Source organism: Xyrauchen texanus, chromosome 45, assembly GCF_025860055.1.
Source record: "Xyrauchen texanus isolate HMW12.3.18 chromosome 45, RBS_HiC_50CHRs, whole genome shotgun sequence".
Classification (NCBI taxonomy): domain Eukaryota; kingdom Metazoa; phylum Chordata; class Actinopteri; order Cypriniformes; family Catostomidae; genus Xyrauchen; species Xyrauchen texanus.
The window spans coordinates 26,828,317-26,971,763 of NC_068320.1; the positions used below are offsets into that span (position 1 = coordinate 26,828,317).

General features: G+C 40.3%; 10 protein-coding genes and 1 long non-coding RNA gene across 14 annotated transcripts in view; 7 read left to right on the forward strand and 4 right to left on the reverse strand.

The window, feature by feature from the left end:
* The window catches only part of LOC127637381 (anoctamin-6-like), a 22,983-nt gene extending 3,647 nt beyond the window's left edge, over positions 1 to 19,336 (forward strand). Inside the window, exons 2-20 of the mRNA XM_052118407.1 lie at positions 6,395 to 6,462; positions 6,589 to 6,717; positions 6,874 to 6,942; positions 7,589 to 7,867; positions 7,993 to 8,106; positions 8,552 to 8,667; positions 8,973 to 9,107; positions 10,307 to 10,412; positions 10,606 to 10,666; positions 11,868 to 12,013; positions 12,142 to 12,219; positions 12,535 to 12,769; positions 14,698 to 14,867; positions 14,992 to 15,089; positions 15,235 to 15,365; positions 16,068 to 16,273; positions 16,356 to 16,564; positions 17,717 to 17,822; positions 17,909 to 19,336. Coding sequence (XP_051974367.1) covers positions 6,395 to 6,462; positions 6,589 to 6,717; positions 6,874 to 6,942; positions 7,589 to 7,867; positions 7,993 to 8,106; positions 8,552 to 8,667; positions 8,973 to 9,107; positions 10,307 to 10,412; positions 10,606 to 10,666; positions 11,868 to 12,013; positions 12,142 to 12,219; positions 12,535 to 12,769; positions 14,698 to 14,867; positions 14,992 to 15,089; positions 15,235 to 15,365; positions 16,068 to 16,273; positions 16,356 to 16,564; positions 17,717 to 17,822; positions 17,909 to 18,121 — 2,669 coding nt within the window. The 3' untranslated portion in view covers positions 18,122 to 19,336. The remainder of the gene's footprint in view (positions 1 to 6,394; positions 6,463 to 6,588; positions 6,718 to 6,873; positions 6,943 to 7,588; positions 7,868 to 7,992; positions 8,107 to 8,551; positions 8,668 to 8,972; positions 9,108 to 10,306; positions 10,413 to 10,605; positions 10,667 to 11,867; positions 12,014 to 12,141; positions 12,220 to 12,534; positions 12,770 to 14,697; positions 14,868 to 14,991; positions 15,090 to 15,234; positions 15,366 to 16,067; positions 16,274 to 16,355; positions 16,565 to 17,716; positions 17,823 to 17,908) is intronic.
* A 435-nt stretch (positions 19,337 to 19,771) lies between these two features.
* Positions 19,772 to 25,796, forward strand: LOC127637382 (uncharacterized). 2 transcript variants are annotated; one of them, XR_007969713.1, is made up of 4 exons: positions 19,772 to 20,053; positions 20,571 to 20,749; positions 20,896 to 21,304; positions 22,808 to 25,796. It is a non-coding gene; the product is annotated as an uncharacterized LOC127637382 (long non-coding RNA). The 2 variants fall into 2 exon arrangements; XR_007969714.1 differs by having other exon boundaries at positions 19,773 to 20,053; positions 22,936 to 25,796.
* A 2,351-nt stretch (positions 25,797 to 28,147) lies between these two features.
* Positions 28,148 to 32,451, forward strand: mrpl42 (mitochondrial ribosomal protein L42). Of its 2 annotated transcripts, XM_052118402.1 has the most exons (6): positions 28,148 to 28,233; positions 28,342 to 28,427; positions 28,583 to 28,646; positions 31,868 to 31,952; positions 32,063 to 32,226; positions 32,319 to 32,451. In XM_052118402.1, exons 2-6 carry the CDS (start codon positions 28,364 to 28,366, stop codon positions 32,362 to 32,364), a joined length of 423 nt encoding a protein of 140 aa, XP_051974362.1. In that variant the 5' UTR covers positions 28,148 to 28,233; positions 28,342 to 28,363; the 3' UTR covers positions 32,365 to 32,451. The 2 variants fall into 2 exon arrangements, with proteins under 2 accessions (XP_051974362.1, XP_051974361.1); XM_052118401.1 differs by having other exon boundaries at positions 28,151 to 28,427.
* An 832-nt stretch (positions 32,452 to 33,283) lies between these two features.
* Positions 33,284 to 42,207, forward strand: LOC127637372 (ubiquitin-conjugating enzyme E2 N-like). Its single transcript, XM_052118396.1, has 4 exons — positions 33,284 to 33,383; positions 37,318 to 37,564; positions 37,745 to 37,885; positions 41,475 to 42,207. Exons 1-4 carry the CDS (start codon positions 33,354 to 33,356, stop codon positions 41,513 to 41,515), a joined length of 459 nt encoding a protein of 152 aa, XP_051974356.1. The 5' UTR covers positions 33,284 to 33,353; the 3' UTR covers positions 41,516 to 42,207.
* Positions 42,208 to 47,302: 5,095 nt separating this feature from the next.
* On the forward strand, positions 47,303 to 57,965 carry LOC127637367 (diphosphoinositol polyphosphate phosphohydrolase 3-beta-like). The gene is made up of 5 exons (XM_052118390.1): positions 47,303 to 47,700; positions 53,500 to 53,610; positions 53,934 to 53,978; positions 54,082 to 54,169; positions 55,083 to 57,965. Exons 1-5 carry the CDS (start codon positions 47,605 to 47,607, stop codon positions 55,277 to 55,279), a joined length of 537 nt encoding a protein of 178 aa, XP_051974350.1. The 5' UTR covers positions 47,303 to 47,604; the 3' UTR covers positions 55,280 to 57,965.
* A 1,798-nt stretch (positions 57,966 to 59,763) lies between these two features.
* On the forward strand, positions 59,764 to 68,524 carry LOC127637344 (dnaJ homolog subfamily C member 2). The gene is made up of 17 exons (XM_052118359.1): positions 59,764 to 59,958; positions 61,157 to 61,347; positions 61,448 to 61,523; positions 61,622 to 61,720; positions 61,820 to 61,961; positions 62,044 to 62,124; positions 62,217 to 62,282; positions 63,748 to 63,839; positions 63,940 to 64,061; positions 65,474 to 65,623; positions 65,713 to 65,801; positions 66,152 to 66,221; positions 66,524 to 66,705; positions 66,786 to 66,886; positions 66,980 to 67,090; positions 67,986 to 68,146; positions 68,367 to 68,524. The coding sequence occupies exons 1-17, from the start codon at positions 59,904 to 59,906 to the stop codon at positions 68,433 to 68,435; spliced, it is 1,857 nt and encodes a 618-aa protein (XP_051974319.1). The 5' UTR covers positions 59,764 to 59,903; the 3' UTR covers positions 68,436 to 68,524.
* pmpcb (peptidase, mitochondrial processing subunit beta) lies at positions 68,454 to 72,712 on the reverse strand. The gene is made up of 13 exons (XM_052118372.1): positions 72,621 to 72,712; positions 71,839 to 71,976; positions 71,659 to 71,745; positions 71,412 to 71,541; positions 71,126 to 71,324; positions 70,970 to 71,049; positions 69,724 to 69,830; positions 69,502 to 69,645; positions 69,265 to 69,425; positions 69,102 to 69,187; positions 68,879 to 68,967; positions 68,716 to 68,791; positions 68,454 to 68,632 (listed from the first exon to the last, which is right to left on the reverse strand). The coding sequence occupies exons 1-13, from the start codon at positions 72,699 to 72,701 to the stop codon at positions 68,568 to 68,570; spliced, it is 1,443 nt and encodes a 480-aa protein (XP_051974332.1). The 5' UTR covers positions 72,702 to 72,712; the 3' UTR covers positions 68,454 to 68,567.
* Positions 72,713 to 77,817: 5,105 nt separating this feature from the next.
* On the forward strand, positions 77,818 to 86,819 carry LOC127637346 (putative uncharacterized protein ENSP00000383309). The gene is made up of 4 exons (XM_052118360.1): positions 77,818 to 77,945; positions 78,982 to 79,173; positions 81,905 to 82,151; positions 83,416 to 86,819. The coding sequence occupies exons 2-4, from the start codon at positions 79,105 to 79,107 to the stop codon at positions 84,948 to 84,950; spliced, it is 1,851 nt and encodes a 616-aa protein (XP_051974320.1). The 5' UTR covers positions 77,818 to 77,945; positions 78,982 to 79,104; the 3' UTR covers positions 84,951 to 86,819.
* A 38-nt stretch (positions 86,820 to 86,857) lies between these two features.
* On the reverse strand, positions 86,858 to 107,605 carry upf2 (UPF2 regulator of nonsense mediated mRNA decay). 2 transcript variants are annotated; one of them, XM_052118347.1, is made up of 22 exons: positions 107,521 to 107,605; positions 105,811 to 106,188; positions 101,032 to 101,811; positions 100,654 to 100,814; positions 100,343 to 100,519; positions 100,100 to 100,237; positions 99,246 to 99,349; positions 99,054 to 99,139; positions 98,694 to 98,802; positions 98,495 to 98,608; positions 98,286 to 98,402; positions 96,223 to 96,408; positions 95,283 to 95,486; positions 94,774 to 95,049; positions 94,408 to 94,591; positions 92,078 to 92,223; positions 91,791 to 91,892; positions 91,613 to 91,711; positions 90,577 to 90,747; positions 89,612 to 89,753; positions 87,948 to 88,068; positions 86,858 to 87,864 (listed from the first exon to the last, which is right to left on the reverse strand). In XM_052118347.1, exons 2-22 carry the CDS (start codon positions 106,179 to 106,181, stop codon positions 87,855 to 87,857), a joined length of 3,798 nt encoding a protein of 1,265 aa, XP_051974307.1. In that variant the 5' UTR covers positions 106,182 to 106,188; positions 107,521 to 107,605; the 3' UTR covers positions 86,858 to 87,854. The 2 variants fall into 2 exon arrangements, with proteins under 2 accessions (XP_051974307.1, XP_051974306.1); XM_052118346.1 differs by having other exon boundaries at positions 105,811 to 106,185; positions 107,521 to 107,588.
* A 58-nt stretch (positions 107,606 to 107,663) lies between these two features.
* On the reverse strand, positions 107,664 to 117,000 carry LOC127637369 (protein FAM180A). The gene is made up of 3 exons (XM_052118391.1): positions 116,816 to 117,000; positions 112,997 to 113,094; positions 107,664 to 109,235 (listed from the first exon to the last, which is right to left on the reverse strand). Exons 1-3 carry the CDS (start codon positions 116,892 to 116,894, stop codon positions 108,906 to 108,908), a joined length of 507 nt encoding a protein of 168 aa, XP_051974351.1. The 5' UTR covers positions 116,895 to 117,000; the 3' UTR covers positions 107,664 to 108,905.
* Positions 117,001 to 138,701: 21,701 nt separating this feature from the next.
* mtpn (myotrophin) overlaps positions 138,702 to 143,447 on the reverse strand; it is a 15,835-nt gene continuing 11,089 nt past the window's right edge. Inside the window, exon 5 of the mRNA XM_052118403.1 lies at positions 138,702 to 139,475. Within this exon, the coding sequence (XP_051974363.1) occupies positions 139,389 to 139,475 (87 nt within the window). The 3' untranslated portion in view covers positions 138,702 to 139,388. The remainder of the gene's footprint in view (positions 139,476 to 143,447) is intronic.

Here is a 143,447-nt window from a genome sequence, read left to right on the forward strand (position 1 = left end):
ACATACCTCAATAAAATAAATGGTTTCAAGTTTCAATTATAATAAAGTGTTTGCTCAAAAATAAATAGATAAATAAAATAATCCTTCTGTTTTCACTGATAAAAGTAATTGTGTAATACCGTGATACCGTGATATTTTCTCAGACGGTTATCATACCGTGAAAATCTCATACCGTTGCAACCCTACTTTCCATGCATGATTTTTCTTAAATATGTCCCTGTTCGTGGGCAGAGACATATCACATAACACTGCTCTATTGCTAACTGCAAGGATTAGCCTTTCCTCCATCTTTCCGTCACTGCAGGAGCTGAGAGAGCGAAGGATCACGTGAGCTCGACCATCTTCTCTCGTATTGGCTGTCGCTCCCGAAAGTCACTCTTCATTTGCATAAAGTTAAACCTTTCTCAACTTTGTGTCACGAACCCCGCTCCTCTGCCCCATCCTCGCTTCGTCGCACACACACTCACTCCTCAAGCTCGCTCGAGCCCTCACGCCCACTTTGCTCCTACTCGCTCACATGCTCGTAGGTTATCTCCCTTCCTCGAGTTTCTCACGCGTTTCCAATCCCCCAGAACCTTATGACCACCTGCACTCGCGTCATCTGCACTCCTGCACATTAGTTTCACCTGCACTCGTCTCATCACCAATCATTGTTTACACCTGCACTCGCCCCTATATATTTCACAACCCGTTCGTCTCACTCCTGTTGGTTATTGTATTTAGTTCCCATGTCTTTGCCCCCCGCTAGTCTCGTCTAGTTTTGACCTCCTCTTGTCTTCCTCTTAGCTTGCCAGCTCCCCTTGTTCCCCTGTCTTTTGCTCCCACTTGTTATTCTTATTCTGATTACCCGGCTTTGACCCCCTACGCTCTCGTTGACCACTCTCTCCTGGATTTGCCCCTTTACCCTATCTTGATTCCCCGGCTTCGATTTAACGCTCACCCTGACCATTCTTCACTGGATTTGCCCTGTTTTTGTACTGTTGCCTGCTTTGTTGGAATAAAGCAGTTTTCTCCGACATTGTGACTGTCTCGTCTTGTGTTTGTGTGTGCGGGTTACAAAATAACCAACCTCACCGTAGACAGTCACAATGCCCCGCGCTGAGGATTCGCGCAGCTCGCTAGAGCGGAGGTACACGTCACATTCAGCGCGAGGAGCTACTGTTTGGAGAGATGACCACGCGCTCACGGCCCAGGGGCAGCAGGTATGCACTATTTCAGATTTATTTCACCCTGTTTCACCTGTGTCTGCCCCTGAGCCCGTTTATGCATTTCGGAGCGCCGTGAGCCTTCAACCCCCTGAGAGGTTTGACGGCTCTTCGGGCGCTTACCAAGAGTTTTTCATGCAAGGCAGCGGTTGTGTAACTCATAACCCCGTCCTTGACATTATGGAGCCAGCGGCCCGACTCTTGGTTTTGCGCCAGGGGAGCCAACCCTTAGAGACTTATATTATGGATTTTTGTGCCCTGGCCAACCAGGTGAATTTTGATGAGGTGGCTCTGAAAGACATTTTTCAATTTGGACTGAATGAGCCAGCCTCATCATTCATGCCTGGTGGTCACTGCTATCTCAACCTGGCTCAGTTTATTGACCTCGCCCTACTGTGCGCTGGTTCCTCGTTTACTGTGGGGGAGGCAGAAACTGAACCAGCATTCCATACCACGGCCCCCGTCTTGAAGCCTACCACGGCCCCCGTCTCGAAGCCTACCACGGTCCCCGTCTCGAAGCCTACCACGGCCCCCGTCTCCGAAGCCTACCACGGCCCCCATCTCCGAAGCCTGTCACGGCTCCCGTCTCCGAAGCCTGTCACGGCCCCCGTCTCCGAAGCCTGTCACGGCCCCAGTCCCGAAGCCTGTCACGGCCCCAGTCCCGAAGCCTGTCACGGCCAGCGATTCAACGCCCATGCCCGCCACGGCCAACGAGTCAGCGCCCATGCCCGCCACGGCCAACGAGCCAGCGCCCATGCCCACCACGGCCAACGAGCCAGCACCCATGCCCGCCACGGGCAACGAGCCAACGCCCATGCCCGCCACGGTCGGCGAGCCAGCGCCTGTAGCCTCAACCGTCCCGTTGGCCACGTCCCCTGTTGGCCGAAGACGTAAGAGAAGGAAGAGGGCCCCTTCTCCCCAGTCTCGTCTTGTGCTCAAGACCGCAGAGGTTCCCTCAGAGTCTTCCACAGCTCTACCGACCTCTGCTCTGCCCCCAGAGTCTTCCACGGCTCTGCCGGGTTCTGCTCCGCCCCCAGAGTCTTCCACGGCTCTGCCGGGTTCTGCTCCGCCCCCAGAGTCTTCCACGGCTCTGCCGGGTTCTGCTCCACCCCCAGAGTCTTCCACGGCTCTGCCAGCCTCTGCTCGCCCCTCAGAGCCCTCGCGGCCTCCGCCTCTCTAGTCTCCCAAGGCTCCTCCTCCCAAGCCTCCCAGGGCTCCTCCTCTCAAGCCTCCCAGGGCTCCTCCTCTCGAGCCTCCCAGGGCTCCTCCTCCCAAGCCTCCCAGGGCTCCTCCTCCCAAGCCTCCCAGGGCTCCCCCTCCCAAGCCTCTCAGGGCTTCTCCTCTCGAGTCTCTCAGGGCTCCTCCCCCCCTCAAGCCTCTCAGGGCTTCCCCTCTCGAGTCTTTCAGGGCTCCTCCTCCCCTCGAGCCTCTCAGGGCTCCGTCCCTCGAGTCTTTCATGGCTCCACCCCTCAAGCCTCTCACAGCTTCGCCTCTCGAGTCTCTCAGGGCTCCTCCCCCCCTCAAGCCTCTCAGGGCTTTGCCTCTCAAGTCTCTCAGGGCTCCTCCTCCCCTCGAGCCTCTCAGGGCTCCGTCCCTCGAGTCTTTCATGGCTCCACCCCTCAAGCCTCTCACGGCTTCGCCTCTCGAGTATCTCAGGGCTCCTCCCTCTCTCAAGCCTCTCAGGGCTTCCCCTCTCGAGTCTCTCAGGGCTCCTCCTCCCCTCAAGCCTCTCAGGGCTTCTCCTCTCTAGTCTTTCAGGGCTCCACCCCCTTCCAAGCCTCTCAGGGCTTCATCTCGAGTCTTCCAGGGCTCCTCCTCCTCCCGAGCCTCTCAGGCTCCGTCTCTCGAGTCTTTCATGGCTCCCCCCCCTCGCGCCTCTCGAGCCTTCCAGGGCCCCACCTCTAGAGCCTCTCGAGTCTTCCACGACCTTTTTCCCCGAGCCTCTCACGGCTCTACTCCCAAAGACTCCAGAGCTTTCTATGGCTCCGCCTCTCGGGCCTCCTACAGCTCTACCCCCCGAGACTACAGAGCCTGCCAGATCGTCGCCTTGGGGACCTCCCACGGCGCCACCTCCATTGGCTCCACCTCCAGAGCCTTTCAGGCCTTCGCCCCTAAAGCCTCCTTCGGCTCCACCTCCAGAGCCTTCCAGAACCCCACCTCCAGAGCCGCCTACAGTGCCGCCTCTGATGGCAACGCCTTTCACGGCTCTTCCCTGGCCCCCTGACCCTGTCCGGTGGCCCCCTGACACTCTCCCTGTCCTGTGGCCTCTTCCCTGGCCTCCTGACCCTGTTCCTGTCCGGTGGTCACCTTCCAGACCCCCGGACCCAGTCCCTGTCCTCCAGTCGCCTTCCAGACCGCCTGACCCAGCCTCTGCCCTATGGCTGCCCCCTAGATCTCCCGACCACCCGCCTGTCCGCTATGTTCCCCCTGGCCTTGCCTTGAAACTGCCCATTGACCCATGGACTGTCTCATTTCCCTCTGTGCCCCTTGGACTGCCCTCAATTTTGTTTGTGTGTTTTGTGGGTTGTCTGTTCAGGGGTTTTTTGTTTGTTGGGATCGTCCAGCACCACTTCCTCGCAACCGAGCGCGGCCGTCAGGAGCCGTCCGTTTTAGAGGGGGGAGTACTGTCACGAACCCCGCTCCTCTGCCCCATCCCCGCTTCATCGCACACACACTCACTCCTCAAGCTCGCTCGAGCCCTCACGCCCACTTTGCTCCTACTCGCTCACATGCTCGTAGGTTATCTCCCTTCCTCGAGTTTCTCACGCGTTTCCAATCCCCCAGAACATTATGACCACCTGCACTCGCGTCATCTGCACTCCTGCACATTAGTTTCACCTGCACTCGTCTCATCACCAATCATTGTTTACACCTGCACTCGCCCCTATGTAGTTCACAACCCGTTCGTCTCAATCCTGTTGGTTATTGTATTTAGTTCCCGTCTCTTTGCCCCCCGCTAGTCTCGTCTAGTTTTGACCTCCTCTTGTCTTCCTCTTAGCTTGCCAGCTCCCCTTGTTCCCCTGTCTTTTGCTCCCACTTGTTATTCTTATTCTGATTACCCCGGCTTTGACCCCCTACGCTCTCGTTGACCACTCTCTTCTGGATTTGCCCCTTTACCCTATCTTGATTCCCCGGCTTCGATTTAACGCTCACCCTGACCATTCTTCACTGGATTTGCCCTGTTTTTGTACTGTTGCCTGCTTTGTTGGAATAAAGCAGTTTTCTCCGACATTGTGACTGTCTCGTCTTGTGTTTGTGTGTGCGGGTTACACTTTGTCGAGTTGCTGAACACGCCCACATCCGGTGGTCGCTGTCATTCGTGTTGCCAGAAGTCGCCAACTCTCATTGAAAATGAAGGAGATGAGGTAGTTTTGTCGCTGCGTGTCGCTGGCAGTGTGAACGCAGCTTGAACGCATTCGTTATATCAAACACAGTTGAAAGCTATTTTGTTTGTTAACTGAAGCTTAACGTTGTCTTTGTGTTTGTTTATGAGTTGCCAGAGTGTGCAATAGACTGGCGTTTCTTAAGGTCAATATTAGATCAAAAATGGCAACAAAAAAAACAGCTTTCTTTATGAACATAGTCATTCAGTGTTTTGAGGTATGAAGGCGATACAATGCTTGAAATTGCCAAGAAACTGTAGATTTCATACAAAGGTGTAACTTCAGTCATCAAAGACAAAGCACAACTGTCTCTAACAAGGACAGAAAGAGATGTGGAAGACCAGATGTGCAACTAAACAAGAGGATAAGTACATCAGAGTCTCTAGTTGGAGAAATAGACGCCTCACATGTCCTCCGCTGACAGCTTCATTGAATTCTACCCGCTAAACACCAGTTTCATGTACAACAGTAAAGAGAACACTCAGGAGGCCTTATGGGAAGAATTGCAAATAAAAAGCCACTTTTGAAACAGAAAAACAAGAAAAGGTTTGAGTGGGCAAAGAAACACAGACATTGGACAACAGATCATTGGAAAAGAGTGTTATGGATTTTAATCCCATTGAGCTTTTGTGGGATCAGCTAGACTGTAAGGTGCGTGAGAAGTGACCGACAAGACAGTCACATCTATGGCAAGTGCTACAGGAAGTGTGGGGTGAAAGGTCACCTGAGTATCTGGACAAACTGACCGCTAGAATAACAAGGATCTATAAAGCTGTCATTGCTGCATGTGGAGGATTATTTGATGAGAACTCTTTGAAGTAGTTTAAGAAGTTATGTTTATTGAGTTTATTTAGTAATTATTCATCTTATTAATGTCCTGACGATACATTGTGATCACTCTATATCAGTTGAGTGACACATTCAAAGTCATAGTGTGAATATATAACCTAATATTTCTAAATACAGCCATGTCATAATTATTCAACCCCTTTTGCATTTAGCTGTTTCTTAAATATGTAAGACTAGACAAGTAATTGTTTTAAAACAAAAGTAAGTCATAAATCTGCAATGGCACTTATTTAAGTTTTAAAATGTAAGTTTAGCGTTCTATGCCAAAAATGCAATTAGAAATAATCTCAAAAGTTAATAGAGGAGATTATTTCATTACACAAGAAAGGTCACGGCTAAAAATACATTTCCAAGGAACTTCAATTTCCAATAGACAAAGTTGGCAGCACTGTCATACATTTTTTAAATATGGTGCAACAGCAACCTTCTTGGGGTGTGGAAGAAATCAAAACTTCACAAAGGAAAATGTTGGCTTGAAAGACCGGTGGAGTCCTGGAAGAAGGTTTTATAGATGTATGACACTAAACTGAAAATGAGTTTTAGACCCATGGGTCAGCAGTACGTCTGGAGTAAGATGACAAGAACGACACCATCCCCACAGTGAAGCATGGAGGTGGGTTCAGTCCTGTGATGGGGGTGTTTTGTGGCCGCAGGAAACGGCTATCCTGACTATGTGACTGACACCATGGATTCTTTCATTTATCAGGCCATTTTGGCATGAAAAATATGATGCCTTCAGTGTGTAAATTGAAGCTCGGTGATCACTGGACATTTCAGCAAGACAATAAGACCAAGGATACATACAAGTTGTCCAAAGTCTGGTTCAGAGATGAGTCGTGGAATGTCCTTAAATGGCCCATCATTAAATGTGTTCTGAGTATTTGTCAAATGACATGGAGATCCATCCATCCATGGTTTTGATTAAATACACTGTATTTTCTATTATTATTTCCCCAGTTTATGCGGAGGAGTTGCCAACATACAAATCTATTCCTAAAGGTCAAACTGTGCCAAAAGTGGAACGGGTATGTTTTCTATTTTTCATCTGTCCATATTGAAAGTGTCAAACCTAAAGCAAAAATACTTGTAAAGAATAATGAGCGCCTGAGATTTGGAGTTTCCTGTAAAACCTGTTTATTTATTTATTGTAGGCTGATTTCAATGGTAACCCCGACTCGCTGTTTTTCAATGATGGAAGGAGGCGGATTGATTTTGTTTTGGTCTATGAGGACGAGTCCAAAAATATATCGGAGAAAAAAACTTCTATCCTCAGGAGAAAAGTCAGTCAAAATCTCTCTAATTGTACACATGTAGTTCATTTCCTCATACCTAACTCAACCATTACTTACAGTAACCCTAACATACACCCAAACCATTTAACCTAAATCTTAACCTGACCTGTAATTCAAACATTTATTCTGTCTTCTGTTCTGCAGCTGAGGCGAAGAGAGTATTTTGAAGCAAGCCTGATGAGTATGGGTTTGGAATTGGAAGCAACACAATCTGTAAGTTGTTGAACTGAACCGTTGGGACGTTTAAAAGGACTTCCTGTAGTGCAAGGGAGTTTCCTTCTTTTAGATTTTCTCAATGTCTTTTGAATGTCAAATGGCACATACCATTTATCCTGTAGTCTGGATCATGTTGTTTTTATTTTGCATAGTTTTACTCAAAATGAAGTTTGAGTATGAGAGCATGTCACAGAACCTGTCCATGTTAGCAGTGGCACCTGCCTAATTTGGCTAGATAGCTTCTGTCAAGTGACAAAAGCAATTGTGTCAAAGCACCGAAGCGTTTGATTGGACAACCTTTGACACCAACAGCAAAAGATATGGGAAGCATGTTTTCTCCCCTTTGAAAAGTTGATAAGCCTTTTTAATTTGCTATCCTAACTATTCATAATTATATGCTTAGTTGCATTTTATTATTTACATTTAGCATTATTTTATCCCTGCCATCCGTAGTCAAAACAGACCTGCGAACCAGTTCAGATCCACTGTTTTAAAGCACCACCAGCAAATATGGACAGCTATGAGAAGGATAGAAACCATGTTGTCTTTTCTCATCTCAACCTGTGTTCTGCTCTGCTAGAATATACTCACACCTTCCTGTGGCGTTGACTGTGAGAGTTTCCTGTCTGGCTGTGTTTTGCAGGTGGTGGATGAGAAGATGTCCTATGTGAAAGTGCACATGCCCTTTGACGTTCTGTGTACGTACGCTGAGGTTCTGCACATCAAACTGCCCATTCAGCCCAATGATCTGGCCCCTCGGTCAGCAGCGTACAACTGCTTCACGCAGTACTTCTACCCCAGTTCGGAGGTCATCGCCAAGGAGACGGAGTTCTTCACGGCCCCGTTCAAGAAGAATCAGTTGGAGCATTTTTACGTGAAGGACAGAGAGCAGTTCTTCACACCGGCCATGAGGAGTAGGATGGTATGATAAACGTTGCTATTGAGGCTGATACTCTATTTTGGAATCAGAGCAAGCGATCAAACCATGTGTGACAACGGTCCACTTTATGGTTCAGCTTTATTTGATTGATATGCTGTTGATTGCAGGCATACTACATCCTCTGCCGAGCTCCGTATGATGTCAAAGGAAACGTTAAGAAGTTTGGGATCTCTAAGCTGCTGGATGGAGGCGTGTATAAGGCTGCGTATCCTTTACATGATGTAAGTACCATCAGTGCTCTGATTGGGCTTGTACTTGCTCGCTGTAATGGAATACTAGCATACTACTTACTGCATACTTAACAGCATATGGGAGAATCTCATGAAAACATTTGTCAATTGTTCAAATTTTCTATAAGAGAAATTTTACTTCTCATTTCTTTATTTTGTTTTTGACAGGTTTCGTGAGACTCGCCCATTGTTTGCATAATCTTCACAGTATGCGTTCTGCATACTACTTTTCTTCTAAAACAGTTGGCAGTATGCCTTTCGGAAAATGGCACTAGTCTCCTTTTTTTGTATCTGCCACACTTTGCTTTTATTTGGAGCCTCTGTATAACGTTATATGGGTTTAAACAGGATGCAATTGATGTTAAGTATCTATAATGATGCATGAGGTCTGTACTACAGTATTAATGGATTACTAATGTGCTTTTTTGTGTAACAGTGCAGGTTTAATGTGAAATCTAAAGAGTCGTGTTGCCCCAATGAACGATATCTGCTGTACAATGAGTGGGCACATCCCAAGAGCTTCTACAAGATGCAACCACTCAACTTGATAAGGTGTGTGTGTGTGTGTGTGTGTGTGTGTGTGTGTGTGTGTGTGTGTGTGTGTGTGTGTGTGTGTGTGTGTGTGTGTGTGTGTGTGTGAGTGTGGGCGTGTGCGTGCACGTGCATGAGAGTGTGTGCGTGCATGTGTGTGTGTGTGTGTGTGTGTGTGTGTGTGTGTGTGTGTATGTATGTGTGTGTTTGCATGAGTCTGTCGGAGTCATTCTGCTGTTGCATTTTTAGTCTTGTTTTAGACTCTGGTATAACTTCTGCTTCTCTATAAATGTGATCAGTTTGTTCATATGTGTTTCTGCTCTCAGGAAGTATTATGGGGAGAAGATAGGGATTTATTTTGCCTGGTTGGGTTTCTACACGGTTATGCTGACGCTCGCCGCTATGGTTGGTCTCGGCTGTTTCATATACGGATACATAACCAGAGAGAGCAGCACGTGGAGGTACAGCCGCCTGATAATACTAAATAATAAAAACAAATACCTGAACCAAATATCCAAATATCTTGTATTATGAGTAGAATAAAAGGCCTGTGATTTCTGAAAAGCATTCATGTATATGATGTGCATGCTGTTTGGTTTTAACATATAACATTTTTGGAGGTAAATTGAGAGACAACCCACATTAATGTCCATATATTCCTGTTGTAACATAAATCACAGCCCAATGGAGAAAAATTATGTTGATAGTTTTGACATTTTAAACATGATAAACAATTTATTTGAGCCATTTATAAAATATTACAAGGACTAGGAAACCTATTCAACATCATTTGATTCATTATTATGATCATTTCTTGCTTTCAGATCATACTTGAGATCATGCTTTAATATGTTGATCATTCATAATATGCTTTTTCCTTTATTGCAATGTGGCACAATGGCTGTGTCCGAAGAAGTAAATTAATTCATAAATATATATATATTTTCTTATGATTGTATTTCTACTGAGAGATAATCACTGGTTATCTCTAAAGTGCACTTTAATTTGTTCTAGATCAGAGGTTTGCAAACTGGTGTCCGCTGAACATTTCTGATAGAAAACAAAGAGCAAATTTGCTGATTTTATATTATTACTGTTTCATTCTGCTTTCTAAAGACTGGTTGGAAATGTTTAACTTTAATCGTGATTATTTTATTATATTGACAGTCATAGTTTTTAACAATAAAATAAATCTGCATAGTTTTGTGAAATTCGTTTTTTTCCTAATTTCTAGACTTTACCCATAGAGTTCATCTATGGGTAGAAAAACAATCAACCTAATACAAAATAAATATATTTCATAATTAGATCATATTTAAACCATTTATTTTAGCTTTAGTACAATGATAATATAAAACCATATATATTAGTACTTTTTTGCAAACTGCATGTTGTCTTTATAATAGTGCACTTTCTATTGTTCTCACACTATAGAAATGTGTGTTTATATATGAAAATAAAGCTGCCTTTTTATTTAGTAAGGGGGTCCTTTGCAAGGGGATCATCATGTGTTAGGATCCTTGACATAAAAAGTTTGAAAACCTCTGTTCTAGGTCAATAGATGTCATGTGATGGTATCTCCGTTGGCCTGAAACCAGTTTCCTTTTGTGTCCTTTGAAAATGTGGATTTTGACCATAACTCTGTTCTTTGATTGGACAGCAAAGAGGTGTGTGACCCTCTGATTGGTGGGAATATTACCATGTGTCCACAGTGTGATAAGGACTGTCCATATTGGAAACTGAACACCACGTGTGAGTCTTCTAAAGTGAGTCCAACTTTAACCAGCGCTCAAATACACACAAACATGTTTTTATTGCATCAACAGGGATCATTCAGTGGTTTAAACACCCACAGTGTCTGGTCTGCAGGATTTGAGGATTTCATGTCTGATCCTTACGAAATTCCCTTTTGTTGGTGTAATACTGAAAATGTGTTTCTGTGTTTGTTTTTCTCCACAGAAACTGTGTGTGTTTGATAACTTTGGGACATTAGTGTTTGCCGTTTTCATGTCTGTTTGGGGTGAGTGATGTCACACTTAAATGTCTCAGTCTGATTGGAGCAACCCACGATGCATATTGATTTCCACATAGATTTCAAAATAAAATCAGGAATAAAATCATGGTCACATGATTCAGATGGCTGGCCATGCGCATTTGGATGTGACTGTAACAGTAGTCAAAAGTTTGCTGCATGAGACTAAAAGTCAGGTCCACATTGCAGCTTATTGGCCAAGAACTGCCCACCTAGACAGGAAGAGACCAATTCAATTCAATGAGCTTTATTGGCATGACAAAGGCATTTTGTATTGCCAAAGCTATTACATAGAAAAACAGAACAGGAACTAAACAAGGACTAGGACACGAGAACAATAATAACTATAAAGAAATATCATTCAGCATTAATGCAACATTATATAGCATTGGAAAGGGGTAGAGGATTGGGGTCAGGGGTCATCAATACATGTATTGTTATTTATGACCATCTGACTGACACTTAATATGGTTCATGTTTTATTACGTGATGTTTAAGGGCAGTTAACCCAATAACGCTGCCTGTATCACATTTGATACGCTGATTTCTAAAGCCTGTGCATCATTAACATAATCAAAATGTTGCTGAAAATCCTGTTGTCTGGAATGTACTAGATGTCTGCTACCACCTGGTGGATGATATCGAGCATTTCTTGATGGAAAAATATTTTTTTTACATTTTCCAATAATGTCCGCTTTTGTATTACACGCACTCGTTTTTTGTACTTGAAATCTTTGCTGATTTTAATAAAGTAAAAGTGACAGTAATGATTACATTGTTACTGGTATTTTAAAATGAGTAGAAGCAACTTGTGCTTGATTAAAATTGTGTATATTATTTTATTGAAATCCGTGTATCAAATATGATAGAACAGGCTTTTGATCTCTCAATCACCGTTATATTACATTCATGCACACCACAAACAAAATCACAGCGCTTTGGAAATTCTGACATAAACATTTTATAAGATATATTTAAAGTGTTATATTTAAACTAATATTTCTGTGTGTTTTCATATATGCAGCTTTGTGCAATTTCTACTACAATTGTAATAAAAGTAGTTTAATGACAAAATATTTGAATCTTGGACCAATTCTTTCTTATGTCAGGCTTTATAGGATTAAATCGAAATTGCGTTAACCGAGACAGTCAGTCTGGTGCATTATTTGTGCAATGTGTTTCTTCTCAGTGACATTGTTTCTGGAGTTTTGGAAACGTTACCAGGCAGAACTGGAGCACGAGTGGGACATGGTGGAGTTCTTTCAACAAGAGGAACAGCCGCGACCCGAGTACGAGGCCAAATGTGTCTATGAAAAATTTAACCCTGTTACACAGGTAAGGGTTTTACTGGATTCAGAATAGTTATACTTTCTTTAGGGATAAGCCACATGACAAATCATCAACTTGAAAACAGAGAACTGAAAATAGTGGTGTATCTGATAATGTGTTTGTGTTTTATACAGACCAATGAGAAGGTGCCCTTTACAGCCTGTGGGAAATGCATGAGAGTATCGTGTGGAATTGGCACCGTGTTATTTTGGGTAATCTTCCAAAATATGTAAATAGATTTTGCCATTTTAAAGTCAGCATGAAATCAAAGATCACCCCATTTATTTTTCTAATATGCATTCCTGGTAATTTGTCACCAAGTACTCATTTTTCTACCCCCCTCCTCGAACTCTAATCTAATCCCAATGTATCAAATCAAGTCCTGTCCTACATTTTTCTCATTTAATGTCCTGTTGTCATGGAAATATGTCACATTATGGGTTGCAAATTCCATTTCATGTTGACTTCACCAGATTGAGAGATAAAACTCAAACACTGTCGATCTATCTGATGTCTGTTTTTGTCAGGTTATGCTGATTATTGCCTCAGTGGTCGGGGTGATCGTGTATCGGTTGGCGATGTTTATCACATTCTCTGCAACGCTGCGTGCTGATCTGAGGGATCATAAAGAGCTGGAGCCATTTAAAGAGTACGTCACCCCTCAGATGGCCACGTCCATCACCGCCTCCATTATCAGCTTCATCCTTATTATGATTCTGAACAACGTCTATGAAAAAGTGGCCATCTGGATCACAGACTTTGGTGAGAGACCAACAGAGGCATTTCACGCATGAAACAAAGGATGTAACTGCCAGAATTATAAGGAATAGTTCAACCAAAAATCATTTACTCACCCTTATGACTTACTATCTTCTGCTAAACACAAATCCATGTCTTCTGAAGCAATCTAATCATTTTTGGGTGAGAACAGACCAAAACGCAACTCCTTTTTCACTGTTCATCGTGCCAATGCAGTCTCTAGGCGCAATCATGATTTCAAGCTCAATTACACTTTCTAGTGCTTGATACATGCGCCAAGCACTAGATGGCGATAAGATGTGTAATCGAGCTTGACTGCTGATGTCAAGATTTTTTGTGAAAAGTGAATTATATTTTGGTTTGTTCTCACCCAAAACCGATTGTATCGCTTCAGAAGACAAACTATTCAAAACGTTTTGAAACCAGCCAAATTAGACTTCTCAGATACCGTATGATATCCATTATTGCTGCATGATTGATTGAATCAGGACTGAAATCGCAATATGGCCTTGTGCAAATACTAAACCTTAAAAGGCTGCGTTTCTGCATTCAGCACTTCAGTCAGTGCTGTGTGAGCAAGTGGCGCCCTCTAGCGGTCTGGACTGCATTATCCATTGTCAATTTTACCACTATAATCAGTCCCACCAGGATTTTTTGCGATCGCAATTTTTTGCAAATTCAAGCAATCTCCGCATTAATTGCGGCAGCTTGCAATTTTTTATAATTTCTGCAAAGTTTCTGCAAAAAAACAGGGAATTTCATCGCTTTATGTTTGACAGCGGCAAAATTGAAAAGCTTGACCCAGTGGCAGATTTAGGCATGGGAGACAGGGGCAGTTGCCCAGGGCGGAATCTGAAAATGAAAATATGCTTATATGCTGTAATATATAATAAATATACGTGTTCATAAATGTTTTTTACTGAAATAAAAAAGGTCACATATATTTCAAAATATGACAAAAATTGCCATTTTCATAAACAATTATTTCAAAACATTTCTGGAATTTGAATTTGTCAATAAATGCTCAAATATATGAACTCTATATATTTATTTGTATATATGCATATCAGATTTCAATATTAGATGATGGAATAATGGCAACAGGCCCAATTATTGAATCCTCATTTGTGTTTTTAGTTTACAGATTTATTGTACGTCTATTTTAAACTTGGATAAGTTTAATTGCATTCTCTGAGGCAGACAATTTTAATACAAAAGTAATTAAGGGTCTTCCAACACCCACAGGTTTCACCTAAAGGTATGCTATTTTTGTATGTAATTCTGTTTTTTGTATTTGTTTTTTGCTTGCTTGCTAACTGCATAGAAAGTAATTATGCATTAAAATATTTACATGTGATTGCATTTGCAAAGTAATTAGCACAATTACAGAGGAATTATGAGTTTGCAAAACAACACAAAAAAATACCACAAACTGCATCTCAAAATATGAGAAAAGCTGCAGCAAATTCTGTCATTTTGGGCCGCAGAAATCAGGAAAAAGTGCCGCGAAATCCTGGCGGGACTGTATAATGCAGAATTTAAAAGGGGGTTATGTTCTTTCTGTTTTTCCATGATGTGGTTGACATTTCCGTGGAATTGCTTGACATATACTTATGAATTTGAAATGTTCTATCATATACCTGCATATACATTACATGTATATATATGCAGGTATATGTTGTTTTGAGCTGCGAAAACAAAAGTACAAAATGTATAATAGAAATGATTTGTTGTTAGATCAGTGAAAAATAATTTGTACTTCTTAGTTCATTTTTAAAAGAGTAATTCCAAAGTAAAACAGTGATCTGATGACAAGATAAGTTAAGTGGCAAAATATCAGTATCGGCCTGTGGGTATTTGTTTAAATCAGTATTGGCCCCAAATTTTCATACCAGTGTATCCCTAATAAAACATATCATTCTGTGCTACAGAGCTGCCACGGACTAAAACGGAATACGAAAACAGCCTGACGCTGAAGATGTTCCTCTTTCAGTTTGTGAACTATTACTCGTCCTGTTTCTACATCGCGTTCTTCAAAGGGAAGCTGGTGGGCTATCCGGGACAACCCGTCTACTGGCTGGGAGCGTACCGCAATGAGGAGGTGAAACTTTTCTGTAAGATTATTGCATGTGATGAGAGGTACTACATAAAAAAAGTGTATAGATCGGTATGAATTGATCTTTATTTCATATAACGTGTGACATGGTAAATGATACTGTGTTCAGTGTGATCCTGGGGGCTGCCTGACTGAGCTGACGACACAGCTGTCAATCATCATGACAGGGAAGGCCGTCTGGAACAACATACAGGAAGTCCTAATGCCGTAAGTATCACTCAATCAGCAGTCAGCAATGTCACTATTACCCCTGTAACCCTAACCACTTAAAAACAAAGATTACCATAACCACTAGTCTGTAAACTGGTTTAAAATAGATAAATAAGAGATTAATAAGCAAATATGTGTATAGGTGGGTGAAGAATCTGATATTCCGTCATTGCACTCAAGTGGGTTGCGAGAAAGTAATTCCACGCTGGGAACAAGACTATCAGCTCCAGCCAATGGGGAACCTCGGCCTGTTTTATGAATACCTGGAGATGGGTGAGATATTACATACAACTGTCATTTTAAATGATTGTTCTGGGTTCATGTCTATCGTTGAGCTTTATAAACAGCATTTGTGGAAGAACGTCGATTCCCATAGAAAATAATTTCCACTCTTAGGCACTTAAAATCGAAGTACACACTGTTAGCCACAAGACTTGATTATAAGATGTGTTTACATATGAGACTGGTGTGATAGAAGCACTAATATTGTCTGTGCACAGTTATATGCAATATTTAAACCCTGGACATGACCATGTTAAGTTTGCAAGCTTAGCATCTTTTGCACGATTCATGCATGGATACGAAAAAAGGGGCGTGGCGTAACTATGTTTACTATATATATGGAGCTAACTATACCAGCAGGAATTACGTCAGTAACATAAACAAAATTTAATCCACCTAAAAAAGTCTTCCAAGCTTAAAAGGGACGATTTAGACAATTTCCAGGTCAAATTATAACCGTTATTTACTGAAGTTAAACAAAAATACAAACTTCACGTACCCGCTTTAAACCCTTGAAGTGTCTTGCTCTGTAGACTTTCGATTTGTAGCTGCATTGCTGGAAAAGCTATTTTTGCTTGGGACATTATTTTCTGTGGTAATCAGTATTATACTATAGATGTTTTTCGTTTAATCAGCTGTTGGTATGAGAAAACTGTTGTCCTACACTCTGAACTTTGTGTCTCAATTCCGCAGTGATCCAGTTTGGCTTTGTGACTCTGTTCGTGGCCTCATTCCCGTTGGCTCCTCTCCTGGCACTTATCAATAATCTGTGTGAGATCCGTGTGGACGCCTGGAAGATCACCACCCAGTTCCGGCGAATAGTTCCAGAAAAGGCTCAGGACATTGGAGCCTGGCAGCCGATCCTTCAGGGAATCGCTATCCTAGCAGTGGCCACAAATGTGAGTTCTGAAGAAATAGCGTTAGCGCCTGTGTTGTGTAATTTAGGTCGTTTGCTCACTGTCTGTGTGTTTTCCTCTCCAGGCTGCTATCATTGCCTTCACGTCTGATATGATTCCTCGTCTGGTTTATTACTGGGCTTTTTCTGTAAGCCCATATTCAAACGGCTCAAATCACACCATGCAGGGCTTCATTAACAGCTCGCTGTCTGTCTTCAACATCAACGACTTCTCCAATAAGAGTAAACCTAATGATGACATCGTTCCATACTGGTTTAATGGCACCACATGCCGGTAAACTGTGCAAACATTCCCACTTATTCCTGTACTTTTATTATAAATGTTATCATTTGAACCACTAGTGCTTTAAAGAACCCAGAAACCACTGACGACACAGCAGTTGATCCCAAGAACTCTTTTATCTCATAAGAACTAAATAGCAACTCACTGCAAACGACATTTGAAGAACCTTTATTTTTAGGAATATGGTTTAATTTTGTTATTTGATTTCAGTTTTCAATTACTGAGGTACTAAAAGAAAAAACGATTAATAAAATATGGTGCCAGTAAAACAAATAATGCCTATGTATACAATATTTATTTATTTTTTATTATTTTCTCCCCAATTTGGAATTCCTAATTTGCTCTAAGTCCTGGTGGTGGCGTAGTGACTCGCCTCAATCCGGGTGCCGGAGGACGAATCTCAGTTGCCTCAGCATCTGAAACTGTCAATCCGCGCATCTGATCACGTGACTTGTTGAGCGTGTTACGAGTGAGACTTAGCGCATGTGGAGGCTTCACGCTATTCTCCGCGGCATCCACGCACAACTCACCACGTGCCACATTGAGAGCGAGAACCACATTATAGCAACCACGAGGAGGTTACCCATGTGACTCTAACCTCCCTAGCAGCCGGTCCAATTTGGTTGCTTAGGAGACCTGACTGGAGTCGCTCAGCACGCCCTGGATTCAAACTCGTGACTCCAGGGGTGAAAGTCAGCGTCTTTACTTGCTGAGCTACCCAGACCCCGTATACAATATTATTTTTATATTTAATGTTATATACAGTATATTCTGTGTGTGTGTGTGTGTGTGTGTGTGTGTGTGTGTGTGTGTGTGTGTGTGTGTGTGTGTGTGTGTGTGTGTAGCGTGTATTTATCACTTTGTGGGGACCAAATGTCCCCATAAGGATAGTAAAACCCGAAATTTTTGACCTTGTGGGGACAGTATAAAAACCATTATGTCTATGGAAAGTCCCCATAAAACATGGAAACACAACAGTGTGTGTGTGTGTGTGTGTGTGTGTGTGTGTGTGTGTGTGTGTGTGTGTGTGTGTGTGTGTGTGAAATATTCACTGAGCTGCATTATTATATAAAGAGCAGTTTTTTTTCCTTGACAGTTAACTCTAATGAATGACTAATTAATTGACATTATGTTTTCAATCAGGTATCGAGATTTTAGGAATCCTCCTGGTCATCAAAATGAATATGAGTTCAGCGTATATTATTGGCACGTCATTGGTGCCAAACTAGCTTTTATGATTGTGGTAGAGGTAGGTGACTGATGAACTCTTATCTTAACTCATGTGCTTTGATCGTTTTTTTTAAGGTTGTAAATATGCAGTTTTTCTCCTTGCAGCACATTGTTTACTTAACCAAGTTCATACTGTCCTACATGATACCGGATGTTCCACAAGCTCTGACAGAACAGATCAAACGTGAGCGTTACCTGACGCAGGTGATCCTGCATGAAACCAACATCAAACACTTCACTGACCTCTTGAAGCCTGTTGCTGATGGACTTAAGGACCAAATTGATGATCCAGAATTGGACTTGGACCTGCGACTGTGAGACCATCTAACGATCGAATGAAAACCTAATACCTGAAGCTCTATCACTTAAAGTCATTGTGTTCGCTACCCAATTTACTTCCATAATGTGTCATATTCCCAAGTAGGAAATAAAAGTTTAGGGGCGGGACTTTATCCATGGGAATTGATTTGATCATTAAAAGTGGATGTTGCATACCAGAATTGATCCGTGTGATTTAAGGGGAGCGGCTTAAAAATAAGTGGACCTGGTGATGTCAGCCAGAACGAACAGTCGTTTTAGAGGCGGAGCAAGTTGTTACATTTTGATGAAAGATTACAAAGACAAACATTGCTGTTTTTGGAATAACATGTTCGCCGAGTGCACAATAACACCAGGAATGTGCTTTTTACAAAGTAAGTCAGGTTTGATTTTATGTTGACTTTAACTGCACCCCTCCCCTAGTCTAAACTCAACTTTTATCCCTATTCCACCTATTGTCTGAGTCCTATTCAATGAATGTGCCTTTGTGATGAATGTGAAAACCTCAAACAAACAGAGCTAAAGTTTGTATAGTGCTTTTCATTCAAAACCTTTATTGATCTGGTACCTGGTAAGTGCCTTACATTTATACAGATGTTACAGCACCCCAGATGTTTATTAAGCGTAATAAGTTAAGAAATTGTACTTTGTTACATTGCAGTGAACATATAAAATGTTAAAAACCCAGATATGTAAAAGAAATGTGATCTTAGGGATAAAACATGCTTTTTTGAAAGGGTTCAAGTGACTGTCAAGTGTTTAAGTATTATGCTTGTAAGATTCGTTTTATTCAGGTTCAGCCAGTTTTTACAAATTTTAACCACTGAACACACCAATGGTATTCCACTAATGTTGAACATGTACCATGGTAGTATCATGGTATTCTTTTAATTACCTTTGGGCACAATGTAATTGCCATGGTATGTGAATATAATTCAGCAGCATGATATATCAGATTTATATGGTATTAACATCTGATTCTTGGTGCTGCAACAGTACTTTTTGGAAACTCTTTTTGAAAGGGTGTATTTATCAGTAAGTTAAGATTAATATAAAGTTAAAATTAACATTTTCCAGCTATTACAATAATGCTCTGTATTTCTGAGTATTACTTTTTTATATGTGCTACCTGTTTTTAAAATATGTTTACATTTATACATGTATTTGTACATCATAAGTATCGACCACATTTTTATATCATCAGAAATAAATGGATACTGATGAATGGTGTGGATTGGTGCTTCTTGTTTACATTATTTCATCAGTAAATGCTTTATTGAAGAAAACAAATTATGTAATTAATATTCTAAGTGACACATAGGTAAGGAGTAAAAGTTAAGGATAAAAAAAAATCTAAAAAATAAATAAATACATAATAAAACATTTATACAAATAAAAATTATTATAAAAATAAATACATTATTTAATAAATAAAACACTTTTGCAAAAGAATATCCTTCCAGCAGTTTATTATAAATGCAACAGATTGAACCAGAATGCCATGGGTATGCCCAGGTCCTTCTGGCAAATGTATTTATTTTAATTTTTTATTAATGAAAGATAAAATCACTACAACCAAAAAGGTATAAATGGTACAATTAACTTAGCGGAAGTGGCATTTACAGCGGAAGTCTCTGCACAAAACAGTTTATAAAATAAAATAAAGAAAAAACAGCAGAAAATAAATAAAATAATACCATAGAAAATTGAAATGGCATTTTATAGCTTTTACAACAAATTATATTTTACAAATAAATCCAAATATTTCAATGTTTTTCAGTGACTGGCAAATGTATTTCTGTGAATCGGCGTGACGTCACAACGCGGATGACAAACTCGAGCTGAATTAAATCTTATTAAATCTGATTAAATAAACCGTGAGCTCTCAAATAACTTGTGTCGGCTTGAGTCGCTAAAGAAACGCCAGATAAAGTGAGTGCATCATGTGATTGTTCATAATACTGAATGGTTTACACACACACGTGCGTATTATGTCAAATAATCACAGGTTGAGTTGAGCAAAGAAGAGCTGCAGCTCATATCAGAAGCCAAAGAGGAGTTCAGGACCTGCTCAGAGAACCACGTGATAATGTTGTTTTATCGATATTATAAAATATTATTGTTTTGTTGTGTTCTGCTCTTAAAATGTTTTATAGGCTAAACATATGCTGGAATCAGATCTTGTGTTTATTTTTGTTTATGTATTTATTTAATTATTCTCTTATTGGAGAAATTGTTTTGGTTCCTGACATACAAATGATAAAACAGCCAAAGCAATGTTTATAAAATAAAATAAAAATTTATAATAAAAAAAAATATATATATATAAATCATACTAGTATTCATAAATGACTAGAAAACGAATGGAAAGTCATCTTTCAAAATGTATGGGAATATTGTGCATGTATGTTGTGATGAATAGCTTCACAAAACTGTCTGATTTCTCCAGGGCGCATGATGATGAGGAAGAGGATGATGAAGGTGTGTGCGGTCTGGACATCAGTGAGTAAACAGCAGTGGCTCCATCTGTCAGTCAAGATGTAAAAGAAGAAAAGGATGCAAATGAAGCACAGGAGGACGATGAGCTTGCAGAGTACAGCCTCGACCAATATGATGAAGAGGACATCGGTGTGTAAACGACAATCCATATTTGATTCAAACTTATTGTCAGAATTTCTGGTTCTGTGATATCACAGCTCAAATATGCAGCAACAAGTAGAAATAATCTGTTGTAGTTTAACGTCCTGAGTGTAAGCGCTTCTCGTTTATTGCAGCCACAACGAACCTTGGAGACAGTTTGGCAGGATTGACAGTGTAAATTGGGACCAATGATGAAGATCCTTATGTCACCATCTAAGACAAAGTGCAATGTTAACGCACACACATATGCACTAGGAGCAGTGACAGATTTCAATTAGTGAATAAAGTGTTCATAAAGATGGACTGACGGGCTGTCTGATAACCTGATTGTAGCCGGACGGGCAGAGAAAGACTGCTGCAACCTGGAGATTTACAGTAACCAGCGGCACTCACTCACATTTGATATTGTCACTTTTGCATTTGTATTCATTGTTCTGTGTGTGAGTGTGTTTTCAGTGGATAATTCACAGGACGACTCTGCTGCCCGCGTACCCTCTGTGTGTGGAGCGGCTGCGTTTTGACCCCACCCCGAGGAAGGACAAGGTTTAAAATAATCTTTGATATTCACAATAATGTGAAAAATGTGTTGAACTGAGCTGAGAGTATTGCACTCTTGTCACTGTAAAATAAGCCAAAATATTGAACCTTCCTATGGTCTTTGGTCATTTTTGACCGGAATAATTTTTTGCTGATTTAATAAAAATGGTTTCCTTTATTTGAGCGGTACAAGACTTGGTGACTTTAACTCCACTTGCCATCTGAACATAAAATAAATAAATAAAAATACAAAATAAAAAAAAGCGTCACCTTTTGTCTTTGCGATCAAAATTGACCAATCATTGAAAATATATAGGAAACACCATAACACAGATTTTTTTTATTATCTGTCAAATACAATCAATAAATCAGCCAAAATGCAGAAAAACAAAGATATTAAAATGTGAGGCTATAAAAAATCCAGAGTGCAAAACATACACACACACACACACACACACTTTACGCACACACAAATGAACTGGTAAGACTATAACACAGAACATTTTTTTTTTAATTTGTCAACTAAAACCCATACATCAGCCACAATGCTAAACACACACACTCAGAAACGAGGGGGTGAGACAATAACACACCCACAATGCAGAATACGCACTCTTGCACACACACACATAAATGGGTGAGACTAAAACAGCCAGGAGGCAGAACTCACAATATAACACACACGCACACACAAAAGGAGAACACATACACACACACACACACACACACACACACACACACAGAATGTATTCTCTGTATGTGTGTGTGTGTGTGTGTGTGTGTGTGTGTGTGTGTGTGAGCGTGTATTTATCACTTTATGGGGACCAAATGTCCCCATAAGGATAGTAAAACCCGAAATTTTTGATCTTGTGGGGACATTTTGTCAGTCCCCATGAGGAAAACAGCTTATAAATCATACTAAATTATGTTTTTTGAAAATGTAAAAATGCAGAATGTTTTCTGTGAGGTTTAGGTTTAGGGGTAGGGTTAGGTTTAGGGGATAGAATATAAAGTTTGTACAGTATAAAAACCATTATGTCTATGGAAAGTCCCCATAAAACATGGAAACACAACATGTGTGTGAGTGTGTGTGTGTGTGTGTGTGTGTGTGTGTGTGTGTGTGTGTGTGTGTGTGTGTGTGTGTGTGTGTGTGTGTGTGTGTGTGTGTGTGTGTTCTGCATTCTCCCTTCTGGCTGTGTTAGTCTCACGCATTTATTTCTTTGTGTGTGCGTTTGTGTTATCTTGTGTTTTCTGCCTCCTGGCGGTTTTAGTCTCACCCATGTATTTGTGTGTGTGTGTGTGTGTGTGTGTGTGTGTGTGTGTGTGTGTGTGTGTGTGTGCGTTTGTGCGTGCATGTTGTTTATGTTTTGTTCAGCAGATGTCACGTTCTCATATTTCATGTTTTAATTTACAGAAGTGTAAGTTTTGCTATATGCAAATCAATGGTAATGTGAGACATTTACATAAAATCCCAAAAGAAGTCCATCATTTTATTGTTGTTACTTTAAGGAAGAAGAAATGGGATCATTAATGACAGAGAGAACCCAAGGTGGGGCTCATTGATGAATCTCATGGGAGTGATAAATGAAAGTGGAATGTGGGAATGTGTGGAAAGAGTTTCCCTCTGAACTCTGTAGGGAGTCACGCGGCGGTTGGAAACATGACGTCTGGGATCTGGATGTGGTTGATTGTTTGGATCCAGTGTTTTCACTTTACTGCAAGAAGACACAAAAGAAGAGAGTAAAGAAGGAGTTTACTAAAACACTTTATCCAGTTCTGCTGTTAAACTTATTCATGATATTGTGAGTTACTGCTCAAATTATTCTGCTCAGTATTGAGACATTTTACACACTCATCGCTAGAAGTTTTGTTATGATGTACTTTGGTGGAAGAATGTTTTAGAAACCTCTTAAGACAATAATATCTGATGTGGGAGATTATTCCAGAGTTTATGATGACAGGTGATGGTGGTTGTACTTGTGCAGGAATGTTCTGGCGACTGCGGATCAAACGGGAAAACCAGACGCAACCCTCAGAAAACACACAGATAAAGTACAAACATTAATCATTATATTTAAGGAACAATGTACAGTTACCTGGATAACGGTCAATTATACAGTTAAGTGGTCAGTGTACAAAAATATTTGACTCTTGATTGACCAATTAGAATCAAGTATTCCAAGTGTAATAATTACGTTTTACCTTTTCAGACCCCAGAAAATAAAGTTTCTCTTCTGTTTCAGGTTCACTGATGTTTCACCCAAACGCATATCTCCGGATCATATGACGTGTGTGTACAGTCGCTTCATGTCACTGGCAGAGGGCGACCGATAGTGGATTCTGTCGATACCGATAACTAAGGTAGTGGAAAAGGCAGATGACCGATTATTGGGCCGATTTATTGAATGTTGTCTTTCCTTTGTGTGACGGGCACAGACATGAGAGTCTCACATCAAGAGTCTAAAATGACTGAATCACATGTGCATTTTATTGGGCAAGCAATGAGGATTTGGTGCATCATTTGGAGACTTTTAATTATAAACAAACTTGCAAATGTCTTATTTTGAAATGATGTAGACTTGGCTGCGTTACAATATAAGGTATTTACCAAATAAAGATTTTTATTGCCTATAAATTCACCAGATTAAGGATTTTGTGTGTTTATAAACAGTGCATTCAGAAAGTATTCGGACCCCTTTATTTATTTATTTTCACATTGTGTAATGTTGCAGCCTTATGGTAAAACTTTCTCTTTTTTTTTTAGCGCAGTAGTAGTGCAATGTGTTTGATATTACTAATAATGTGTTTTATTTGTAAAACATACTGTAGTACTAAATAGGGTTTACAAAGTGCATGTTCAGGAAATTGATATTGACAATATGCATGCAAGAAATTGACAATGAAACTGTGGCAGGAATTGTCAGTATTGGACAAAATGCCCATAAATAAACTGCACATGAATAATATATTTTCAGTAGGTTTTGTAGAATTGAACTAAATCACAAATGCAACAAATTACCGAATACATGCAAATGCATATTTTAAGTGTTAACCTGGGCAATAATCATTACAAATGATTACAATTCAATTTCATAAATCATAAAATAACAATAACAAAATATTTTTTGTTATAATCATCTGACTACTGTACATGTTGCCAACATTTTTTTTTATTAATGTTTACATTAATGTTTACATTTTTTTCTTTTTTACCTGTTTATCAGAAATAGCCTATTTCATAACCAAATATTGAACTGCTTTTAATGTTATCAATGCACATAAATACTGTGAAACTCTAATACCGTGGTAATTGTTTTGACGGTTATCATACCGTTACACCCCTAATATAGACTATGATGGATGGTTGATTCACAGCCAATGAGACGAACAGCGATTCAGCGAACCTCAGATGGTGTTTTATTACGAGAACTTCTCTGCAGATTTGCCCTCTCTAAATTAAACATCATGTCTTTTAACTGTACTTCTATCTTAACTCTCTGTGTAGGAGATGTATTAATAATAATGATAAATATATTCTATTAATGATTTCCCATTCCTGGTATTATGAAATTGCCGTTATGGAAGCAATGATAAACCACCAAAGGCCATGTAATTCAAGATAATTGTTTTACGCTGTATTACAATCAGCTGAAAAATTATTGAGGGTCAGTTCTTAACTATTCTAAACGGATGTAAATAAAGTGCTTTGAGGTTTTCAGAAATAACTTGATTTATAAATAATTAATCTTGAAGTAGTTTCAGTTTCAGTGGCAGTGCTGTTCAAACGGTGTTTTGCGGCCCTCCAGTGGACTACATCGGTACTGCAGGGGATCGTCACTATCTTTTTTTTTTTAATAATCGCTCAGATATAATATTCAAAGCCATTTGAAATCATTAAAATATGACAACTAATATAGCAGCAGGTTTAGGAAATATTAGAAAATTGTGGCAGGAAATGAGTGGACCGTTTCATACCCGGATGAATGTAGGTGTTGCACAGAACAGAAAGATGTAATGCACTCATAAGACCGCTAGAGGGCGCTGTTTCACCCACATGCAAATATATATTTTTTTGATAATACACTTATCATTATAGAAATAAGCAACTACTGATCATGAAAGCATGTCTAAGATCATGAAATTTTGCAGATGTTTGTTATGAGAGCAACAGTTAAATTCAAATGTTTGATTTGTTTAAGGTTATTTTTGTCAGATTTTTAATAACTGAAATGAGTAGAATAACAAGTAATAACTTTATCATATCAAAATGTGTGTGTGTGTGGGTGTGGGTGTGGGTGTGTGTGTGTGTGTGTGTGTTATGGTCTCACCAATTAATTTTGGTATGTGTTCTGCATTGTGGTGGATTATTTGTTTGTTTGTTTTTTATAAATTAAAGTAAAAATAGTTCTGTTATAGTCTGACCAGTTCTGTTTTGTGTTTTGCACATTTGATGTTTGATAGTCTCACCCCTTCATGTCTGTGTATGTTTTTTCTGCATTGTGGCTGTTTTTTAGATTTTATATAATAAATAATAATACTTAATAAAAAAGAGAATGTGATTTTTTGTGTTTCCCATTCATGTCTTATGGTGGTCACATTTGACCCGGGAACAATACAAGTGTAACTTTTTTTCTACCACTTTCTTTTCCAATTTCTTTGTGTGTGTTCAGATATTAAATGGACGAAGTCACCAAGTCTTGTACCCATCTGATAAAGGAAACACATTTTATTGAAGAAACAAAATTGATTTTGGACAAAAACTGTGCATGAGGGTTCATTTATTCAAATCCAATTATGGTTTTATTTCATGGTATATGCTTCTGTTGAAGCCATCTGTCTATGTTATTTCAACTTCATTGTTTAAAAATCATGTTTGATAGAGGAATTAATGGTAAACAACTACATTACCCATGGTGCAGCAGAGAAAGATCCACCAATCAGAGAACTGCGTCCAACGAAACCCATGAAACATGCCTCGGAGCAACTGCAAGCTCCCATGACGACACTGTGAATGATGTAATCGAGTTGGTCTCCCTTCACCCTTAAACTACTTACTGTATATATTTGAACATATCAGGATATTTTGCAATAAACAAAAAATATTTTGTTATTATACTTATAAACAACAAACTAAAATCAATATTTTTATTTATTCTCATCGATTTGTATTCAATGACATAATTCCCAAAGCTTCATGGGATTGTAGTTTGTGCCCTCATGAATGAAGGTAAGTACACAGTCTTGTACCTTTGTCTTTATGTCGATTTTCAAATACTTTTTGCCTCAAAACATTTTGTTGTGTCGTGATTCACCTCAGAGCTGGTTGGTTTGGTTCATGACTCATAACTCTTTTATGAATGATTGTATTATAAGTTTGTGGAAGAAATGAATGGGGGAAATACTTCAGGAACCCAGATGGATGAAAAAGTGGTCTGTCATTGTTGAGCTATTATAATTATTGTGCAAATAATTAAAATTAATAGGCATCAAGTGACATGTGTTATAAGTTTCCTTTTCTTATCTTATTTTGTCCGGATCATCTGATATAATCCCTTTTTTCTGCTTTTTAATTTTCTAATTATTATTCGGAATATTTGGATGACAACGACCTCGGGTGAGCAGACTGTTTCCTACCCGGAAACATATTTGTGTTGCGCACATACACAGAAATAAATTAAATGGAAAAGATGATGGGATTTAGCTCCTGGCGTGATGATCCGCTAGAGGGCGCTTTACGGCTCAAACGGCAGAATCCTTCAGTCAATTGCATTAAAATCGCAGGCCGTATTTTGATTCTAATTGAACGATATGTTGGGCTAAAATAATAAATAAGCAAGCGCAGTTAATTTGTCGCTATATAGAACATTTATGACATTTTCTGATGATGCTATTGGATCAACATACAAATACGAAACTCCATACATCTTTATTTCTCTGAATTACAGTCAGATGCAATACAGAGAAAGATAGCTGTCACAAAACAGATTAAGTCACCTAAAATATTCATACTCGGCGCTTGAACGTTTTACAATGATCCAAAAGCAGGGTTTTAATTGAATAAATCCTTGACGACTCTATGGCAGTGTAATTAACCTGTTTCACTGCCCTCCGGTGGGCCTCGGCGTTACTGCAGGCGACCGTCACTTTATTTATATTGTTATTATGTTAATAATCTTTTAAATAAATGTCAAAAGTAATTGGCATCATAAAAATCTAAAAATCTTTATTTTGGCCTGGCTATGCATATTTTCTCCCGATTAACCATTAAGTTTTGCTGCCATTTTGGAAAATTGTGTTACGCAGATATGCTGCGTCAGAACAGAAATTAATTGAATGGAAGGGCTATAGCCACTTCTTCCTTTGAGTGCACTAATAAAAACCGCTAGAGGGCGCTAATTCAACCACATTTAAAAGGGACCATAAAACTATTTAAATAGTATTTTTTGAGTATATCACTACAGAAATAAGCAACTAACAATTTTAAGTATTATAAAATGTTTCTAATAATGTTATTAATTCAACGGACACCCATTTGGTATGCGACCGTCACAATATCAGTTCCCCCTCGTAAATAATCGTTAAAATATTTTACTCAAAACTAACTCGCGTCATAAAAATATCACATATTTTTGTTGAGAATTTAATTGGGCTGGAATAGACCTACTTCGCTTGATTATCTATCTAATGTAGTTTTGATTTAGGAAAATATGGGACGTTTGGGACTTCCCTTGGTTTCTACCCGGAGGCATATTTGTGTTCCACAATGAAATAAATTGAATAGAAGGGCAGATGCAGATACTTCATTGTTGTGTTAAAGTTGTCCGCTAGAAGGCGCTACACGCATTAAAATCTCAGGACACATGGGAAATATTATACACTGTCACCACAAAGACTATCAAACGCTTGGTAGCCATTTACCAAATTAAGATACATAAGTACGATTAAAATACATGTGTTTATAAATATAAATATATAAAGCTTTATTTATATTTGTAGTCGCTCCTCCTAGTACATGTTTGTCTTGACCGTTTCTCTTCCGTCAGTTCAATTCCGTAAGAGGAAAGCATGGCGTCGGGTCATGTCAGTAGGTTGTTTAACCGAGTTAGCAGAAATATAAGACAATTTAGAGGTAAGTTGTGATACACAAAAAAAACTAAAACAATATCAATGTGTCTGAACATGTAATGTGTCGTAGCTAAGTGTGCCATTGTCATATCAATATCCCTATTGGATATTTCATGCAAAGGTTTAAGCACATTATTTTTATTGTTTTATTCTTTGTAGCTGGAACTTTTCTGTTTTCTCATAATAAATCTACTGTTGGAGGTTCATCCATCGACGATAACAGGTGAGTGTTTTCATTCAGTGCAAAACAAAATACTGCGATTTATTATGCCAGTCTTATAACCGTAAATGCTACTTTGGCATTTAAATCAGTCTGTTCTCAGTTTATACCTAGAAAATATTCTTAATAAGTAATTCACTCAACCACTGAGACTGATGTGTGTGGTCTTTTCACTTTTTTAACTTGTAGCACATGATAAACAAGGCAAAAAAAATCTAGAGCATTTTCCTAAAAATGTGTGTCCTCACATGTGGACAGCGGGACTAAGTTGTGATTTGCATAATTAATTCCGATTCACATTAACGTCCAGCATCATCCAATCACAGCCAACCATGTTAAAATAAAATGTCCCATGTGTGTCAAACATGTTGAGTGATCCAAACATCATCTGCAGCCTGAAACTGAACTTATGATCAGATTTTAGGAGTGAACGCACTTAACTGCATAGAGCGCTATAGGATGCTCCCTATTTAGTGCATGACTTAACCTCCAGTGTGCTGTCTGTCTGCACTGGTCTCAGAACAGTTATAGAAGAGCTATAGGATGCACCCTTGCTCCCTATTTAGTGCATACTTAACTTCCAGTGTGCTGTCTGTCTGCACTGGTCTCAGAACAGTTATAGAAGAGCTATAGGATGCACCCTTGCTCCCTATTTAGTGCATGACTTAACCTCCAGTGTGCTGTCTGTCTGCACTGGTCTCAGAACAGTTATAGGAGAGCTATAGGATGCTCCCTTGCTCCCTATTTAGTGCATGACTTAACCTCCAGTGTGCTGTCTGTCTGCACTGGTCTCAGAACAGTTATAGAAGAGCTATAGGATGCACCCTTGCTCCCTATTTAGTGCATACTTAACTTCCAGTGTGCTGTCTGTCTGCACTGGTCTCAGAACAGTTATAGGAGAGCTATAGGATGCTCCCTATTTAGTGCATGACTTAACCTCCAGTGTGCTGTCTGTCTGCACTGGTCTCAGAACAGTTATAGAAGAGCTATAGGATGCTCCCTTGCTCCCTATTTAGTGCATGACTTAACCTCCAGTGTGCTGTCTGTCTGCACTGGTCTCAGAACAGTTATAGAAGAGCTATAGGATGCACCCTTGCTCCCTATTTAGTGCATACTTAACTTCCAGTGTGCTGTCTGTCTGCACTGGTCTCAGAACAGTTATAGGAGAGCTATAGGATGCTCCCTATTTAGTGCATGACTTAACCTCCAGTGTGCTGTCTGTCTGCACTGGTCTCAGAACAGTTATAGGAGAGCTATAGGATGCTCCCTTGCTCCCTATTTAGTGCATGACTTAACCTCCAGTGTGCTGTCTGTCTGCACTGGTCTCAGAACAGTTATAGGAGAGATATAGGATGCACCCTTGCTCCCTATTTAGTGCATGACTTAACCTCCAGTGTGCTGTCTGTCTGCACTGATCTCAGAACAGTTATAGAAGAGCTATAGGATGCTCCCTTGCTCCCTATTTAGTGCATGACTTAACCTCCAGTGTGCTGTCTGTCTGCACTGGTCTCAGAACAGTTATAGGAGAGCTATAAGATGCTCCCTTGCTCCCTATTTAGTGCATGACTTAACCTCCAGTGTGCTGTCTGTCTGCACTGGTCTCAGAACAGTTATAGGAGAGCTATAGGATGCTCCCTTGCTCCCTATTTAGTGCATGACTTAACCTCCAGTGTGCTGTCTGTCTGCACTGGTCTCAGAACAGTTATAGGAGAGCTATAGGATGCTCCCTTGCTCCCTATTTAGTGCATGACTTAACCTCCAGTGTGCTGTCTGTCTGCACTGGTCTCAGAAAAGTTATAGGAGAGCTATAGGATGCTCCCTTGCTCCCTATTTAGTGCATGACTTAACCTCCAGTGTGCTGTCTGTCTGCACTGGTCTCAGAACAGTTATAGGAGAGCTATAGGATGCTCCCTTGCTCCCTATTTAGTGCATGACTTAACCTCCAGTGTGCCGGCTGTCTGCACTGGTCTCAGAACAGTTATGGGAGAGCTATAGGATACTCCCTTGCTCCCTATTTAGTGCATGACTTAACCTCCAGTGTGCTGTCTGTCTGCACTGGTCTCAGAACAGTTATAGAGAGCTATAGGATGCTCCCTTGCTCCCTATTTAGTGCATGACTTAACCTCCAGTGTGCCGGCTGTCTGCACTGGTCTCAGAACAGTTATGGGAGAGCTATAGGATACTCCCTTGCTCCCTATTTAGTGCATGACTTAACCTCCAGTGTGCTGTCTGTCTGCACTGGTCTCAGAACAGTTATAGAGAGCTATAGGATGCTCCCTTGCTCCCTATTTAGTGCATACTTAACTTCCAGTGTGCTGTCTGTCTGCACTGGTCTCAGAACAGTTATAGAAGAGCTATAGGATGCTCCCTTGCTCCCTATTTAGTGCATACTTAACTTCCAGTGTGGTGTCTGTCTGCACTGGTCTCAGAACAGTTATAGGAGAGCTATAGGATGCTCCCTTGCTCCCTATTTAGTGCATGACTTAACCTCCAGTGTGCTGTCTGTCTGCACTGGTCTCAGAACAGTTATAGAAGAGCTATAGGATGCTCCCTTGCTCCCTATTTAGTGCATACTTAACTTCCAGTGTGCTGTCTGTATGCACTGGTCTCAGAACAGTTATAGGAGAGCTATAGGATGCTCCCTTGCTCCCTATTTAGTGCATGACTTAACCTCCAGCAGGGGCGTAGCACCAAATTTTGGGCCCTGGGTACAAACCATCTTGCTGGGCCCCCGTACCAAATATGTATGTATAGAAAACTGACTTCTAAGGGGCCCCCCCTGCCTCGGGCCCTGGGTACTCGGTACCCTTTACCCCCCCAGTCCGACGCCCCTGACCTCCAGTGTGCTGTCTGTCTGCACTGGTCTCAGAACAGTTATAGAAGAGCTATAGGATGCTCCCTTGCTCCCTATTTAGTGCATACTTAACCTCCAGTGTGCCGTCTGTCTGCACTGGTCTCAGAACAGTTATGGGAGAGCTATAGGATGCTCCCTTGCTCCCTATTTAGTGCTTGACTTAACCTCCAGTGTGCTGTCTGTCTGCACTGGTCTCATAACAGTTATATAATTCGGTTTCAATTATGCGTTGCATATAGCGATATCAAAATGCAATGTCCACGCATGTGTACGTGTCGCACAAGGTTAATAACAAAACTTGTTGTGGAATGATGCATCCTGATATGTCAAGGTGCTTATTATTGCATTAACATCATGTGTCCTGTTTCAGCAATGTGAAAATCGGAGTGACGTCTGATGGCAAGACAATAGTATGTTTCCACCCGTCGGTAGACGTACCCTATGAACTCACACAGGTAGATATGACGTCACATATTCGATAAGTGGCTTGAACCAGCAACCTTCTGATTACAAACCCTGACCTCAAACCATTATAATGGTGAGATATCTATTTGTCTTTTTGTAGCCGATTCCCAGACCAAATGCCATCAGCGACCAGACCGAGACACACGAGCAGGTGCTCAAAGCTCGACTCGGGAAAGAGGTTTTAAATAACAAACAGGCTCCAACCATGGAGGAACTCAGCAAGATGTTCTACACCACCAAACACCGCTGGTACCCAGTCGGACAGTGAGTTTTCAGTGCTGCTTATACATGGTTTAGTTTGTAGACAAGGACTTCCGGCATTTATAATGGTTTGTGTTTTCTCTTTCTCCTGACAGATATCACACAAGACGCAGAAACCGAAATCCACCCAAAGACCGATAGTTCTGGATAGTTCTCCAATATTTCTGTTTAGAAGAGAATCCTTTTTACATACACTGTTGTGCATTAAATAAACTTCTCCTTCCGCTATGGGTGACCATGTGCTTTCTTTTATTCATGACAGATTGTGAACTTTATTCATTATATTTCATTACATTTAAAGTTAAAGGGACAGTTCACCTAAAAAATTTAAAGTCATCATTTACTCACCCTCATGCCGTCCAGGATGTGTATGATTTGTTTCTTCAGCAGAACAAAAATTACGATTTTTAGAAGAATATTTCAGCTTTGAAGGTCCATACAATGCAAGTGAATGCGTACCAATATTTTGAAGCTCCAAAAAGCACATAAAGGCAGCATAAAGTAATCCATATGACTAGTGGTTTAATCTATGTATTCAGAAATGACATGATAGGTGTGGGCGAGAAACAGATCAATATTTTATATATATATTTTGATATATATTCTCTTCCCTGCCCAGTAGGTGGCGATATGCACGAAGAAGAAAATGAAAGGGGGGATAAATAGTCAAAAAAAGGACTTAAACACTTATCTGTTTGGACATGGATTAAACCACCAGTCATATGGATTACTTTTATGCTGCCTTTATGTGCTTTTGGAGCTTCAAAGCTTTAGTATCCACTCACTTGGACAAACTGAATATTTGCTTGTGTTTAGCATAAGAAAGACAGTCATGCACATCTGGAATGGCAAAAGTAAATGATGGGAGAATTTTCATTTTTGGGTGAACTATCCCTTTAAGATTACTCTTTAGAAGTGTGTGTATATATATATATATATAAGAAAGGAATACAATTAAATTATAGAATAATAACAGTGAGAAATTCGTCACGTAAAGAAACTACCTTTCCCAAAAATCCCTGCGAAACGGACGATGACGTTTTTTACCAGAATACTTCCGCGCGTGCGCTGTTAAACTCAACAGTAGGCGTAGGGAGCGGGCCACGGTGCAAACCGCATTAAATTACGAGATGGCTGGATTGCCCCGCAGGATCATTAAGGTATATCCTGTATAATGTTCTTGTTGTGCGTTACGTTGTTTTTTGTACGCATTGTAAACGCGATGCGTTAAAAGAGTCAAGCGGCACGTGCTGGTGACATGAGCTCGCGCTGCATCAGGGTGGTTCCCGCGCGCTCATTATTTATAACTGAATACATTTATTAAAATATGAGAAAATAAACTTCATAATAAGAGCAGCATAGAGCAATGGTACCAGATCTCTCTGGTTTTCTTGGAGGCAAAAATCTAAGTGAGCAGATATCCGAATATTGCGCACCAGGAGATTCTGGATGTGTATAAACGTGCATTATATATTAATATGTTTAAAGATGAATGTCATATACTGCAGAAGAAAACAGTTTGAAAAGGTGTGGATGTATTAGACTTGCCACAATAACATAATTTTCACACCAGTGCGGCGTTCATGTTCAAACCGGTATTACCGCTAAGTGGTAGTATTGGGTAATTTTCGTTAAAGGGTAACTAAACCCTAAACCAACTTTTTTTAGTTAATGATCTGTAAGCATGGGGCTTTATTAGTACTGGTCATTGATTCAAGTAATTTTTTTGACATTTGTATATAAAGTGTTTTAATTCTACAATATATGGTGTTAAAAACGTCTGAGTGCTGCCCTCTTCAGGTTGAACGGTGGCTACTGCAGTTGAATATTCCTATTGCCTGTTGCGGTACTTAGTGACGTAAGCGGTGACAGCTGACGTAAGCAGGTTCCAGCTCACCACGCCAGATTCATGTTCATGTCGTCTTGCGACCGTGTGAGGAATAATAATAACATAGAGTCTGACAGCAGCTGTCAATTAATCCGTCACTACGAGTCTCAGGTTAGTGACACCTGTGGCCGTTACGTGAACTGCAGCAGCTCCCTGTTGCTCGTGCACACACTCCATAGTGACGCGAAGAGCATCGGCCAAAACAATGAGCAATGACGTAATGTACAAAGAGGCTGAATGTGATTCACCGGCATCATGCTGACAGATGAGGTAGCATAATTAAAATTACACAGTTATTATTGTTTTACTACAAACTCTCCAGTGCTGGAACAGGGCTAAAACAAAGTGTGGATATCGGAATGACTATGCGAGACTGTAGTTTGAAGTAATCACTTTTCTTTGCATGATACATTGACTGCATTTATACGATAGCCTATGTCAGCGCTAGCTAGCTTTATAAATATCTGTTAGTGAAATCTGGTGGATGATGACAGTAGCAGTTTATAAAATAGACTGAACATTAGGGTTGTGCCGATGGACGATATCATCGTCCGTCGTGATGGCTGACAAACATCACGATGTAGAGCCACCATCGTGATGCCACGCCCCCTTTTGCGAGTCTTGCTAGTGTGACTCACTAATCCTAGTCTCTTCTATAGTTAACCTAAAAACTTTGCAGGGATTGCTCTGTAAATTAAATTGAGAATAAAACTAATGCATATATGCTATTTTAAATACTGTAGTATATGCCAGAGACGTGACGTGTTAGTCTGTGAAAATACCGTGTCAGGCAGGCTACACAAATATTGATCTTGACATTGTTAGCTTCTTGTCTTTTTTTACATGTCTTACACTGTACATTTAGATTAAAATATTTTATGTTGTAGGCTACAAGAAAATAGCCTTTATTAATTAATTATTAGTAGTTGTAGTGTCTCAGAAAATCTTGCTCATTGTCACATAGCTCTTGTATACACTGAAGCGGCAGTTTAAGATCAACCCAGACCAGCGAACCTCAAATAACTTTTGTCTGGTTAATACTTTAAAAGAAAAATTTCCTTGGCCATAAATCCATAATGTCAAATCAAATGAAAGAAACAAGGTGAATATGAATAACACACATTTATTAAAACATAGAAGAACAACAAATAAAGAACAAGAAAACGGGACTCAGACCGAAACTCGGCATTAACATTTCACTTATAATTAGCAGCACAATTAACTTCAGCACAGGCTACAAAATAAATTATGTTATTGAAATATTGTAAAGTATGAACTACACAAATGAACGTTTAAAAAATAATATGCAAAATCGAATAGCTCCGCAACGGATGGAAACATGCGTAAAGAAGTCTACTATCTTTCACCAAACACCATGTTTAAATTTCGATGTTTCTGGCCAGAAATACCAACATATCCAGCACGTGCAGGCAAGGTGGCATATTCTGCTGGATGGCACACACGCAAGTGGTCATGAAGATTGGTCGTCTGCCCATCTTTTGCGCGGATCACACATGAGCAGATCTTGTACAAAACTTCGGACGGGTCCCTTGGCTGTCCACTCTCATCAGGTCTAAATCCAAAAAATTGCCATATAGGCAAAGTAGTACCCTTTTTAGCAACCAACACCAATGCCATTTTATCAACTCTACGTGGAAGGAAGCTTTTTTTTTCTTACGTGCAATATATTACAAAGCCCGGATGAGTAGGCTACTAATTAGTTGGGCTAGTAAAATAACGAAATTATAGTTTTTCAGTAGAAAAAAAATATCTATGTAAAGAGATATATTAAAATAAAAAGTGCACAACTCTTCTTAAGTGGAAGAAATATTTTTCCCCGTTACGTGCAACCTATTGGAAAGCGCGGATGAGTCAGTTGGGATAGTAAAATAACGAAATTATAGTTTTTAAGTGGAAAATAGTATTTATGTGAAGAGATATATTAAAATAAAAAGTGCACAACTCTTCTTAAGTGAAAGCTAAAAAAAAAAAAATGCTTCACGTGTCGTGCAACCTACTGATAAAGCGCCGACAAGTCATTAGTTGGGTTAGTAAAATAACGAAATTATAATTTTTCATATAATTTTTGAAAATTGTATGAAATTATATAACCCCCCACCCACCCCCACCGACGCAATCATCGTCCATCGCGATGTTTTAGTGTCAACATCATCAACAGCCAATTTAGGGGACATCGCCCTACCCTACTGAACATTATAAATATATTGACACAATTCAGTATTGATGTGATTCCTTCACAACTGTCATTTTGCGCTATTGTTTTATTATAATAAATTGTATTTATTTCCTGTATAACCAAGTTACGTTCCACTAACGAATGGAGCGTTTTGCATTATCTTGAACATTGTCTAGTATTCATTTAATGTATTATTGTAGTTTACCTTCCTGAATAATTACAGATTAACATTGACATTAAACTGACTTTTAGTATAAAGAGAAGATCGTTGAAAGTATTTGAAAGTTACACAATAAGGTAGCTTGCAATTAGTCAGTGTTAGCAGGCAAGATCTAGTCAGCTAAAATGACACAGATCCATCCTTATGGCACTATATTTCACATGCGCATCAATGAGCCTTGGGCACCCATGGCTCTGTCGCCGGTTCACCGGTTGTCCTTCATTGGACAACTTTTGGTAGATACTAACAACTGCATACCGGGAACCCCCCACAAGATCTGCTGTTTTGGAGATGCTCTGACCCAGTCGTCTAGCCATCATAATTTGGCCATTGTAAAAGTTGCTCAGATTCTTACGCTTGCCCATTTTTCCTGCTTCCAACACATGAAATTCAAGAACAGACTGTTCACTTATAATATACCTAATATATCCGACCCCTTGTCAGGTGCCATTGTAACGAGATAATAAATGTTATTCACTTCACCGGTCAGCGGTTTTAATGATGAAGAATGTTTTAAGAGTTGCGCTTACAACGATGTTCTCTGTGGAATAAAGCAAACTGAACTCTGAGCACCTCTTGAGCTGAGATGGTCTGAGGTCATTTGCAGCACTCATAGACGATACCAGGAGGTGCTCTCTAAATGCCCAATCTCCTTAGATTGCAGTGTGTTTAGTTGTCTGGTTTAGTTTCCATGTAAACAGCTTGTCATTCAGGATGTGATGCTTCAAACCCACTAAAGTTCAGCTGTTATATTTGTGCTTTTTTCCATTTATGCATATGAATTGGTAGGAGACACAGCGCTTAATGGCAGAGCCTGTGCCTGGTATCAAAGCGGAGCCTGCCGAGGGGAACGCGCGATATTTCCATGTGGTCATCTGTGGGCCGCAGGATTCACCGTTCGAGGGTGGGACTTTCAAACTGGAGCTGTTTCTCCCGGAGGAATACCCCATGGCTGCTCCAAAAGTCCGTTTCATGACCAAAATCTACCACCCCAATGTGGACAAGCTGGGGAGAATCTGTCTGGACATTCTGAAAGGTGATAAAACATTTTGCACCCCATTTACCCTTTTGATTAGATCACCCAAAACAGATTTGAGTGGGGCCATTGTGTGTTCTGTGTTTCATCTGACCACTATCAGCAGCACATTTGTTTTGGACTAGTTAATATACACATATAGCACATTAAAAGACCACATGTGTGTTTTTCTCTCGGTAGATAAGTGGTCTCCAGCTCTGCAGATACGTACAGTGCTGCTCTCTATTCAGGCTCTGCTGAGTGCTCCAAACCCTGATGACCCTCTGGCCAATGATGTAGCTGAACAATGGAAGAGCAATGAACCTCAAGCCATTGAGACAGGTAAGAACTTATGAGCTCTAATTCCATCTGAGTATGTGAGTGTCTGGGTAGCATTTTAATAAAAAGGTAGTTAAGTTGGTGAATCTCACAACAGCATTTCCAGGTCAATTTCACCAAAACATAATAATGAAAAAAATTATTATACCGATGAACCAAAACATTATGACCAACTGCCTAATATGGTGTTGGTCCTCCACATATCGCCATAAACAGCACCGACCTGCCGAGGCATACAAGCCTCTTGAAGGTGTCCTGTGGTATCTGGCACCAAGACATTAGCAGAAGATCCTTCAAGTCCTGTAAGTTGCGAGGTGGAGCCCCCGTGGATCGGACTTGTTGGTCCAGCATATCCCACTGATGCTCAATCGGATTGAGATGTGGGGAATTTGGAGGTCAGGGAAACACCTTGAACTCTTCATCATGTTCCTCAAACCATTCCCGAACAATGTGTGCAGTGTGCCAGGGCACATTATCCTGCTGAAAGAGGCCACTGCCATCAGGGAATACCGTTGCCATGAAGGGGTGTACCTGGTCTGCAACGATGTTTAGGTAGGTGGCACGTGTCAAATTGACATCTACATGAATGGCCAGACCCTGGGTATCCCAGCAGAACATTGCCCAGAGCTAGGGATGCAAATTATCGATTAATTCATTAATCATTAGTTGATTAACCTTATCGATCGATTAACGATTAACTGATAAGTGGCTATTTTCCTGAGAATGTAAATTTCTCACAGTATCAATAGTGTCTTTAACATAAAAAGTATATTGCTTATATACTGAATAAAAATGCATGCTATATTGCTGAATTGATGTTTTATTATAACAGTTGGGACAGATAATGGCATTTATGTATTTTAGCAAAATAAATTATGCACAGAAAATTAAAATACATAAAAAAATAATTGTGCACTGGTTCACCTCTTGCGATTTAATTTTACTTGCGACAGTAAAATTAGAGGGCGTGCCTTGGAACCGTCAAATGAAGATATAGGCTACCTCTCCTGAAACAAAAACATTCCTGTCTCAATGTGTTTTGAATAGGCTCCTGACCTAGACCCCTATATTTTTGTTCAAGAAAATAAGCATATTAACATTGTCAGGAATAAGTCGTGTGCGCAGCCTGTTTACAGTGAGGCCAGCTGCTGAGAATACACGTTCAGATGGGACAGACGTGCCCGGTATGCACAGATATCGTCGTGCCACATTTGCCAGCCTCGGAAATCTTCCTTCATTGAATCCCTCACCATCAGTGGTGCTAACTGGCATCATATCTTTTTCGATCATGCCGCAAATCCTCTGAGTAATGCCCTCCGCTTTCCTGTGGTCACATACTCGCCTTCCCACCACAGCAGCGATTGTAGGTTGTGAAGACGACAGACTTCCTCCCTGCAACACGGCTGCATGCAAGTTAAGAAGGTGGTATCTTAACGAACTCGTAGAGCTGTTGTACTTAATTGTAGTACCGCAGAGTTTACATTTGGCATCTTTGTCATCATTAATTAATTTGAAATGATCCCACACTCCACTCTGTTTTGACCGCCTCATGTTCGTTTCTTTTTTGCCGCATCAAGTTTTTGTCGGGGCTCTCGCGAGTCGCCGCCCGTGAGAATCTCGTGTCACGTTCGCAATGCCGATAATTAATTTAATTTAATCGAGTAAATTCTTGTCGACAATTAATCGATAATCGATTAACCGTTTACATCCCTACCCAGAGCATCACACTCCCTCCACCGGCTTGTCGTCTTCCCACAGTGCATCCTGGTGTAATCTCTTCCCCAGGTAAACGGCACACACGTACACGGCTGTAAAAGAAAACAGGACTTATCAGACCAGTCAACCTTCATCCACTGCTCCAAGGTCCAGTTCTGATGCTTGCGTGCCCATTGTAGGCACTTTCGATAGTGGAAAGGGGTCATCATGGGCACTCTGACCGGTCTGCGGCTACGCAGCCCCATACACAGCAGGTTGTGATGCACTGTGTGTTGTGACACGTTCCTCCTGTAACCGTCATTAAAATTTACTGTGACTTGTGCCACAGTAGACCTTCTGTTGGTTCGGACAGACGGGATAGCCTTCGTTGCCCTCGCACATCGATGAGCCTTGAGGTGCGTACACACTGCCAGCGATATCGCTGAGGTGCGTACACACTGACAGCGACTCAATACCATTCATTTTCAATGCGAGCACAGCGACTTCCGGCGACACGAGCTGTCGCGACCGTTGGCGCTAGATGTGGGCGTGTCCAGCGACGCGACAAAGTTGAGAAAAGTTCAACTTTGGAGCGACTAACGGAAGCGACAGCCAATAGGAGAGAAGACGGGAGAGCTCACGTGATCCTTCTCTCACTCTCAGCTCCTGCAGTAACGGAAAGATGGATGAAAGGCTAATTCTTGCTGTTAGAAATTTTCCAGTGCTCTATGATATGTCTCTTCCCACATACAAGGACATTTTTAAGAAAAATACTGCGTGGAAATGTGTTTCTGAGATCGCGGGGATTTTATGGACCCAGACAGACCGGCATTTGCATTTTCGCCGCAGATAAACAGCCGCTCTGGCAAACAGCACGCCTGGTTTCTCATTCATCTTTGATATAAAGCATTTTATGTACTGATTTCATTTATATTTAGTCTTTTACCTCCAAAATGTTTGTTTTTAGTGGCAAGAAAAGAGATTCGCTGTCAACAGCAATGGAATGACATCCGTGAATGTCATTTACAAACGTTACTAGGCAACCAGTAGTGGGAACACCCACTAGCGACTTCACCGCCAGCCACTGGCGACCTGCAGCGATAAAGTCGCTGGCAGTGTGTACGCACCTTTGGGCGCCCAACACCAGTTTGTGGTTTGTCCCCCCTCAGACCACTGTCAGTAGGTACTCACCACTGCTGACCAGGAGCACCCCACAAGCATTGCTGTTTCAGAGATGCTCGGATCCAGTCGTCTGGCCATAACAATTTGGCCCTTGTCAAAGTCGCTGGGGTCTTTACACCTGCCCATTTCTCCCACAATCAACACATTGATAACAAGAACTGATTGTTCTTACCTTCTAATCTACCCAGACCTTGATATATGGCCTTGTTAGGAGATGATCGACGTTATTTGCCTCACCTCATGATGTTTTGGCCCGCGTGTGTGTGTGTGTGTGTGTGTATTAGAACCCTTTTTTTTTTTTTTGCACCGTATCTAGTAAATCTGTAGTAAATAAATGTGGTAACACTTTACAATAAGTTTAACATGAGTGTACTTAATTAGCTGGCATAAATTGACAATAAATAGTACTTTTACTACACTTATTAATCTTGATTAATATTAATTTGAACATATTCTAAAACCAAAAATACATTTAAAGTTGTTTATGTTAACATTAGTTAATGCATTAGGAACTAACAATAAATGATTGTATTAATCACAATAAATAAAAGCTGTAATAAAATATTGTTCATTGTTAGTTCATGATGCCTAATGCATGTGCTGAGGTTAACTAATGAACCTTATTGTAAAGTGTTATCATAAATGTGATTTTAATTGAATATTTAATAGTGTTGTGTATGATGTTTGAGTTTCTCTCTCTCTCTCTCTCTTACAGCCAGAACATGGACCAGGCTTTATGCCGGAAACAACATGTAAGTTTAGAAGAAGAAAAACAGCAATCTCCTGCTTTCTTCTTTTGCATTAAAAGGACACTTTCTGAGTCAAATTAAAGCAGCAACAGGACAAAAAAAAAAAAAAAAAAGATTCAAAACCAACTACTGCAGCCCTTTGGGTGATTGTCGGGTGTGTTTGTGAGTGACTGTCCCTGGATCAGCTCAGAGCTCGCTCTGGTTCTGTGTTCAGGCAGAAAATTATGTATTATGAAGGCCTGGGGCTTCATGACTGCTTCCCTTTCATGGTCACTACACTGGACCAGGTCAGAATGTGTTGTCCAGTCACTATTAAAGTCATTGACACAGCAGCTTTTACTGAAAACAGATTGTAGGCTTGTGCATTCAGGGCCCCAGGCCTTACACCCACAGATGGATGTTTAATTTAGTTTATGGGGCATAGAGGGTGGGCCTTTTAATCGTGGGTTGCAAATATGCTGCTTCATGGTCAGGGACAAAACAATTATGTGAATTTTTTACTTTTTTCTCCCTTTGAAACTCTTCAGTTTATTAAAAGCATGTAGTTAACCCATCTATATCATGGCCTACCTGACAGAACCTGCTCCGATGTTGTTGTAATCCAAACAAAACGTGTGTGTGATCCAAACAAAGTGTGTGTGTGTGTGTGTGTGTGTGTGTGTGTGTGTGTGTGTGTGTGTGTGTGTGTGTGTGTGTGTGTGTGTGATCCAAACAAAGCGTGTGTGTTTAAAGTTTTGTGTTTAGGCTGGTGTGGATTATGTATGACTTGTCTGGAAAATTAAAATCTGTAAATGTTCAGTTTTAGTAAAAAATATTTTTTGTTATGTTATTTGGTTTGATCTCTTTATTTAAAGAGTAATTTTCAGCATCACACCTGATTGTTCCTGTAACGGTATTAAAAAATGTTTATGTCAAATAAACTTTTAAGAAGAATATGTGCAAACAAACACAAGATATCAGATGCTAAAAATATGAATGTGTATATTTATGTACATTTAACTCACTGAACACCAACTTCAGTAGAACTTCAAGGTAGGATGTCAAAAGTGCCAGTACTTTGGTAACAAGTCGATACTATAAGATAAGAGATCTAACGATACCAGTGTTTCTGCAGTACTGGTAGTACTGAGCACTGACTCGATTTGTTTCCCGCACGCTATCTACTTTTATGGGAGTGGTGGTGTAGTGGGCTAAAGCACATAATGGGTAATCAGAAGGTTGCTGGTTTGATCCCCACAGTCACCACCATTGTGTCCTTGAGCAAGGCACTTAACTCCAGGTAGCTCCGGGGTGATTGTCCCTGTAATAAGTGCACTGTAAATCACTTTGGATAAAAGCATCTGCCAAATGCATAAATGTAAATGCGTGGATAATGTACAAATGGACAATTAATCAAATTAAAATCATGATATGTCCTAGTGTGATTCTTAAACCGCAAAAAGATGCATTTTAATGACATAAATACTCCGTCTGCATGTGCTGCATGCTTCAAAGTGAATATGTAAAGTTTCTCTTATGCAACACATTTTATGAACATCTGTGTGTGTTGTAGATGATGGAAGAGAGGTCACATTCATTGTGAAGCACACAGCGCCTGCAGACTATATAATTAAATCGCAATATTTTGCATTTTAATAATCTCACTGGGCCATATAACCAACTTCTTATCCGGAGGTGTGAAGCTATCTTGAAAAACTGAAAAAACCTTAACGTGGTGTGTTCAGACCAGAGGCGTCGAGAGCGTGAAATCGAGCGGAAGTCATTCGGCGGCACGTCTTGGGCGTTGTGGGTGTCAGAGGAAAGTTCAAGTTCGGGCAACATTATGATAATGAGCTTTGACCCGTTTCGGCAGCAACCTAGTCTAAAGAACACAACCGTGTAAACTTTGGTTCCCACCAAACAATAGTGAAGACAAAATGGAGGAGAAACAAATTATTGCCGTGGCGGGTTTTCACGTAATATACGATCTGTCCCTGTTTGATTACAGGGATATAAATTAAACAAAGGTGTCTGAAATTGTTGGTGTGCCAGGCGAGTTGATGAAGTGCATATTATGGTTTATATAATATTATATATAATATATTGCATGGTAATTTTGGTGCCATAGCATGCAAAACTGTGCTGTCGGATCAATCGGTAACACATTTATACCATCAGCGTTTGTTTTAACAACACGATTTTTACCACATCACACATAGCCAAGAGCTTACAGATGTTGCTTAGTTTCGACATAGCCTGTAAAGAAGCTATTTTGAAATGTGTTTATTTTGGTAACAAACAACCATCATTTTAACTACTTTCTGCAATCGATCGATTTCTTTCACATTTAAAAGATTTCATGAGGATATACGCTACGTGAAGATACTGGTCCACAATTCTGGATGTTTTGTGGCCCCTTTAAATATAGTTCACAAAACCAAACATTCAGAACAAACGTTGCCACCTATTTCAACTAAGTTAGAGCGTCCACGAATCTTCGATAGCCTTGTTGGCAGAGCAGACAGAGCCAATTTTGGCGCTCTCGCCTCCTCTGGTGTGAACACACGGTTAACGTCAAAATAAAAGTTAAATTCAAAATAAAAGCTTGATCCGTGAAATTGAAGAAATCGTGACAGAAATGTATGACTACTGTATAGTAAAATGTAACATTTACTATAATAGTAATTATTATTATTATCATATATAAGCAACGTATCACAAGCGAGATTGCTGTTGGAATTAATAGAAGTTTGCATCAATCTTTGATGCTCGGTTTTGAAGCACTTTATTTGACAAAAGTAAGACCAATGTTGTGTTTTATATTATGCTGTGATGATCTTTACTGAAGCACTTCATTTGATTAAATGCAATGGTATGTTGAAAAGTAATTGTCCTATTTTCATTTGATTAAAATTATATGAATTATATTTATTAGATGCTATTTTGATGATAAAATTTCAATTAAACTTTAAAACATGTAATGGAGGAAACAGAATTTGGAAAATAAGAAAATGCAATTGAGAAAAAACTAAAACTGATTTCATAGGGTCCTACTTAAAAAAATAATAATAATAATATAAGCAATGTTTACTTAATAGAGTAACACCATGTAAACATGCCATTTTTTATATATATACTATCTACATTAATGCTTAACGTCTCAAAAACAGCTAAAGATCTGTGTTTCAATAGCATTGAAACGATGTTACTGGTATTGGTACCAACTACTGAAATTTTAGTATCGTAACCCTTATTCAAGGGTTTAAAAATCAAGACATTTAAAATCCTCAGTAGTTATTAATGATTATGCTAAAGGACAGTGGGAGGCTCAATCTCTCTCACGCACTTTCTCTCTCTCTCTCTCTCTCTCTCTGTCTCTCTCTCTCTCTCTCTCTCTCTCTCTCTCTCTCTCTTGTTCCACATGTCTTGGTGCTTCTAATAAATGGCTGATTATGTAACTGTCTCAGTTGAAGTGCTGCAGCGCTGCTCTAAATGCAGACTGCAGGTTATATCTGCAATAACAGAGTCCTCACAAATATTTTCTCTTCTTGTTTTAATAATAGTTTCTAAGATAAAGAAATAGACTTATTCAAGACTAGAGAAATGTAATGCTCCTCAATACAATTTGGACATTTTACTCATGTATAAAGTCTTTGCATTTAATTCTGTTAAATATACACATCTCTATCCGGTGTGATGTAGTGAAATAATCACACCCACATCACATTTGTCTGTCGTTAGTTGCAATCAAAACCTAATGAGTCATTTGTTATGTCTGTGGCACCTAAATTAGTATAATTATCGGATTTCTTCGGGCTTAGCGTATGCAACAAACACTAATGTCAGAGGAGTGTCATTCTAGTCACAATGTTGTTGATTCCTACAATTGTCTGATTAATTAGAACATTCATGACCACAGTAACACATCACTAAAAGTGTTGAGATTCGAGAGACCACAATGCATTTCATTTATGCTATAGCTTGAAATATGACAACCTGAACTTGTATATTGCAAATACATGGGGACACAATATGCACGGTACAGGCACGTGACTGAAAATGTTCAGTGTTTAATCAGAGATAAGTATCACCCAGTGTTTGCACGGTTACAGACTGATTACTATTTACCATTTTGTTTATGTGTTGGTTGTTGTGCAGATTGCAGACCGGTGAGTGACTCAGACCAGTGAACTGTTCCAATCTTTGTCACTTTAATTTGTGTTATTTCAGACAAGGAAACCACTTAAACATTTTGTGTAATAAAATATGTACTGTGCACTGTAAACCCGAATAAGTTTGCAGAACATTAAAAATTTGAGGTTATCGTTTACATCACATTTTTTTTTTTGTTAAATTCCATAATTAAGTGGAGCTGTCAGTTTTTCAGTTTGTACTTATGCATGCTAATTGCTCTTAACTTGAAACATTGAGTAAGCTAACTCATACGTTTTGATGGCACGTAACTTTACATTTTGACTTGCTTAATAATGGATAAAGCAATAAGTAAGATACACACTTGGTATCGGTCATTAGCTCAAGCTACACTCTTCACCATAATGTTAATCTCCAAAACTCCAACATAGCAGAAACTCTTCTAAATGGCATCATAACAAAACATTAAACACAAACCAGTTTCCCCCTTTGCATTCATGTTGCATTCAGTTCATTTTAACATTTGCATTCCCTATTGATTACCATGCAAAGCATTCTGGGAACAAGAAATCCCCTGCCCAGTTTGAGTTTACCAAACACATTCATTAAGTTTACTGGGGTTTACAGTTTGATCTATTGAGTAACACGCATGTCGCATGTCTTAGGGGGTCCGTTTTTAGCTATTTGAGAATGAAAAGTCATGTGTGTGTGTGTGTGTGTGTGTGTGTGTTCACTGTGGCAGATGTTGGCCTGATCAATTCCATATAAACTCATTTATCTGCACAGACAAATTCACAGGGACAAAAGTTTATTTCCACAATGCTGTTGGTTAACATATGCTTTGAGCTTCTAGTCAACATCAGCATCGGTCATGACACTACTTTGTTTACAAAGCTCAGAGAACAGATTTTAGATTTCAGAATGTCATCACAATTCAATCAGACCATTGTTTCAGGTGCTGACTAACATTTACATATGCAAAACAATGTACTTTAATGGTGCCAGTGGTACATGATGGCATCAGATTATCACATATACATTACCATGGTACAGACAAGATACTTCAGAGAATACTATGGTATTACTTATTGCGATATATGTTCATAAACTAGATGTTTTGTGCTTGTTGACCTCTGATGTGTCCATAAACAAAGCCTGCAATGCAATAAATTATAATAATAAATAAATAATAATTGTAAAAGACTAATTAATAAAAAAAATAAATACATTAGAAGTATTTTAATGAATTGAAATTAATTTAATTATGTATCTCCAAATTAATATTAAGACTCCATCTCCGCTTTTAAAACATCTACTCTTTAGAGGTTTTACAGTTTTAGAAACGAGACAGGTTCTGTCATATCTGCGGTAAATGTGATTTAAGGCCACGCTAATAATGCGGTAACGGATGAGCGTGAGCGCGCAGTTCAGGGAATCGCTACGCCTGCGAAAAGTACGAACCATACTATGGTAAAGGTTTAGCTTATGCATATTAATTAGGTCACGCAGACGTTGCGTCGTTACCCTCCAATGGCGAAGGCTTGCGCTGTGAGAATCAACTAATTTATGCTGACGTTGCCTCGTGACCTTCCAATGCCGACGGTTAGCTTATGAATATTAAGAACCAATCCGTCAACATAGTAAACATTCGTACATTCGCACCCGGCCCACCATAGACGTGTATATACAGGGGAAACGCGAGATATTTTAACATGAGAATGGATAACGGCATCCAAAGTAGTTGTTAAGGAGGATAAAGAATCGAATTTACTGGACTAAATACAGATGAATGCTGTAAAAAGGATTTAAAATCAACGCAACCCCGAAGGATCGGTCCAGCCCCCGGTACTGGTCCGCCTCTCGCTGTCTCTCTGACCGTCGGTGGTGACTCACGGAGCCCGGGCCGTTCTCGGAGCATTGCTGACCGGTCGGATACATCTACGGAACGATCGACAGGATTAAAGCATGAAGTTCAAACCGAACCAGACGCGGACTTTCGACCGGGAAGGATTCAAGCGGCGTGCGGCGTGCCTGTGCTTCAAGAACGAACGGGAGGATGAGGTATGGACCCGGGCACCGGTGATGATGCTCCTATGATAAATCAGTGTATTCGACATACATTGACACTTTCACCTTACTCCCAGAGAGGATATATATGAGCATATAGATATATGTGCATTATAGATATACAGACTACTGGATATATAAGAACATGGGTTGGAAATAATCGTTTTTTCATATACATGCTGTCATGCGATGTGCCATCTGATTGATGCCCAATTATTCTAGCACACACACAGACACACAGTGCACAAATTATATGCATACAGAGTTTACACAGAGAGTGCTGGGATTGATCGGTTATCAGTTTATTATTTGTCCCATGCTTAAAATGGCATCAGCTGTTCCTGGAAAGTGACGTATTTGCATGCATGTATGTGAGTGTTCAGATCACTGCTATACTTTTAGTGTAATCTGGAGCACATCTGTTCATTTAATTCTCATCCAGGGCTGTGATCGGTGTCGCACAACGCGGTGCAGGCCAAAATGTATGGAGTTATAAATGTGCCACAATTCTGCACGCGCATAATTTGAACGCATAGTTATTTTGCACGTGCAAGATAATATTTTGAGTATACAAAAAATGTCTGTACTCGCAAGATATTTTGAGGGCACAAAAAGTTATTTTGCACATGCCTGAACTCAGTTTTGTAAAGCAATGTATGTTCTTGCAAAGATAAACAAAGTTTACACTTGAATAAATTTCATTTGAATGTGAATTTGCTCAGAATTCTTTAATTTTGCTTTCTCTTCCTACCCACTCTGCATGTAAAAGACCTTTTGCATGCACAAAATATTATCTTGTGGATGCAGAACTTTCTTTGTGCGCTCAAAATATAATATTGTGCATGCAGAATTGTGGCACAAGTATAACTCCATAAAGTCCCATTGATCCTCATTAGCCAAGCCTACCTGTTTCAACTGCATAGTAAATTTAATTAAACAACTTATCTTTTGCCACTCTATCTGTCTGTCTGCTCAGCCAGTGTCACTACATGTAGTTGTCCTGTTAACCGTAACTTACAGGTATACTGTGGGCCACTGGGCCTCTCCAGTGCAGTTATGCAATAAAAGCACGTAGGCCTGCAGCTCTCCGAAACTCCCCCCTCATTCCTGCATGTATACAGCTGTACCAGGTTAGCCTACTTCCAAGAAAGGACTGTCATGAAACGACATGCTTTGAATGCAGATCTCCAGGGTTTAACAGCATATATCACGCCCAGTGACGCCTCTGAAAGAACTGCATAAACACTTTGCTATCACATTCATTTTCTTGTTGTAAAGTGTTTTGTTGCGGGTTATCTCTTATCAGCAAGTGAAGAATCACTGTTTCTTTAGGAGGGCAATACAGTGTTTAATGTATATATATACTAAGTATATATACTGTAGTTCAATTTGAAACTAGTTGGACCCAGACACAAAGCAGAGAGGGCTTGTATCAACCTAAATGGGTTTATTTTGAAATAATGAATGGCTAAACTGTACATCATCCAGCTTATGACACTGCTATGTACCAAATAAATGAATAGGCATGAAATGTTTATCTGAGTTCAAACTATTTTATTATGTGAAAAGACATGAAGCTAGTACAGAAGTTCGGTTGCTTGGGAAAACGGTCAGTTTTACAGTTTTGCGCTCATTATACAAAAATATTTGACCACAGGACGCCGCGATTAAGATCAGAGGTTTTCCAGAAGGTTTTTACTAGCTTCAGGCTGACCAGTTAAGTCTTGACTGCATCTTGTTAATAATTAATAAGCTCCTTCATAAACTTTAACTTGATAGATATGAGTGCTTTAGTGCACAAAAGTACGAGTTTAGTGGAAATATTATTATAGATTAAAGGAATATCAAGTTAAGCTTATCCGACAGCATTTGTGGCATCATTATGATTACCCCCCAAAAAATTTAATATAGCCTAATTTTGACTCGCCGCACCTTTACTTTAGAAAAACCCCCAGCAAAAATGGAGGTTACAGGGACGCACTTACAATGGAAGTCAATGGGGCAAATATTTGGAGGGCTTAAAGGCAGAAATATAAAGATTATAATTTCATTAGCACTTACATTAATTCTTCTGTAAAAACGTGTGTATTATTTGAGCTGTAAAGTTGTTTAAATCATCATTATTATAGTCAATTTACAGTGTTACGTAGCCATGGCAAGAACATTGTAAAATTAACTATAACTTTACACCGAAAAAAGGTTAATAAGTGATTTTATCACACTAAAATCATATTAACACACATATTGTTTACGTCTTGTGGTTATACTTTTAAAACAGCTTAAAGTTTTTTACTTTAACGGATTTGCCCCATTGACTTCCATTGTAAGTGCTTTTTGGAACATTATGCCACAAATGCTTCCAATCGTAACTTGTATTGAACCAGGAACATTTATGTTGTCAGAGGTTTCTACGACTCCGTTCCGATGATCTTTTTGCTTCTGTGTATCCAAGTAACCAAACAGTAGAGTCTATGTTGTGTAGCAGTATTTCTGGTGTAATTCGGGGCTTGTAACTGTGCTGCTGTACCCGTTCGGTGGACTGATCCCAGACCAGCTCTACGTACATTTCCGGCACCGTGTGCCAAGCGCAGACTGATCCACAGTCAGTGCATGTCTGTGTAAGTGATTTGAAAGGGCTGCCCTTTGTGTCGGATGAAAGAAGTCGAGCAGGGGCCCGAGGATCAACGAGCGCATTAAAGCGAGATAAATGCCTCTCATTTAACATTCTTCAAAGACTGTCAGCACTGATATGCGAGTGTGTTAATAAACAAACGCTATATCATCTCATTCTTCCATCTGTACCAGAGTTCCTGTTTGTGGGATTACTGCATTTCTTCAGCATCACTGTGTGCAGGTGTCTATATTTATCAGTGTTCTGTTTTCCTAGAATCTACTATATATCAGCCTCATCATGCTGAGTTATTCATTTGTTGATATTACAAACATAAAGCTGATTCAGAAAACTGACATGGAAAGAAGCATATCATATTATGTCTCGGTTGTGTGCTGATAAATCAGGATATGAAAAACAAAAACTGATAGTAGTTATTTGTTATGCTGCAGTGATATCTGGAGGAAAGATCAGATATATGAGATTCAGAGCTGTTGTTTGTGCATTAAACTGTCAAATCTGTGCTGTACTGGAGTTTGGGAATACACTGATCCTGACAGCTGGAAATTAGATGCTGTTATCCATTTCGGCATGTCGTGTAAATGCATAATGATTCATGTTTGTCGCCCACTTTGTTTTGGCTTCAAATGTCCTTGATGCATCATTGACAACCTCTTAAAGTCAATATGAGATTACATTCCCAAACCATTTTACTTCCATAATGCAACATATTTAAGTGTTGGGCTTGATTGACTGGAATGGATTTGATCATTAAAAGTGGTCGTTTGGGTCTTTTTATGGTCATGTTTTGATTTTCAATTGTTTAGCCCAGCGTCATTCATCTGTCATCAGGTTATCATAGTTACCTTCATCCCGCAGCAAAACTCCAAAACAAATTTGGCTGATGTTTGGGCATATCTCTTCTTTAAATAGTAGGACTCATTCTGGAGCAAAGAATAGCTTTACTGTTGGGTTTGAGCAGAAATAAGTAGGGGACTGTAAGTTAATTAGGGGACTGTAAGAAACTGGTTTTGGTCAAGTGGTTCTCAGGTACTTCAATTTGTACAACAGGTCATATTGTTGTAAATATATGTTTAATGTTAAAGTCATGTCAGACTGCTCCTTGTTCTCTGTGAAATATCAGAACTGGACTAACATGTTTGAAGAATACAATTGTGTTTTTGAAGAACTGGAACAATGCTGCATGTAAACAGTTGGACTGTGAGTGTGTTCTGTGCAAACGTCTTGAGATGCCACAAATAGAGTCAAACGGTGATCTAGCTTTCCATTATCTAACACACACACACACACACACACACACACACACACACACACACACACACACACACACACACACACACACACTGTGGCAGTGAATGTATCGCCTTTCTTTTGAGAAGGTGAGTACTGTAAACAATGTGGCGCATCATTAAAATAACCTCACTGTACCTCCGTCTGGCCCAGAACATGGCAGGTGACAGCGAGTGTCATGAATCTGACAGACACACGTGATGTCACCGCCATCAGTCTTACTGCAGTATTCACCTGTGGGCTGGTCAGCAGCTGGAGGATCAGCCAATCACAGGTCACGGAGCAAGATGCAGTTCTGCCCATCTGTCAAATGTCGCACACACACTAACAGACAAAGGGAGTAAGTCTGTGTACTTTGAATCCATTGTAACACATTTTTGTTGGTAGACTTAATCCCTGGCTTCTATTTAAATAGAGTTGGAAAAGAAATCTCCCTTCACAAACTCTTAACACCCTGTCTACACTGGACATGACCAGTTAAATGGGTATATAACCAATATCCTTATTTATTTTCAATCCAAATCCATTGGTATGAAATATATTTTTATTATATTGTTAGAAACTGTAGACGATTTAAAGTACGGATGCATCTGGTATAGACATCACCATCGATTTATAATGGGAGTGATTTGCTTTTGATGCTACGTGACATTTACATTACATTTATATTTATTCATTTGGCAGACGCTTTTATCCAAAGCGACTTACAAAAGAGGAAGAACATCAGCGAATCATCTTAGGGAGACAGTGGTACAAAAAGTGCCATATTACAAAGTTTTACTATCATCATAATAGTATACAAAACAGATTTAAGTGCAACAAGAAATGTAAATATATATATATATATTTTTTTTTTTTTTTTTTTTTTTTTTTTTTTTTTTTTGTGACATGCTGCTTGCTGTAGACAAGGTGCAAGGAATGCATTTGAGCCTTAATATATTCCTTAAACATTCTGGTTACTTTGTTTTGTAGGGGTCTGGGTAGCTCAGCGAGAATTGACGTTGACTATCACCACTGGAGTCACAAGTTTGAATCCAGTCTGCCAGGGCGTGCTGAGTGACTCCAGCCAGGTCTCCTAAGCAACCAAAATTGGCCCAGTTGCTAGGGAGGGTAGAGTCACATGGGGTAACCAGATTGGCCCAGTTGCTAGGGAGGGTAGAGTCACATGGGGTAACCTCCTCGTGGTGGTGATTAGTGGTTCTCTCAATGGGGCGTGTGGTAACTTGTGTGTGGATCATGGAGAGTAGCATGAGCCTCCACATGCTGTGAGTCTCCGCGGTGTCATGCACAACGAGTCACGTGATAAGATGCGCGGATTGACAGTCTCAGAAGCGGAGGCAACTGAAACTTGTCCTCCACCACGAGGATTGAGTTGAGTAACCGCGCCACCACGAGGACCTATTAAGTAGTGAGAATTGGGCGTTCCGTGCTATCTATTTTTGGTATTTGATAACGTTATTCTTTTTAAGATACAGTATATTTAAAGTGAATTTAAAGAAATCTTCCTTTGACTTGCATTGATATCATTTTCAGATGGACAGTGTTGTTCACATCGGAATCCACACCCCTGGATTTAACCCTTTATATCTATGCTAACACTGTACAGCTGACTAAAAACAAGACACATTCTAAGTAAATGTAAGGACACATCCACACTTATCCATCATCATTTCTACAAAAGTCTCCAAAGAGATGTTCTAGTATGGATGAGAGGCTAAATCAATGTGTTTTCAAACGAAAATGGACTGGTGTGGACATGCCCTAAAATGACTATTTGTTGTCTGCCTTGCAAGCATTTCCTTCAAGCAATGCAAATCTTTTGAAGAAATAAGTGGCATGATTGTGCATCGGTTCTGCTCTGTTTTCTGCAGGTGTTGTTGGTCAGCAGCAGTCGGAACCCGGATCAGTGGATCGTTCCCGGTGGTGGAATGGAGCCAGAGGAGGAGCCGTGTGGAGCTGCGGTACGAGAAGTGTATGAGGAGGTGAGTCTGTCCAACTCGCCGCAAACCAACTCATATTCTTTCATATTATTTTACAATCTGTTTCTACTTCAGCTCATAGATTATTAATGTTTTGTGAGAATGTTTGACCTCATTTTGACCTGTAAAGTTGGCCTAGAGTTATGATGTTCATGGTACAAGTTAGTGACTAGAAGCTTAATGTGTTCAGTATATAGTTGATCTTTTGAGACAGACTGGTCTCAGATGTCTGATTAAACTTTTGGAATCTCAAGGCAATAAGACATTTGTACAGTTGATCCTTATCTCTCTCTCTCTCTCTCTCTCTCTCTCTCTCTCTCCCTTAGGCTGGAGTGAAGGGTAAACTGGGTCGTTTGCTCGGTGTGTTCGAGGTAAGTATCTAATCTCTTGATTTTCATTCCGCTTGTCTTGATTCATTCTGTGGTGCAGCGATTACAATCCCTCATACTGAAATGCTCAATTTCTCAACAACAGCAGAACCAGGACCGCAAACATAGGACATATGTGTATGTGCTAACAGTGACGGAAACACTGGACGATTGGGAGGACTCTGTCAACATTGGTGAGTGTGTTTGCGTGTTTGTGATGGATCAGCCAGGTATTCTGCCCTTTGGGTCATCTAATATCTCAGCTATTTCCTGACTGTACAAATACTGCTCTGACTCACACATCACACAAAAAGCCCCATAAAACAGGAACCCCCCCCTTCCCAAACAGGAAGTTTGGGGTGGACATATATAAAGAATAATTTGTTTATCCATGTTTAAACACAAATGTCCCTTTTAATTAATAGCCAATAGGCTTTATTTATGTCTCAGCCATATTAATCATGATTTGATCCTTGATATGTGAGTGTCAGCTGGTTTTAGTGGGAGGAACATTCTCATTCACTCACTCATGTAGTGCAAGATGAGTCATCAATATTTTTGGTCTATTTTCCTTGTGTGAGAGACTGTACAATTGAACTTAACTAGACTGTAAATTCAGCTTTTAAAGGAAAGCTTGTGTATAGATTGGTTCAAAGCAAATAAACATCAACTAAAAGCCACAAAACTTCAATTTAAAGGATTATTTCACCCAAAAAATTAACATTTAGTCATTGTTTATTCATCCCTGTGTTGTTATAACCCTTGTATATGACTTCCTTTCTTCTTCTGAACACAAAGGGAGAAATTGTGAATAAATGTTGTGCTCTGTGATGTCATACAATGGCAGTTTATGGTGACCACCTCTTCAAGCTTCAAAAGGACACAAAAGTATATTTCAGAAGTCTAATTAATTACTTTTGTGTCCTTTTGAAGCTTGAAGAGGTGGTCACCATAAACTGCCATTGTATGACATCACTGAAAACAATATTTATTCACAATTTCTCCCTTTGTGTCAAGAAAACTTTTTTTATTTCCAGTGTGGTCTCAGACTTTTGGATCCCACTGTAAATTTGAAACTAATATTTGTAAAAAATATTTGCTCTTTAGGACGTAAGCGGGAGTGGTTTCCTGTCGATGAGGCCATGAAAGTTCTGCAGATCCACAAACCGGTTCACGCCGAGTACCTGAGACGCCTTCAGATCAGTCGCCCACGAAACAACCATGGCAACCTGCGCCTGCCCCAAACATCTCCAAACAACCTCACACCACTCTACAGCGGACCGGCATCAGCTACACGCAGATAGGACACACACACACACACACACACACGTATATGTATAAACATACACACACACACCTCACTCCCATTGGCTGACCTCCATCTGAATGGACAGTCACTTAAAAATCACTAACACACACATCTCCAGGGCATTTCTGTTTTGCCATGGAGATAACCCTGACAACACCTCTTAGGCACCATGGGGACGTTCTTTAGAGGAACAAACCAAAGTCGTAACTGTGGAGATTTTGGTGAAAGAATGCCTTAACTTAACTTGTTTTTTTTTTTTAACAAAGTTGGTTTTTAAACTGTTACTGATGTCTGATTGGTTTTAGTTATTGTAACTAAATGATAATTATTGACCAGCTTAACACACAAGTCACATGGAAGTGCACTTCCAAAACCCCTCGACCTCTCTCACCTCTAGGATCTTGGCATTCTGGGATTGTGATGTTGGGAATGTCATTTCCATTTCCTTCAGCTTAAGCGTTTTACCTCACCGATTTCACTCTGTTAGTGCTGTAATGATCCCAAACCTCCATTTAAGACCTTTTAATGCCCCCCTCACTGTTGCTTCTGACAGGATAATGGGATTTTACCAGGTCAGAGATTCCGATTGACAAGATTGAGATTGTCGGGAATTAGTTGTGAGCAGGAGGGTTGTAATCTCGGCACAGTTTCAAGTATGTTCTCATTTTATGCTCTGATTTAAAAAAAAAAATGTAAATATACTAAAAGACTGAAGAGGACAAATAATGTATCATGGTTTTTAACTACAAATGCAAATGTGTTAACCTTTTTTGCTCCTAACAATTTATATGAGGTCTTTGTTTAGATGAATTTGACAAGAACAGAACTGTGAATTTTGTCTGAGAAAATAAAACGATACATGTGTGAATCTGGGGAAACCTGTCAAAAACATGAGCTGGTCATATTTCACACCAAAATCAAAAGAAAGAAAAAATATATATTTTGAAAATGAAGCATATTTTTAGGACCATTAAGATTTTTCTATTGTGACATAGTTTTCTTGCCAAAAACAGGTTGTCGATTTAACGCATTAATTCAGTGCGATTAATATGATAAAAAATAACACGTTAAAACAATTACGCAATTAATCGCAATAAGATTCCTGAGAAACGCAAGCTTGTAGTACCACCTGTTTACTCCAGGGGGCAGTAAGTGAAACTTCAACTGTATGAGCAACTCACAGTTTATACAGTGAACAAAACAACCCACAACACAAACATGCGTTACGTTCTTGCGTTCAAAACACTTGAAGGAGCACAAATCCTAACTAAAAGATCTCAAGATGTTTTCTAAGTATTAAAATATATTTTACTTGACACAGTCACCTAAAACATTTTTAAATATTTAAAGATAACTATGTATAATTATTTCATAATTATATATTTAATTATTGTCATACGACGGGCTTTCTCAGCAAATATTTGTATATGCGATTAATCGTGACCATTTAATTAATTTGATTAAAAATTGTAATCGATTGACAGCCCTAATAAATATATATATATATATATATATATATTTACCGATCAGCTACAACATTAAAACCACCTGTCTAATATTGTGTAGGTCCCCCTCGTGCCTCCAAAACAGCACCAACCCACATCTCAGAATAGCATTCAGAGATGATATTCTTCTCACCACAACTGTACAGAGCGGTTATCTGAGTTACCGTAGACTATGTCAGTCTGGACATTCTCTGTTGACCTCTTTTGACCTTTTGTGCTGCCACACGATTGACTGATTAGATTATCGCATGGATGATTGTTGGTGCCAGATGGGCTGGTTTGAGTATTTCAAAAGAGGTCAACAAATATATATATATATATATTTCTTTTTTTTTTGGATTTTGTGGTGAAATGTGACTTGGACATGTTTTTTTGAGATTCACCCTAATTAGTTTTAGGCACCGGCAAAGCCTTGTGTTTATCTTTTAGATATGAGGATTGGGTGCCTTTTTTCTCCTTATAACTTAAAAAAAAAAAAACACATTGTACTGTCAATTTGTGTTCAAACACTGATGAACTTGGGAGAGGCTTATCTGGATCCAGTTCTACACTCAGTGTTTATGTTAGTATTGGGTGTGTGAGCTGATCTCAGATCGGTGTGAGATGCTGTCTGCTGGAATCGCACTCAAACACTGAAATGTAACACATCGCTCCAGATATTCAAGCCATTTGTGGGTTCCAGCAGGTCGGGCATCATCTGACCGTTCTGTGTGTGTGTTGCATATGTGTGTTACAGTATGTTTGTGTTTTGATATGTGAAAGAGAAGAGCTCCGAGTCTTTGAGCTGTTGAACAAATGACACTTTTCTTTAGATTACACTGAAATGCCCAATGGGAAGTGCGATGTGTCACAGGGAAAACTAAACAAACAAAACAAAAAATAACTAAATGTACATTTCATAGAAACATGTGAACTCCATGTTCCTAGTAAAACAAAAACAGGAGTATCTTTACACAAAATGTCTAATATTTTGGGTGTTGAGATGAATTCTGATATTGTGTGCATTAAGCCCTGGACATTGTCATGGTTTAGGTAGATTAACTAACCTGTTTGGAGATGCCAACTGGCTCACAGTTTCTGTATGTTTAATGTAATCTGTACAGGTGTTAATAATGGAGATTTTTATTGGTCAATAAAGATTGTATCACATTAAGACTGCTATGAGAACTGTTTCAATGTCAAGTAATAATGCATTATTAAGAAAGATTTATCTGCCATCTAAAAGCCTTACATTACATTTTTAAGGTATAAAATAATGACATTATTTTTCAGAGCCATAATTGTGTTTGAACAGTTAGTTCAGGTCACAGTGCCACCAACAGCACTAACAGCCCTCTACACTTAACTGTTTACATATTGTACACCTTATTCATTGTATATCTCAATATTAAATTTAATCACGTTATCTAAATATGTTTTCGTGTTTTAATGGCTGTTCTGCTAATCTTCCTGCCACTAAAAAAATCACAATGGCCACCACAGTTCCCGGATCGTGTCTAGAAGGTACCCCCTAGTTATCTAACTCTCGCGAGAGTGTAAATTGAATGTTCACACTCACACACACACACACACTGTGTTTATTGTGTTCATTTAGAATCCCACAGAAACCGTACAAGTACCCCTAACCTTAACCCTACCACTAAATCTAAGCCTAAACCAATCCTTAGTAACAGCTAATGACACTCTCGCGAGACGTCTAGACGCAGCCGGTTACTTTCAAGACACAGCCGAGTTCCCGTCAAAATAACAGAGCCCTTCTACCAATGAAGCCTACAAGGTTAGCAACAAAATGGATAAGGGAGTGGTCCCGTAGACATTCTATGGGCGGTACGACACGAGGCCGTTTTTAATGGATGTCTAAAGAGTCTAATGCTTCAGTGTCCTTAATAAACTGCTTTTGTGAGGAAACCGTTCATTGCTCAGTATATGGACCCCTTTCCGCTAATCTTTCACATGTTTTACACTAAACAATGCTTTTAGAATGAACTACGTGAGGAGTTTTCTACGATAAAATTGCTGTTTTATAAGAGAAGAAATTGACCATTTTGCGGCAGATAGGAGTCAGCTTACGGCTCTCATCATACATTTGTATGGTATCCGCAAACGGTGACTCACTGTCGTAACACACGTTGACCGTTACGTTTTTGGTTTTTTTTAAAGATTTTTTAAAGGCTTGTTTAAAAATAAAAATACACAAAAGTACATATGACAATGTAAATGTAAACACCAATAGAACAATAGATATAATACAGGTGTATATACCTTTTCACAGTAGTATAAAGTACTATATAAAGCTATCAAAAAACTCCTAGATCACATCTAATTTTCCACAACTCAGTAAAGAGACTGTATGTCTATCCTTCAGCCTCGTTCTCATTCAAAAATCAAAGATGGCACAACATACAATAATAAGAGTAACCAAGCTAATTAAAGGTGCCCTCAGTCATTTTTCCTCTAAAAAGTTTAACTCCTAAAGACTTGAAATTTAATTTTCCAATATATGTAGGAAATCATGAGCACACACATTAAAATGAAGACTCCAGTCATATCAATAACCTTATAAAATATTTGTATTATACATGGAGAGGGTCCACACAATCAAAATATAATCTTGCGCATGCAGAAAATTGTTTGTACACTTAAAATATCATCTTGCGTGTGCAGAATTTTTTTTTTGCCCTCAAAATATAATTTTGTGCATGCAGAACATGTTTTGTGTGCTCAAAATATCATCTTGCACGTGAAGAAAAATTGTTTGTGTACTTAAAATATCATCTTGTGCTTGCAAAATAAATTTTTGTGCGCTCAAAATTTACTTTTGCTCATGCAGAATTGTGGCATATGTATAGCTCCATAGTTTGGCCGGAACTTTTGTTAGTGGTCCATAGTGAGGGTTTGTACCGGTATTCTATTCTAGTGGAACCACTTTCACTCGCGCTGATGCGCATCGGAAGGATTTGAGTGTACCACCGAATTCACTAGCAGTACAGCTGTGCAGGGCCCATGTGGATCTGCCAGATTTGATTTAAACACCGGCTGAAAAACTTAAAATCAGTCCGATCTCTCATGTTGATGCGAGCTGTGTAGGTCATCTGTGTGTTTGAAGTAGTGAAGATGCTGACGGAGGCGTTAGAAGGGCAGATGACTGTTGTGTGTTCCGCCGTCGCCGGTAAGTGTGACCGTAATAATGAGAAAATGAGTGCGTGTCTGTGAGAGATTCAAACACACACAATGCAGATCTGACACACATACTCATTAGGGTGTTTTACATCATGTCTTATCATATGGATATAGTTTAATGTTTAATTGATCCTACTGATTCTTATTAACTATGTTCGTTGTTCAGAAATCAGTGTTTTGTTGTATTTATGCATCTCACACATAATTTCTTTCTTCTTCCATCAAATAGTTTGTTTCCAGGAGTGTTGGTTAGTGATGTTTTTGAGATGTTACAGACATTACATCAGAAATGATCATAATTAATGACGTTTCAAAATAATGTCCAGCATCATCCAATCACAGCCAACCATGTTAAAATAAAATGATCCATTATAAATGGTGAATCTATGTACTGATGATCATCGTCCCATGTGTGTCAAACATGTTGAGTGATCCAAACATCATCTGCAGCCTGAAACTGAACTTATGATCAGATTTTAGGAGTGAACGCACTTAACTGCATAGAGAGCTATAGGATGCTCCCTTGCTCCCTATTTAGTGCATGACTTAACCTCCAGTGTGCTGTCTGTCTGCACTGGTCTCAGAACAGTTATAGAGAGCTATAGGATGCTCCCTTGCTCCCTATTTAGTGCATGACTTAACCTCCAGTGTGCTGTCTGTCTGCACTGGTCTCAGAACAGTTTGAAATGCACCTTACTTTCATCCTAACTCCATATAAAGCCTCTGAAAGACACATTAACTTTTTTCAACTTTAGTGGGAATGGTGTCCCAATATCCACGTATGTGGACTTAATGTTTATCAACGTGCTGATGCACGAAAAATGAACATGTTTTTTAAAGCGGCATATCAAACTAAACTAGAGACGCTACTCTTTACACACAAAAAGGTTTAAATGAAAAACGTAAAGAGGTTTCTCACCAGAGGCACTTTTGTTGTCTCTGTGCTTGTAGAAGCGCTTCATCATGTTGTGCCATGTGACTCGGTGCACCAGAAGTTTAACCCTTAAATGACAGTCTAGAGTTTTGTGAACAGATTTCATTTGCTTTAAATTACACGTTGTGTGTAGCAAAGCGAAAATACAACGTCCACGCATGTGGACACGGGGTCGCATGAGGTTAATCCCATATTGCTTTCTCGGTATTTCATTTTCTGTTTCAACTACACTTTCTTTTCTGATCTCTCTCAGCCTCAGTCCAGGTTCAGGTCGAACCGGTCGGGCGCTGGTTCGAGGCGTTCCTGAAGCGCCAGAGTAGAAATGTGTCGGCCTCATTTCAGGAGTTGGAGGAAGAGGAGGAGCTGTCTGAGGAAGAGGAGGATGAGGAGCTTCAGCTGGAGGAGTATCCCATGCTCAAGAAACTTGACCCCAAAGACTGGAAGGTTCGTAGAGACGTTTGTCTGTCTGTAAGACGACCGCGACTGATCCTGAATGTCTCTCTGCATGAACCGAACTCATTTGATGTTGTTGTTGATTCTACAGAACCAAGATCACTATGCTGTTTTAGGTCTGGTTCACATCAGGTACAAGGCAACCCAGAAACAGATCAAAGCTGCTCGTGAGTTTGTTTCCTGATCTCTCGTTTTGCTAACCTTAAGGAAATCTGCAAGAACATTAGATCCTGATTGGTTCCTGATAAGCTCTTGTTCTCCACAGATAAAGCCATGGTCCTCAAACATCACCCAGACAAACGGAAAGCAGCGGGCGAGCAGATTGTGGAGGGCGACAACGATTATTTCACTTGTATAACAAAAGGTTTGGAGTTCTGTTTGTGATGTCATCATAAGTGATATTGAAAGTGAATGTTTACCAGCTCTTCACTGTCCCTGATCATAATGCACATCATTATCACAGCAATAGAGATTCTGTCCGATCCTGTGAAGCGAAGAGCGTTTGACAGTGTGGATCCCACTTTTGACAACACCGTCCCGTCTAAGGCGGAAGGCAAAGAAAATTTCTTTGTGGTTTTTGCTCCAGTGTTTGAGAGGAATGCCAGGTAAATGCTCTACACTGGTGATTAATATTAATATAAGTCACTGCGGAAATGAAAATATAACACCGCAATCTCCTTCAACCAGGTGGTCTTTTAAAAAGCACAGCCCTAGTCTGGGGACCATGGAGTCGTCTTTTGAAGACGTTGATAATTTCTATTCCTTTTGGTGAGTGAAAACTGTTGATGTATTTTAAGCCGTGAGGACTGCTGCCATACTACATGTATAAACCTTGTTCTTCATTTATTTTATTTCTGAAGGTACAACTTTGACTCATGGAGAGAATTTTCATATTTAGACGAAGAGGAAAAGGAAAAGGCTGAATGGTAAATTGTGTTTATTACAGTGTAATAGAGCGAATTTCACTTTGAAATGTCTGGGTCATAGTTCAGCTCAAAATCATTTTGCTTAAAGAATCCTGGGATTGTTTTAGGACCATCAAAAGTTGAACCTGAGCGTGCCTGATCGCATGCATGTGCTGAAGTTGTTCGTTTAAAGCTATTTCCTAGCTTTAGTAGTGTAGTAAACGATCACGTAGAGCTGTTGTATGTAAACGGGTGACACTGATTCACTTCACGTCACCTAACTAGCTCATATTACACACACAAATGATCTTTTGCCACCACCTGCTGGCTAACATATGTAATGTAAAAAACAAAGACAAACAGTAGCTCTTAACACATGCACTGCTCTTACACTTTAGTTTAGAACAGCAGGAACACAAGTGGAGTGACACACAGTGAAGCGCCCGAGTGCTCATGGAACGTCTCTCGTCCAATCAGATTCGAGGACCGGAACTAACTGTTGAATATATAGTAACACTTTATATTAATTAGTCCTTATTTACTATAATAATTATAAGCAACGAACTAAACCAAACCATAAACCTTTAATAAGTACGTGTTGTTAATTGGTAATAATCAGTAATTACTTTTGTAATTACACTGTAACAAGTACACATTAATATAAAGTGTAACCATATATATTTTATCGCATTACAATCATTTACATTTTGTGAGAAATTGCTTGCCATGCAAAAAAAAACAATTAATGGCCCCAAAAATGTATTATTTAATTTATTACACGGGTCTCTGAAATACTCTATTCTGATTGGTCAATGGCGCCATCTAGTGGTCTGATGTTTCTGAGTAACAACCGCATATCCGGGGATTAAGACACATCGGAGCAGTTGTCCGGGTATTGCGAGTCGTCTCTGTTAGTTCTCTACAGATAAGCTAATAAAATAATTTTTACTTGTATCAATGTTTCATGTCCGTTTAATTATTAGGCAAGTCGTTTTGTAATAAGATGAATAATGAGGAGTCGGACTGTCATTATCGCTAAATAAACACCATCAGAACTCGGACCAAACTGGAGATGCACATCGGCTATAAAGATAATAAAATTATATAAAGAATAATATTATTATTTTCTCCCCCTCTCACATAACATAATTTCAATGCAAATAAATATTTAATGTCCGTTTATTTATTTTATTAGTAGCCATGTAATAAATGTATTATTTACAGGCAGCTGGTTGTTTTTGCAAAATAAGTCCTCTTCTCTGATTACCCTGTTGGGGATTATTTAGCAATAACAGCTGACTGTACATTATCCCATCCCTTACTTTAGCAAGATTTTATGTTAGAGTAAAATATGTAGTTATACACTCAAATATGCACCATTTTCACAAGATTCACCCATTATTGGTACAATTATGCTAAACTCTTTATTTAAGGTACACAAGGTGTAGATAATATTTCTCAATGCTTTTTCTCATGATGGAACCAGTCGAGATGAGAGAAGATGGATTGAGAAACAGAACCGAGCGTCTCGAGCACAGAGGAAGAAAGAAGAGATGAACAGAATACGAACTCTTGTCGGTGAGGATCAAGTCAAACGTCGGTGTGTGAAACAGCTGAATTGACTCATCAGAAGTTCTTATAGTAACTGTGTGTGTGTGTGGGGTGTGATGTACTACAGACACTGCCTACAACTGCGACCCCCGAATAAAGAAGTTCAAAGAGGAGGAAAAAGCCAGGAAAGAGTCAGAAAAGAAGGCCAAAGCAGAGGCGAAGAAACGCGAGCAGGAGGAGAAGGATCGGGTAAGAATGATAAAACACACTTTCTGTGATTATCTGACATTATTCAGAAAAAATTGAAAATTATTTGATTTATTCTGTTTTGACACTCGGTTCATGAGAATCAAGCGCATTAACTCTAAAATCCCTAGATTTCTTCAAAAACAGAAAATACAAATACTGGTCTGTAATCCAGGTCAATATAGATTTCTGATATCAAGAGAGCAAAGTGAGCGATGGCTAATAGATTACTGGTTCTCCCCAATTCCCAATGCGCGCTCTAAGTCCTCGTGGTGGCGGAGGACGAATCTCAGTTGCCTCTGCGTCTGAGACCATCAATCCGTGCATCTTATCATGTGACTTGTTGAGCGCGTTACCATGGAGACATGGGGTGTGTGGAGGCTTCATCCTATTCTCCGCGGCATCCACGCACAACTCCCCACACGCCCCCTTGAGAGCGAGAACCACATTATCGCGGCCACGAGGAGGTTACCCCATGTGACTCTACCCTCCCTAGCAACCGGGCCAATTTGGTTGCTTAGGAGACCTGACTGGAGTCACTCTGCACGCCTTGGATTCAATCTCGTGACTCCCGGTATCATAGTCAGCGTCAATACTCACTCAGATGCCCAAACCCCCACTGGTTATATTATTAATACAATTAAAATGCAAGCAAATGAGATGTATACAACATTTTTAAAAAAAGAGCACTTATTGTGCAGAAGTATACACTCAAAATATACCGGAAATATATCTAGAAAACAAAGAAGAATCGGTTTTGGTGCTGCGACTAGTCGAAACTAAAACTTTGGTTATTGGTCGGAAATCCTATTTCAATTAGTTTCTTTTGAACTGTGGTATTACTGCATAAATATTCCTGAGAATGAGCGCTTTCGTTTGAGGTATGACTCGTCTATATAAGTGCTATTTTAAAGACTTCTATATTCATATTAATATTTCTATCACATGACCACTAGGTGGCGCTGATTTGCGACGTGAATATTTTCAGGCCTTATTTTGTTATTTTATGTAACATAAATGCAGAAGTGATGGTTATCTGTGAAAAATGTATATTGTAAGCTTTAAAATGACACCCCATATGCTTGATTCATTTATGGGACTTTTTAAGCGTTAACGTTTTCGTTCAGAGCGCCCCCATTTAGAGTTGAAGAGGGTAAGAATAAAATTCTTCTTAACTACTATATTTGATAAAAAGTAACGTATATTTTACTTCATATTTTATTTTAGACTTAATATAATTTATTTTAAGAACTTTTTAAATTTTATCTTTAGAAGATTTTCGTGAATCAAACCCGTCTCTTGATATTGGTATTGAGCGATCTCATATTGGGTGACGGATACTTCTTGAGTTTGTGCCTGCGTGACATCTGCGATTGGCTCAGGTTAACAGTATCTGTGTATGCGTGTGTTCATAGGCACGGCTGGCCGAGGAGGCGGTGGCACGTTTGGCGAGGGAGAAAGAAGAGGAGGTGGCGCGACAGGCGGCACAGCTGGCGAAGAGAGAGAAAGACGCCCAGAAGAAGGCAATCAAGAAAGAACGACAGAAACTCCGGACTACATGCAAGGCAGGAAACCCTCACGTTCCTCTCTTGGACATTCAGCAAATTGTTGCCATCATGTTTAACATTATCGTTCTTTCTCCGTTTCATTTTAGACTCATAATTACTTCACAGATAATGAAGCTGACAACGTTCGAATGATGGAAGAGGTGGAGAAACTCTGTGATCGGCTAGAACTGACCAGGTAACAGTCCTGCTGGGAATATTGCTCTAATAATGAGTATGTAAATATAAATAAATGTGTTTCGTCGACTTTGGGAACTTTTAGCACTGTGGACTTAAACAGTAGTGTCGTTAAATAATTTTTCATACTTTTATTTTTTTTAGTTTGTCTTCTAACAATGTCCAACAGTGTGTTTACATGCATCACTGGAGATTTATGTCATTTATTTCATGTAATAATGAGTATTTTTATAATGGATTTTCATAGTGTAATATTGGAAGTCTGGGTCTGAAAGCTTAAACGGTCAAATCAATTCATAAAACGAGCATATAAGATGTGAATAAATGTGTGGATTTTGTTTTATTTGTCAGTTTACAGACGCTGAATGAATCTTTGGTTTCTGGGAATAAAGAACAGAGTAAAGCAGCTCTGGAGAAACAGGTGAGCAGAAATAAAACATGAACACTGTTTACTTCTCTTGATAAACTGGTCTTATTGTGAGCGATTCATTAATGCACATTATTCCCAAAACAAAAAATATTTTCATCATAACATGTGTTGTATTTCATTTGTGGCTCCACCCAACATTTTTGTCATAAATATATCACAGTAGTAAAATGGGTTGCACAATTCATGTTGATATAAAAACATCATCTATATTAAACTCATCTGGATGTTTCTCTACATGTGTCATGGTATAAACCTCACTGTGTGTGTGTGTGTGTGTGTGTGTGTGTGTGCAGGTGCAGGAAGTGAATGTTCAGATACAAAAGGAGAAGGAGGCGGAGATTCAAGGGCAGCAGACCACGCGAGGCTCCGAACATGCCAGCGGAGGGGGCGGAGTCAATAACAGAGGCTGGAACGAAGAAGATCTTCAACTGCTCATCAAAGCTGTGAACCTGTTTCCCGCCGGAACTAACGCCAGGTGAGTCCCCATGGAAACCGTGTATCAGATCGTACAAGGTTTTGTGGCGCTCGTGACTGAGGCGTGTTGTGATCTGACAGGTGGGAGGTGATCGCCAACTACATGAATCAGCACTCCAACAGCGGCGTGAAGAGAACGGCCAAAGATGTCATCAATAAAGCGAAAACGCTGCAGAAACTCGGTGAGGAACAAACTGGTTATCTGTGGCGTGTTGAATAGGACTTGAGTGAACGCATGTTTTTATTAGATTTTTCTACTTCTCTTGTTGTTTCAGATCCTAACCAGAAAGACGAGATTAACCGAAAGGCCTTTGAGAAGTTTAAGAAGGAGCATTCAGTCGTTCCTCCAACTGTTGACAACGCGGTGCCATCAGAACGCTTTGATGGTAAGACAAACACGATGGAGTACTCCGTGCTGGGGAATTGTAATCTGGTACTGATTACAAATTACATTAACTTAAAATTTACATTTTAAATTAATCTAATCTGATTGCTTTTGGATTACTTCTGATTACTTTTGGGGGGTTTTTATGTCATGTGCATGTAAGTAGAATAAACTTATACCATTTTGACAATATTGCTTAAATGCATTAAGACGACGTACTTTATGGATTACATATCAGGCAATAGTAGTAAATTGCTACATAAAAATGTGTATAAGTCATACAAATTGTCATATTTTGATCCATAAAGTAACTGTACTCTGATTACAAATGGGTTGTAAAATGTAATCTAATTATATGTACCTGATTATGTAACCCACATTACATGTAATCTGTTGCTAGCTAGCACTGGGAATACTAACATACTGCACATTATATTTATTGCCTACTTTTAAAATAAATAAATGGTATATGGTGATGTATGTTTGTCACAAACGTCACTGTTGCATGTTTAAGTGCATCCATCTTCAAAAATGTAACTTCTATTTAGTTCCTAAATATTGATGAACATTTAAACATGATTTTAAAGTTGTGTTTCTCATTTCAAAAAGTTTGAACTTTTGAAATATGCTTTAAAATGGCAGTACAATCAACTAATTAGGCTTACCGTTGATACCGCTTCATTTGTCACACTGGCAATAGGTCAAGTCAATCGCATTACTCCGTAGCATACAGTATTCCAGTGCTCTAATTGTTTATTGTACATTTTGGCATCTATAGAAGGTTATCTGTGTAATCCGTGCACAGTATACATACAGCAAAAATAGTGTTATTGTGCTCCAAACTCAAACACTACAAAACGTTTTGTGTGGCTAGTTAACTTTCCCTCTCCTTCCAGCCGTAGGTGCTGAATCAAACTCCACCCCCTGGACCACAGAGGAGCAGAAACTTCTAGAACAGGCTCTGAAGACCTACCCAGTGAGCACGCCAGAAAGATGGGAGAAAATCTCTGACGCTGTGCCCGGACGCTCCAAGAAAGACTGCATGAAGAGATACAAAGTGAGTGGCTCAATTAAATATCCTGCATGATTGAGACCAAGTACCATCACCACCTTATGCATTAATATTCGGGTTTGGTCCCCCAATCCTTGTTTGAGACATTTGCAGCGGCACAGCAAAGTCACTTAGTGGGTTGTTTAACACCTGAACCCTCGTATCTGTAGCACAATGTTATTTGAATGTGAGTTTCATTATTATTATTGATTTTGTGTGTCTACAGGAACTGGTGGAGATGATAAAGGCAAAGAAAGCTGCCAAGGAACAGGTTGCTGCTAAAAACAAAAAATGACAAATGTAATGCAGGACAGAAAACACACACCACTTGGTCTTTTAACTTTATTGTGTTGTTCTTATTTTATAATAAAATAAACAGGAGAAAAAAACAAAAACAATGTGAAGTTCTGTTGATTTAGCAGAATCTTTATGGTCTTAACCAATACATGCCGCTGCGGATCCTGTTATAATCCGGGAGCTGCTCGATCGGACCTGCAGCCAATCAGAATAAGTATCCAGTTATTACATTTAAATATTTAAAATAGTTTAGAATATCATTAAAAGTAAATACTGACCGACAGCCGCTATAGCGGGAGCTTTATTAAAGATGTATTTCATACACACATCCTTGATGGTTGTGGCATCGATGGCCTAATGGAGAGAGAGGTGAACTTTTTAGAAACAGACAAAAAAGTAAATCAGATCAAAAAGGTCAAAGGTCAGTGTTTGTCCTCTCACTTCTATTCTGGCCTCCAGCTCATGTAGGGGAATCCTACGGCTGTAACACAGCATCTGCCGCCCGATGTCTTCACAAATAGGTGTAGATCCTAGAGCCACAAGAGTATAAATAAGACTTCCATATATAAAAATATGCATTATTTAAATATATATGCAGATAATAATGCAAAGCTGAGTGGAGCTAGGTGACAAACAGAAACAAAGTAATCGTTATCGCACTTACCATCCAAGTGAAGCAGCATGTTTGTCTTCAGCAGATTTTTAGCTCTATTAACTTCACTGTCTGTCACACTCGTGCACAGAGACATCCTACAGCAAACACACAGTACTCAACATTTCAAGTGCTAATAATCATTCTTTACAGTAAGTACTGTGATAACACTCACCACTCCATCTGCGTGAAATGCATCATCTCGCCAACGCTTCCCGGCTCACACACCATGTAAAGTCCCCACAGACCGGTGTCTGTGTAGCAAGTGTTAAACGACTGGAAGCTGTGGCACAGGTTCCCTTGGCACGCCATCTGTGCCAGCTTACTGGACAAGTTCTGACAGAAAACAAGGTTCTGTTAGTTCAAGTCAGTCTCTGGTCTTATTGAGTGTAAAGTGTCTTAGTCATCTTACCATGCCACCTCCAAGAGACCGATCCCAGTTCCCGATGAGCGTGTTGGCCACCATCAGTGGGATGGTATCTGGATGTGACCAGCCAACGGCCTCCACTGCGATGGCTATATGAGCCAAAGGCATCTTGTCATCTCTCACACGAATCTGTAGTGAATAAAGACCGAAAGGTGCAAGGGAGGTCGTTTAACAACAGAAATGGATCTTCATTATAAATGGGATTACCTCACTGCCAGTGAAATGGCACGGCGATAATGCTTCTCCACTGTATCTGGCTGGCAACCTTCCAAAATGATATTTGGCCAAATCAATAAGTTCATTATGTGATACACCTAAAAGAAAAAACAACATCTTGAGTAAAACTCTGACATGGCCTTGAACTGACCAATGTGAATTACAGACGGGCTTTTTGGAAATCCAATAAGCTGTATTCACTCTTGATTTGAAACCCTTAAAGGAATATTCCGGTTCAGTACAAGTTAAGCTCAATTGACAGCATTTTTGGCATAATGTTTTTACACACACACACTCCACACAATTTTATTCAGTTGTCCTGCAGGTCTCTATAATACAGAAAATAGGTAAAAAGCTTGTATTTACTCCATAGGCTAAACATGGGGAAAATGGCACCATCTGGTGGAAAATATCAAAATAATTTTTAAGCCAGGGCTCCGGATAAAGTATAACAATGTAGAATTCACGATTTTATGCTTTAATGGCATTCAATGGGGACACTTTTGTCCCGAATGTGACTATTTTGTCTACACAGTGTGTTATAGATGTATTATAGGAATTGAGGTTGAAATATCAAAATTCCCCAAAATATACAAACCTTTGTCTAAATGTATGCCCTTGGCTTTAACACGGCCATAATGATCGAAAAATGAAAAAGACAAAAATGTCCGAAGGTCGCACAAGGGTTAAAAGAATATTCTGGGATCAGTACAACTTATGCTGAATTTACCGCTTTTGTGGCACAAAGTTGATTACTGCAAAAAAAGTATTTACACGTCCCATGCTTGTTTAAAAAAAGCTCAAATCTGTGTTCCAGTAAGACACAACAGATGTTCACTATGTAAACATTCAAATATTGTTTCAAAAGTATAGCCACAAGATTAAAATAGTTTGGTCATGTCAAATGTTTACGTGTTATAAATTTAAAGATTTACCGGCATTACTGTGTTAACTCATGTTAGGTCATGACAACAAAGTTGTTATATTGGATGTAACTTCACACAGATGCAGTTAGTAAGCAATTTTATCACAATAAATCATATTAACATTCATAATGTTTACATCTTGTGGCTATACAAACTGTATGTTTATGGTCTGGCCCCATTCGCTTCCATTAAAAATGCCTCAATGTAACTAACAAAGGACGAGTCGGTTATTTTTATGGTCATAAACACTACGGCAAAAATGCTGTTGACTTGTATTGAACCTGAACATTCACTGTGTTTGTGTTGTTTACCTCCGGCTGCAGCTAATACAATTCTTGGCCCCTTGTAGTGTGTTGTGATGTACTCCACCAGATCTCCTCGGTTTATTGTTCTGTACAAGAGCGAGACAGATTAAGATGCAAGTTGGAGCAGATCATGAAACATGACATCGTTTTAGGAACACATACTTGATGTTCTCCGTAGGACCCAGGATGGTTCTCCCCAGAGGTGTCTCCTGATAGGCTGTAGCATGCAGGTAATCAAAGACAACTTCCTGCAGGTTGGTCTCCACTTCCTGCATCTCTCTGAGGATGACTCCACGCTCCCGCTCGATCTCCGCCTCTCCCAGCGTGCTGTTCTGAATGATGTCAGCAAGAATTTCCACCGCTGGAGACAGAGACAGAAAGAGCACTTATTGAACACCCAAAATGCCCTTCTGCTCACGAGGGTAAAGAGCGTCGTGTTTGTTGTCACCTCTGGGTAGATCTTTAGTAAATGCTTTAGCATAGTACACGGTCTGCTCTCTGGAGGTGTACGCATTCAGGTGCGCTCCCATATTCTCAATCTCCAACTCAAGGTCAAGCTGTGACCTCTTCCTGGTGCCCTGCAATATAGTTGCATTTGTTTGATCTCTCTTTTACTCGAATTATTATGCACTTCAAATTAAAATCACATAATGCCATAGATAAAAGATATTCTTAAGCACATCTAGAAAATTGACCTTGAACGCCATGTGTTCCAGAAAGTGGGCTGTCCCATTATTGAGCTCATTTTCATAACGGCTTCCAGCGTCAATCCACAGACCAACCTGAATCATTAAATCAGAAATGATTAAAATGTTAATTCATCAGACACCGGAGATCAAAATACAGATCTTGTATAAATGTCATTGTAAACTTGCAGTGCATGTGGACAATCCAGAGTCTTCTGATGCCACTCTCAGCCCGTTGTCAAGGGTTGTGACTTTAGTCTCAGGTACATTTAATACCACCTGACTGACCGCTTGAGTGGACCGGCGCCAACTGGACCCAGTTATGGTCTGAAAAGAATACATCAAACTTTATATCACACTCATTTCATCAAAAATGCAACACCCTTTAGACGTGACAATCTTGCATTGAAACTACTATTTTATTAAAATAAGTAAACTCAAATGTTAATTGACATTCAAGCAATATTATATTGTGTCGAATTCTATGTTATTAATCTGTGCCATCATTTGCACTTTAATACAAATCAAATTTCCACTATATAAGAGAATTGCAAGGAGGAAAAAAAATGGGTAAAGAATCGAGAAATAAAGTCTTAGCCAAAAGATGTGCCATCCTTCCGCTAGACATGCGCAGTGATGTACTGAACACGTGTTTCGCGTTTTTAATTGGATTTTAATATGAAAAGATGCATTGACCAATCAGAATCCTGGACCGGAGCTATTTGTTGTATAAAACAAGGTAATATAATCATGTTAGACTGAATAGATCAGGTGGACCTGATCATTGATTTTAATGTTTAAGAGTTTGGTTAGGAATGAAGTAAAATGTTTTATCAGTATTTCAGTTTGCGTCATTGAGCTCGGTTAGTCACCCCAGCCACAACCTGAACGTTTTCAATGATAGTCAGGACATTATTTTTACTATTTTACCAGTTCTAAATAGTATCAGTGATATGTGTGCAATCTCTTACCCTGTTTATGGCTCTTGTGTTCAGAAAATTCTTTAAAAAGTGTCTCCCCGCTACGCCGAAACGCTGCGTGGCCGCCGCCATGCTGTTTACTGATAGTGTGACGTAGTGAAAAGCTTGAGTTCTGATTGGATGAAGAACGCGTACGTCAGTGCTACGGACATAATTTTTTATTTAAACCAAAGAATTGTGTTTTTTGGTGACTCTTTGAAATTAGACCCTTATCATTTTAAATTTGTTCTTAATTTGCTACTTTTTCTTGCCAAATTTTATATTCACAAATGTAAATTTTCAAAGAAAACTCCTTCCTTTTTTATTTTTAAGAAAGATCTTGATTTATATCTAAATTCGTTGAAGAGCTCTAAAAACTCTACTGCATGTAAGACTCTGCAATGGTGTCAATCATTTAAGCTAGCTTGATATTCTTTGTTGTTTTTTTGTAATGTAACCCTCTGTACGGTACTCTTTAGTATTGTGTATTATTGTATTGGTTGTTGTATTTGTTATTGTTGCAATTTAAAAAAAAAAAAAAAAAAAAAAAGGGAAGAAGAGGCATCGACCTTCTAGCTATCTTTCTCATTCTTCAAACTGCTCGATAAATATCGTTAAAGAGCACCAGATGGCAGCATTTATACTTAATCCGCGACTCAATGAATCACTGTAATTAAGATATCCTTACATTTGAGTTGTTGTTGAAATACTTTCTCCTAGCCCGGCTGAATATGCACAGTCAACTATAAGTAAGCCATTTATAGTTTAATTTTCTCAAAAACTGTAAACACTGTGTTTCTATTGTGCTTTGAAAATCGATCTGTTTGTTTTGAGGGACCCGCTTAGACCCGCCCCCAACAACGATACTCAACCAATGGCGTGGGTTGGGGGCGTGGCTATCTCTTTGTTTGACCAACGGCAGACGAGGGGCGTATTCAGAAAGACAGCGACTGTTTCACAACCACGTTTTTAAAGGCCCCTTAATGCATGAAAACATCAGTTAAAAAAAATAAACATTAAAATTTGTGATGACATAGCATGTCATAATCTTCACTGTCTTCTGAAAACCTTTCATTATGTTTCATATTACAGCACTAAACACAAGAGATCATACAAGATCATGTAAAATGAACAGAATGTTTGCAGGTTACAGCTGGACGCATCACTGTGTCTTTTCTAAACTGCTTAAATGTATGTTTGTACATTTAATAAAAGTTACAAAATCAAACATTATGGTACATGTGTGATTGATTTTTCAAGCTGTTTTCAGGGCCATAAGATCTGCCTGATGTAACAGAATGATCACAGTTTCCCACCATTGTGTTCAAGACGTTAAACTTTAGGACATTACATATATTCTCAAAGCATGGATAAAGTCATCTCTAATGGGATGATCTGGATTCTCTTTTGGGCCTCATGTCACACAAGCGTGAATATGGACTCCATAAATGACCTGTAAGACTCAAAACCAAACTGAATTCTTCCATGAGACCCAAAGTATACGAGAGGAGCTTCATGACCTCATCCGTCTCTCACATCTCTGAGGTTCTGGATGTTTGTGGTGGTTTAGATCACGTGAGGCTTGTGAAGTTCAGTGTGTCATGCAGTCATGGAAGTCTTTAAAGTTGTTGTGGGTTTGAGATGTTGACTTGAAGAGTTCTGGGTTCTGTTATGTGTTTCTGTAGCTCACCTGAGAGAGTGTTGCACTAACAATGACCAGAGTTTCATTCCCAGAGAATACAAAAGATATGCCCCCCGAAAATATGCCTTGTGAGTGTGGTGTCTCAGTGGCTCAGTGGTATGAGCAAGTCCTCCTGCACGGAGGTTCCTGGTTCAAATCCCAGGCTGGACACTGTTGTGTGATGGTATCGGGTTGATCTGATCGAGTGAGTAGCGTCGAGAATGAGCGGACTGAGAGAGGGGGGCTAAAAAGCCAGTCAGGCCCCCCTGGACCTCCAGTGTAAAGTGCAGTAGTGGTTCTGTCATTCACACCCAGTATGTTGACTTAGTTTTTAAAAAGTTCTGAATTAAACTAAGTCAACATACTTTGATTAACACAACCACTGCTGCACTTTACACTGGAGGTCCAGGGGGGGCCCATCTGGCTTTTGAGCCCCCCTTTCTCAGTCTGCTCATTCTCAAGCCTCCTCACTTGATCAGATCAACCCAACCCAACGCAACCGTGTCCAGCCTGGGATTTGAACCAGGAACCTCCGTGCAGGAGGACTTGCTCATACCACTGAGCCACTGAGACACCACACTCACAAGGCATATTTTCGGGGGGCATATCTTCTTTAAATTGAAACAGACCAGAAACCTCCAGACTTCAAGTTCAGCCGCTCTACCGTCTGAGTCACAATAGTGAGAGTCGAGATGATTCATGATCATAACCTTCAATGATCATCTAGTGTTTCTCATACAGATCAATACTGGCTCAAAGTCTTCTGAGATGGTTTGATGAATGTTGGAATCGCAGACATCAGCATTACTGATTCTATTGAGTCTTATTTCATGTGTTCATCCGGATGAAGCTGAACTCGGCTTGAGCTCTGTAGATTCACACCTGACTCAAGAGAACCCGGTTGTGTACATTATTTACACTGAAGCGATTGTTCTCATACGCTCCTTTATTCAATTATTCAGCTAATCCATTAGTCACAGAGTTCAGTGTGTGTTTCTGATGAAGTTTGTCCATGTTTGTGACATGAGTGTAATCCGTTGATCATTTTCAGAAGATGATAATCACATCAGCATGTCATCAAAGAGATGTGAGAAAAATGAGCATGAAATATTCATATCTCCATAAAAGACTTGAGAAAAAGCTCTTCAGATACAGGATCAAAACTCATAATCGTGTTTGCAAGTCAAATAACCTTTTACTGTCATTAAAAAACATGTATATGGGGGAACATAACTGCATTTCTTTTATAGGTCCTGATGCTTTTCCATCCAACTATTGTGTGCTTTAATACACACAGGACATTTAATAACAGCATACAGCACATACAGTATATATACAGCACATACAGTATATATACAGCACATATATATACAGTACATACAGTATATATACAGCACATACAGTATATACAGTACACACACAATGCACAGAATACACAGAACATTGTAGGACAGCTACTGTATATGGTCATAATGAGATTAATGCATCAGTATAAAAGTGTATAAAAGTGTTCTGCGGGGGAAACAGAATATATACATTACAGATATTAACATGCAGAGTGAGTAAATGCATTTCTTGCTAACATATTTAATACTGAGTATAAATAAAATGTATTCTTTATTGTGTTACGTCTCAAGGGACGTATATTATGTCATTGTGATGTGTTGTGTCTGGATAATGAGGCCCACCTGTTGCTCATCACCCATGATTGATTATGGCATTATGCACATTATTGGTCTAATAAAGCTGGTTGTTCACCTTCAGAGGTCAGTAGGGAATGATTTGTTATTGTGTTTAAAACTGAAAATAAAACATAGTAAAATATCACTTGTAAATATGTTATTCATTGTCAGCTGTAAACATACACTGGACAATCGATCTACGATTAGCAGATACTTTTGAAAATATTGATAACTTCAATAAAAAATGTTTTGGTGCCACCATCATTTTCATGTAGCACATTCATCACATGGCATTGGGAACTATATCTCTAATATTTACTGTAAATCTTACGGTGACTATGTTTCAGGCTTTATGGGATGAAATGTTGATGCCTGTGTTTTTAACGGTTCATTACCGTTTATATTATTCATTTATATAAACTTGATATACTAATATTCTGACACTATATAATGTGTTTCAGGAGCAATGACCAATAAGGTAACACAACAGGGTAACACTGTTATTGTTTTAAAATAATGCAATAAACATTCAATAAACTACATCAAATATGAAGTACATCAGTGATATTAAAAATAAGAAACACAACCATTTTCATAAAATATAATGAAATGTGGTCAGTCATGCAGGGAATTCTGGGAACACCCGATTATTGTTTTTGACCATCATTTTAAAAATAATTTACTGTAAAAAGTACATGTACTCTCTTGTTAAACATAATATAAATTTTTACTGTAATAATACAGTAAAATTATACCTTTTACATCTAAAAACATATATATATATATTTTACAAAATTTTACTGTAAAATTACATTTATTGTCTTGTATAATTTATTATATTTTTTTTACAGTTTACTTTAAGCTAACTTAACTTTTTAGTTTTTTTACTGTAGCATTTTTACAGTGTTTTACAGTTAATTTAGTTTGACAGATTTACACTTGGGTTTATTGGATTACAATAAGAATTACTGTAAAATGTATGTATTTAAATCAGCATAGATTAAGGCAGTACAACAAATACTACCATAATGTATAAATACTGAACAATTTAAATAATAATTATCCCTATAATTACTCTTTATGAAAAGTAACTGCATTACTTATTACTAATTACTTTCTAAAACTCTGATCAACCTCGGCCAGATGAAAAGTACAAGGATAGACATGAAACTGTTTCTTTAATTCTTTCAAATAAATCAAATAAATTATTCATGAACTGGCCAAACAATTTAAAGGGGCGGCGTTAAATTAGAAAACACATTTTAACGTTAAACATTAAATTTCGATTTAAATTCACTATTATTTTATATAGAATTGTTCTATAGTCTATACAGTATTTAACACAATTACATCAGAATAATCTGTAATTAAATTAAAGAAAAATTCAAAGTATTCTCTTACTTTACTTTTTTCACTGAAAAGTATTTTAATAACATTAGCATAATACCCAACACTGATCATGACATTAAACAGTCACAAGAGTGCGCTAGATTCCCACTTCTGGATGATTGAACACCTGTCCACAGGTGAGAGTTGTTCTATTACTGCCAGTTTATACACAGAAAGCAAACGCGTTAAAGTGCTAAATCTCCCTCTCGGACCCCTTACTTTTAGTTATAAAGACGCATCGCTTAATTTAGTATAGTGAATGAAAACAAGTTCATTTATAGTTCTTTAATTAAGAGCTGTGGACCTGTTTTAATCTCTTAATAATTACTAACAAGTAATTATTTAAAGCATATGAATCTGGATTCGCTCTGGTGATCATATAGTCATCATCTAGTCAACACTTCATCCTAGCGCTGCGCGTGCACGCACGCACTCACTGACGCGCTCCTGAAGAACCAGACGAGCCACTTCACACGCGATTCTCTCTTTATAAACAGATTTTCGCTCACTTTATTCAGATAAAACTGACACGACACTCGGGTTATTCCTATTATTACATCTGGCGAGCAGTAGCGGAATGTTTCGGTGAGTTTTCTTGTACTTTTTAATTCATAATCTGTCGATGAAATACACGTCTTGAATTTACACCCAAGTGTTTTTGTTTTAACATTTGTAAACGATTATTACCAATATATATTATAAATTATTGGCTTTTTTGTTACCTTTTTTAATTTTGGCAAAGTTTAGACATAGTTGTTCATTCCTTATTACTATTACACATTTTAAAATAATACAAATAATAATAGTAAAGTCATCAAAAATATATATAAAAACACACAAATACAAATTATATAAATAACATAAATTACAATTTTAGTTTTGTAAAGAAATATATACACTAAAATTATTTTTGCCTATGTGTAAGATTTACGAATTTTTATTTAATAGAAAATTTCAGATTGAATTGTGAAACATTTAACCAAATTTAAGTAATAAAACGTATATATATATATATATATATATATATATATATATATATATATATATATATATATATATATATATATATATATATATATATATATATAATTTATATAAATTATTTTAATTTTTTTATGTTATTTTATTAAAATTTAAAATGCCTAATATATATATATATATATATATATATATATATATATATATATATATATATATACATATATATATATATATATATATATATATATATATATATATATATATATATATATGTATTCATACAAAACTAATTTTAAACATAAGCCTTTAGTTTTAGATCATAATGATTTTGGGAGCCATATTTTTGACTGGTAGCATATAGATATATATATATATATATATATATATATATATATATAGATGTGTGCATATATATTTTAAAGTGATTGTTGTGAATAAGGAGGTAATTACTGATAGATGTGAAGCTGTATAATAAGGGTGGGTGTTTCGGGGTGTTGATAGTGACTCTCCAGGGTGGATCAGAACCGCTGAAGTCAGATCTCCAGAGATCTGTGTGAGCAGAGACACTCACACATATCTCATGAGTCCAGCAGTTCTGTACATAGAATTTGTTTTTAAAATGATGTACTCTGTTTTCCAGATGAGTATGTGCCATGTGAGACTGGACAGTTGGGTGTGTAGAAATGTTTGGATCATTTCACACGACCCCTGACCTTTACTGCTCAACCCATTCATATGAAGCCGTGCCCTTGATGCTGTAATCATGGATGTTCAAGTGCACAACAATCGGACGGTTCACTATGGGCTGAACAACTATCAGAACACTCATACTGTGAGTATTTAAATCAAACACACACACACACACACACACACACACACACACACACTGGGCAGGGAGAACCAGTTGTTCAGCTCCGAGTATGACAGGACAGTTATTGAATTCGGCTGTGCTCAGAGAGGTGTGGCCCATCTGAGCTGTGTGTGTGTTTTTCCAGGACCGTGATACTGTAGTAAAGACAGGAATGCAGTCGAACAGCATGTGGAACATTTACTCTCTCAGTTGTGCTTTACAGCACCAGCAGGTTTATTCTACTGCAATGAGTCATTTTAAGATATTTTTATTTCTAAGGCTGATGATTAAAAACATTAATTCGGGGCGAATGAACGTACATAAATTCCATAATAAGTCAGCAGGGGGCAGTCAGCGCCGCTCCACCTGTACAGGCAGCAAAGACAGATGACGGATCAGAGCTAATGTTTTCAAGTTCCAAAGCACATTTAACTTAAAGCAGTATTCCTAAAAACATGGCGTTTATCGCTAGAGAAACTGACAACTAGTGAGACCCGACACAACCACGGTGGGACATTCCAAAAGCGCCCGTCTGACACGCGTACAGATGAAACACGAGATGGAAACACATAAACCAAATGAAGTATATTGACTAATATAAAACCACTTTTAGTTAATCACTGGACTATCCAAATTTTTTAATATATTTTATTTATGATAATTTTTTAATGATGTTTATTTGGGATCCTATTTCTGCAAATAAGGTTGTCTGACGTGATAAAAAATTAGAAACACGCGTTAAGTTCGTAGAAATATTGTCTTTGAGACCCTGTGAGTTTTACAATATTTGGAAAACATTTATAGCATTTTCTACAAAAATATGTATTTAGTGACTTTTATAATGTCATGTGGTGTAACCATCAAGGAGAATTTGTTACAAAATCTTTCCTTGCCCCTTGAATGCACGAGAGTGTACGCAACTGATTCATTCATTTAAAAAAAGGTGATTTATTTCATTTGTTTAAGAAATATAATTAAATTATACGCCATGAATATCAAGAAGTTTCCCAGGGTTACGCTAAATGACCTGAACAAAATGTGCCTCGTCATAAAACGGTCAAAATGTTGATATCTAATGGTATGACAAAATAATGTTTTTATTTTGTTTTATTTTTTTACTTCAGGGGTCTTCTCTGTTTTGTGTGTTTTTTTGTTTTTGGCACAAAAAAAAAAAAAAAAATGGCAACCAACATCTTGGTTGCACCACATGACTTTGACTTGGTAGACAAAAGTTTTTCAAATATAAATAATGTTTCAGAATAAAATTGTTCCACTGCTTATTTTTTCTGGACGGTGACACATTTGACATTTTTGATTTTAAGCCCCAGAAAAAAAAAAAAAAAATATATATATATATATATAAAATGTATTTTTTTTACAATATTTGAAAACATTTTCATCATAGAAGAGGTGTATTCAGGTTATTGTTTTGTGTAAATAGCATTCATAATGTATTTTTAAATCATTTAATAGATATGGCCAAAAAACTAAACAAAACAAGTGTCACATCATTGACATAAATATTGATTATATGCAATTAAATTGATTAATGAATCGCCATATGATGTAATTAATTTGATTTTTTTTTTTTATTTGATAGTCCCGTTTATTACCATTACTGGTGTTCACTAATAACATCGACTAATTTGATCAAAACCCTCAACTTTGGTGCGTAGCTCTTCCTGGACCATTTGCACTACAGACATGAATAAAACCTCTTGTTGAGGAGAGGTGTGCCATTACCTGGTAGATGATCAAATTCTGGCAGGAAAAAAAAAAGTGAAGAATCTTTGTCTTACAGAAATATAAAACTTTGGGTAATTACAAGTTTAAATAACAATTTCAGTGTGTCTCAGACTTTTGGACCTATAGGTCTACTGTATGTAAATAATGAGTGTTGAGTAATATGGTAATAACAAGCAACCAACCCGAATACCATAGCAACTGCACAGAAATGCCCTGGCAACCACCCACAACATCCAGGACATTGTGGTGGCGACTTTTTGCATGAGCAAACCACTCGCATGTTCTTCAGCAAGTGTCTCTCTTACAAACATAAAGCTATTTCATCATTATTGTGCAGATTGTAATTTGATAAGCACAATACCTTTTTAAACAAGAGTCATTACACTCAAATGACCCCCATCAGCTGGTCTGTACACAATGATGAGTAGAGCAGTCTGTTTGTCCCTTTCTAGAAGTCTAATAGCTCAAACTACAGCCAACTCACAATGTGTTGATTGTGTGTGTGAGGTGGGTGGACATCCCTTACAGTGGGGCTGTGGAGGGTGAAGGGCGTGTACACTGGGGCACTGAACAAGCAGCCCACTGTTCACACACACACACACACCTGAGAGAGAAGACTGCTTTCTAGATGAGTAGACGCTGTGTTCTCATGGAGGCTCCGCCTCCTCCTTCAACAACACACGAAACAACCTTGAGATGAGCTTACAGAAACGTTCCCAACCTCTTGCCCCAATGCAAAGATTTGAAAACATAACCCCGAAATCTCTCTCCGGCTCCATTTACGACTGGCATTAACATCTGTCACGGGCGATCCGATCGCAAGTGGTCAGCAAAGACACAACACCTCGTATTAAAGGGAAAGTCATTTTTTAACCCTCCAAACCTGTATGACATTCTTTCTTCTTTGGAACACAAAAAGGAGATTTTAGTCACCATTCACTTTCATTCTCTGTCTCTCTCTCTCTAGGTAAAAGATGATCTACAATTCCTCAGTCTTGAGGAACGTGAGTGTATTATGTTCTTTGAGGAGACAATCGACTCACTAGATGAGGAGCTTGATGATAAGGGGGCGGGAATAGCTGCACGTAGCCACACACCTGCGGAGATGCTGCAAGCTCCCGCTAAAGCCCGACTTCACAGCGCTGGACATCATGACATCATTGACCTGGTGCACACTACACCTAAGCCCAACAAACATACAGACACACTGCCAGGTATATCCCGGAATAACACACATGCTGATTACAAACAAAACAATAACCCAATTATTTAAACAATAATGCAACTGTTTTGTCCTAAACATGAGAAAAGCATCAAACAAACTAAAATATGTAATTGTGCTTTAAATAGAAGTCTATGGGGCAAGGCATTGCACCGGAACAAATGTCAATAGGTGTGCTGAGTGACTCCAGCCAGGTCTCCTAAGCAACCAAATTGGCCGGTTGCTAGGGAGGGTAGAGTCAAATGGGGAAACCAAATTGGCCCGGTTGCTAGGGAGGGTAGAGTCACATGGGGTAACCAAATTGTCCCGGTTGCTAGAGAGGGTAGAGTCACATGGGGTAACCAAATTGGCCCGGTTGCTAGGGAGGGTAGAGTCACATGGGGTAACCAAATTGGCCCGGTTGCTAGGGAGGGTAGAGTCACATGGGGTAACCAAATTGGCCCGGTTGCTAGGGAGGGTAGAGTCACATGGGGTAACCAAATTGGCCCGGTTGCTAGGGAGGGTAGAGTCAAATGGGGAAACCAAATTGGCCCGGTTGCTAGGGAGGGTAGAGTCACATGGGGTAACCAAATTGGCCCGGTTGCTAGGGAGGGTAGAGTCACATGGGGTAACCTCCTCGTGGTGGTGATTAGTGGTTCTCTCAATGGGGTATGTGGTGAGTTGTGTGTGGATCGTGGAGAGTAGCATGAGCCTCCACATGCTGTGAGTCTCCGCGGTGTCATGCACAACGAGTCATGTGATAAGATGCGCAGATTGACGCTCTCAGAAGTGGAGGCAACTGAGACTCGTCCTCCACCACCCGGATTGAGGTGATGAACCGCGCCACCACGAGGACCTACTGTACTAAGTAGTGGGAATTGGGCGTTCCAAATTGGGAGAAAAGGGGATAAAAAACCCTATCATAAAGTAGCGAAACACGTGAATATTAATTAGGTGCATATAAAGTTAAAAAAAAATCTTTAACTTGTTTGATAGTCAATCTTGATCAATTCAAGCGCTCTAAGAAATATTTTCATCCTCTACAAAATAATGGATTGTACATTAAATATGGCATTTAATATTTGGGGTTTCATCTTCATTTATGTATTTTTTCACCAGAAAACAACATTTTCACAAACAAAACTGTGAGCCAGAGACCTCTGGTTGAGTAGACAAGGAACAATACCCAAAACCTTAACTCAGGGTTGGAAACCATGTGAAATATTTGTTCTTGAAACGTTATGTTGAAGTAATGGTGAACATGTTTGCTTTCTCAGATTTCCAAATGCTGGTTTCAGCCCCAGAGACCCATTTTGAGATGAAGGCCAATCGTGACCCCATGGTGAATTTCCCCCCGGAGGAGGGTGCTCACCATCCCCCACCTGGTTCGGTTCCCACCCCTGTAATAATCGCCAGTAAGATCGCGGAGCACCAGGGTATGGGCGGGGGCTTAGCGGTACCTTCAGTACAAATCCAGCGAAGCAGCAGTCTGGAGTTACCGCAGAACCCCATGACCAAACACGCCCCTCCGACTCATGCCAAGCCAATGAATCTCCCAAACAACATTAGCTTTATGCTTGGTAGCCGGGAACACATTCCCCATTCCATCGCCACAGAAGCTGTCAGTGTGCACGAGCGCCGGGCGCAGATGCTTGCCAACCTCCCTGGCTCCACCCACCCTCTGGAGGGAGGAGAGCCAGCCTGTGTCCGCAAAAATCCCATGCGACGCATGTCGTTCAGAGATCCAACGCCGGACCAGTCCAGGATGGAGGCGCTCTCAAAGCTTGGGCTCGTGAGGAACCGAGCGCAATCGACCATACAGCCATCTCTTGGGGACTCGATTGCAGAAGGCATCAGCTATAAGACCAGCACAAATACAGTTCAGAAGACTTTGAAGAGTGATAATGTACCTATACACACCTATAACACTTCCAGTAGCGTTCATGCTCCAAACGTTGCTAAAACGTCTAACACTTCCAAGAGTTTGAATGCCCCCAACATGGCTAATACTGCTAATACTGCAAATACCACAACAAACAAGGCCAGTACCCGCAAGGTTACAAGTACAGCTAACATGACCAATGGCTTGGACACCACGGACTACTACCAACCCAGCACTGTTACCAAACAGGTCAAGCCTAGCCCCTCACCAGCACTTACAAATACTGAGGTCATACACAGTGATTTCAATAGTTATGGCGGTAAGAGTATCACCTTGAACCCCACAATGTCCATTAGGGCTGAGTATGCCCCACCTCAAAGTGCCACAGCCACTTCCTCACCCAAAAAAGAAGCCCCAGAGGTCCAACTCAACAGTTTCGGTGGTTTGTCCAGAGTCATGAATCCATCCGTGTTGCACAGAGATGAGCCAGACCTCGGTTATAGCAGCTACAGCCACTCGCCACCTAGCCAGAGCCACGTCAGCCACCTAAACGCCTATGGAGCCCGATCGAAGACCTTCTCACCTGTAAAAGAGGACAGCTCGTCTGTAAGCTCGCACCCTGGAAGCAGGACCACTGACAGAGTCGTACCTACAAGAAAGATGACCTCCTCACCCTCTAAAGCACCTCCCCAGCCAGTTGTGACCAGACAACCTCCCACTCCAGCTCCAAAACCACCTCACCAATCAAGTCCTCTGAGTCCCACCAGGACGAGAACCAGTCCTCCATCCTCAGAGTTACTTCACAAACCTACGCAGAAGCAGTCCTTCCGCGCACAGGGAATAACAGTCCAGTTCTCTGGGAAAGGAAACACAGATGAAGCCAGACGTGATGCGCTACGCAAACTAGGAGTGCTAAGGGATACTTCTTAAAAGCTCCCAAACACAAGAGAGACTACTGTTTTTAGGTGTGATGAAAACTCGTGATATGTATATACACATGTATATAGTTGCATTACCTTGTTTGCAGGTTCAAAGTCCAGAAGTTCCTGGGAATGTTTAGAAGATTTATGGCCATCCGTTGGACAGCAACTCCTTTTTAATTAAGTTTAAAGATCTTTAGGAGAAAAAAACTGTATCAGGACTAACAGGCTTGGGGTGTGCTTGTTTTGCTTGGCAAGAAGTACCAGATCAGTTAGCCATTCCCATTCCCATTCATGTAATCCTTCAAGTGGACTCTTCTTCTTTATCAGCTGAGCTGTAAAAGCCACGTGACTGCTCAGTCTGTTTGAGAACTCTTTGCAGGGATAAGGCTGGAACATCTTTTTTACTCCGTTAAAAGCCCTCCAAGAAATCCGGGCACTAATGAAAAATGTATATAGTCAGAATACATCCAGACTACTTCTAGATTTCCATCCAATAGGAAAGATGCTTTTTTTTTGCCTTTATAATGGTTTAATTGGGGCATCATCAGCAGTTGAAGCTAACTGGCAAGCCATGACACCCTAAAAGAAGTTTTCAGTTTGTTGTTAGCAATTTTAATTAAATTATATAGTTATAAGAAACAAATCTGCCAGCTAAAACTGAACAGATGCATTAATCCAAAGTACAGGAATGGAAGCCAAGCTGTCCCAACGGAGCTCCATGTGCTCGTCCTGACACATTTTTGCAACGTTCAATGTCCTTTCTATAAAAACTGGCGAGCAAACTCACTATTATAAGCACCATCCTTAAAAACATTACTAAGGTTAAAAAACAAAATACCCCTACCTTGCATATCAGCTGGGATTTGGACCTGGAACACAAGGTTTTGTGGGGTGATGTGTTACAGAATGAGATATAAGTTACCCAACTTTGAGCATTTCTCATTGGACTCGTCTTTAAGCACCTTCTACTAAGTACTTTTAACCAAAGATGACTCAGTCCAAATACTAAAATGAAACGCTTCAGAGAGATGCAGTCCGCTTAGCTGTAATGGGTCAATTTGTGGTTTTAAATCACTGCAGTGTGTCAATGAAGTGGATGATTTCGATGTTCTCACTGGCTTGGGTCAGATGAGATGAATCTTCACTTTTAGCTTCTGAAGAGTTTGAGAATTTGTTACCATGCTAAAGTTACCAGACTATGTTCCAGGCAGGTCAGTTTATATAATGCATATATACATTTACACTTAAGATGTGCACGAGTCTACCTTGTTCTTTGCATTTAGGATCATTTAAACATTTATTTTTATAGCTGACTTGTTTTTGATGGCTCTGACGGGGATCAGCTGGTGTAAAGAGGCCAGATTAATCTCAATGGTTCTCTGTTCAGGAGTTTACAAAAGACATATCTTACATATTGAGCACAAACAGATGTACAGCAGCTAGTTTCTATAATATTGTATTTATTCTGATGACAAAATGCTTTCATGTTTTATTGTGTGCTGGACAAACCACATGATCCAAATCTAGATCCTGCTTTAGTTCAGTGTGTGTGTGTGTGTGTGTGTGTGTGTGCGAATGTGGATTTCAGTACGAGTGTTGTAATGAGTAAATGGGGTATGTTTGCGATGAGTGTTTTCCGTTTTTTTTTTTTTTTTTGTGACTCCGGTATTTTGGCTTTAAATAAAGCAGTAATTGAAGGACATAGAATGCATGTTGTGAATGCGTGACACACATACACTGTCAAATCAAAAGCGCTTGGTTTCTTCTCATCTCTTTGTGTAAACGTGAACTCTGCTGTAAGTAAAAACACTGTATATATTTTCCTCCAGTGGTTATGATCTGTAACATTCAGTTGTTTCTGAATAAACACAATTTAAACCCATCGGGATTGTCTGTGCACATCTCATGATTTGAACAAAGCACTTTATTTGCACACATGCACATTTGATTTTGAGTTAAAACAGGCCAAAGTTGGGTGTTCTTCCAGGTTATGGATGCATCCATTTTTTTATAGGAACAGATTATTAGTCGGGTTCATCATAATGAGGCTCAAAACTCACTGAAACACCTTTGACAGAGATGTTTAATCAGGTAACCTAATGAATGAATAGATGAAGAAATAATCACTTTAACATTTTAAAGCGCAAACTATTACAACTGACTGTGGATACACACACATAAACACACACACGCAAAATGAAGAGCAAAAACTGCAGATTTAATTAGTATTTTGTAAAGAGCATCTAAAACTTCAAAAGCTGTCATGAGCACTCTTCAGTTCATAAATCCAGACCGTCTCTGTAAGTACCCGACACCCCTCAGACAGAACTTACCTGTTTCACCCACAGACATATTTGTGTCCGGTTCTACTGCATTCTAATCGGCCATCTTAGAATAACATCACCTGCACACAGAGCCGACTCACGGCCGATGTGACGGGCAGAAAATACGAGAGTTTGAGCATAGAAACACTGCATGGAGATTAATGAGAGGCTTTTACAGTCACAGAGTCACTTTACCGCCACAGCTAGCATGTTAGCGGCTCCGTTATCCCATGCACATCGTGAAAGAGCTCCAAATGCTCAGAAACGGTCACAACGGGCCGGTTGAGGGAGAGAACGACACCAGGAGAAAGACTTGAATAGATCGGATGAATGTTTTCGGACATGTTTTCCTTCATGTCACTAATAGACCATCAGACAAAACATTCTGTGCGTGTCCATGCGGACGCCCCAGTTCAGCGTTATTTGTGTGTACACCAGCTGATGGGTGGTCCTCTCTGGTTGCCATGGTGAGGCAGGTGTCCATAATGGGAGGGTCTCCGTCCCAGAGCAGGCCAGTCCAAATGCACCGGTGTCTCTCTGCATCTGTCTTGCTCTCTTTGACTCATCATTTGCTCATCCTGACATCTTTAGCGTCTCCTAAAAAAAGGAAAGGGTCAGGGGTCAGTGAGAGAGAGCAGGATATGCTTGGGACAAAGCCGGCGTGTGTGTGCGAGTCTGACCTGCCGCCAGTTTTGAATATGAGGTCAGCGTTGGGCGCTCCTTTTGGGTGCTGGTATCGCGGGCGGCGTTCTCTGTTTGTGTTGGCGGGGGCGGGTCTCTGAGCGAGAGACTGCATCATCTCTAAAACAACAACAACATAAACACCAGCAATCAACAACAACAAACACTGAGAAACATCAAGGACATCGAACAGCACCTGGTAAAAGAGGTGTTTAGCGCACGATTCACTCAAGGAATTCTGGACATCAGGAAACAGTGCAAACAAGGCCACAAAATCGCAGCTGAATGCAATTTGCACGTTGGATGTTAATCAGAAATGATCATAATTAATTCAGATTCAAAGTAACGTCCAGCATCATCCAATCACAGCCAACCATTTTAAAATAAAATGATCCATTACAAATGGTGAATCTATGCACTGATGATCATCGTCCCATGTGTGTCAAACATGTTGAGTGATCCAAACATCATCTGCAGCCTGAAACTGAACTTTTGATCAGATTTTAGGAGTGAACGCACTTAACTGCATAGAGAGCTATAGGATGCCCCCTTGCTCCCTATGTAGTGAATGACTCAACCTCCAGTGTGCTGTCTGTCTGCACTGGTCTCAGATCAGTTATAGAGAGCTATAGGATGCTCCCTTGCTCCCTATTTAGTGCATGACTTAACCTCCAGTGTGCTGTCTGTCTGCACTGGTCTCAGAACAGTTATAGGAGAGCTATAGGATGCTCCCTTGCTCCCTATTTAGTGCATGACTTAACCTCCGGTGTGCTGTCTGTCTGCACTGGTCTCAGAACAGTTATAGAGAGCTATAGGATGCTCCCTTGCTCCCTATTTAGTGCATGACTTAACCTCCAGTGTGCTGTCTGTCTGCACTGGTCTCAGAACAGTTATAGAGAGCTATAGGATGCTCCCTTGCTCCCTATTTAGTGCATGACTTAACCTCCAGTGTGCTGTCTGTCTGCACTGGTCTCAGAACAGTTATAGGAGAGCTATAGGATGCTCCCTTGCTCCCTATTTAGTGCATGACTTAACCTCCAGTGTGCTGTCTGTCTGCACTGGTCTCAGAACAGTTTTAAATGCATCTTATTTTCATCATAACTCCATATAAAGCCTCTGAAAGACACATTAACTATTTTTCAACTTTTGAGGGAATAAATGACCCACAATCCACGTATGTGGACATCATGTTTATCAGCGCACTGACATGCAAAAAATGAATGAATTTATTAAAGCGAGATATCAAATGAAACTAGAGACTCTACACGTTACACACAAACAGGTTTCAATGAAAAACACTTAGAGGTTTCTCACCAGAGGCACTTTTGTTGGCTCTGCACCTGTAGAAGGGCTTCAAGGAAACTAACATCATGCTGTTGTGTCACGTGACTCGGTGCGCCTGAAGTTTAACCCTTAAATGACGCATTGCGTTGTGTGTAGCGAATCCAAAATACAACGGCCATGCATGTGGACGCGGGGTCGCACAAGGTTAACATAGATAGGCACCGTGATTGTGCAGAAAGGAATGTTAATGAGTAGCAGGGCTATTTCAGTGCTGATTGCGCTTGCCTAAATGAGATTGTGGTGGTTCGTGAATAAGACGGTTTTGCGCTGTAATAACAGATGCTAAATGCCGCAACTGTTTCGTGAATTCGCCGCTTACCCTGATAATCCTCCTGTTCCTGTCGTTCATTGATGTCCAGCGTGAGTTTCTTCATGCGCATGCGCTCCTCCTGCTCGGCCTGCTGCTGATTGAAGTGATTCGCCGCGAGGTGAGACGACAGCGGCACGTTCAAGATCTTAAACTGCACACACAGAGACATCACAACTCATTCACTTTTATTCTTTACATTCACTTCTTAAAGTTGAAATGTGTCATTTTTGTTGTTAAATAATGATTTGGTTTCCTAAACATCTCCCATTTGTTGGAAAAACAGATAGTCCCGCCCCAAAACTCACATCATTGGTTGAGAAAAAGATGCTGTGTCGGGCTGGTCAGGATGATCAAACAAACAGAGCAATGGTTTGAGAACATAACAGAGGCAATTTCAGAGATCTGAAGCTCAAGCGACAGTATTTGTGGCATAAAAAAATTGTTTAGACTCATCCCTCCTTTTCTTTAAATAAAAAAAAAAGCACAAATGTGTTCCAGTGAGGCACTTACAATGGAAGTCAATGGGGCCAATTGTGTTGTTAAAGACAGAAATGTGAAGCTTATCATTTTATAAAAGCACTTTAATTCTTCAGTTTAAACTATTTGAGCTGTAAAGTTGTTTAAATCATCGTTTTTATAGTTTAGTGTAAAATTGTCTATAACTTCACACAGATGTGGTCAGTCAGTGATTATATCAGAGTAAAATCATGTTAACACACATATTGTTTATGTCTTGTGTCTATACTTTTGAAACAGTATTTTAATGTTTACAGATTAAACCCCAGATTAAAATTGACTTCTATGTCAGATTGATGTCACATTTCCAAAAGTCTCAGTGGACTCATGGAGCGCAGCAGCAGAATGAAAACAATGACGTTGTGTGTTGGAGCGGCTTTGGGTCTGTAGGATGTGTTCAGTATGTGGCTTTGGGGGTGTAAACTAAAGCACACGCGCACAAACACACACACTTGTACCTGCTGCTTGTTGCCTTTCCGTGTGAGCATGACGAACTGCATGGTGTCTGTGATGTCTGCGTCTGCATCTGCAGTGCAGGAGGGGGCGGGGCTTTTCTTCAACTGGCTCTTTAACTGCAGTGGAATCGCCACATCAAGCTGATGGACCTTCACTGCCTCTCCACTGCGCTGCTGCACGCACACACGCACGCACACACAAACAGGCACACACACACGCACACACACAGGCACACACAGGCACACACAGCGCACGCGCACACACACGCACGCACACACACACACACACACACACACACACACACACACACACACACACAGAGAATAAGTACAGCAGAACTTTCTCTAAATCAGGGGTCAGGAACCTTTTTTCATTAAGGAGACAATTTTGTAATTTTTGGTTGATGCATTTTTTTCCAAAAAGCCATTTCACAACCTAATAATGAACTATTTTCAAACAGTAACTTTACATCCTGATATCTGATTATATCGTCAACCCTCCTGCTGAGGGTCAGTGAATGTCTTTGCTTTATTAATTTTGCTTTAAAAACGTTATTAATTTATTCAAACACGAAAAACGTAAACAAAAGACATTTCTAAATTCAAATTGCTCACTGACTATCACACCTGGAGTCGCGAGTTTGAATCCAGGGCTTGCTGAGTGACTCCAGCCGGGTCTCCTAAGCAACCAGATTGGCCCGGTTGCTAGGGAGGGACGAGTCACATGGAGTAACCTCCTCGTGGTTAATATTAGTGGATCTCATGAGACAGGGTCCCGCTGCACACCTCTGAACAAACAGCAAATCCGACACAAGCAATGACGGCTTTTCTTTTGCCGGTGAGAAATCTGTATTTGGCGGGAGTTAATTACAAACCTTGTTCTCCAGGATTAGGCTGTATGACAAATTAGCCATCCCGACCCCTGCTCTAAACCAACGTGTACACTGAATTATTTACGTTCTTTATGATCTTGAGTGTAACACTAGACTTTTTGGCTGTGCACTCGCAGAACAACGCAAATGACATCATGTTTGTGCACCTGCAGGTTTTCCAGCATCATTTTGTCCAGCGCCTGGATGAAGTCTTCATCTTCAGCACACGCCACGTGTTTGAGTCCTCCACCGCGGATCGTCACCTCCTGAAAAATCACAACAGAGATGTTAGCTTTAATCACAGCTCATACACCAGCGTGACCTTTGACCCCACATCTCACTCACATTGTTTTCCTCATCGGTCTCGTTCTCTTTGTTGGAGTCGGTCAGATAGTCGGTGTTCTCCTCTTCCTCCTCACGTTCCTCTTCCTCATTCTCTGAGCCCTCCTGGACACACCGTTATCAGAATGTTTCATCCATATTTCCAATAAACGTCCAGCTACATCTAATTATGTTTTGCAGTACAGATATCAATGCTTAAACTAGTTCATCTAAACAGACCCTTCGACGGACATCTACAGAAAGGAGGCGGGGTTTACAGCTGTCAATCACACATATTTGAGAACACTCACCTCCTCCTCGGGTTCGTTCATCTCACTCTCATTTCCAGACTGTTCCTCAGTGTCGGCTCCTCCGTCATCTTCATCATCGTCATCTTCCTCATCCAGAGCATCATTCTCTCCCATCGAACTGGAGCTGCGGCCGTCCTTCTCCAGGCCTGGTCTCACACACACACACACACACACACACACACACACACACACACACACACACACACACACACACACACACACACACACACACACACACACACACACACACACAGATACACACACACACACATGTTGGTCTACCTATCATTATGAGGACTTTCCATAGACATAATGACTTTTATACTGTATAAACTATAGATTCTATCCTCTAAACCTAACACAACCCCTAAACCTAACCCTCACAGAAAACATTCTGCATTTTTACATTTTCAATAAAACATTGTTTAGTATGATTTTTAAGCGATTTGAATTATGGGGACACTAGAAATGTCCTCATAAATCACATTTATAGCATAATACCCTTGTAATTACTAATTTGTAACTTACAAAATTGTCCTTGTAAATCACAAAAACACGCGCGCGCACACACACACACACACACACACACACACACACACACACACACACACACACACAAAGGAATGTTGCTACTGACCAAACGAGACCAAAACAGCAGCATCCAGATAGTCCAAGAGATAAAAATAGACCAACATTCCAGAATTCACCTGGAATGACTGTTTAAAACCAGATTGACTACAGCATTCCAGAAAAACAATTGTCTCTTTGTGTCTGGCAGTTCCTCATTCACACAGATACTATTACACCTGCTGCAGGAATGCACGTCTTTTTCATGGCACACGTCAGGCATGAAGGTGTGAAGAGTTCATGAATGAACACATGCAACAAACGAATGTGTCACACGCTGGAATGCTGCTCAACATGGAAAGAAACAACACTGGAGTGGAACGACCAGCAGAACAACTGCTTAATGAGGACAAACTATAGATTCATATTTAAAGACAACAATGACTTCAGACTATCCCTACTCCTAGAAAACGCTTTCATTTATCATCAATTCCCTTGATTCTGGAATGATGTTCGAACGTGCATTCTTCCGGCTCTGCGGATGCAACACAATGCTGAAATACTCTGACAGTGTTTCTTGGGGTAACATTCAGCAGCACTGCAACATTTAATCTACGGAGCGACCGGTGTAGTCCGATTCCTGAATTAATCACTCTTATGAGTCGGTTCTTTAGAATCTACAGTGTGAAATATCCAGCTTTTGAGTCTTTTGAATGTAAAACACGACCAGTAAAATCTACTTCCTGAACAAATGACTCTTATGAACAGTCTTTTGAATCTACAGCGTGACCAGTGTGACTTTTTCGAGCGGAGCCTTTTCAATTTGTCAAGTTTAATCCGATTCCCTTACAAATGACTCATATGAACAGCGTCTTTTGAATCTAAAGCACGACCAGTGTAGTCTGATTCCAAAACAAATGACTTATATGAACAGACTTTTTTTTTAATCCCTTTTCTCCCCAATCTGGAATGCCCAATTCCCACTATTTAGTATGTCCTCGTGGTGGCGCGGTTACTCACCTCAATCCGGGTGGCGGAGGACAAGTCTCAGTTGCCGGCACTTCTGAGACAGTCAATCCGCGCATCTGATCATGTGACTCGTTGTGCATGACACCGCGGAGACTCACAGCATGTGGAGGCTCATGCTACTCTCCACGACCCACACACAACTCACCACACGCCCCATTGAGAGAACCACTAATCACCACCACGAGGAGGTTGCCCCATGTGACTCTACCCTCCCTAGCAACCGGGCCAATTTGGTTGCTTAGGAGACCTGACCGGAGTCACTCAGCACACCCTGGATTCAAACTCACGACTCCAGGTGTGATATTCAGTGTCAAAACTCACTGAGCTACCCAAACCCCCCTTATGAACAGACTTTTGAATCTACAGTGTGACTTCCCGTATGAATGTCTCTTACATGATGTCATTCATTTGGTCATGTTTGACTTGTAAATGTGATTCTGAAGCTTGTAAGACTTCAATCAGGGTAATTACTGCATGATTGCTAATGTGACAAATCAAATGCTCCGTGTAAACACACCATTTATAAGATCTGTCCTCATTAAATGTAAAATGATCTCATCACTTCCCGCTGAAGGCGGTAAATCCAATAAGAATTACATTTGCACTTTAAATCAAAACATGATTAGGCCATTTTATAAACCTGTGAAGTTTGGCTCATTTTCACTACATCAGATAGTGAGACAATTATTGACTAGCAAAACAAGTACACAAAGAGTGTTAAACGAGTGTTTTACCTAGTTTGATGAGGAATTCTCTCTCCAGCTGTGTGACGTGAGCGCAGGCCTCCTCCAGAGACGAACACAGCTTCATTTTCGGCCGCAGCAGCTCCAGTGTGTCTGTCATCATGTATTCAATATCGATGGGAAACGGCTGGTCTTTAGTCCACACGTCTAAACTCTTCTTCAACCAGATGTACCTCTAAAAACACACACACACACACACACACACACACACACACACACACACACACACACACACACACACACACACACACACACACACACACACACTTAGATGCAACCATGCTGTATACATTAATGAGAAAGGGTATTTTATAATCTGTCTATGATTGGCTGGTTCACAGAAAGGGTGGAGCTAACCTGGAAGTAAATGAGGAAGCAGTCGAGTTTCTTCTTGCTGGATCCGCGGTCAAAGTACTGTCCGCATGTGTCAAGCAGAGTGCAGACCAGACGGATGCGGAACAGGTGCTCGGGCGGGTCGAGGGGGCTCGGCGAGCCATCGGTGTTCACACCGAACGAGATGAACGAGAACAGCGTTCTGAAGATGACGGCAGACTCCAGCATACGATAGTTATACAGCTCGCCCAGAAACTTCACACTGCTGATCCGACGCTGGTTAAACTTCGGCTGGTTCACCTGAAAAACAAACATCATTCATTAAAGGAGTCACTTCCAGGCTCACTTTCAATTGACAGAATTGAAATGAAAAAATATTCAATACAAGTTTTGCTATAAACATAATCACATTAATCTGAACTAATCCTGCCTATTTATTTCTAGCTATATAATGACAAAACAATATTTATATTTCGCTATAGAGCGCCACACAATATCCACCATATTGTTTTTAGACACACACACACACACACCTCCATGCCCAGGCGGATGTCTTCCAGCACGCCGTCCACCACGTGAATTCCCACGTCCTCCTGATACGCCACGAGTCCAGCGAGCAGGTTTGCCACACAGTGGATGCTGTTGTATTTAACGTTCCAGATATTGACCATACAACTGATGAGATAACTCTTACTGTCAGCGTCCTGCCATGGTAACTTTCTCATCTGCCTCAACACCTGCACACACACACACACACACACACACACACACACACAATAAGTGACAGAAGTGTAGCGAGCACTGAGAGATGATCTTAATATGTGTGACTGTATTCTGTAAAAGCTATTTATTGCACCCATTTTTAAACCCAAGCATTTTATGCTGAGCATATTTTTCATACTCCCAGTACAGTTTGCATACCTGGACAAAAGCTCAAATCTGATTTTGCTTGTTTTTTTATGTTGATACTTCTCCTACAACAATGTCAACAGCTTGTGGTTTATCTGGAGTGCCGGATCCAGAGAATATCTTCTTGGTCATTTTTCTTCATAATAAACAAGTAACAAAATGAACTGAACAAATGTTTAAAACTAATTTACTTTCAATTAAATACAAGTTTTAATTAGACCTACAGGGTCAGTTGTGTTAAACTTGTACAGAGAAGGGAATAAATTACTGGTACATAAATAATAAAACATTTTAAATTAATAATTTAAAAAAGACCAAATTATGTTTGTACAGTGAAAGGAATAAATTACCAGTACATAATAAATACATATATATTATTAAAGATAATAAAAGGTCTACACGGTCAGTTGTGCTATGTTATGGAGAAAAAATATGTATGAATAAATATTATGTTTATTGTAAAATAAAAAGACATTTTTGCAGTAAAAAAGTGTTTTTTGAAAGCATGGTTTCATTTTATAATCTTGTTCCTGTACATCTGTTCAGACTGTGTGTTTGACGTACTTTCTCAGTAGTGACCTTTGACAGGTCTTTGTAGAGGAGTTTTCGGATGTACTCATGCAGCGGAGGTCTCTTCCTGCGAACGGTCTTCTCCATCGGTGGAGGGTTACAGTAGTAATAGGCGTTCTCCACCATCGTCACGTAACGCACATCCAGATGTTGAGCCTGTTTCTTACGCATCATTTGCTCCTGAAAACACAAACACAACCGTGTCACTGTGAACGGGATGAAGAGTGTCCAAACTTTTGACTGGTAGTGTATATTACTACATATGTTTATGTACTAAAAAGAGATATCTATCTGTCTCTCTATATAGACATACACACAGATCAGCCACAACATTAAAGCCACCTAATATTGTGTAGGTCCCCAACGTGCCTCCAAAACAGCACCGACCTGCATCTCAGAACAGCATTCGGACGTGATATTCTTCTCACCACAATTGTACAGAGCGGTTATCTGAGTTACTGTAGACCAGTCTGGCCATTCTCTGTTGACCTCTTCCATCCACAGAACTGCCGCTCTATCTATACAGTTGAAGTCAGGTGTTTACCTACACTTTGTTTCAATTATTTTATGATTTTAACCTCTCAACAGACTTAATATTATCAAACTATAGTTTTGGCAAGTCGTTTAGGACATCTGCTTTGTGCATGACACGAGTAATTATTCCAACAATGTTTACAGACCGATTGTTTCACTTTTAATTGACTATAATCATAATTCCAGTGTGTCAGAAGTTTACATACACTAAGTTATCTGTGCCTTTACGCAGCTTGGAAAAATCCAGCAAATTATGTCAAGCCTTTGGACAATTTGCTTCTGATAGGAGGCGTACTGAATTGGAGGTGCACCTGTGGATGTATTTTAAGGCCTACCATCAAACTCAGTTCCTCTTTACTTGACATCATTGGAAAATCAAAAGAAATCAGTCAAAACCTTAGAAAAACAATTGTGGACCTCCACAAGTCTGGTTCATCCTTGGGAGCAATTTCCAAACACCTGAATGTACCGCGTTCATCTGTACAAACAATAGTATGCCAGTATAAACACCATGTGACCACACAGTCATCATACCGCTCAGGAAGGAGACGCATTCTGTCTCCTAGAGATGAACGTAGTTTGTGTGAAAAGTGCAAATCAATCCCAGAACAACAGCAAAGGACCTTGTGAAGATGCTGGAGGAAACAGGTAGACGAGTATCTAGATCCACAGTAAAATGAGTCCTATATCAACATAACCTGAAAGGCTGCTCAGCAAGGAAGAAGCCGCTGCTCCAAAACCACCATAATAAAGCCAGACTACAGTTTGCAAGTGCACATGGGGACAAAGATCTTTCTGGAGAAATGTCCTCTGGTCTGATGAAACAAGAATTGAACGGTTTGGCCATAATGACCATCGTTATGTTTGGAGGAAAAAGGGTGAGGCTTGCAAGCCGAAGAACAGCATCCCAACCGTGAATCATGGGGGGTGCAGCAATATGGTGTGGGGGTGTTTGCTGCAGGAGGGACTGGTGCACTTCCCAAAATAGATGATGGCATCATGAGGAAGGAACATTATGTGGATATATTGAAGCAACATCTCAAGACATCAGACAGGAAGTTAAAGCTCGGGTTACAAATGGGTCTTCCAAATGGACAATGACCCCCCAAGCACACCTCCAAAGTTTTGGCAAAATGGCTTAAGGACAACAAAGTCAAGATATTGGAGTGATCACAAAGTCCTGCCCTCAATCCGAGAAGCTTGTGGAAGGATCTCCAAAACATTTGACCCAATTTAAAGGCAATGCTACCAAATACTAACAGTGTATGTGAACTTCTGACTCACTGGGAATGTGATGAAAGAAATAAAAGCTGAAATAAAGAATTCTCTCAACATTTATTCTGAAATTTCACATTCTTAAAATAAAGTAGTGATCCTAACTGACCCAAGAGAGGGAATGTTTTCTAACATTAAATATAAGACATTATGAAAAACTGACTTTAAATGTAGTTTGCTAAACAGTATGTAAACTTCTGACTTCAACTGTTTATATAAATAAACTATGTAAGCAACAGAGGACAAACCAATAAGACGCTGGTACGCAGGTGCGAGTCAGGTGAGCGGAACAGGAACCGTCCACACGTCTCCAGCAGCGTGCACACCATCTCAATATGATGATGAGAGAAATCAGACAACAGCATCTGCGTACAAACACATACACACAGGGCATTAGGGACGCTTGAATATACAGGGCCGTACACATTATCAGTGTCAGCGGAGCATCTCTCTTCACCTTGAGGCAGTGCAACGTGTCGGTTTTGGAGAACATCTTGAACTTGGCCAACTCCCCGATAAACCTCACCGTCTTATTCTTGGTCTCGATGTTGATTTGGTCTTTCTTTCTGATCTGTGACACACACACAGAGAGGCTCGCTTTAATTAGTTATTTTCTGTGTTCTGTGTGTGTGCATGCTTGTGTAAAAGACCCTCACGTGAAATCTAAAATCTCCTTTGAGCATTGAACAAAGATCTTCAGCCACGTCAGACATACACGGGTGCAGAGTCGCCACCAGACGAGCGTAGAACGGCAACAGATCCAACCTGACACAAACACACACACGATCATTACCACCACACTTCCACATCTCATCAGAATGAACACACATTTAAGTGACATGATTAAAGTACTACAGCACCATCTAGTGTCCAGAGAAAACAGTTGCTCATACAGCTGCTCATTTTATTCTGGGTGTCAAACCCTTGACCTTGGCGCATGCTAGTGCCATGATCTTCCAGTAACACACCAGACGGCTATACATGTGTGTGTGTGTGTGTGCAGCTAGAACACACACCTCTGTCTTGGCACCGTGAAGAGAGCTCGAACCAACTTCCTGCGGTTAGACTTTGTGTTCATATTCATACAGAAGTCCATTGCAGCCTGAAAACACCAAAACAAAACCAACTTAGATTCTAAGTCTGTGTATATCTTCCGCTGGTTATATTTGTGCAAGTATTTTTAGAACGAACAGCGTGCATGTGTTCACCTTGTCAATCAGGTCTCTGTTGATGCAGTTTGGCAGCTGTTGGATAAAAGCGTCGACGATGAGTTTGAGATGAGAGCCGGTGCTCGCCTCCTCATCTTCTTGTTCTACAAACATACAAACATCAAATGAATGACATGAAAATTCAAACTTACAGCGGCGGATCCAGATAAACTCTAGAACTTTCCCTCAATTCGTCCCTGCACTGTCACCCGTTTACCCTTTATACTCTGACCTCTCTGTGACCCTAAGGTCAGTTCTGTCGGGTCATTCATCAGTCAGTACACTTACATTCACTATAAATGTTCAATTTCAATCGCAGCATATAAACTGTTTAATTTATTCAATACATTAATTGGATGCCAGGTTTGCCAACTCCTGACTCTAATTAGCTTTTGCAGATGTGATTTATTTTATGAACATAACAAATACAGAAGAGTACTGAAACCATGACCCTAAAACCATGATACACACCCAACCGTGAGACATTTGAACCTTTACATCCCCAACTAGATACCACATACTGCATGTTTCAAAGCGTTTTGGACGGTTGTTCCTTTTTCTATGTCCATTTTTGATGCATCTAGACTGAACATTTCCTGATGTCTGGACTCTATCTGCAGGGCATACAAATGGTTTGATATTCTGGCAATGAGTATTTTCTACTGTTAGTTTGCATCACTAGACAGCAAATGTCAAATCCGTAATGCCAGAATTAGTCCGATGTAACATGCAACCTCAAATATTCCATTACAATTGTTTCTCGGATGAAGACTATAGCTTGACTGCGCACAAACACGCTGTAGCTCGAGTTATAATAGCGCATGTAAACATACCGGGTCTGTTTTAGACCCTACCTTGCTCTTCAAGTAATTTTTTGGCCAGGTCTTCACTCTCGACTTCATCAGTTGGGTCTAGATCGATCGTGTCATCAGTGATGTCCAGAGCTTCCAGCTCCATCTCCAACTCCTCTGTACTGTTCCCCTCATGGCCCTCTGTAAACACACCACACCAGAGTTGGGGAGGAACAAGCACTAATTTGAGTCATTTGAGCTGTTTTAAAAATTCCCCCCCCCAACACTGTCACTAAAGATCAGTACCTTTGTTGTTCTGGCTGCTCTTCTCATTGTCTTTGAAGAGGATCGCAGGAACAAACGCCTTCAGATCCACCAGATTCTCATAGAAGTTACGGGCGTCTTCATCCTCCCAAATCCCTCCGTCCAGATCGTAATCTCCCGGTTTCCCTGGAGTGAAGATATCGATGCCTGGACCGTGTTCTGACACACAAAATGTGCAACTTTCAAACACATCATTCAACATACATCTGTTTTATAAGAGAGACAAATATTTCTTCTTGAGATGACACTGTGCAACAAAGAGAGAGATGGGTAGGGAGTGTTGGCGGTCCCACCTTCCTGTACGGTTTTGTCCTGAGGAAGATCAGGCATGTTCTCGTCCAGAAGATCAGCCAGAGTTTGTGTGTTTGCTAGCAGCTTCTGATAGGTGGTGGCGAACTCTTCATACTGCTTATGTCTGTCTTCACTGAGCTCGCCTTTGGAGTGCAGAATACGCCTACAGACAGACAGAGCAATTTTAGCAGTTTTGTGTATGTCATTTATTATCAGTATGTTGGCGGTAATCTTCTAGAACGTTCAAGCTACGTCCAAAAAACCTCAAGACTTTTAAAGCTGTTTAAAACCTTCAGACAGCACTTTGTCTAGCCAATATTCAAAGTATGTCTTGACGACAAAATCACAAAGATTCACCCCTTAGTGAAGGATATACAGACCTGTTCTGTCTCTCGATGTTCTGTAACTCTCTGTGGTCTTTTTTGAGGTGTTTAGTGAGTGAGGTGAAGTATTCTCTCAGAATGTTCTGGAACGGCTGCTGTTTCTCGGAGTTAATGATCTGACTGGGAGGAAACGACAGTCCAAACTTCTCCACAGCGTTCTTCACCTTCCTCGGCACCAGACCGGCGATGTCGTCTCCGCAGTGCTTGCAGAAGCTGATGATGACCGACACGTGAGTGTGCGTCTCACGATCGGCGCCGATGATGTTCTTCAACTGCTCGTAGATGAGCGAGAGCCCCTCTTTATCTGTGAAAAGCCCCACGATGGTGAGCTCGGCGATGAACCGCAGATCGGTCCGCAGCTTGCTCACGTTGGGCGCCTTCTCCTCTTTCCGGGCCTCAAAGTGTCTCTTCCAGGTGGCGAGCAGCAACGGTGCAAATTCGGCGTAGCGCTGGTGGAAGAGCGAGCAGAGATGCACTGCGCAGCCCACGTCAGACAGCTTCAGCTTGGCCTCCACCATGGAGCTCACGGCCTCACCAATGTACTTGCTCAGGTTGAGCGAGTCGAAATCTTGCGACAGCGAGCAGCGCTGCTGTTCCGTGAGTGTGCGCAGCTTCTTGACGAACGCCGTGTTCTTCTTCAGACTGGAGTCCAGGCGACTGAAGAACGCCTCCTCTGGACGCATCTCCTGCACGTGCTGGTTCTTCACACGCAGCTCCTTTCTACCATGATGTCGTTCCCACGCCTCCTGATGAAGCTGCTCCGCCTCCTCCTTCTCCCTGACCACACAAACAGAGGAACAACTGTATTTATAAAGCCCAAATTTACAAAAACTTTTCTAGCAAATGTAAACTGTTCGGATTAAAATTATTTGTTTTAATGCACAAACGTATCAATTTTGGCCATGTTCACAATGCAGCTGAAATGACCCAAATCATACCTTAAAGTCTTCTGAACATACGTTGAACTTTTGTGACAACTTGCCCCAATATATATGGTAATTTGTGGTGTATGTTTCATGTAAACGTTAACCAAGTTTGCATCTATTTTTTGTGCTGTTCTGTTATCATCAATTTTTATTGCTAAATTTGCTGTCTCGTCTCATTTCCATTCAAATGGCCTTTTAACGATAAAATTGTTGTCTTTAAATAAATTGAGGAACACTTGAGTGTCCTCTTCACTCCAAGTGTTCCTCTCCACTATGCTGTTTGTTGCGAGGACAGATGTGATGTAAATGCTGTCATGTGAAACAAACATTTTTTACATTAATGACATTTTTCTCGACTACATCGGGTTCCAAACGAGTTTCTCGGCATTTGACATGTTGACAAAGGATTTATGTTGTAAAGTTAAATGGAAAAATATAAAATCGGCACTCGATAATTATATCGATAATTTGCATTTCCATCAGAGTAATTTTGATGCTCAAAAATGTTCTTTCCCACATATAATACTTGGATGTATATGTAGTTTCTGAGGGGTGATGGGGGAATGTGTCACCACCATCACAAACACACAAAAAATTTGTAAATCTACTTATTAAACAGCCTATTACATGCTTTACACCAATTATGGAAATAGTTACATACAGTGCCTTGCAAAAGTATTCAGACCCCTGACCAATTCTCTCATATTACTGAATTACAAATGATACACTGAAATTTCAATATGTTTGATATTTTATTTTAAAACACTGAAACGCAATCAATTATTGTTAGGTGACATTGGTGGGAAATTATATATATACAAAATTAAATATCTTGCTTGCATAAGTATTCAACCCCTGTGCTGTGGAAGCTGCAAGGTTACACCGATGAAAGAAATTGCCCTAACGAGGACACAATTACTTTATCATCGGCATCCACCCGTGAATCATTAAAGTCGCAGTCAAATTGGTCAGGCTGTGAATCTGAAGGAAAATGTAGACCAAAGTGCAACAACTGCTTTTATGCAGCACAATAAGCTAGTAGCTAACAGCTAGCGGTCGTGTTATTGTTTATTGTCGCGTTTAAGATGATGTCACGTCAGTAGAGGCGGCGCAACTATGACGATCAGCCTATAATCCCTCCCATGTTGAGGCAGCACTAAACAGCAGTGGAAAAGCAAAGCGAGTAGAGTCGAGTTGAACCGTAACGTGCTGTTGAAAAAGTGCCAAAAAAGGAGACTTCTGAGAGAAGCCACAGTAAGGCCAACTTTCCCTTTGAGGAGCTACAGAGTTCAGTGGCTGGGAGTGGAGTAATGGTGCACCAGTCAACTATATCAAGAATACTGCATAACGCTGGCCTGTATGGGAGGGTGGCAAGAACGAAGCCGTTACTCAAAAAGTACCATCTGAAAGCACGTCTGGAGTTTGCCAGAAAGCATGTGAGTGACACAGCTGTGATGAGGGAGAAGGTTTTGTGGTCAGATGAGACCAAGATAGAGCCAAAACTCAAAGCGCTATGTGTCCCGCAAATCTAACACTATGCCTCAAGTCACACCATCACTACAGTGAAGCATCGTTCTGTGGGGTTGCTTCTCATCAGCAGGGATTGGGCATCTTGTAGAATTGAAGGACGAATGGATGGAGCAAAATATTGAGAAATACTGCAAGAGAACCTGCTTCATTCTGCTAAAAAACTGAAGCTTGTGCTCAGTCCACTGCTGTTCACTCTGCTGACTCACGACTGTGCAGCAATGCACAGCTCGAATCACATCGTCAAGTTCGCCGATGACACGACCGTGGTGGGTCTCATCAGCAAGAACGACGAGTCAGCATACAGAGAGGAGGTGCAGCGGCTGACGAACTGGTGTAGAGCCAACAACCTGTCCCTGAATGTCGACAAAACAAAAGAGATGGTTGTTGACTTTAGGAGAGCACAAGGTGAACATACTCCGCTGAACATAGACGGCTCCTCTGTGGAGATCGTCAAGAGCACCAAATTCCTTGGTGTTCACCTGGCGGAGAACCTCACCTGGTCCCTCAACACCAGCTCTATCACCAAGAAAGCCCAGCAGCGTCTCTACTTTCTTCGAAGGCTGAGGAAAGCACATCTCCCAACCCCCATCCTCACTACATTCTATAGAGGGACTATTGAGAGCATCCTGAGCAGCTGCATCACTGCCTGGTTTGGGACTTGCACCGCTTCGGACCGCAAAGCCCTGCAGAGGATAGTGAGGACAGCTGAGAAGATCATTGGGGTCTCTCTTCCCTCCATCAAAGACATTTACAAAAAACACTGTATCCGCAAAGCAACCAGCATTGTGGACGACCCCACACACCCCTCACACAAACTCTTTACCCTCCTCCCGTCTGGCAAGAGGTACCGAAGCATTCGGGCCCTCACGGCCAGACTGTGTAACAGCTTCTTCCCCCAAGCCATCAGACTCCTCAATACTCAGAGACTGGTTTGAAACACACACACACACACGTATCCTGAGTTGCACTTTAATAACTGTCACTTTATAACTGTCTGCTACCTCAATAACTGCTATGTGCATAGAACATTATCTCATAGTATGTTATGTTTACATTTTTAGAAACTGTCATCTTTTTACACTACTGAGTACTGGTCGGCGCTGCACTGTCTATTGTCCTGTTCATTGTCAGTAATTTGTTGTACTGTCCTGTACTTTTTGCACATGTTTGCACGTGCACTTTATATAGGTATATATAGGTAGTTTATATAGGTATTTTATTTCGTTGTGTTGTCTCATGTGGTCCTATGTTGGTCCTTTGTTGTTTTTATGTAGCACCATGGTCCTGGAGGAACGTTGTCTCGTTTTGCTGTGTACTGTACTAACTGTATATGGTTGAAACGACAATAAAAACCACTTGACTTGACCACTTGACTTGAAATTCACCTTTCAGCAGGACAATGATCCCAAGCACAAGGCCAATGCAATATTGGAGTGGCTCAAGATCAAACAGATAAATGTCCTACAGTGGCCCAGTTAAAGTCCTGATCTCAATCCTATTGAGAATCTGTGGCACTATATGAAAATTGCAGTCCACAAGCGTCACCCAACCAACCTGAACAACCTGGAGCAAATCTGCCGAGAAGAATGGGCCAAAATCACTTCATCACAGTGTGCAAAGCTGGAACCCCAAAATACTTAAAGCCGTTATTGCAGCAAAAGTTGGCTCGACCAAATATGTGTGGGGGTGAATACTTATGCAAGCATGATATTTTAGTTTTTTTCGTTTTCATAAAAATATTTCCCAACAACAACAACAAAAAATGTAACCTTGCAATAATTGATTTTGAGTTTCAGTGTTTTAAAATAAAATATCAAACATAATTTCAGTGTATCATTTGTAATTCGGTAATATGAGAGAATTGGTCAGGGGTCTGAATACTTTTGCAAGGCACTGCAGTTCATACAAAAGTATCAACACATTGCTTTGGCCAACAAATACTGTAATAAAATAAGAATATAAATTGTGTAAGTTTATGACATCACATGTAACAACCTGCCCCCATAAAAACCTTCATGATATATCCGACTCCTGTCTAAATGTGTGCCAGTGTGGTTTGATTATGTTCGCTTGTTCACCCAAGAGCTATAACAAAAATATGATGTGTGAAAATGTCCTTTGTATGGTATAATTCACAAACATTCTTCTAATTATAGACCGTTTTGAACTAGATGCTTGAAACTAACATACAAAAACCTCTGCTAGAGAAACCATTAGCACAACTGGACTTATCTGTTACTCAGATATAGCTTTTGTGACAACCTGCCCCAGTCCCCCCCCTATACACTTCAGTCGAGTCATATGTGAGAGTCGCTCTTACTTCAGCTGAGCGGCCACTTCCTCTTTCTGTCGTTTGGCTTCTTCCTCCAGCAGCTTCTTCTCCTGCTCCTCCTGCTGTCTCTTCTCCTCCTCCTCTCTTCTCTTCTGCTCCTCCTCAGCTCTCTGTTTCTCCTCCTCTTTATTCTTTCTCTCCTCGTCCTTCCTCCTCTTGTCCTCCTCGGCTCGCCTCTTCTTCTCCTCTGCCGTCTTGCCTCCGTCTTTCTTCCCACTCATTTTGGTCTCGTCTTTGCTCTTCTCCCGTGAGGTGGCGGCCTGTCTGTCTGCATCTCGGTCTCTCTCTCGGTCCTTGTTGCTGAAGGAGCCCGTCTCTCTCTCCTCCATGTTGACTGACTTCTTGCGCTCAGCAGGCATACTGCTACTATAAAACAAAATAATAACAATTTGGGTCATTGACGTGACGCTCATTTATTTTTTTGGTCAGGATCGATTACGCTTTTCAAAACTGTGTAAAAACATTATACTAAGCAATTACTTGAATACATCTCTACTACGATGAACATTTTTGTCAATTTTGGAGTTCAAAGTAATTTTTGAATGATAAAACCAGTACTGTCTCTTTAAGAAAGACGGTATTTCTGTAAACAGCATCATGAGCGCATGTTTGTTCCCATATTTGTTCTGGGGTGTAACCATCTGTAAACAGTGAAAAATAAATTAAAGGATCATTAAAAGGTTACATTTGTTGCATTTTTAAAAATACCTTTTTGGTGTTATTTCTTAAAAAAAAAAAAAAAAGCGGTGAAACAATTTGTTTTTAAAATATTAAAAAAAAAACATTTTTAACTTTTGTCCACCAAATCAAAGTCAGGTGATGTACCCGACATGCAGGTATCAATTCTATTATCATGTGACAGAAAAAACATAAAACCGTTTTTAAAAAACATCAGGTATTTTAATATTTTTTATTTAAAGGCACTTTTTGTTCGGGTCAAATGGAGTTACCATAAGAAAACTTGATATTCCTGACTCAAAAATTCATGATTTTTATTATTATTTTTCCACCCATTTCTCCCCAATTTGGAGTTCCCTATGTGCTCCAAGTTCTCGTGGTGGCGTAGTGACTCTCATTTGCCTCCAGGTCAATCCGCGCATCTTATCACGTGACTTGTTAAGCACGTTACCGCGGAGATATAGCGCGTGTGGAGACTTCACGCTATTCTCCGCGGCATCCGCGCACAACTCACAACACGCCCCCCTGACAGCGAGAACCACATTATAGTGACCACGAGGAGGTTACCCCATGAGACTCTACCCTCCCTAAATGTGTATGAATATTAAAATGGTTTATTTGCTGTTCATACATATCTGAATGGTCAAAGTTTCGATGTTTAAAGTCTATCAAGACCAAAAAAACGAATTAATAAGCAAATTAAAGCATTAAAACAGCAGCTGCAATAATAAAATCCAATCAAATTCACCAGCTGATGAATGCATTTCACTGTCAGCTCAACAGAAGAACAGTTTGTACTATGTAGTTAATTTATAACAGTAATACAGTTATTTTAATTACGTATATTCATGTTTTAATTTAATGTTTATGAATTAGCAATAGCCGTTAGCTGCTGTCGGGCCGCTCATTAGTCAAACATCGATACATTTAACCCGCAAACACACCGAATACACACGAACAGTCATGTTTTCCATGACAGATGTAAACACGGTTGTGTGTTTACTGAAAGGGTTGTCTTACCTCACGTGTTTGAGTTTATATTCATAAGTTAAGTCTGAAAATGACGCGCTTGATAGTTTTCACAGTCAGGACCCCTGAAAGTGGCGCCCAAGGAGCGCCTGATAAAAAATTCACTCATGGGGCGAAAACGCATAAACGGTGTATTTATTTTGTTTTGTTTGGTGTTGCAATGATTACAATGAAACTTATTTGTATTTCTTTTGGCACTTTTTAATTAGAACTGTTATACATTTCCTGCTGTGTAATGTTTAATATGTGTAATTACAAAAAATTTATAATGCTGAGGTGCCGATCTATCTATCTAAACATGTAATAACATCACATTTGTTTTTCAGTGAAAAGCTGAATTTCTTTACACAAATCCATCAAATAAATACTTGTGAAACTTGACTTAGTCTTATAACACACATGTAACTGATTACCTCTTTGCTTACATTACATTGCAACAACGTTTTGTATTATAACCACATCTAAAACGAGTTTATTAGTAACTTTAGCTGCTCAACCTGTTATCTACAGCTGTTATTATATCTGTAGCCTGTAGATGGCATTATAGACCCACAAGTGCACAATCATTCCTGAGCATCACAGAATTTTGCTCATATTTTATTTTTGTTCATTCAAGTCAATCATTGAGCAGTTTTAATTCTGGAGATGGCAGCTGTCGAAACTGCCTGATGTCTTCAATAATATACTGTTGCAATGAAAACTTCAGTAATCTATATTGTCATTTGTAGGGCTGCTCTTTGAACGTGGTAAAAAGCTGTGAAGTTTTCACTTTATGTTCAGTTATACTTGCTGGCGGCTATATTGTCTCTCCAAAAGCCTCTTAAGAGTCAGTCACGAACATTACAGAGCGGAGGAACACATTTTGACAGGTGAAAGTGTCATGAAAACATGCTCAAGGACGTGATAATGACTATGTATGCAGATGCATTATGTCAAGGAAAATGTGAAACCTTACAAGGACACTAGAGCTCATTCTCCAATAATGTGCCATCATATTTGCCTGCGGTGTTGACGTATAACAGATTTTATGCAAAGAAAGTGATTTGTCACTGTGAAGGTGAACTTATGCAAAGACGCACGACATATTTATTCAGAACACAGGAGGTACAGAAGTCCACAGCTGCAGTACTTCTGGACTCCATACAGATCCAAAACTGTTCATCATAACAAAGTAAACAAAAAGCTTCTAGTAAGTGATGTTTAGGGGACTATGAAAGGATGCACAGACATCAACAACAATACAATATGGGACTTGCATGTTATTTGCATTTAGCATTGTGTTTTGCCTCTTCTCATGACCATACAGAACAGACCAGCGATGCACCAGTTGAGGTGTTTATATGAGACACTCCTCTCAGTGTCTAGTATTTTGTCCTTCACTCCGACAGCAGGTCTCCTTTAATGGCTTTATAGAGCTGCAAGAGGCTGTTTGCCCACAGTTCCCTCTGTTGCCCGGGGCTGGCATGTTGCAGTTGTTGTGCAGTGAACACCATTGTAAGGACTGTCCGCTCAAAGTCCTCCATCCGCAGCGCTCCACGGTGCTGTGCCAGGTGAAAACTGAGCCGCTGGATCTCAGAGAGAGTTCTGGGCAGAACGTCTTCACACAGAACCTCAAGAACATCCAGCTTCCTCACAGATGCCAGCTCCTCATCAGATATCTGAAGCGTTCCTCGCGCAGAGTCCATGAACGCTCCTGATAACAACACCTGAAAGACACCAAAACAAATTAAGCAAGAAATGAAATCTATTTTAATGCAATATAACTCTTAATGCGCGTTTAAACCCTTGTAATGTCTTGCCCATAGAGTTCCATTGTAAATGCATTACTGCAAACACATTTTAAATGTGCATCAGTTATGCATCAAAACGGAGAAATATTTAGGGCTGAGTAGGGGTAGGTGATATGGCCAAAATCTTATATCACAATAGGAGTCATTTGTTTTTGGGAAATCAATAAAAACTGGTTAATATATTAGTTAACATTTTACAACAAGGTTTCAACATCTTAAGTTAACACCAACTAACAATGAACAATACTTTTACTACATTTATTAAACTTGGTTACTGTTATTTTCAGCGTGTAATACATTCACATCAAACGTTGCATATGTTAACATCAGTTAATGCATTATGAACTAACATGTGTTGTTCATTATTTAATTCATTATGTATCATGAACTAACAATGTTAACCAAAGTGTTACCAAACCATTTATGAACTTACCCTTAATAAAGAAACGTTGTTTACGTGACCTTACATGTTGTCTGTTTATTAAGCATATATTCAGTTTTGTATTGCCTGCTGTATTTCTGGATAACCCAGTGAATTATATATACACTTACAAATATATTTGTCTCTTTATTCAGAACTTGAAAGTAAATGTAAAGAATCAACAACAACAACAACAATAAAAAAAAAACTTGGTTTTAAATCATTTTTACCATAATGCTAAATTTTACATTTTGCCACATTTCAGTCTGATATGCAGTTGTTATTATTATTATTATGTACTTTCCTCAAGAAACTCATCCACCCATCCACCCATCCATCCACCCACCCATCCATCCATCCACCCATCCACCCATCCATCCATCCATCCATCCATCCATCCATCCATCCACCCATCCATCCATCCATCCATCCACCCATCCACCCACCCATCCACCCATCCATCCATCCATCCATCCATCCATCCATCCACCCATCTGTCCATCCATCCAACCATCCATCCGTCTCTCTGTCCATCTGTCTGTCTGTCTGACTCTCTCTCTCCATCTATCCACCCATCCAACCGTCTCTCTGTCCATCTGTCTCTCTCTCTCTCCATCCATCCATCCATCCATCCGTCCATCTCTCTGTTGGACTGTCCGTCTACCCATCCATCCATCCGTCTCTCTGTTGGACTGTCCCTCTGTCTGTCTGTCTATCTACTTATCTACATATCCATCCACCATCCGTCCATCCTCAATCCGTTCGTCCATCAATCCGTCCGTCTGTCTGCTTCTCTCCATCCATCCGTCCGTCCGTTCGTCCATCCGTCCATCCATATTTCTGTTGGTCTGTCTGTCTGTCCATCCGTCCATCCATCCATCCATCCATCTCTCTGTCCGTCCATCCATCTCTCTGTCCGTCTGTCTCTCTCTCCATCCATCCATACATCCGTCCATCCATGTCCATCCATCCGTATCTCTGTTGGTCTGTCCGTCTGTCTGTCTATCTATCTACTTATCTACATATCCATCCACCATCCGTCCATCCATCCTCAATCCGTTCGTCCATCAATCCGTCCGTCTGTCTGCCTCTCTCCATCCATCCGTCCGTCCATCCATCCATCCATATGTCTATCCATCCGTATTTCTGTTGGTCTGTCTGTCCATCCTCCATCCATCCATCCATCCGTCCATCCATCCATCCATCCATCTCTCTGTCCGCCTGTCTCTCTCTCCATCCAGCTATCCGTCCATCAATGTCCATCCATCCGTATCTCTGTTGGTCTGTCTGTCTGTCTGTCTGTTCATCCTCCATCCATCCATCCATCCATCCATCTCTCTGTCCGTCTGTCTGTCTCTCTCTCTCTCCATCCATCCGTCCATCCATCCATCAATCTCTCTGTCCGTCTGTCTGTCTCTCTCCATCCATCCGTCCATCCATCCATCAATCTCTCTGTCCATCTGTCTGTCTCTCTCTCTCTCCATCCATCCGTATCTCTGTCTGTCTATCTATACAGTGCATTCAGAAAGTATTCAGACCCCTTCATTTTGTTCACATGTTATGTTGCAGCCTTATGCTAAAATGCTTTAAATTATTTATTTTTTCACATTAATCTACACGCCACACCCCATGATGACAAAGCAAACCCCAGATTTTTGATAACTTTGCAAATATATTAAAAATAAAAAAAACTGAAATATCACATTGACATAAGTTTTCAGACCCTTTGCTATGACACTTCAAATAGCTCAGGTGCATCCCGATTCTCTGGATCATCTTTGAAATGTTTCTACACTTTGATTGGAGTCCACCTGTGGCAAATTCAATTGATGTGGAAAGGCACACAGCTGAAAATGCACAGAGCAAAAACCAAGCCATGAGGTCAAAGGAACTGTCTGGAAAGCTCAGAGACAGGATTGGCGGTGTCTCGTTTGGAAGGCTGCGTCCTCCGTAGGTTGCATTTATCGGCCACATACGTCATCAAGGGTGTCTCGTTTCAGCTTTCGATTATGACCTTCTTTCATGGGAATTCAGAGCTGTATCCTTCATGGACACTCACAACCCACAATTCTTTGCTTCAACGGAAATGTCTAAAAAAAAATGATGCCAATTTGCCCGTAAATATGATGTTCAAACGCAAGTAATGTTAATTCCCAAGTTGAAGTACCTCAGTAGATGGGTGCAGACTATATAATATGTATAATTATATGAATAATTAAAATAAAGTATTAGACTAAAAGTACACATGGCCAGTTGCCATGTAAAATCCCGGGCCAATTTCTCTTCCCAGTTCAGCCCTGCCTGACTGTAATTACTTTCATATGCAAGCAAAATGCATATAATAACTGAAATATACTTAAATGAATCCAAATCGAATCTGTATCGACATCCAGCCCCACCAAATATCACTTGATTAATCTGTGTAGATCTGCCTAGAGTTAGATTAGTGTGTGTTGTGTACCATGTTTGCTGTCTCACAGCAGTACACTACTGGAATATTAATATTTTGGTTTGTTGTTTAGATTGAATCTAAATGGAGATCTTGTTTATTCCGGTTTGGAGCAGTTGATGGATCTGACAGCTGGGGAGATAGTGGAGCTCTGCAGAACTCAATAACTCAAACTCAAGTGCAGATATGAAGTTTTGTTAGATGATAACACTGAGCTAAGAGGTGAAATATTTATTGTTTCCTTCATGTGAAGATACTGAAAACAACATTAAACTCACCAGCTAAACACAACAGCACAACTACACAGATGGAAAGTTTTATTGCTCAGATGTTGCTCTTTCATCGCTCAGGAGACTCCGTTATAATCCGTTTAAGTATCAACTTTGTCTCAAATGTTTCTTTTAAAACTGCTTAGGAGAAATAAACACAAATCTGAGCACAGTTCGAGACGGCGCGTTTACATTCAATTGCAAAAATAAACATTGTTTTCAAACAGCCTTCCGAATACATCCCTCATCTGCCATTGACCAAACGAGTAGATAGTCCCGCCCACAACTCACGCCATTGGTCGAGGAATTTGTTATAGCGCCACAGAGACAATATGAGCATACAAACGGCTTACTTACAGTTGTCTAAAAGAAAGTATTTTAACACTGAATAAGTTACACACTTTGATTTGCTCTCCAGTTGATCTCGATGCTGTCTAGGAGAAACAACTGAAATATTAAAGAGATCTCATTTGGGATTTTTCTTCTACAAGTTAACAGCTGTAAAACATACAGTGTTGACCAATAACACCAGATGTACCTCATAGAGAAGGTTGGCATCCTCCACGGATTTCTGAAACGAGGGGTTGAGCAGAGCTGGCGTCCCTCGCTTCACTCTGAAGGCTGACGGGTACAGAGCTGAAGGACAGAGAGAATTCATGGGTAACGTTTTGATCTGAAATGTCATTGGTGCTTGTGATAAAACATTACTATAGTGCCTTTATATGTGTCCCATCAGGTTTTACACCAATGATGTTTGGTAACAAGTCACATGAGAACCAATGGCATTTTGCATGACCTGATGTGTTTGGTAAAAAAATACCTCCAATCTCGTTTCATTAATTGGATGTCAGGTTTGCCAACACCTGACTCTAATTTGCTTTGGTTGATGTCATTAAACTAGGGGTTCACATACTTATTTCAACCTAAACTGTGAATGTTTGAATTATGCATCTAATATTTTTTTCAGTATTTCCAGTAAAGGGCAGCCTGTAGAAGCTCAGTTGAACAGCTGCACATCTGCGTTTGATTGGCAGGCTGCTGGGCATGATAGCGTTTGACTGACAGGGAGGCGCCTGCCGCTTTAAGATGGCTGCGTTTAACATCTGCGTGTCAGGCCTGTGGTGCCGTCTGCTGCTTGTAGACATCGATCTGATAGAGCTGCATCTCTGACATGATGCTTCAACATATACGCTTGCAGGAATACTATAGGAAAAGGTGCGTGCATCCAACGTGTAGGTGTAAGACGTGCTGCAATGATGCCAGCTGGGAAATGGAGAAATGTATATGTGTTTGAAGTACACATATACACCTTTAAAGTGTTTAAAGATCCAAAGCAATGCATTAGCTATGTATGGGACAAACCAAATTGAAGAACCACATGTAACTTCCAGTAACAGTGTAGTACCCCCCAAAAAAACACTGTAAAATTGAAAAGAGAGGGAAAAGGCCAACATGGAGCGGCAGTGAGAGAGAGAGGAGAGAGAGATGAAAAAAAGAAACACTTACTCGCCAGTTCTCCGATACGCCGTAGCTTGTTTCTCGGCCACTCCTCCACCCTCTATCGGACGACAGCCGCGCCTCTCTGGGCGGATCGGAGGCAGTCCTCCAGCCCCGGTGGACGGAACGCCCGCCGCGTTCTCGGAGAACAGCAGCGAGCCCGACCCCGCCGCGTTTCAGCGGCCGGTAGGGGACTCCTCCGCCCCTGGCAGCGGCCCTGACTGCTCCAGGCGGTCGGTTAGGAGCCCCTTCTCCCCTCGCGGTGGGTGGCCATTCCTCCGCTTCCAGGCGGTCGGTTAGGAGCCCCTTCTCCCCTCGCGGTGGGTGGCCATTCCTCCGCTTCCAGGCGGTCGGGCTCCTCGTCCCCGGCAGATGTCCACGGCTGCTCCGTTGGGGTGGATGGTAGTGGCGAGAACTCTACTACGGCACATCCCTCCTCCTTCCTGGGTTTCGGCACCAGTGTAAAGCAGTTCAATGGAAAGGAGGCGGCAAGAACTGGCTTGACGACATACATAATATTTTAATGATTAACTTAAAAGACAAACACACACATGATGGACATGTCCGTAAACGATCTCTCTCTCATCACACCACCATCCGCAATCGGCCTTTATCCCTCTAGGAGGCTTAATTAGCCTGATAAGGGACCGGGTTTGTATAATCACGACCTGGCCCCGCCCTCCGCCCTGTCACATAGACCTACCTATCTTTGTGTACAAAAGGTAGTTTTGCTCCAATGTCATAGGTGGCAATTATCATTTTTAACCCCCCTTTATAAAATAATGGATTACTCTTATTAATATTGATCCATGACATTTTATATTTTGGCTTCATCATTATTTCAGCCTTGGATATTTTTTAAATTTGGTATGTTTGGGATGGAATAACCCTTTAATGGTACTTCTAGGGTGCTTCTTTGTCATTTTTGAACTCAACAGCATCAGTCCTCATTCACTGAAATGCATGGAAAAGAGCACATTCTGCTTATGTCGTGCTGAGTGACTCCAGTCAGGCTTTCTATGCAACCAAATTGGGCCGGTTGCTAGGGAGGGTAGAGTCACATGGGGTAACCTCCTTGTGGTCACTATGATGTGGTTCTCGCTCTCGGTGGGGCGCGTGGTGAGTTGTGCATGGATGCCGCGGGGAATAGAATGAAGCCTCCACACGTCTCCTATGTCTCCGCGGTAACGCTCAACAAGTCACGTGATAAGATGCGGGGATTGACGGTCGCAGACGCGGCGGCAACTGAGATTCGTCCTCTGCAACCCGGATTGAGGCATTTGAGTCACAATGCCACCATGAGGACTTAAAGCGCATTGGGAATTGGGCATTCCATATTGGGGAGAAAAAAAATAAAAAACAAAAAGTGATCTGCTCGGTACGTCGCCAACTTCACAGACATTCCACAGCTGTTTTGACCAATCGGCCGCCTTTACACACATGATCCTTCTCCTCTAAAACACCTTTAAACCTCATAAAAACAGTCTGTTCTTTCACTGAGCCAAAGCCTACAGCAGTATGCAACCGAACACCCGCTGCACTGCCATGGAAATGATAAGCAGACTTGTGGGATATCACCGCACCATAATATTCACCCAACTGTTTTTCTAAGGACAATTTGCCTTCGTTTTGGTTAAAGGACTCATGAAGTAGATTCTCGTCGGCTGCTGCGGTTTCTAGACCACTCGGAGGGGAACGTCCAACAAGCTTTTGAGTTATTGAACATTTCTGTTTGCAAAACAACAAGCTTGTTACAGCTGTTTTAATTCCACTCCATCCCCGTCCTGTTCTGAACTTTTGACTCTCCGAGGCGGACCACGCTGGCTTTGTGCCCTGGATGGATGAGTCCCCCACTGGCACAGCGGTCACAACATGCATCTTTATCGGCCCAGTCATCTTGAAGTTGAGCTGCTGTTGTTTCCCGAAAGCACAAGGTCAACAATCTTAAACGATTAGCACTTAAACTCCCACAAACAACTGGATGACACAAGCACAAACTCATCCATCACATCTGCTGTGTTTGTTCTTCTGTAAACGAAACTTTTCCAAATATTGCATCATCTGTGTCCTATTGTATAGTCCATTCCCTCAAGCACCAGCATATAAACAAACATTGAAGTCTACTTTAAGTAGCTGGATGATGCACTTTTTCAAAGGTCAAAACGGAGCGTGGAATGTTGCGCACTTCATGCACGTGGCTTGCCGTACATATCGGAAGGGGCGGAGTTAAAAAACAAATGTAAATAATGAAGAATGTAGTGGATGCAGCACCTTACAAAATGTGAGTTGAATGCTCAACCACAAATTAGAGGTTGGCTAGCATGCTCAATCATTGATATCAGGTGAGGATATAATAAAATAAATTGATCAATTGTCACACATTATACATACATTTCTGCATATACATGGTGAAATAATTTTTTTTTTCACATATCAGAGTCAGCCATGATACAGCGTCCCTGGAGCAGATTAGTTCAAGGGCCTTGCTCAAGGGCCCAACAGTGGTGTCTTGGTGGTGTTGGGGCTTGAACCCCTAACCTTCTGGTCAGTAACCCAGAGCCTTAACCACTGAGCCACCACTGCCCCTCTGAAATTTTACTAGTAAAAATACAATAGTACATTTTTCAATTAAGAATTCATATATTACTAATCAAAAATCTGCATTTTTACTTGTATTTCCAGTACTGATATTAAGAATTAGCATTTTAGCTAGTGAAAATATAATTATAGATATTATTCATATCCTGCACCTGATTAAATGTCAAAAGGACTTGAACTATGAACTATGAAACTCTATAGATTACTAGTCCAGTCACCTCACCTCAGTGTCTCCGGATGGAGCCGTCAAATTGTGTCTTACCTTTTCTGAAATAGTGGGATGTGGAGGTGGACATGTGACACATCAGAGCGGAGAGAGACAGAATCCTGAGGACCGTCATGATGGTTTCTCCTCTTCTCTCAATGTTTCTCAGCACTGCAGTAAATACACAGTGGCTCCACAGAGAGAGAGAGAGACAGAGAGAGAGAGAGAGAGAGAGAGACAGAGAGAGAAGAGAGAGAGAGAAAGAGACAGAGCAGAGAGAGAGAGAGAGAGAGAGAGAGAGAGAGAGAGAGGTCGGGCACCATAATTTCTCAACTGTTGTCCTTTTTCCTCAAGCATACATTCCGTTTGTCCTCTTTGACAGAGAGGAATTCAGTGTGTGTGTGTGTGTGTGTGTGTGTGTGTGTGTGTGTGTGTGTGTGTGTGTGTGTGTGTGTGTGGACATTTTCATCTGGAAGTCATCAAAAGTTAAAGACTATCTGTCTAATCAGTCTGCCTCATCTGCTTTCTGTCTTCCTCACAGGCACAAAGTTCATCAGCAAAAGCTTTCTGGGCAATCACACCAAGTTTACAGTAGGCAGGTAAACACACACACACACACACACACACACACACACAGTTTAGATGAGATATGGTCTTGAATAGTAGCACGTCTGTGTTATTTTTAAAGACATTTAACATTCAGTTCTGTATCAAGTGCTCAGTGAAAACTGTTCAAGAATTCACTTGCGGTTTTCCAAAGAACTCGCTGTTTTTATTGGCATCAACACTGTGGAATGAGAATTAAAGTCCTACAGATGACAATAGTCAAATCTCTCTGGCTGTGATCAAAATCCTAGTGAGCTGCCTTGCTGTCTACCGCCTACATAGGGTGTTGCCTTCTAAGACATCATCCTAACCAAAATGGAAAATGTAGCTAATTAGATTGAACTGTTTTTTTTACTTACTTTTATACAACTTCAGTATTGAATGAAATATACACATTTCTATTCGACATTTCTCTCATGACTGATTTCGACGCAATGCATTGTGGGATTACCCAATCTGGTTTATTGACAATAAGTAACACTTAGTATGAGATGGTGAAGTTGTAAGTAATCGAATAAATCGAATAAAAACTTTCAATCGCATAGAGAAAAATAAACGAACAATTTAATTAATATTTTTCCATAATGTAACCTCGAACTCAATCTTAAAACCGAACCATGATTTTAAAGAAATTACTTTTGTTTAACAAATATGGGGGGGGCAAACCACGTGATAAAAGGTATATTTTCTACAGTAATCAGAGTTTTTGTCGTAACGAGCAGTGATGAGTGGCGGTACATTCTATCAATAGCTTGTTTTCTATTTTCGGCATTTATTGGGTCCAAAAACATTAAAAAAAAAGGCTGGGCATAGAAATGCATCAATTCTTCGACTACAAACTCTTCATACATGTTTAGTAAGTTCTGTTCTCTGTTTTGTGTGCAGCTGTGTTCTGTTGTTACTATCGATGTGGAAGACCTGTTTATAGATATACAAAACGATTTTTCGCTTGAACGTCCCAATGTTGCGAGGGCGCTGCGTGAACCGTTGCTCTCATGACCTATCATGAACGCGCACAGGAGGTCAACGATCGTGATATAAGATTTTGGTTATATCGTCCACCCCTAGGCGAGTACTCACGTCACTTTGGGTGTGAATAGGCCATTTGTTTCACTTTTTTGTCTCAAATGTCGCTGCCTAACTTTTGGAACAGCATTCAAGTCGAAAGGCCTATGATGTCTTAAATCAGAAATATACTTTACGCAAGTAAGCAAAAGGAGATGTACACACTGAAATGCTGTCTCACTGTGTTTTCTGTCTGTCACTTTATATTTAAGTTTTGAGCTGTTATTAAATCACTGCAGCATAACAGACCTCTCAGATATGTGAGTGAAGCCGCAGGTGAATCTAATGTGTGAAACATCAGGCGAAGGAGAACAGCTGGTGTGATTTCAACCAAAGCTGGCCCGCAAAATCTTCCCCAAACACCAGTGCTGTACTCCTGCATACTGAACCACATTACACACAGCTCCAGGGGTTTACCGTGTTTGTACCGAGTGTCCTCTAGCACACAGATGGCATCAGATCTCACGCGGACCGCCCCAGGAGCACAAAAGCTGCTGAAGACACTTTCCAGGTGTTGTGAGATTGGTTTAGTGACTCTTCACTGCTCAGGTAAACGTCCACAGTGAAACCTGCTGAGAAACACCAAGACCAGAAACACCAGAGATGGAAATCATAAGGAATTTAACCATTACAGATCCATTTATGATTCTTCTAGAAATGCAATTCTTATTGGATGCACTTCCCTTCCCAAAGCCTGTTACCAAACAATGAGATTATTTCATATTTTATAAATTCTTGCAAATTGTGTTTACACAGACAATACTGGCTGTGCTGTATGTTTCCTGTATGTTGCTGTATGTTGTGACGTTGTATTTTGGATTCGCTATATGCAGAACATCATTTACATTTATTTAAACCTACTGAAAACTGTTCACAACAAGACCCTAGACTGTCATTTAAGGGGTAAACGCTCTGGCGCACAGTGTCGCGTGACACAACAACATGACGTCAGCACTGATAAACATGACGTCCACTTACGTCTGCGTAATGCGTTACAATTCATATTTCAGACCATACCAATCAAAATGTAAAAACAGAAAAACGGTTTGACACTTTTTCATTTTCGCCGGTTAATTCAAGAATGGATAATTGCCCTTTTCTATCCATTTCTTCAATTTTAATTTTTTTTTTTGTATTTTTTGAATATTTGACAACATACATTTTTCAAGTTTTTTTGTCTTGGACTTTGCGCTGGGGACTGTACTATTAGTACGGGGGTGTGGGTTTGGGACTGGAATGCGTGTATGTTGAGGGCAGTTTAAAAGGTTTTCCCAGTGGTCGACAACCAAAGGCAAAAATGCCACCTTTGTCACGCAGAGGGGTTGGCACCAGGGGCGTTGCTAGGATCTTGATACATTGGGGGCTTAGCCCAGTCCCCCCCACCCACCCCCGCCCGCCCGCCCGCTTTTGGTAACTACTTCTTCTACTCATAGGCACATAATAATAAGCAATAATAATATAAATGGGGGTCTGGGGACCTCCCCATGAAATGTTGACCATTAAACACTTCATTTCCTGCATCCAGGTGCATTTTTTTAGCATTTTAAATGATAGGTAAAAAGATAGAATGCTTTATTTGTAGAACTGTAACAGCTATTCACAGAAACACAAATAAATAATACATGAATATTAAATAATTAATAATGTATCCTGAATTTTACTTGTAACATTGGATAATGGGAAAAGGTAGAGGTGACTTGTTGAGTCAGTGACATGAATCTAATTATCTATTAATCTAACCAAATTAACCTCAAAAACATGAAGTTTAGTACTGTTTTCCGAGCTCACTCACTTTGGGATTGTAGCCGAGGCCGTTTGCTGGCCTCAGGAGGTGGAGGACTGCCGTCTTGACGGCGCTTAAAAAATTGCTGGATATCCATTTTTACATTAGACGTTTGGGCTAGTGAGTGACGGATGAATCTTGATGCAGTCTGCTGCTTCCTGCTGATTGGTCAACAAGACAGCACGCTGTATATCTGGTAGTAGTCAATATCGATGCACGCGCATGGAGCGCATTATGAAAGAATTCGTCTTAGGTTTAAACAACCTATGAAACTATTAATGAACAATATGAAACTAAAACGACATAAGCTTAATTTAAAATGGCTTAGGAACTATCTATTTAGAGGTGGATAAACGCAATTTAGAGGTGGAGAAACCCACTTTGGAGGTTGGTAAACGCTATTTCCGAATTTTGGGAGGTGCGTAAACGGCGTTTATGTGCGTTTAGCCTCCACTACATCGTGTTTCAATCGCCAAATCAGATGTATAGGCTACTTCATCTACATTCCTCACGAGAAACGGATTATGGCTCACAAAATGGATTAGCTATAGGCGAAATAGTAAGGTCCCACGTACTTTATATATACAGTACATGTTCTGCATTAATACCACAGTGAGTAACTTACAGGGCTAGTAAGTTAGACCAGGGTTTGCTTAAGAGCCTTCACCGACCTGAGCTTAATGATGAGGGAACGGCGCCAGTAGATAACTCTTCTTGCCTCCCTCGTATCGTTCATGACTCCTTATTTTACTTTTTAAAAAGTGTCTAATGTCCATAATAGCTAACACCAGAAGCCACAAACAACAATGACAGTCAAGCCCTAAAGCTGTAAGTTAACCGATGACTCTTTCAGGCTCTCTCCTCTGGTGCGCACTCTAAATACAAGCATTCTGTAACCATAGTAACTTTGATCCGCTTGAACACATTTTAATCGTCTTTAATACATGATTCCGAAGGATAGATTAAAAGACCCGGTACATTTTTTTAAATAAATACAAAATTATTAAAAAATAATAATAATTATCAATAAATTCAATTTTTTGAGATCCGGGGCTATAAAAAAAACATCCGGGGCTGAAGCTCCGGATGCCCATGTCTAACGACGCGCCTGGTTGGCACATGGGCAGTCTCTCGCTGGCTGGCAGAAGCTGGTGCTGACGGACTCTGCCACATACCGGTTGGTCAGTCAAGCCAGCCGCTATTGTGTTAAAGAGCCCCGAATTTTGCACAATTAAAATAATAATAATAATAAATAAATAGCCATCATGCGGCAGTTTTCTTTCAGTGAATATAATACAAGGAGAAATAAACCAGGTAAATTGCATGTATACGCTCCAGGTTAAATCAATTAAAAGTTATTATTAATAATAATAGTAATAATAATTAGGTTGGACCACTGCTAGCCTTTTAAACTCCACAACATCCATGCAGTAATAAGCAGTCCGTTCCCTAACCCACACACCGTGCTAATGGTACAGCCCAAAGCGCAGAGTTATTCAAAAAATAATTTCTAAAGTCATAATTTAGAAAAAGTGAATTTGAAGAAAATGAGAGAAAAGATCAATTATCCATTCTTATCCATCCAGTAAAAAATTAAAAATAAAAGTTTAAAACCGTTTTTCTATTTTTGCGTTTTGATTGCTATGGTCTGAAAATGAATGTGAAGTGTCGCACGGACCTCTTATGACGCGTTCCCGCTTTTTTTAAACAACGTAAATGTAGCAAACTTTTTTATATTTCCAATTTTAAAAATGTTGAGTGTAAATTCATAACATTGTACTTGGCATTATATTACCCTGGAATAAGTTTTAAAAAATCAGTTACAAGAGCTGCGATGAGGCTGCTGAGGGAGCGACCGAAAATGTGTCCCGTTTCTCTCTTCTTACTGCTGTAATCCAGCGCTGTACATGTTTATCTTCTTTTGCAAAGCTGTGAAAGTTTAACCATTGATTTTTTTATATTACTGTCGGATCAAACGGGATTTAATTAACATTATTAAACACATTCCTATATTTAATGTGTACTATCCACTGATCTATATATATAACTGGATAGCTCATGACGTCACAACAGTGAAGCTACTGCGCCGCCATCTTGGTATTCCCTAACATTCTGTACTCCTATGTGTCTCAATGGGAAATCATCGTTTTGGTGAGTAATTTGTACCCATCCAGTCACATTAAAACACATTTCTTATGTCTGCATACAATGTATCACAATGCAATCTTCCTAAATATGTAATTCATTATTTATTTTGACTTTAATTTCCCCCCCCCTGCTTATTCTAAATGTGAGCGTGTTATGTTACTCTTTATTGCAGCAGCATTACGTTCAGCGGCGCACGTGCGCACGTGTTTCAATAGAAACAAGTTTAAGAAACTGAGGTAAGATATCAGTAGACATTTTCAAACATATTTTTGCAGGCTTTAAAGTTTTTATTCTGAATACATAATTATGTTTTGTAGCTTTTGTTTACGTTGAACGTGCATTGTGGTTATTTTCTTGGGATAAATGAATATTAGCTATGCAGCTAACGTTAACTTAGTGAGTTATACTGTTATTCTTTATGGTTATTTTCCTAAGTCAGCTTTTTTGGTCAAGTTGAATATCTAATTGCAGATCAACACCGGTTACATATGATAAATATAATGTGGGTTTTCATTAATTCTCTGTGTGATTTGTACTTTTTGCAGTGCAGGCCTGAATACGGTCCAGCTCACGGGCATCATTTATAAAGTGATCAATTGGAATAGACGAGGAGCAGGGCAGGACTGGTAATCTGGACTACCGGACATTTTTCCGGTGGACCGACAAACTTTGGGGCCGATCAGGGTGGACTGGCCATCGGGAGAACCGAGCGGGTCGCTGTGTCGGCCGCGATAATCTAAAGCCGCCGCGTTAGCGAACACTTTTTGACAGTTATGTCAAATCCCGGGCCGATTTCTCTTTCCAGTCCAGCCCTGAAAAGGTGCACATGGATATTGTTGAAGTTAAACAAGGTAAATTTGCCGTTTGGATTTCAATAAACATCGCACTGAATGCTAGATAAAACTGGAATTGGTTTGCAACAGGAGGAAAAGCTGTATGAGGAGTCAGCCTGGCTTCACAGAAGAGCTGTTTTAACAGAGTAAAAAATATTATACTGTCTGTTTTTATTTGCAATGAAGATACTTTTGCAACATGCAGTATAAGTCTCATAAAATTACTGTGTTTCAGATAGTTGACCCAAATATGTAAATTCTGTCATTATATACTTAACCTCATGTCCTTCCAAATCCATGTGACTCTTTTGCAGAACCCCCAAAAATGTATTTTGTATTCCATATAATGAAAGTAAATGGTGAGCAAAATAGCTTAGTTTGCAACTAAGTTGGTGCTTAATTTGGTTGCTCCACCTGTTCTTTAAGTCAATTTTTTTTATGTACTTGGAAGCTTTTGTTATTGAACAAATAAATATGTATGATTTCCTTGAGTGTGCATATGTCAATAAACCTATTTCTGATTATGATTTAAAATATCAGGGGATTGTTGAAATAATTAAATGCTCACAAGCTGGTATGTACATGTTCCAGAAATGAATGCAAATGGATAATTCCATTAAGTAAAGGTAAATTAATGTGTGTGTGTGTGTATATATACACACACACACACACACATACTACATATGAACTTGTGTGTGTATACTATGCTACATTTTTTGGTTCTGGATTTATTCTAAGAGGTACTGTCTAGTTACAATATCAACACAAAGCTAGTCGTTTTTATTAACTTTAAAATTTGTTGATGTGCATGCACCCCCCCTAAATTAGTTCACATTTACTATATAATCTAGTCAAAAATGGTTAATAATGTTGGCAAATTATGCAGTTGTATAATTTGTCAACATTATGAACAATGAGCATCAACAGATTTAAACCATGAAGGCAGAGAAACATTGCATCCTGTAACAATCTGCAGATGGATAACTTTGCTTTAAAAAGGGGTATTAATACACTTTAGTGTTGTATTTTTACTGTTGATTATTAAAGATTATGATCGTTATGGACACTCTACATGGGGATAACGACTAATGTGTGCTTAATATGTACATAGTCATAAATTACAACCTGTGGGCACTTTAGCCGCATCCTTAAGTGAGTGTTGTTTCGCGGTTAAACGCTGCACATGCCGCGATGCCCTCTGTCGGTAGGGAATAGTAAGATGGCCGCCAGAGCACTTCCGGTAGCTTCACCTACTGCTGGCAGTTTAGAATTCTATGAGCTATCCAGTTATATATATAGATCAGTGGTACTATCACATTGAGAATAAATTAATTCATGCAAAAACTGATAAATGTGTCTTTCAGGAGGCTTTATATGGAGTTAGTTTGAAAATAAGCTGCATTTCAAACTGTTCTGAGACCAGTGCAGACAGACAGCACACTGGAGGTTAAGTCATGCACTAAATAGGGAGCAAGGGAGCATCCTACAGCTCTCTATAACTGTTCTGAGATCAGTGCAGACAGACAGCACACTGGAGGTGAAGTCATTCACTAAATAGGGAGCAAGGGAGCATCCTATAGCTCTCCTATAACTGTTCTGAGACCAGTGCAGACAGACAGCACACTGGAGGTTAAGTCATACACTAAATAGGGAGCAAGGGAGCATCCTATAGCTCTCTATGCAGTTAAGTGCGTTCACTCCTAAAATCTGATCAAAAGTTCAGTTTCAGGCTGCAGATGATGTTTGGATCACTCAACATGTTTGACACACATGGGACGATGATCATCAGTACATAGATTCACCATTTATAATGGATCATTTTATTTTAACATGGTTGGCTGTGATTGGATGATGCTGGTCATTACTTTGAATCTGAATAAATTATGCAAATTTCTGATGTAATGTCTGTGACGTCACAAAAACATGAATAAGCAACATAGAAACCGACTTTCTATAGTTTGGTCTTATTTAAAAATTCACAGCTTTATGTGGACATCAGTTTTTAGGAAAAATATTTGCTCTAGAATTTGTTTTGTTTTTGCATGTTTATTAGTTGCTACTAGTTTCAAATCAAAAAGGGAAATTAAAAATGCACACAACAGTCACGCGGGGGTCTCGGGAGATTCAATTAACCAGCTTATAAAAGTCATTTGTTTGTGAATCGGACTACACTGTTCACTCTGTTGATGATGTAAATGTTGTGCAGGATACAATGAGTATTTTAGCGCAGTGTAGCGGCTGCATTGGATAAACGAATGCACAATTGAGAACTGAAATTAAAACCGAAGTCATGAAACCGTCAGGCACTTTCTGTATTACGTAACCGGTTCTCCAAACCCTTAACACTGAATGTAAAATGAGACATCCAGTATGAGTATAGAGCTATAAAACAGATGCATCGAATTACTTACATCGCTGACTAGGAGAAACCATTGAGATATAAAAGAGATCTCATTTGGTTTATTACTCCTCCATACGCCTTGATCTAATCAGGATGGAGACATCTGCTCATGTTCTGGTCTCCTGTTGGTGGTGCTGCGGTTGCATGTTTCAGGCTGGTAATGCCGGACTCTCGCTTGGCGCTTCTTTCATAAAACTATGGAAAATACTTTTAGGTGTTGTTGCGATGTAAATCCAGGTGGGCGTCCTTGTGAGCCCCTTGAAGTAATTGCTGCAGTAAACCTCAGATATGTAAATGTTGTGCGATTGTTGGCTTTGTGCGTCTGAGTAGCTGTAATTGCTGCACCGTGATGTCGTGAATAAAAGCACCGGTTTATCTGCTTTGAATGAGAGAGCGACATGGAGAACATCTAAGACACCAGCTCTGCATACGCTAAATCACTCTCGAGTCACCGTCTCTCACCTGAGGCAGGTAAACACAGTGTGAAATTAATAATCTAGAGTGGAATCGTACAGATACGGCTGACATACACACTCCCGGCAGAGTTAAGCTAATAGCTTCACTATTTGTAGCGAAGCTACTGCCACCACTTTAAAATTATGATTATAATCCATTTTATGTCATTTTTTTAAGCAAACGTTTTTTAAATGGGGCCCCCGGGTTGGTTGACTGCTTGGGGCCTCTGAAATCATAAACCCGCCCCTGGCTATGGGATACTCACATTTTTATTAGAGCACTCACACACAGTCGTTGTGAAAGCTCAAGTGTTGAGTTTCACAGACAGTTCAGTCCCTGTGCAGGCGTGCTGAGACTGAGAGACGAAGTCTGACAGCAAACTTAAGCCTGACTCTGTAAGAGAACAGAACGTCCAGCTGGCCTTCATCAGCACCATCATCATCCTCACCAGAAACCCTCAGTGATCCGGTCTGCTCTCCTCTCAGTTTTGAGATGGTCTCAACCACAGGAAGTTTGAGTTAATCAGCTCTTGTGTGCCCTCGCCGGTCCAGACTTCACCTTTATTGAACTGTTCAATACATTGTAGTATCAGTATCCATTACTTTATTCACTTTTTATGACCAAAACAATATCTCACTCACTCACTCACACACAAACACCTCACTCACATACACACACACACACCTCTCACTCACTGTAAACTGTAATATACTGTAGCAGGGCTTATATAAACATCATGTGAATACGTCTTTTAGCTGCTTTGTCTATGACAGTATGCTCTGTGCATCTGTGGTTGAAATATGATGAATGTAGCTTAAATGTAGCTAGCTACTTTCAGCATGTAGCTTGTAGTGTAACTACTTTCTCTAAAGTGTAGCTTTTAGCTTTTTGAGTAGCTTGCCCAACACTGCCAAGCACATTAAAAATGTGTAATGACATAAAAATCTAGTTAAAGATAATTAATGAATGTTTTCCAGTTTTTCCACAATACAGTGATGAAAAAGCAATATTTATATAATTTTACAGTAAATATGGAGCTTATCTTGTCACTGCAGTGTATTATTCATCATGTTGCAAAAGGCTGTATTTTATCATCATATGCAACATTCGTTACTGTAACAATAAACATACAAGACACGGCGGCCTCTCAGCACACAACATCTCTGTTTATCAAGCGCTGAAACTTTGCATGTTGCAGAACAATCTGGAATAATATTAATCGATGTAACAGTCTCCTCTTGGCAACCTGAACTTGTTCGGAACGTTAAATATTTGATACATAGGAAAACAATGGGACAGCAGAACAGACGCAAGCAAAAACACAGTGTGAACAGCCCCTAACTCATCGTTCGAGCGTAACTGTAAGTGAGAGTGCATATACCCAGAACATCATGTCACCCCTCAAGATCTTTTTTGCTGTGTTTTCCTACTGGGGCAGGACCCCTGACGTCCGGGGCTCCTTTGCAAGCATGTAATTCTGGTTCTGTTCACCCCACCTCCCTCCAAAAAGTGTTATTTTATTCCACTAGATGGCAGCAAGTTCTAGATATAAAGAAAAAAGGCCTCCGAGTGGACTACAAGCTCAGTCTAGGTGTCAATAGAAAGCTGAGATCCTCCCCTTTACGATGATAAATAACATTTGATCATCAATAGTCGCCAACGCATTTACAATGATTTGTTTAGGATGCTTTTCCTTCTGGACCGCATATTTTGTTCAAGACATCTAAAATATAATATTGGATTATTCACACAAGCAAGCTCACAGACAAGCAAAAATGGGTAATTGTTTAGAAAACTGGTATAAGGTAAAAGCAGATATACATTTTTAGCTATTTGGGGCTTTCAGTAGCAGTTATTGGTGCATAAGAGAGACGTTTGTATTTGATGTCTTACAGAAATCATATTTCACTTTGTGATTTCAAACTGTGATATTAGGGCAACAAAATAAACTTTACAGTCAGATTTATGAGAATGAGAGCTTTAATTTGATTTGAGACTTTTATTACACTTATTAAAGTGCTATTTGAAAGACTTTTCATAATCATCACATGACCTCTAGGTGGCGCTGATTTCCGACACAAATGTTTTCAGGCCTTATTTTGTTATTTTAAGTAACATAAATGTAGAAAATGAGGCTATTTATGAAAAGTTCAGATTCTAAGCTTTCAAACGATACCCCATAAGCCTGACCTTTTAAGCGTAACCTTTTTTCACAACATAGCGCCCCCTTTTGGACCCGCCGGTGGCTCCACAGCATTGAAGCGGTTAAGCTCGTAATTAGCAAGGAGATCAAGGAGAAAAAATGTATGTGGAAATTTGTATGCATGCACAGGCCTAAAGTTGAGATTGTGGACCAAATTGAACTCTTTTCTTGAGTTACTGTTGAGATTAAACTTGACTCAGCAGCACCTAAAATCTTTGCACCCTCCTGCTGTTATTTCATTAATAAACTCTCTGTTCGTGAATGAAGCTGCTCGCTTACAGAAGATGAATTGACTTCATTCTAAGAGGGTGTTTATCTGATCAAACATGAGGCTTTATGAGCTGAAAACAGCACAACTAATCGAAAATCAGTGAAGCATTAAAATGAGATTCATTATTAATTCCGACGAAGAACTCTGAATACAGAGATACAGCAGCCAAAACAATCCTGTTGAAATGTGCTTTTATAAGGGTCAAGTTGTGTTAACAATCCTGGGTCATCTTATTTGCTCTTGAGCTGCTTAAATAATAATCAATACATATTTTGGCATATTTTGATGCTCCATGAAAAAAATATAATCTACTAGCTTCCCCCACACAAAATGAGTGTTGTTATAAAGATAAGAAGCTGGTCCAGGGTGTGCTGAGTGACTCCAGCCAGATCTCCTAAGCAACCAAATTGGCCCAGTTGCTAGGGAGGGTAGAGTCACATGGGGTAACCTCCTCGTGGTCATGATTAGTGGTTCTCTCAATGGGGCGTGTGGTGAGTTGTGTGTGGATCGTGGAGAGTAGCATGAGTCTCCACATGCTGTGAGTCTCTGCGGTGTCATGCACAACGAGTCATGTGATAAGATGCGCGGATCGACGGTCTCAGACGCAGAGGCAACTAAGACTTGTCCTCCACCACCCGGAGTAAATTTGTCGACAAGTTGTAAACCGATGTGCATTTTTGTGCATTTTTGCTTGTAACTTTGTGTAACATAAACAGAATATAAAAACAGCAGATGCACCAGATTAAAATGAGCCCAAATACAATGTGATCCAATGTTTAGATATTACAATAACCTTGGAGAAAATGTGATGCTACCTCAAGTATCTATTTCATCATCCTGGTGGATTACTTCCCATCCTCTATCAACTCTTCTCTAAATAAAAGTGGGAAAAGTCCAAAACGGAAATGCAAATAAGGCAGAATTAAATCCACATAGCGGTAAATGGTCTGCACTTGCAACCTTAGCGGTATTCAAATTGCTTTACACTGCGTCACATTCACCCATTCACACACACACACTCACACACCAATGGCGGCAGAGCTGCCATGCAAGGCGCTAGCCTACTATTGGGAGCAACTTGGGGTTCGGTGTCTTGCCCAAGGACACTTCGGCACGTGGAGTCACGTGGGCCGGGAATCTAACCGCTAACCCTGCGATTAGCGCCGGCCCGCTCTACCACCTGACCCACAGCCGCACCTGCTCTCTGAAACAGATGTTGAGCATCTCCAGGGCAAAACAGCAGGACAAGAACTCGAGAAAGAGTTAAAATGATTTATTTTAAAGGTCTTAAAGGTACACTTATGTTCATGATTCCCTTATTGAAAAAGCTTTACTCTTAATTATTATGGTTGCACCTCCTCTGACCTCATTTTGTCACTCTTCTGCACCCCCGCACATACAATAATTCACTGGCCTTTGCTTTAATGAAAGAAGATTACTTTCACAATGACTTTATAATCTCTAGGCCACAGCGGCCTCACTCTGTTAATGCGAGCGGACCCACCGCAGACCCACAACACTCAATCAAAAACACCCACTCACCCCCACAGGGGTGATGCTCCCGGGTCGAGAGGAGAACATGCAAATCATGGAAATAATAATCAGATTCAAATGACCACAATGTGGGAACACTACAGCTGAGAGCAGAGCAGAAAGAGGCGTCTATGTGAGGAGCTACAGCTCGGACTTTACACGTTCTTAAAAGATACGCGGCTCTGCCGCTAGTTAAACAAACAGATAGTCCCACCCCCAACTCCCGCCATTGGTTGAATCGATGTGTGTCGGTCTGGACTGGTCACTCAAAACAAAGCAAGTTACTTACAGTTACTTACACTTCATCATCGTCCCATGTGTGTCAAACATGTTGAGTGATCCAAACATCATCTACAGACTGAAACTGAACTTATGATCAGATTTTAGGAGTGAACGCACTTAACTGCATAGAGAGCTATAGGATGCTCCCTTGCTCCCTATTTAGTGAATGACTTCACCTCCAGTGTGCTGTCTGTCTGCACTGATCTCAGAACAGTTATAGAGAGCTATAGGATGCTCCCTTGCTCCCTATTTAGTGCATGACTTAACCTCCAGTGTGCTGTCTGTCTGCACTGGTCTCAGAACAGTTATAAAGAGCTATAGGATGCTCCCTTGCTCCCTATTTAGTGAATGACTTCACCTCCAGTGTGCTGTCTGTCTGCACTGATCTCAGAACAGTTATAGAGAGCTGTAGGATGCTCCCTTGCTCCCTATTTATTGCATGACTTAACCTCCAGTGTGCTGTCTGTCTGCACTGGTCTCAGAACAGTTATAGAGAGCTGTAGGATGCTCCCTTGCTCCCTATTTAGTGCATGACTTAACCTCCAGTGTGCTGTCTGTTTGCACTGGTCTCAGAACAGTTTGAAATGCACCTTATCATCCTAACTCCATATAAAGCCTCTGAAAGACACATTAACTTTTTTTCAACTTTTGTGGGAATAGTGTCCCACAATCCACATATGTGGACATCATGTTTATCAGCGCACTGATGCACGAAACATTTATGGATTTTTTAAAGCGGCATATCAAATGAATCTAGAGACTCTACACGTTACACACAAACAAGTTTCAATTAAAAAACGTAAAGAGTTTTCTTACCAGAGGCACTTATGTTGGCTCTACGCCTGTAGAATCGCTTTACAGAAACCGACGTCATGCTGTTGTATCATGTGACTCGGTGCGCCAGAATTTTAATCCTTAAATGACAGTCTAGAGTCTTGTCAACATTATTCAGTCAGTCAGTTTAAATGACTTAAAATTATGTTATATGTTGCGTATAGCGAAGCCAAAATACAACGTCCACGCAAGTGGACTCGGGGTCCCAGAAGGTTAAATAAAATGCCACCTGCTTTCCTGGGCCGGTAAGTAGCGCAATGATACGTGCGACAGGTAAATAGCTCAGAGTTTTGTGAATAATGCAGAATCTATAACAAGTCTAATTTACACAGAAATTAGGCATATTTGCATGGAAAGGAATGACAATGACTTAATTGAAATATCTTTAAGACGCAGTGCTATTTCAGCGCCTGATTAAAGGGACAGTTCACCCAAAAATGAAAATGTTCTCGTTTCTAACACTGGGATTCTTCAGAGCGGCAGGAGCTACACAGCCAGAAATAACACGAGCTTTGATAGACTTAACCACATTTCACTTTATAGCATTTGTTCTACTCCGTCCTTATAACCTCAGCCAAGTTTCTAGAAAGCCAAAGGTGTCGTTGACTAATCTGGGCGATTATGTGTCGATACTTGAATCGTTTGTGCAGTTTAGTTTCAATAGATGCTCTTTTCTGACTAGAGAATTCGTTTTGAGTTCTGAAAATTACAGTATGTTTTATACTACAATGACCTTTCTTGATATCAAAAGATCATCAAAACTGTAATTTCTCATGATATGAGCCACAACCGGTCCCAAAACCTTGATTGCAGCTCTTCTGTTTGTTTGATATGGGCAATGTGGGCATCGCATGGCTGACAAACTCACAGATAAAGTCCCAGAGCAGCCACTTACTCCCCGAAATCAGATATCAGGGAGGAGCACTCAGGAGCGCTGCTAATGAAACAGATCTCCCACATTAGAGTATCACATACTGTTTAACATGCAGGCTTATCTGCGAGGATATGACAGGAAAATACTCGAAAAGAGCGATTTAATGAAAGGAGTCAAGTTTGTTAGTGTGGGCATAGAGGGGCAAAGTCTTTTTCTCGGCAAAACAAAACAAGGAGGGTCAAGTGTTTGGTATCACTGCAAAGAACATTTTTAATGATATACATTCTGAGACTCTCAGCCAAAGAAATTAAACATTTAGTCAAAATATGTACCTTTTTTCATATATCTCTGGGTGTAAATAAGGTGGCTAATTCCATCACCCATTGCTGTTCCAAAAATAAAGGCTTATACTTTATTAGGAACACGTGTGCACCTACTTATTCATGCGATTATTTAATCAGCCAATCGTGTGGCGGCAGTGCAAGGCATAAAATCATGCAGATACGTGTCAGGAGCTTCAGTTAATGTTCATATCAACCATCAGAATGGGGAAAAAATGTGATCACAGTGATTTGGAGCATGGCATGATTGTTGGTGCCATACGGGCTGGTTTGAGTATTTCTGGGATTTTCATGCATAACAGTCTCTAGAATTTACTCAATGGGGCCAAAAACAAAAAACATCCAGTGAGCGGCAGTTCTGTGGACAGAAACATCTTGTTGATGAGAGAGGACAACAGAGAATGGCTAGTCTGCCATTGGGAGCAACTTGGGGTTCAGTGTCTTGCCCAAGGACTCTACGACATGTGGAGTCGTGTGGGCCGGGAATCGAACCGCCAACTCTGCGATTGGTGGCCGACCCGCTCTACTACCTGAGCCACAGCCACCCCATAATATTTTTTTTTTTTAGAGCAAATAGTTTTCCTAAAAATGTATGTCCACATATGTATGTATCTGAAAGGTGATTGGCTCTTTTAACTGTAAGGCGGGACTTCCTTTCTACATCCGTTGACCTTATCGATTTCTGCCATTCATTTGAATAGAAGTGGCCTGTTCTGCTAAATAGTCTCTGGTTTTGTCCCCTCTGCTCATTACCCACAATGCACTAGTCCTCTGAGAAGCTGCAGTGATAAATCCTCTTTAATTGCAATTAAAATCATTCTAATAGCAGGTCTAGCGGGCATCGATTTCTCTGCGAGTGGTCCTTCAGTTGAGGGCGTTTGGGTTGAAGAGGCAGCTGCGTTTGGCTGTGATCCGCCACTCAAGGACTGATGAGAAAACCGGGAAATTTCTCTGCATGAGCTCCAAAGATCCTCTTCCAATAGAAACACACATTAAAGACATGGTTATTCACAACCTTCAATCTGTGCCACTCATGAAAATGAGAAGTATGGCCAATACATTGCAAAGCTAAAATTCTCTCTATCGCACTATACAGACCTGAAAGGCAGGGGACGCCCCAACGTGGTAGTTGACTCCGACTAATTTATTTGTAAGAGGCGCAATCATCCAAAGATAACGTGTATCTGTGTGTGTGTTTGTGTGCCAGACAAGAACGTTTAAGAACAAAGATGGAAGGTCTCTTAGACACAATTGTGAGTACAGATACAAATGATAATCATTAAAGTAATTTGGATTTGATAGTTCATTAAGCACAATTTCAGGGTAGTTGTTCACAAGTGTCCCGATGCATGGAGTCGCTGTGGCAATTGTAAGACAGACAAGAAGTGTATGTGTGTGGGTACTAATTAGCACAGCTGGTGGTTCTCTTATTAATGTGGACCGTTGGCATCATGTGTGTGTGTGCATTAGATCATCTGGGCGAATGGGATGAACAAGAAAACGTCAACATTACAATCATTAATCAAACATTTTAATAAAGCTTTATGAGGGTATTCTAGGGAAATCAATGGGTTTGTTTGGAATTGAATACTAGTGTACTGCTTACTGTACCGTATATACTGTATTTTTCCTTAGTATTTATGAGATGCTAAGATATATATATATATATCTCAGATAAAATACTTAATTATAAGAATCAAAGCCATAATTATAAGAATATAATTCAAAACTATGAGAGTAAATCATAACTATGAGAGTAAGTCATAAATATAAGATAAAAAAGCAATTATGAGATTCTAATACATATTTGACTTAAACAGTAGCGGTTTTAACCACCACGCAATTGCATGGGGCCCTGGACGTAGGGGGGACCCAGCAAAGAGTAGGAGAGCTCCTAACCAAATCCTAACCTAACCCAACCTAGCTGAAACCAAACCTAACCCAACATGACCCTAACCCAACCCAACATAACCCCAACTCAACCCAACATGACCCTAACCCAACCCAACCCAACCTGACCCTAACCTAACCCAACATGACCCTAACCCAACCCAACATGACCCAACCCAACATAACCCTTACCTAACCCAACATGACCCTAACCTAACCCAACATGACCCTATCCCAAGCCAACATAACCCAACCTAACCTAACCCAACATGACCCTTACCAAACCCAACATAACCCTAACCCAACATATCCGAACCCAACATAACCCTAACCCAACCCAACCAAACATGATCCTAACCCAACATGACCCCAACCCTAACCTAACCTAACATGACCCTAACCAAACCCAACATAACCCTAACCCAACATATCCCAACCTAACCCAACCCAAACATAAACTAACCCACCTTAACCCAACCTAATCCTAACCTAACCCAAACAAACCCTAACGTAAACTAACCCTAATGTAAACTAACCCACTCTAACCCATACATTAATTATCTTTAACTAGATTTTTATTTCATTAAACACTTTGTATGTACTTGATTTAAAATACATTTTATGTAATATTTAAGCAAATCTTTTGAAATGGGGCCCGGGTTGGTCTCAGAAACCATAAACCCATTCCTGGACTTAAATCAAAACTATGAGATAGTAAACCATAATTATGAGATAAAAAGTCTAAACAGCCGATACTAAATGATAATTACAAGACAAAGTCAATTATTAAATACTAATTCTTATTTATAACTTAAAAGTCATAATTACGAGATAAAATAATCAGTTGTTAAGATTCTAAATATTATTGATCATATTTCTGATTTGATCAATGCACATTTTGTTCATGTTATGCAAATGAGCTTCCATACATTCATGTTTCCCGTACATACAGAAAATGCACATACAGAATACATTGTGCTGAAATAGTCTGAATAGTCATTAGTCTGCCTTTCTGAATACACCCAGTGTGAGTTCATCAGTTCTCATGTCAGCCAGCAGGAGGTGCTGCATCTCTCTGTTAAACACGGTTTATGCAATCAGAACAACCTGCTAAATACTTGAAAAGAAAAGCAGAGTTAAATTAAGAAGACAGACATAAAGGAGAGATATAGCTCTCTGAGACAGTTATATAACATGTTGGTGTAGGAGGATCAGTCCATCTTTATTACAGAATAAGAAGAGGCCAATCTGTGTACACAGAGACAAAGACAGGGTCAGAGAAGCAGAGATGTGAGCTAAAAACAGACGCTAGTGTGCATACTACATTCAGAAGTGACACTGGAGTTCATTTATTGCTCATGGTCTCTGTTGGGAAAGTTTGGTGAAAGATTTGCAAGTCAACATGAAATGCATTAACAACCGATTTTACAGATGAAATGTGACGCATTTCTAAATGAAACTGGATATTCGTGGAGAAAACTTGCACTTGATTTTATCCACGTGGAATTAATTGGGCGGACCACATAGCTATTGGCTATTGGCTAACGCTAACAATTATCTTTAGTGATCTAGATGACCCTAGTGATCTAATCAGCCCACAAGGAAACTCGTTTTAAAGGCGGAGCAAGTTGCGAAAACAATTCGTTTTTTAATGCGCACTCATAAATCCAATCACATGTATTAAGAAAGTAAACAGGGCAATTTTGATTACATGTCGACTTCAAGGCTGTGCAAGTGACTTGTTTATCATGAGGACAAAAATGTGCACACAGTCTTGGGAGAAAACAAAAGAAAATGAGCTGTTTTATATTCAAAGAACGTCTTTGAGAGAGAGAAGCAATCGTGCATTAAACTTGATCAGTGTGTTGTGCTGCAGCTGTATAATTGATTTCTTTGTGTTGTGGCAGACAGTGAGAGGTGAGACTGAATCACTGAGATAAAACAAACACAGTAACTACTAATCTTGATGAAACAATCCCTGCACAGAACATACCTGTCTAAAAGGTCGACCGATAATGAAGCTGGTGGAAAAGGACGATAACCGATTAATCGGCTGATTGTTTTTAAAATCGATTCATGGGATGTCACAACATCTTATTAGTCGGCACAGACATAGAAAAGTATTTATCAACCAATAATAATGATGGGACTTTTAACACTTAACAAGCCTGAAAAACACACTGGGGACTCTTATTTTGAAATGGAGACTTTGCTTTGTTACAATGCTCAAATTAAGCTTATTATAGCCTGTATATTATTATTATTATTATTATTCACAATAGATTGTAGATATGATGTGGTTACGAGGGACGTTTCCACTCGTCAAAGTCTAATTTTTCTTTGCATGCCCTTGCATAAATGTAAAAAACTTTATAATCAAATGAACATAACTATCGGCCTTGATTTTTACCAATAACCGAAAGTTCCTAAAAGCAACTATTGGCACCGATTAATGGGTAAAACCGATATGTTGGTCTACCTCTACTATAGACTTTATATATCAAGATGTTCACAGATTTGCTGTGTATTAAAAGAATTAGCAGATTATTCTGAAAATTCACTGTAATATATCTGAAATCAGAAAATGTTGATTAATCATTAACAGTGTCAGTAGATTTGTGACGTGACACGAGGAGGAACCATCACTTCTGTTGATCCGCCAAGCGAGCGCGATTATCTGCCTTTGCAATAATCTAAAAATGACCACAATTTTGGCCTATATATATATATATATATCTCCGCGCATCTTATCATGTGACTCGTTGTGCATGACACCGCGGAGACTCACAGCATGTGGAGGCTCATGCTACTCTCCACGATCCACACACAACTCACCACACGCCCCATTGAGAGAACCACTAATCACCACCACGAGGAGGTTACCCCATGTGACTCTACCCTCCCTAGCAACCGGGCCAATTTGGTTGCTGAGGAGACCCGACTGGAGTCACTCAGCATGCTCTGGATTCAAACTCGCGACTCCAGGGGTGATAGTCAGTTAAATAGTTTTTAGTACCATTAGACATGTAAAAAGATGTGAAAATAACAAATGTGCACCTTTTCTTTTTAATATATCATATTTGATATATTAGGCTTTAAGGGGCCTCCTGAGGTCCTGCAGTTCATTTGTGTAGTTCGCCACATTTTAAATAGATCGATATAAACATTGAAACCACTTTTTTTTTTCTTTCCACAAATATCCACTAGATGGTGCCATAAACATGTGAAACTCACATATCATTGGTTGTTTAGACCATCAACTTGCACAGAGAGTGAAACAAGAGCCATTATATTTGATACACACGGCGTTAAAGGGTTAAATAGTATTTTTCACACTTTTTCGTTTTTTTATTTGACGCCAAGGGCTGGATTGGTAATCTGGCATACCGGGCATTTTCGCGGTGGGCCGACACACTTTGGGGCTGATCAGGGGCGGACTGGGCATCGGGAGAACCGAATGCCAGAACGGCCAACGGTGGGGGTTGGCCACGAAACGGGCCGAGATAAGCTAAAATGAGCCACCGCGTTATACATAACGGACCATGAAACAACGCCACGATATGCCGAAAAGGCCCGCAAACTTAACCAGTTGCTATGTAAAATCCCGGGCCGATTTCTCTTCCCAGTGCAGCCCCGATGATGCCCCTATAGAAAAGACTTCTGCTCACGTGTGATATTTACCTTGAAATAAATATTGAAACAGTTTGGTTATTTCACTCTTTGTTTAGATGATCATGGATTCAAACATGCATTCAATGTATTTTTATAGTTTAATATTGAAAATCTGGGTCTGGGATCAGGCTACAACAGTCAAATCTACATAAAAGAAAGGAAATTCTGTTTTAATGTGGCCAATTCAATTTCATATATATCAAAAAGAAGTTAAAAAAAAAACAAACTGCGTCGTAAGCGACAATTCTGCAGTTTCGTGCCGTCCCCTCGTCACGTTAAAAAGGCGACAAAATCCAAATAATTGTTTGAATTCATTTTATTTGTTTTCAAATGGACTTTTCACAACAATGCCAGATATGGATCTTTAATATGTTCATTTACTGATTGATCAATGTGAAGGTTTGTTTCATGCAGAAAGAGAAGAGACCGCCTATTAGAGTTAGATGAGCAAAACTCTCGAGAGGACGACATCTGAAGAGAGAGACATGTCAAACTCTAACGAGAGAGAGGGTGGGGGAGGGAGAGGAGACAAAGAGAGAGAGAGAGGGTGGGGGAGAGGAGAGAGAGAGACAGAGAGAGGAGAGAGACAGAGAGAGAGAGAGAGAGAGAGAGAGAGAGAGAGAGAGAGAGAGACACACAGAGAGAGAGAGAGAGAGAGAGAGGGGGGGGGACACAGAGAGAGAGAGAGGAGACACACAGAGAGAGAGAGAGAGAGAGACACAGAGAGAGAGAGAGAGAGAGAGGGACACAGAGAGAGAGAGAGAGAGAGAGAGAGAGAGAGAGAGAGAGAGACACACAGAGAGAGAGAGAGAGAGAGAGGGGGTATCTGCCCATCTGGCTAACCGGTTTAACACTAAAAAGCGCACAGCAGCTGAGAATCAATTTTATTTTTATTTTACAACAACACAGTTTTAAAGGGGCACAAAAGCAAACGCTCAGGCCAGTGAAATGTTTGAAGCAATCATTATTATATAAGAGAATAAGCAGGATTGGAGCGCAGGTAAATTCATTGTTCAAATGTTTTCAAAAGCCCTTTCAACTATACAACCATCCGTTTCTACATTACAATCACTTTTTCTGTGGCCTTATAGTCTAAAAAAATAAATGTACACATCATCATTTTACACTCGACTCTTTGCGCTGTAGTCTGAACTCTAAAGCCCGTGTTTAGTGGTGTTTTATAGGCGCAGTCTGACCGCTTTCCCATTGGTCCATATGGGAGGCATGACATGAGTGACAGCTCCATCAACCAATGGCTGATTCTTATACACTAGAGACCCACCCATCCACAGAATAAAAAAAGATCATGGAGAAAACTAAAAGAAAAACAAAAGGAAACCTAGAGCCGTATGCAGCCCGCGGGCAGAGACAGAGAGGTGTGTGTGTGTTGGATCCAGTGGCTGCGGTCGAACTCTCTCTGTTGCCGACAGCGTGTGACTCACTTCAGTAGTGCTTTGATGGCGTCGCTCTCGGCCGCCTCGAACGCGCTGAGACCATCGGGACCTTTCCGTTCCTTATCAGCACCCTGGAGAGAGAGACACACACACACACACACACACAAACACGAATGATTCTTATGAGCTGGCTCTTTTAAATCTACAATTTGAAACATACATGGAGACCAGTGTAGTCCGGTTCCTGAATGAATGACTCTTACGAGCCGGTTCTTATGAATCTACAGTGTGAAACGTACAGGGAGACCAGTGTAGTCCGGTTCCTGAATGAATGACTCGTACGAGCCGGTTCTTATGAATCTACAGTGTGAAACGTACAGGGAGACCAGTGTAGTCCGGATCCTGAATGAATGACTCATACGAGCCGGTTCTTATGAATCTACAGTGTGAAACGTACAGGGAGACCAGTGTAGTCCGGTTCCTGAATGAATGACTCGTACGAGCCGGTTCTTATGAATCTACAGTGTGAAACGTACAGGGAGACCAGTGTAGTCCGGTTCCTGAATGAATGACTCGTACGAGCCGGTTCTTATGAATCTACAGTGTGAAACGTACAGGGAGACCAGTGTAGTCCGGTTCCTGAATGAATGACTCTTACGAGCCGGTTCTTATGAATCTACAGTGTGAAACGTACAGGGAGACCAGTGTAGTCCGGTTCCTGAATGAATGACTCGTACGAGCCGGTTCTTATGAAGCTACAGCGTGAAACGTACAGGGAGACCAGTGTAGTCCGGTTCCTGAATGAATGACTCGTACGAGCCGGTTCTTATGAATCTACAGCGTGAAACGTACAGGGAGACCAGCGTAGTCCGGCTCACAGCAGAACTCTTCCTTATTGTTAAGCACAACCCAACACTATAACCAGTGAGCAATGCTAAACAACACGGTTCAAGTTTAACACAAGATTACCCTTCACAGCTGAGCAATAAGACCTCATTATGCCATAATTGAGTAACACTGAGGATTTGATGCATAATCTACATGGGCCTCTCTAACACGAGGTGAACAGAGTAATCGACCGGCCCATCGCCTCATACAGAAATATTTTACAATGCACTCTCTATTGGATCAATGCAGTGTATTGATCGTTACGGTGGATGCCGACTGAATATTCCTCTTTACACACATGTTAGTGTTTCAGCTAATAATGCATCAAGTCAATGGCTCCGTTCTGAATCCAATAAACGTCTTCAGTTTAGAGTATGCGGAGCTTAAAGTGCTAAATTTGAAGGCCCCTCTCTATTTTGTCCTGAGGCTGTTCATGCCCCGCTCACACTCGTGTTACTGTGAGCTTCACCTGAGAACAGGCCGCATCAGCACTCCAACAGACATTTTAAGCAGAATTGAGTTTGTGTGTTCACCCCGTCCAAAGAGTTCTGAAAATGCCAGCGGGCGTCACGGCGAACTATCTGGCCTCGTTCATTCTGTAGTTTCACATCTCTCTCAACATAATAGTGCCTTTATAATGAACCTATTGTTTGTTCTCCGTGCTGTGTGGTCAGAGTTGCTGTTGCATTGGCCACATAAACAAGGCAAAGTTTTGGAAGTGAGCACATTTTGCTAAATGAGTGACAAACTGTCTTTTTTAGAGTTGGGAACCAATTATGACTTGGTCAAAACAAATATATATATATATATAAATAAAAATAAATAAATAAAGTAGCCTGTGTAGCGCAGAGAGTATTGACGTGACTACCACTCCAGCGCTACATTTCAAAAAATATTTTTTTAGCCCCTTTTCTTCCAATTTGGCATACCCAATTCCCACTACTTGGGCTACTATTCGTTTCAAAATGCTCTCTGTCCACACTAACATTTCCAAAAGTCGCTCGTCCTCACTGAAACGCATGAAAACGATTGAATCGTGTCACTGCGCATGCGGAAAATCCCCGCTGCATGTACGGTCCGAAACCTCGTGTTCCGTCGCCGGACGCCAATTCCGAGTAAACTTCTCTTCGCCTTTAAAGGAACACAATGGGAAGGTTCTACAAAGTGACATTTATTTTTTAACAACGCTATCACAGTGAGTATCAAGTACAACAGTGCCGCTATAACACAGGCCGCCATAACACAGGCCGCCATCTTGATTGTTATGGTTGGATAGATCACATGACTAAAAATGCGTCATCGGTTTCCAAAGCGTCCGTTTTCACGGTCCACAGTACAACGCGAAAACGGCATTTTCAAATGTATCCACTTTGGAGTGCGTTTTCAAAAAAACGCTGTCTCGGTGTGGACGGAAGGCCAAAACGGAGAGAAAAAGATGCGTTCTCAAACGAAACGTATTAGTGTGGACTAGGCCTTAGCCGGTCCTCATGGTGGCGCTGTTACTTGCCTCAATCTGCGTGGCGGAGGACAAGTTTCAGTTGCTTCCGCTTCCGAGACGTCAATCCGCGCATCTGATCACGTGACTCGTTGTGCACGACACCGCGGAGACTCACAGCATGTGGAGGCTCATGCTACTCTCCACGATCCACACACAACTCACCACACGCCCCATTGAGAGAACCACTAATCACCACCACGAGGAGGTTACCCCATGTGACTCTACCCTCCCTAGCAACCGGCCCAATTTGGTTACCCCATGTGACTCTACCCTCCCTAGCAACCGGGCCAATTTGGTTGCTTAGGAGACCTGACTGGAGTCACTCAGCACAACCTGGATTCAAACTCAAGACTCCAGGGCTGATAGTCAGCGTCAATACTCGCGGAGATACCCAAACCCCGCAAATGTGTGTATTTGACAACTATCCCGAATCCCGATCGTTACCACGTTAGTCAAACAATGTTATTATACTAAACTATTTTCCAGAACATCAAGGAATTGTTTTCATTTTCCATTACATTTCCATTAACGGAAAACTACATTGCAATATTCCAGGTTTTCCAGAACGTGTAGGTACCCTGGGAATATTCCTTTAATAAGATAAGCCTCAAAAGTTTGATCAGTCCCAACTAAAACATCAAAACTGCCCAGCGGCCACAGAACCGCAGTGTGTGTGTGTCATCAACATGTCACCAGCACATACATGAAGGACCCCTGGAGTGAGCAGAGAGACGGGGCTCCTGAGGGACATCGTCAGTGTGTGTGTGTGTGTGTGTGTGTGTGTTATGTAATCTCAGGGGATCTCGCACTAAAGAATGTGCTGTGCATAGAGGCAGGAATGACCCCCTCTGACATAACTGCATTATACAACCCCTGTTTACAGCCTCTATTCAGCAGAATACGCTTTTAAACACAAACAAAAGCCCTTTCTCTGCCGCCTCTCAACGCTTCACCACACACACAACACAAATGACCGCATATACTGCAACGCTACAAATGTGTCAGTCACTACAGATTTTGACTGTTCATATATATAACATTATCTTTTGGTTTGCATGCATCAAATTCTACATAAAAAGATAAAATCAAACAAGACGAAATACCTTTTATTTGTAGATTGAGGCGAGTAACCCCGCAAGCACGAGAACCGACTAAGTAGTGGGAATTGGGCATGCCAAATTGGGAGAAAAGGGGATAAAAATAAAATGTATGCTCGCTCTCCGTGTCAATCAAACATCCAAGCACTATTCTGTGAGGATCCCAAATGTTCATCAATTGAGTAGGGCAACATAGCGTTGGGAATGAACATTTCAATTGCTTTAGTTGAATCCACCGGGCGAATCCATCTACAGAACCATTCGGGCACATTAGCTGAAGTTCTTACTGTGCTTGTCCATGTGACGCTATGTTTTCTTCACCAAACCTTGTGCTCCAGACACGTCATTAAACTTGAGGTGAACTACGGTTCGGTTTTCAAGAGAACCGTTACCGGGGGTCTGGGTAGCTCAGTGGTAAAAGACGCTGGCTACCACCCCTGGGGTTCGCTAGTTTGAATCCAGGGTGTGCTGAGTGACTCCAGCCAGGTCTCCTAAGCAACGAAATTGGCCCGGTTGCTAGGGAGGGTAGAGTCACATGGGGTAACCTCTTCGTGGTCGCTATAATGTGGTTCTCGCTCTCAATGTGACACGTGGAGAGTTGAGCGTGGATACCGCGGTGG

Excerpts from the sequence above, each read along its gene's own strand:
- mrpl42 (XM_052118402.1), top strand. The coding sequence starts at position 28,364 with ATGGCGTCGGGTCATGTCAGTAGGTTGTTTAACCGAGTTAGCAGAAAT. Across the intron at positions 28,428-28,582 it reads AAATATAAGACAATTTAGAG|CTGGAACTTTTCTGTTTTCT; the intron begins GTAAGTTGTGAT and ends TATTCTTTGTAG. Across the intron at positions 32,227-32,318 it reads CGCTGGTACCCAGTCGGACA|ATATCACACAAGACGCAGAA; the intron begins GTGAGTTTTCAG and ends TTCTCCTGACAG.
- LOC127637346 (XM_052118360.1), top strand. The coding sequence starts at position 79,105 with ATGGATGTTCAAGTGCACAACAATCGGACGGTTCACTATGGGCTGAAC. Across the intron at positions 79,174-81,904 it reads ACTATCAGAACACTCATACT|GTAAAAGATGATCTACAATT; the intron begins GTGAGTATTTAA and ends CTCTCTCTCTAG. Across the intron at positions 82,152-83,415 it reads ACATACAGACACACTGCCAG|ATTTCCAAATGCTGGTTTCA; the intron begins GTATATCCCGGA and ends TTGCTTTCTCAG.
- LOC127637367 (XM_052118390.1), top strand. The coding sequence starts at position 47,605 with ATGAAGTTCAAACCGAACCAGACGCGGACTTTCGACCGGGAAGGATTC. Across the intron at positions 47,701-53,499 it reads AGAACGAACGGGAGGATGAG|GTGTTGTTGGTCAGCAGCAG; the intron begins GTATGGACCCGG and ends TGTTTTCTGCAG. Across the intron at positions 53,979-54,081 it reads GTTTGCTCGGTGTGTTCGAG|CAGAACCAGGACCGCAAACA; the intron begins GTAAGTATCTAA and ends TCTCAACAACAG.
- upf2 (XM_052118347.1), bottom strand. The coding sequence starts at position 106,181 with ATGCCTGCTGAGCGCAAGAAGTCAGTCAACATGGAGGAGAGAGAGACG. Across the intron at positions 94,592-94,773 it reads GCTTCCTCATTTACTTCCAG|AGGTACATCTGGTTGAAGAA; the intron begins GTTAGCTCCACC and ends GTGTGTTTTTAG. Across the intron at positions 89,754-90,576 it reads GGAAAGGCAACAAGCAGCAG|TTTAAGATCTTGAACGTGCC; the intron begins GTACAAGTGTGT and ends CTGTGTGTGCAG.
- LOC127637372 (XM_052118396.1), top strand. The coding sequence starts at position 33,354 with ATGGCTGGATTGCCCCGCAGGATCATTAAG. Across the intron at positions 33,384-37,317 it reads TGCCCCGCAGGATCATTAAG|GAGACACAGCGCTTAATGGC; the intron begins GTATATCCTGTA and ends ATGAATTGGTAG. Across the intron at positions 37,565-37,744 it reads CTGTCTGGACATTCTGAAAG|ATAAGTGGTCTCCAGCTCTG; the intron begins GTGATAAAACAT and ends TTCTCTCGGTAG.
- LOC127637369 (XM_052118391.1), bottom strand. The coding sequence starts at position 116,894 with ATGACGGTCCTCAGGATTCTGTCTCTCTCCGCTCTGATGTGTCACATG. Across the intron at positions 113,095-116,815 it reads ATCCCACTATTTCAGAAAAG|CTCTGTACCCGTCAGCCTTC; the intron begins GTAAGACACAAT and ends TCTGTCCTTCAG. Across the intron at positions 109,236-112,996 it reads ATGCCAACCTTCTCTATGAG|GTGTTGTTATCAGGAGCGTT; the intron begins GTACATCTGGTG and ends GGTGTCTTTCAG.
- LOC127637344 (XM_052118359.1), top strand. The coding sequence starts at position 59,904 with ATGCTGACGGAGGCGTTAGAAGGGCAGATGACTGTTGTGTGTTCCGCC. Across the intron at positions 61,962-62,043 it reads GTGTTTGAGAGGAATGCCAG|GTGGTCTTTTAAAAAGCACA; the intron begins GTAAATGCTCTA and ends TCCTTCAACCAG. Across the intron at positions 62,125-62,216 it reads GATAATTTCTATTCCTTTTG|GTACAACTTTGACTCATGGA; the intron begins GTGAGTGAAAAC and ends TTATTTCTGAAG.
- pmpcb (XM_052118372.1), bottom strand. The coding sequence starts at position 72,701 with ATGGCGGCGGCCACGCAGCGTTTCGGCGTAGCGGGGAGACACTTTTTA. Across the intron at positions 71,746-71,838 it reads CTGGATTGTCCACATGCACT|GTTGGTCTGTGGATTGACGC; the intron begins GCAAGTTTACAA and ends TTAATGATTCAG. Across the intron at positions 69,646-69,723 it reads GCCATTTCACTGGCAGTGAG|ATTCGTGTGAGAGATGACAA; the intron begins GTAATCCCATTT and ends TATTCACTACAG.